Source organism: Neolamprologus brichardi, chromosome 15 (genome assembly GCF_056152115.1).
Source record: "Neolamprologus brichardi isolate AB-2024 chromosome 15, ASM5615211v1, whole genome shotgun sequence".
Classification (NCBI taxonomy): Eukaryota; Metazoa; Chordata; class Actinopteri; order Cichliformes; family Cichlidae; genus Neolamprologus; species Neolamprologus brichardi.
In genome coordinates this window covers 38,159,332-38,281,227 of record NC_142118.1, presented here as the reverse complement: position 1 = coordinate 38,281,227, position 121,896 = coordinate 38,159,332, and the positions used below count along the sequence as shown (strand labels likewise).

At 41.0% G+C, this 121,896-nt stretch overlaps 11 protein-coding genes, 1 long non-coding RNA gene and 1 other non-coding gene across 15 annotated transcripts; 6 read left to right on the top strand and 7 right to left on the bottom strand.

Moving 5' to 3' along the window:
• Window positions 1–2,887: 2,887 nt before the first annotated feature.
• LOC148098646 (uncharacterized) lies at window positions 2,888–5,739 on the top strand. Its single transcript, XR_015720709.1, has 5 exons — window positions 2,888–2,944; window positions 4,411–4,796; window positions 4,954–5,106; window positions 5,343–5,426; window positions 5,527–5,739. It is a non-coding gene; the product is annotated as an uncharacterized LOC148098646 (long non-coding RNA).
• Window positions 5,740–10,305: 4,566 nt separating this feature from the next.
• On the top strand, window positions 10,306–12,558 carry LOC148098645 (T-cell acute lymphocytic leukemia protein 1 homolog). Its single transcript, XM_087852865.1, has 3 exons — window positions 10,306–10,513; window positions 10,843–10,907; window positions 11,394–12,558. Exons 1-3 carry the CDS (start codon window positions 10,473–10,475, stop codon window positions 11,816–11,818), a joined length of 531 nt encoding a protein of 176 aa, XP_087708991.1. The 5' UTR covers window positions 10,306–10,472; the 3' UTR covers window positions 11,819–12,558.
• Window positions 12,559–18,168: 5,610 nt separating this feature from the next.
• On the bottom strand, window positions 18,169–21,131 carry fam174c (family with sequence similarity 174 member C). Its single transcript, XM_087852866.1, has 3 exons — window positions 20,684–21,131; window positions 19,052–19,174; window positions 18,169–18,769 (listed from the first exon to the last, which is right to left on the bottom strand). Exons 1-3 carry the CDS (start codon window positions 20,941–20,943, stop codon window positions 18,766–18,768), a joined length of 387 nt encoding a protein of 128 aa, XP_087708992.1. The 5' UTR covers window positions 20,944–21,131; the 3' UTR covers window positions 18,169–18,765.
• Window positions 21,132–23,381: 2,250 nt separating this feature from the next.
• Window positions 23,382–43,676, top strand: si:ch73-60h1.1 (calcium/calmodulin-dependent protein kinase type IV). The gene is made up of 11 exons (XM_087852863.1): window positions 23,382–24,224; window positions 27,371–27,449; window positions 27,806–27,868; window positions 30,530–30,612; window positions 31,697–31,769; window positions 36,457–36,547; window positions 37,439–37,513; window positions 39,828–39,903; window positions 40,204–40,330; window positions 41,945–42,097; window positions 42,383–43,676. The coding sequence occupies exons 1-11, from the start codon at window positions 24,118–24,120 to the stop codon at window positions 42,893–42,895; spliced, it is 1,440 nt and encodes a 479-aa protein (XP_087708989.1). The 5' UTR covers window positions 23,382–24,117; the 3' UTR covers window positions 42,896–43,676.
• Window positions 43,677–50,793: 7,117 nt separating this feature from the next.
• Window positions 50,794–53,405, bottom strand: LOC148098644 (uncharacterized). 2 transcript variants are annotated; one of them, XM_087852499.1, is made up of 4 exons: window positions 53,222–53,405; window positions 52,980–53,035; window positions 52,739–52,890; window positions 50,794–51,342 (listed from the first exon to the last, which is right to left on the bottom strand). In XM_087852499.1, the coding sequence occupies exons 2-4, from the start codon at window positions 53,012–53,014 to the stop codon at window positions 51,029–51,031; spliced, it is 501 nt and encodes a 166-aa protein (XP_087708625.1). In that variant the 5' UTR covers window positions 53,015–53,035; window positions 53,222–53,405; the 3' UTR covers window positions 50,794–51,028. The 2 variants fall into 2 exon arrangements, with proteins under 2 accessions (XP_087708625.1, XP_087708624.1); XM_087852498.1 differs by having other exon boundaries at window positions 52,980–53,052; window positions 53,222–53,265.
• A 2,165-nt stretch (window positions 53,406–55,570) lies between these two features.
• On the bottom strand, window positions 55,571–62,555 carry sid1 (secreted immunoglobulin domain 1). Its single transcript, XM_087852781.1, has 3 exons — window positions 62,440–62,555; window positions 56,714–56,775; window positions 55,571–56,054 (listed from the first exon to the last, which is right to left on the bottom strand). Exons 1-3 carry the CDS (start codon window positions 62,553–62,555, stop codon window positions 55,669–55,671), a joined length of 564 nt encoding a protein of 187 aa, XP_087708907.1. The 3' UTR covers window positions 55,571–55,668.
• Window positions 62,556–63,459: 904 nt separating this feature from the next.
• Window positions 63,460–79,853, top strand: LOC102797942 (uncharacterized). The gene is made up of 5 exons (XM_087852862.1): window positions 63,460–64,118; window positions 70,221–70,317; window positions 76,240–76,393; window positions 76,485–76,630; window positions 78,523–79,853. Coding segments are annotated over exons 1-5 (726 nt in total). The 5' UTR covers window positions 63,460–63,791; the 3' UTR covers window positions 78,525–79,853.
• Window positions 79,854–80,013: 160 nt separating this feature from the next.
• On the bottom strand, window positions 80,014–81,834 carry LOC148098643 (cocaine- and amphetamine-regulated transcript protein-like). Its single transcript, XM_087852861.1, has 3 exons — window positions 81,592–81,834; window positions 80,537–80,620; window positions 80,014–80,155 (listed from the first exon to the last, which is right to left on the bottom strand). Exons 1-3 carry the CDS (start codon window positions 81,721–81,723, stop codon window positions 80,048–80,050), a joined length of 324 nt encoding a protein of 107 aa, XP_087708987.1. The 5' UTR covers window positions 81,724–81,834; the 3' UTR covers window positions 80,014–80,047.
• A 535-nt stretch (window positions 81,835–82,369) lies between these two features.
• LOC102798146 (uncharacterized) lies at window positions 82,370–95,906 on the bottom strand. Of its 2 annotated transcripts, XM_087852428.1 has the most exons (10): window positions 95,800–95,906; window positions 95,540–95,605; window positions 94,517–94,648; window positions 93,993–94,181; window positions 91,793–91,987; window positions 90,788–90,898; window positions 86,407–86,547; window positions 85,792–85,947; window positions 84,444–84,480; window positions 82,370–82,634 (listed from the first exon to the last, which is right to left on the bottom strand). In XM_087852428.1, the coding sequence occupies exons 1-9, from the start codon at window positions 95,842–95,844 to the stop codon at window positions 84,445–84,447; spliced, it is 1,071 nt and encodes a 356-aa protein (XP_087708554.1). In that variant the 5' UTR covers window positions 95,845–95,906; the 3' UTR covers window positions 82,370–82,634; window position 84,444. The 2 variants fall into 2 exon arrangements, with proteins under 2 accessions (XP_087708554.1, XP_087708555.1); XM_087852429.1 differs by lacking the exon at window positions 93,993–94,181.
• Window positions 95,907–97,279: 1,373 nt separating this feature from the next.
• On the top strand, window positions 97,280–97,352 carry trnak-cuu (transfer RNA lysine (anticodon CUU)). The gene has a single exon. It is a non-coding gene; the product is annotated as a tRNA-Lys (tRNA).
• A 3,578-nt stretch (window positions 97,353–100,930) lies between these two features.
• On the bottom strand, window positions 100,931–101,772 carry LOC102798436 (growth arrest and DNA damage-inducible protein GADD45 beta-like). The gene is made up of 4 exons (XM_006791913.2): window positions 101,713–101,772; window positions 101,474–101,574; window positions 101,166–101,379; window positions 100,931–101,044 (listed from the first exon to the last, which is right to left on the bottom strand). The coding sequence occupies exons 2-4, from the start codon at window positions 101,572–101,574 to the stop codon at window positions 100,931–100,933; spliced, it is 429 nt and encodes a 142-aa protein (XP_006791976.2). The 5' UTR covers window positions 101,713–101,772.
• A 1,678-nt stretch (window positions 101,773–103,450) lies between these two features.
• LOC102798727 (growth arrest and DNA damage-inducible protein GADD45 gamma-like) lies at window positions 103,451–104,605 on the bottom strand. The gene is made up of 4 exons (XM_006791914.3): window positions 104,589–104,605; window positions 104,122–104,223; window positions 103,796–104,015; window positions 103,451–103,618 (listed from the first exon to the last, which is right to left on the bottom strand). The coding sequence occupies exons 1-4, from the start codon at window positions 104,603–104,605 to the stop codon at window positions 103,451–103,453; spliced, it is 507 nt and encodes a 168-aa protein (XP_006791977.3).
• An 8,069-nt stretch (window positions 104,606–112,674) lies between these two features.
• Window positions 112,675–114,333, top strand: LOC102799028 (growth arrest and DNA damage-inducible protein GADD45 beta-like). The gene is made up of 4 exons (XM_006791915.3): window positions 112,675–112,932; window positions 113,131–113,232; window positions 113,348–113,570; window positions 113,692–114,333. The coding sequence occupies exons 1-4, from the start codon at window positions 112,889–112,891 to the stop codon at window positions 113,803–113,805; spliced, it is 483 nt and encodes a 160-aa protein (XP_006791978.1). The 5' UTR covers window positions 112,675–112,888; the 3' UTR covers window positions 113,806–114,333.
• The last annotated feature ends 7,563 nt before the right edge of the window (window positions 114,334–121,896 follow it).

Genomic DNA, 121,896 nt, shown 5'->3' with positions numbered 1-121,896 from the left:
CCTCTTACAGTTTTCCTGTAATCTGAGCTCAAAGATGAGGATATTAAAAGTACAGTAGAGTAAATTGGTTAAATTTTATTGTTAATTTTCTCTGAATCATACAGTAATTTTTGCTGTGGATCACAGGGGGAAAGTGGAGATGAACCAAACTGGGAGTGGATTGTGAAGTAAAATAGTGTCAGGACACAAAAGACTGCGTTTCTAAGCCAGTCGGCACCCATACCGTAATATGCGTAAGAGTAGTGCAACCACATTTTCGGTGCGGCTAGCTTGACTGTGACTTGGTAAGTGAGGGCTCACTTGACCGCAGCGGTGAATCAGCGCTATGTGTTGATGTTAAAGGAAGTGGCACAAACAAATAAACAAAAAGAGAGGTTAGTCCTCACACGGCTCAGTCTCCAGCATTAACCGCCTTTACGGCTGCACGGACTGACCAAAACAAAATTACAAATCAATGAAAAGAAGATAAAAGGACAGCAGAGGCAGCACAACAACAGCTGAAAAACACAAACAACATTATGGTTTAAAATGTTACCCAATAAAATATCAGTTTTATTAAACCATTCAAAAATCACAGAACTAAAACAAATAACAACGATCGGTTTCCCTGCGCGCAGTCGATCAATTCCTCCATTAAAACTCGTGGTCACAATAAAAAAAGTCCAACAACACGCATTAAAAATTGGCACCTACAATAATAAATGATCCAAACGAAATGGCAAAAGTCTCTTACCGAACAATAGGCTACACCCACTCACACTAGAGTGTTTTTTTCCACAGAAGAGCGCTGACCTCGCCCCACGCACCCACTACCTTTTCAAAGCTCCTCTGCCAATCACCTGGCAGAGAGCAGCGAACTGCAGGTGACTTACAATACACACTAGTGGGTTTTGTTGTTGTCGCTGTTTTTAAATATATTATTATTTCTGATATATGATGACTTACTTACATCCTCAGACGCAGCTCTGCTGTCACTCACACTGTGGTGTGTTTGGACACGTCGCCTCTGCAGAGTGAATCTGAGCTCAGTTTCATAACACTTATTGGCAACCAGCCTATTTTAAGCCAACACTTCTTTTATTTTTTAACTTTCTGGAATAGCCTAAAACATGTAGGGGAGACCGGGGATAGTTGTAACATTTGTGACATTTCTGTCTGTAGCTTGGAGCTCTTTTAAGGTAGTGGATTCAAAATGTAATGCAAAGTATTTACATGTCTCTGCTATTAAATAGTGCAGCTATTTTCTCTGCAGCACAATTACCCATTGCATGGTATGGTCTCAAACACAAAGAGTGAAATGTTACAATTAACCCCATAGTCTGGGTTAGTCGTAACATATCCTGGGGTGAAATGTAACACAATGAAATAAGGGTACTGACAAAACATTAACATGTAATCTTTGTTTATTCAACACATGAATGCACTTAGAGCCATTTATGTAGCTGTGTGTGTGTGTGTGTGTGTGTGTGTGTGTGTGTGTGTGTGTGTGTGTGTGTGTGTGTGTGTGTGACAGAATGGAGAAATCTAGCTTTTGAACATATTCCAACCCCCCAAAAAAGACAAATTATGGAATTTTCTGCAACTGAATATTTCATTAATTTTGGTTAGTCTTCCCTGAGTTCGGCCTCATTGGCTCAGTGGGCATTATAATCTACAACTCTTGCACCAATTTTGAACATAACAATGAAACTGAAAAATGTAGTTGTTCACCAGCATCGCAATTCCATTACTTTTTATCACGGCTTACCTTGGTGTGGTTTGCAAAGTGCTTCAGAAAGATGAGGAAATCTGTTTCTTGCACCCTCCTGATTTATTTCCACTACCAGTACTTCCTACTGGTCCATCTCTGACACAGTGGTCTGCATAATGTATGTGTGGGAACACAAACAGTGGAGGAATTGTGTTGCCAATGGCATTAACCGCATATACAAAAGCGACCAGTGAACCTCTCTCTGCTGATGTCGTTGCCCCAACTTGTTTAATATAAGTTAAAGTAATAGTGTGGTAAGTTGTAACATCTGCATTATTGTTACAACTGACCCAGACTCCTATAGCCATGAACTAGCTAACATTACAGCCAACGGCTAAAACATTAGCACTAAAGACCTACACAGAATATATCCCCATAGACATACAAATAACATCATTTAAGTTTGATGAGTTTAACTGCAAAGCAGATAATGCTATTAGAAATTGAAATAAAGTAGAAAAACGTACCTTTTGGCATACAAATGACTTTTCTTCGTGTTAAATTGTCTGTGTTTGACAAAATGTGCTGATTTTTCACTTGTGATAGCAGAACTGAGTTGGGCATGTACAGGATGAGTCACATCATTTGAAACTTAGCCCTGATTGGAGAAATTGGAAGTGTTACAACTGACCCACGTTACAACTATCCCCGGTCTCCCCTACATATTTTACATATTTTATTTATTTACAGGTTTGTGTCAAATTTATTTTTTAACCTTTTTATTGGAGCCGTTTTGCACAGTTGTTTAGGTTTGTTTGCGTCATTCTTACAGGTATGTGCGTTTGTGTTGTGGGCTTTGGGTACTACACTGAAAAAATGGGAATTGGCAGGCTTTTGAATTTGCACAAATGAATTTAGTTAATGCTACACAAGCCTTTCATGTTTCTCTTATTTACATGATTAAATAAAGTACCATTTACTTGATTATAAACAATACTGAGACTACTCATTTTTCTTGCATTGAATTAAAGTGACTAAATTAGAATACTAAAACCATTGTAATCATGTTTGACCACAACCGGAAATGATGCAATATATTCAAAGACAACAACTAAATATGATTGGATAATAAGACCTAGAGTCTTATCCAATAAGACAACAACATAATTTAAGGAGAGCGCAATTGACCGCCAGATTCTGGAAGACTGTTTAGCCGCATGCAACCTTTGGCACTGAGTCAGGCATACTGAGAAGGTAAGTAATTTAAATACATTTGTTTTAGTTGGGTACGTTTTCACAGAATTGTTGTAGTGCATGCTATATGAAAAGTAATCTGTAATGCATCTACATGTTGTTTTTACAGTGCTAGCTAAAGTTGGTATTAGCTTTGTGGCTAAAACTGAAAAATAGTATCAAATTGCAGCTGTTGTTGGTCAGATATGGAATTTATGCATGTGACAGAGAGCACTGACGTTTTTGATGGCTTAGCAAGTTAAAACGTCACTGAGAGAGCGCAATAGTGTTTGTGTTACTCGTGCTAGTTATGGCTACAGTGGCTAATTAGTCCGGCTCTAACCGTCAGAGTTTAAGAAGCTGGGAGCGCCACAGTGCCATAACTTAATTCTTGCTGCTGACACGCACTCAAGTTATAATAAGGATCCTGCCACCTTAGACGTGGGTTTAAGAACCTGTGCCCATAAATGCCAAATCATTTTTCCATTTAGTCATTGTTTTAGGTGAAGTGTCACTTGACTATTCTATCGGTCAAGCCCAAATAATACAGCAGATATCTACAAGGAGATAAGTTTGTTCAACAGAGTATGTCTTATTAAGTGATGTATTGTGAATTTTCCAACATCGTCCTAACAAAAATTAGGACCCCCCCCCCCCTTTTTTTTTTCTACTTTGTGTAGAACATATGTGAGCTGCTTCTCAAAACATTATGTATAAATGAGAGAAAGATTGGTACTTTAAAGAAACCATTGATGCTCTTCTGGACTGCAATAAATACATTTTTTCAATTAAAATTAATGTTTTTTGTGATGGTGGAATTTTTACCTTTATCATTACAGAAGTCAAAACATCAGATGATGATAGCTTACCATCTAAACTCCCCATCTCTTGGCAAGTCTGAATTAGAGGGCTCAGCTGTATTGGCCTTTCTAGTGGATTTAAAGAGTTAAAGACTTAAAGAGGAGATAGCTTAAGTCATTAGGTACATATTCCCTGACATTCTAGAGGTCGACCTTGGACAGTGTGTGACATAAAGAGTATAACTTATAGAAAGGGAATGGTACTGGCCCAAAGGGCAGCAGGTGGATTGCCAGAATACTGAAAAACCATATCTGCATTGTACCACAGCATATTCTACATTGTCAGAGAGCTTGGTGGCTGGTACAGAGAGCACGACAGAGCTTTTGAGCTCAGCCCAGTATCCACAAGAATATTCGCTCTCGTTTCACTCTGAACTCCTTGATACTTATCCATTGGTTGACTATGAGATTGGATTAGTCCACATTGTGACTCTAAAAAGGCATATAGAAATAAAAGGTGTTCATATAAGTGTAATAGGTTCAGTCGCATGTATTTCATTAGATAAATTCTTCTTTTTTTTTGTCTGATCTTTATAACTTTGACTATTGGGTATGGATAGCTTTATGAAAACTAAACTGAAATGATTCTTTTTGAATGTCTGATATGTAATTATTTTTTGCCTACAGAATCCTCTGGTCCTAAAGACTGTTTTGGCTGACGGGAACCTGTCAAAGGCTCACTCTCTAATGGAGCGCCTGAATCAACTGAGGATCTCATCGTTGAAGTCAAGAGACAGTGTTGTCTTCAGGGCAGTTTCAGACTTCAGTTTATGGATTCCTTGTTTGGGAACAAGTTTCTTAACCTCACCTCAGTTTCAGAAATAGCAGACAAAGGGACTCTTAAAGCTATTGACATGCTAAAGCCCACCACATGGACATAAAAAAGAGTAACAGAGTTGGTGAAACTCAAGATGGAAAAGACTTTTTCATACAGAAGACATGAAGATGTTCGTGATGCACCAATGGTAGAGGCTTTCATGGCAAGATGGCCTGATCTATTTGACTTCCACGAGGTAAGGTTTGCCTCATACACGGTGTTCTTGTGGTATTAGCCTAAAATGGTTAAGGCACAGTTGTTATTTGACAGCCCATTTCTTCAGCATGAGTGATTGCAGCCTTCTTCCAGGTATTAAACCTTTGAAGCTCATTCCTCTGTGCTCATGTTTTCAGATCAACGCTGAGTTTAAGAGAATTGCCACCATCCCCCCTCAGACAAAGTTCGTGGCTCAGCTGGCTCTCCACTTGGACAACCTGGTGAAGTTGGTCAACAGAAGAGGAGAGCTTGGACTAATACTGAAAAGAATTGTGGCATAAATGGATAATGTAAGTGATAAAGCCTGAATTTCAAATGTTTTCCCATGATAAATTCTCTCATATTGTATTTTTACATCTGCTTGTTTTTTTAACCTTCACTTTGTCAACTTATTATTAATTGCCAGTAAACCTATTATTAATTTGTGTGCCTTTACTTTAAAAACATTCATGTAAAGTACACTATTAAAACTTAAATGAAGGACAAGGGCTGAATGAAGATGCTAATTACATACATTTCATTTCAGTGTGAAGATGTTGATGCTGCGTCTGTCAAGGGAGTGTGTATCTACATGTGTGAAGACCCTGGCATGCTTATCCGGGAGTATGTGGTATGTACTTGTGTTTTTGTTTTTTTTTCCTTTTCGGACTTTCCAGTGTGTCATATTACTTACTTGGCATGAAATGACTAACATGGCTTCTTTTTTACAGGGCATGGAAGAACGTGCCATCAGTGAGACTGTTGAAGACACCACTGTTCGAATTTATCATCTTAAAGAGCAAGCTTCAGCAGATGAACAAGAGTTGTCCTCGCAGGCATCAGGGTGGCGAAGAATTTGGATAATGTAGCATTTGCTGTGATAATGCTATTTGGACTCATGTATGCACTAAACCTTGCCTACCCTGCTGACCTTCGCTACAACTTTGACGTTTTAGGTTTTCATGGAACTGGATGGAGCTAAACTCTCTAAAGTTCTCGCTTTCAAAAACCATCTGTTTCATTGAGAAGTCAAAGACTGCACTTCTGCAATTCTTTGCAGTTTTTCATTTTGTGTTCAGTAACGTTATACTGCTTATGTTTTTATTGCTTTCCCCTCATGTGACTGCAATGAAGGATGATTTTTCCTTTTGGTAAGAAATTTTTACTGATGATTTTTAGCAATATGTTCTAAGTCAACCTTAATGTCCTGCTTATATGTCTAAAATGAAGATTAAAATTCATGTAGGTGTTTGGTATTAGTTATGTAACAATGTCATTTAAGGCTCGACTTAGTTGAAATCTTGTACAGGTAAATACTTGTACAGAAGCTGAAACTGTTGTCAAATAATACACAAGTTATATTTGTGTAAATATGTTTATTCATAAAAGCGTGTTGCTTTTTTTCAGGTAGTCTTAATTTAGTTTACATTTTCAATTGTGTAATTAATACAAATGTTATATGTAAGAGATGACAGGATCATCTATAAGCACTTTCTTTTATTTGCTGCTAAGGTCAGTTTTTTGTGAAATATTTGCAAATATATTCTCAAACTAACTTTTTCTTTTAGTTATTTCTGCAGGCTATCTTTAAAAATGTGTTAACAAGTTTATATGGATGTGATTTTGGACTTGTTCATGGCAGAATTGCTGCTTTCACTGCTGTTACAGTTTAATAAAGGTGAATTGTTCAGTAGCACTCAGTCTTTGCCTTTTTTGTCAATAATGATCAGTTAATATTTCAATTGAAAAAATTAAGTAGGATTTAAAGCCATAAGTTGTGTTGCAGGAACATAATTGCAATGTGTTTACATTACATAATATCATTGCGTACCACTGGCAAATAAAAATAAGTTGGTGTTAAACATTAAAATATATTGACATTATGCAATACATTGATATTATGATAATAGATTAATATTAGTACATCAAACATGATTTGTTTAAGTAATCTGATGTAAATAAAATACTTTGATTTGACAAGCATTAATTACTTGAAGGAAAGTGGAAAATTAAGTCAATCATACTTATTCATATTATGTGGGACCGATGTACACAATAAAATCAAGTAAATTGAAAGAACTTTTTTTTTCAGTGTACTGGGTTAAAACTGGCCAGATTTTATCCACCATTGCTGATAGCTCGCGTCTTTTTCCACTTTGACCATCGTGGTAATAAAACAAATGCTTAATTCATTTTAGTGTCCATAACTACCGTCTTTAACTTTCACCTGATCATCGATGGTAGTTCTTTTCTACTCTCTTTGGCCACAACATGGCGCTGTTACACATCAAATCTGATTCAGTCCTGATCAAACATTAAAGACCAGTTGAAAAATGGCAACAAAAACATTAATAAATGGATCATATTTTGCATGGTTGGATCTTAACAAGGTTCCAAGTGGAGCTTAAACACGCAACAAGAAGAAATGAGAGTGAGACAAATATCATGAGCAGCAGCTTTACAGCTGTGGCTCCAGCAAACATCAGCTGATACTAGAAATTAATATTAAATCAATTCTAACAACAGCTGATCAAGTTTAAAAGTGCTGCTGTTGTTTAGCGCGACATTCGCTGGTTTCCTGTTTCTGCCGCAAAGCGATAAACAAACAAGAGAGAAAAGCTGATCAGCTGATCATTGATCAGTTTCATGACTGAAGTAGCAACAGGAGAGAGGATGAGAGGAGAAGAGGCAGCTGTGCAGCAAAGACAGAATAACTGCAGCTTTGTGTCTTTTTCCAGCAGAAGTCCGGGACAAACTGTGTTCAGCTCAATACCAAACTTCAAAGTTCGACCTCATCAGCTGTAATCTATCCAGCCCAGAGTCGATCATGACCAATTAGCCGATCCACCACCTTTCATTGTTTATACCGTTACAAAAAAAGACCCCAAAAACAGACAAACAACAAAACATCGGCCCATAAAAACGAAAAATCACCAGTGCAGCTATGAATGGCAGTGGGTGGATGTAACTGACTGACGCGCAGAGCCCGGGTGGTGTGAATGAAGAGACAGACACAGAAAATCTGTCGAAAAATCTATTGAACAAATTGGGAAAAAGGGGAAGTGGAACAAAATAAATACAAAACACAACATGGATAAATACATGTACCACACTGCTGTGCGTGCAATCGCTGTGCAAAAGACTTAAATGCCCGTGTTGAGAATCCTTTCATTTCCTTTTGAAGGTCAGTTTTCAGGAGTTCCCCTTTAGGGTCCAGTTTCACGACGAGGAACAAATACGTCCGTAATCCAAAGACAGGATGGGGGGGAGGGGGGGGGGGTGAATATGAAGAAGTACAACAACAAAAACATCTGACCTGCAGGGACAGAAAATGTCCATTTCGATTTGAATTCAGTCTAAACATCAATGATCCCGCACGTCTATATGAAAGCGTGAATCTGATCATTGCATTGTCACATTTCATTCATAGCTTCATCTGGACACTTCAGGTAGAATCTGCTACAAACAAAAACGGAAACTGCAGGAAGGAGCGCAGTTAAATAACAGACAGCGAATCAGGAGAGGGACCGCGCCAGCTGATGTGGGTCATGTGACAGTGTGTAGGTGACGTGGGTTACATACGACTAATCAATTTCATAACCAGTTTCATGTGATTGGTGATATTAGACTAAGAGAAGCCAGATAAAGAAACGATATGCTCAAAGTCCTGAATCAGTTTCAAGACCAACTCTGAAGCTGCTCCTGTGGCTCAGTGAACTTCAGCCTCTGAAACGAGATGACTTCATTTATACGAGTCATCAGCAAACAATAGATGTCATCATTATGATGAACGGAATTCCTGTTTATTTCACACAGTTGCATTTGATACGTTTTATTTCACTCAATGAAATTTCACAGACCAGAAGTAACACAGATTAATATATATATATATATATATATATATATATATATATATATATATATATATATATATATATATATATATATATATATATATATATATATATATATATAAGATAAAGATTCAAAAAGCTGATTTTATTTAACCTCCACATCAAACTTTAATGAAAATAAACACCATAAAAATAAAAGCACATTGTTTGCAATAGTCCTCATTAAGCGTTTTAATCTACGATGATCATTAATCACTGATGTTTGTGGATAGTTAAGGATGTAACTCGTGCAGGTTTTTAATCACGAGTCTCACTGCCGCGTGTCTGTGGCTCAGCCTGACTTTGTCACCTCCCTGACTGCAGACATCTCCTCACCTGTCTGTCTGAACACCTCGCAGCCTGGCAGGGGTGTCCAACTCCAGGCCCCGAGTGCCGGTGTCCTGCAGGTTTTAGATCTCACTCTGGGTCAACACACCTGAATCAAACGATTAGTTCATTACCAGCCTCTGAAGAAGCTCATTTGGTAATTTAAATCAGCTGTAGTGGATCAAGGACACATCTAAAAGCTGCATCCCGCGAGGCCTGGAGTTGGACACCTCTGGGCGCAGGTAGAGACTTTAACGGAAAGCGAAGTGGCCGTTTGATGACGTCAAACATCAGATAGACGAGTCTAACAGCTCGTGAGTGAGCTGCTCAGCTGGAACCACACGACACCTGCAACGCTTCCGGCTGCGCGCGCACACACGAGTCATAAATACAAATGATAAGATAATTAAGTAAAAGGCGATTGATAGAAGTTTAACAACCACCAATAATTCCCATTGCGCAGTCTAGCCACGTCCCATCGATCAATAAATCAATAATGAAAACAGTTACATTTTTACTTTTATAGGCTGATGCAGAAGATGTTATATTCCTGTTTGTAACCGACCTTGGACAACATGTGATCATTTAGCATGTTTTCCTCCTTTGTCTCTGAGTTTTAAGTTGTCCTGCTCGGCAAAGATTAGAACAAAACCCCAGTTTACCAGCATTTCATTAAGATAAGATAAAACTTTATTAATCTCTCGGGTGGGTTCCTCTTCGAAATTCGGTAATTAAGTCTTCTTAATATTATTAAATCGTTTCCCTCTGACTGACGTGTCCTATAATAGCTGTAAACGTATTTGAACAGATAGAACTTCCGAGGAGTATATAAATAAAATAAAAATTCCCCTTAAAGTTTCGGCTCACCTGAGAGGCGCATCAAAGCTACTCAACAACAAGTCTGAGATTTTCCGTTTTTTAACCCCGCAAACAAAAGCGAGAAACCTTCAGAGCTGTGAAGAAAAAACGACCACAGTTTAAACAGAAACAGTCATGTGGCGATGAATCATATGTTTGGTTTTACTTCATGGCAGGAGGCTACTTCAGTTAGTGTTTCAGTCACAGGACCAGCCTCGATGCTCTGTGCGTACCGGGTCCGGCTGGCAGCGGTGGCGCCGAAGGCTGTGGAGTCGTGACGGAGGAGAAGGAGGAAAACACGACTCCTACAGAGGGGGGAGGGGGGAGGCGGACCAAGCACCCTGCAGGTCCCTGGAGAGCTTCTTCCTGGGACCCTGGGTTTAATGACTTTAATGGGACTGTCTTTATCAAAGGGGGCTCCGAGGAAACGACGCGCCGGGACACGGGGAGGTGGGGGTGGGAGGGTCCGTGGATATAAAAAGAGGCGACTGACACTGACTCTCCACAGAGCCGAGGGAAAGTCGACGGAGCCCGAACTGCCAACTGAACCCCGATCAGCCACCAGAGTCTCCTTCACTTCTGCTTTTGTCTGCAGAGACATGCTGCGCGAAGATGTCCACGACCTGCACACCTTCCGCAGGTGAGACAGTTTATTAATGAACTGTAAACGGCTTAAAACAACCATGTTTGTTACTGTAAAGATTAATAGATGTTGGAGTTTACAACAGTCAATGTGTTTGCACTAAAAAGCTGCTTGTTTGACATAAGCCGCAGTTTTACAGGACAGGGAGAACGCCATAATAACGCTTACGGTGCTTTTGTTTCAGCATGTTGCTGCCATCTGCATTCTACTGAAACCATTTTTAAAATAAAATATGCGTTTCTATAATTCAGGCAAAACCTTTGCAGGAAAACATCACGAAGGAGGATTTTTCTGCTCCTCACTAACGTGTCCGTGTCTGTGTGCAGTGATCCAGATCCACGCATCGCCCTGAAGCTCAGAGCAGCTCCGTATGAGAGGAACCTCACTGAGGGTGAGTTCACTGCATCACCAGATATGGAGACTGTGCTCTTCTATCGAGCTGACAAAAGACATTTTAGCAGAATTAAGAAAAATCATATCACATTCAAAAGGTCCACTTATTAGTTATACGTGGTTATCAATATTATCAGCTGCTTTCAACCGTAAATTATTTATTTCAGAGGCAGCTTTCAGTTTTCTCCACTTCCCTTCTTCGTTCTTTTCTGACTTCACCTGTATTTTGTCATCCTTGTCTTCATGTTGTGTGTTTAACGTGAGTCTTTCCCCTCAGTCTTTGTCAGGTGGTCGTCTCTGTTTCCTTCACTTCTGTAGTTCTTTTATCTATTTGGTTCTTTTATTAGATTTTTTCCTACTAGAACAAAAGTTGTTTTTTGTCACTGCGCATGCTCATGCTGTCACCAGTTGAGGGTCACTCAACCTTCCATCCTTAGATGTGGTTCTCTGGTCACCAGCTGACCCTTCTTTGCTCTCCCCTCAGGTCCCCGTCCCAGAGTGGTGCGTCGGATTTTCACCAACAGTCGAGAACGATGGCGCCAGCAGAACGTGAATGGTGCTTTCACAGAGCTGCGACGTCTCATACCCACCCACCCCCCAGACAGGAAGCTCAGCAAGAACGAGATCCTACGCCTCGCCCTCAGGTACATCAACTTTCTGGACCATCTACTGACTGAGCAAGACCTCAGCGCGGCCCCACAGAGCCAGGCTGTGAGGGTGGAGGAAGACAGACTGCAGGGGACGCCATCACCTACCTCCACCTGCGAGAGTTCATCAGAGGGAGACTGTGATGGGCTGATGGGGGAGCAGAGGCAGCTCCAGTACCAGCTGAGCAGATGGAGCAGAGATCAGCTGAGACTGTTTCATCACTCCAGATGTGGAAGCCCCTGCAGTCTGGGGTCAGACTGATGCTCACGTGCTCCAGTTCTGCTGCGAAGATCTGTTTGTCGTCAGTCAGCTGATTCAGGCTCAGACACAAAGATGTAAACAGGAAACACTAACGAGACAGAAACCTCCGTCGTTTACAAGCTTTTTGTCAGACAATGGCTCTGCATTATCTCTGGCTGGTTTTAGAGAATCACAAAAATGATACACGACACTTCATGCAGCAGACAGATGAATTATTGATCTTCATGAATAAATGATTACAGGTCAGACGTACTGGCATCGGGAACATCTGTTCATATTGTAAATGTTTTGGGTTAAACTGATGATATTCTTCCTCAGTGAGGCGAACAGAGTGAAAGGGAAATGTGGGTTTTTAAGGCCATTTAATACACGATTGAGATGTTAAATAAAAGTAGAGAGTGATGTCTGCTTTAAAAGCACACATGCAATTATACATAAACATGAATTATTCTGCATTTAGTAACTCACTAATGAAACAAGTTCATGTGATATTCACATGCATCAGTGTTATTAGACGTGTGCTTTCCATGTTGTTTGTGTGTTTTATGTTTGATATTCAGCGTGATGTTCTGCCATGAAGCAGAAGAACCAGTAACCAGATTCAGGTTCTTTCATGAGGAACCTTTGGTGATTTTAATGTTAATAAAAATGTCTTTTTGTCCACTGATGAAATCTGTGACGATGCGCAGGTGTGATGCTCGTATCTGAATACAGAGAAATAAAAAATACAGAGAAACTGATGCTTTTCCTCTTTTAATGACAACCTGCTGATTCACTCGTGCAACACTATCATAAATAAATCATTTATTTTTTTCTAAATGTGCACCTGATGAGTGAGTGAAGAGCTGCAATAAACTGATATCACCACATACTCATATAGTCTTTGTCCAAGAAGTCCTCGGCATACTTCAGTCTGACTTAAGGGTGTCTCTTTTGCAGAAGTGGGGGTCTGAGGTCTTTACACACATTGCTCACTGCCACACTTGCTCTGTGAGGGCCGATGTGAGCTCCTTGACGATGCCTCTAACTCCAGGTGTTGACAGAAATGCTGTGATAACCTGGTATATCCATCTGCTGCTTTGTGACCATCAACAATTCTGTTTTTCTAATCTAAACTGATTACTGTTGGGTTTTTCTGCATGATGTTTTGTCAAGAGGCAGCAGTGGTTAGCATTGTTGCTTCACAGCAAGAAGGCGGTGAGTTCAATCCCACTGTATGGTCGGGGCCTTTCTCTGTGCAGTTTGCATGTTCTCTCTGGGTACTCTGGCTTCCCCCCACAGTCCACAGACATGCAGTGAGTGGGGTTAGGCTAACTGGTAATTCTAAATTGCCAGTAGGTGGAATGTGAAAGGTTGTCTGTCTGTGTGTGCTAGCTCTGCAACAGAGTGGCTAAGACAGCTGGGATAAGCTCCAGGCCCCCACGACCGGACACGGAGGCGAGAATGGATGGACGGGTTTCTGATGAAGGGTTTTCCTATTGTGCATAAACTGGAAGTTAACTCTCAGTTTTCACATGATTTTACAACCTTTGATCTTTACAAAGTTTGCACATCATTGCACAGCAGAGGTTTGTGCTCTAACTCGATAAACAGGTTTTAGGGGATCGTAATATCTAACATGGTCGTTTTTTTCTGACATAATTCTGTTATTGTGTGTAAATATAAATCATAGGTGTCAAACTCTGGCCCGTGGGCCAAATTTGGCCCGCAGCCTAATTACATTTGGCCCGTGAAGCCATACCAAATTACTATTAGAGCTGACCTACTGGTATTATACAGCTAATATATATATTGTTTAGTATTAAGCTTTGCTTGTTCCATATTCAGTTTTTCAGCAAAACCTGTTTGAGTCCATAAGAAAAGATTCATTCTTATATCTGGAGGAATAAATATATTTCAATAAATATTAACGTTAGCCCGCGACTTTGTTCCAGTTTTGAATTTTGGCCCACTGTGTATTTGAGTTTGACACCCCTGATATAAATGATTCATTCTTTCTAAGGAAAATAAATATGTTTTGAAAAAAAAAACAGTGCATAAGTATCATTCTTGTTGTTATATGTAAAATGTGATGTTTTTTTCTTTTAAAAAACTATTTAAATTCATTTCAATGCCAAATTTTGTTGCAGCATTGTTAGTGCTCTAACACAGCAAAGCACCTGAACTCACTGTGGAGGTGTGTGTGTCTGTGTGTCTGTGTGTGTGTGTGCATCTGTGTGTGTGCGTCTGTGTGTCTGTGTGTGTGTCTGTGTGTGTGTCTGTGTGTGTGTGCGTCTGTGTGTTGGGGAGCAGGGGGGTTGGGGTGATGGGCGGAGTAGACTGTCACTGTAACAAGGCCATGATGAGTTGAGGAGATGACTGATAAACATCTCACCCAATCAGACGGCCCTGAGGGAGACGGCAATAACAACAGGACAACTCAGAGGAGCAGAGGGGCGTGTTTCAATTAGAGAGCTGTGTGTGTGTGTGTGTGTGTGTGTGTGTGTGTGTGTGTGTGTGTGTGTGTGTGTGTGTGTGTGACAGAGAGATATCGGCTCATCCTCAGTTCCCACCACTGTTTCTCTGTTTGGCTTCCTCCTGAATATCCAGTGGGGTTAAGGTCAGGTGGCTGTGGGGGAAAGTCCACTGAAGACCAGCTCCCCCTCTCAAAGCTCTGAGGTGGGTCTGAGGCTCATTAATCTGCTTCAGCATGAATCATTCTCCAAAAATACGCAAACCGGAGGATACAGCATAGCTCTAAAGGATGGATTCCTCCATCACCTCATTCAGATTTAAAGTGGAGTCACAGCAGAGAAAAGTTCTCTTCCATCATCCACACCTGCACTCTCTGTCCACTTCAGTTCGCCTCAGCTTTATTTCACTCTTGGTGCATTTGTTTGGGCCAATGTGACCACCTCACTCTCACTCAGGTAAGGGCCAAATCAGCTGCTGTCATTAAACTCACTGTGTGTGGGGATCTGATCCAACCAAGTACGTGGTGTACTCTGCAAGCTAAGCAGCTCACAAACATATGGACGTGTAAATGCTATCTTGCTCAGAAGGTTCATATAAAATCTCAGTTTTTAATGCTGCGTTTTAGTCTTTGTGTGTTTGGGATGATTTCCACATTGCATGGATCAGTTTCAGTCAAGCTTTAGCTGTTGGACAGATGGCCTCACGTTTGACAGACCAGAGTTCATGTTAACTCAATGAGAACAAGGTGCTCAGGTCTGTGGCTCCAAAAGAAGAGCCAAATCATGACCTGTCCATCACTTGGCAGGTGGATTGAGGTGTTTGTGCTGATACCAAACTTGGTCCTCTGCACTTTGGCCTCATCTTTGCAAAGGACATTATTCCAGGTTGTGGTTTGTTCAGACACAGTTTTGAGTCTGAGATGCATCAGTTTCCTGCAGTTTCTCTGAGCATTGCAGGCCAGCAAAGTGTCAACATCTGGTTTTATACACGTGTTCACACTTGATGATCCTTCAATCGAGTAGATTTGAGTAAGCAGTTAGTGCGTGTCAGCCAGTTGGGTCTTGGGTTTTTAATCTCTCAGCTAACACATCTTGATGTATTGGACTTCTGATGATGTCAGCTTTATCCTCCGGATCCTGCTTTGGATCCATGAAGCGTTTTTGGGCTCCATGCTCCGCCCTCTTAGAAACCTTTGATCCAGCTCGATCTGAAACTGCCCCTTGATGCTCAGAACAATAATCTTACATCTGTCCATTTAGTTGGATCTTCTGATGTCATGTTTCCCACTATCACAGTGTCTGCTGGAAACTGGAGGTGCAGCCATATTTCTAGCAGGTGAACAATAACTGCAGGTTGATTTAGCTAAAATTAGTGACGGTCTTCAGCAGATTTATTGACACCTGATCAGATAAACTGTGTGAAAACAGAGAGACTAAGGTGGGAACCGAGGATAAGCCAGCATCTCACAAACACACACATATACTCAGCTTTCTCTAATTGAAACACGCCCCTCTGCTCCTCTGGGACCTGTTGAGTTGTACTGTTGTTATTGTGATCTCTCTGGGGACCGTCTGATAGGCTGAGATGTTTATCAGTCTTCAGCACCACGCCCACTCATCATTAGCTTGTTACAGTGGCAGTTCAGCAGTCACCCTGCTATCAGTGATCCCGACAGACCATGAGGTGGGAAAAATCGCCACTTCCTGTTTTATTACCTCAGAATTCGCCTGTTTTCAGTGAGTTTAGTAACAAAGCAGCAACAGGTGGAAGAACAGGGAGAGAAAACTCTTTCAGTTATGGCGACAAAAAAATTATTTCCACATGAGGATTTGTGGGTGATTTCTTTTCAATTTGTTTATTGATTGAATATAACAGATTAGTTTTTATTAAGATACCAAACTAAAGTCATTTATTTACAAAATATTGTTGCCTTAAATCTAGTATATAAGTATATAAGTATTGGTCTTGGTCTTTTGACCAGGATATGTCCTTCAACGCACATATTAAACAAATATGTAAGACTGCTTTCTTCCATTTGCGCAACATCTCTAAAATTAGAAATATCCTGTCTCAGAGTGACGCTGAAAAACTAGTTCATGCATTTATTACTTCCAGGCTGGACGACTGTAATTCATTATTATCAGGAAGTCCAAAAAACTCCCTGAAAAGCCTTCAGCTAATCCAAAATGCTGCAGCAAGAGTCCTGACAGGGACTAGAAAGAGAGAGCAGATTTCTCCTGTTTTGGCTTCCTGTTAAATCCAGAATTCAAAATCCTGCTCCTCACATACAAGGTCTTAAATAATCAGGCCCCATCTTATCTTAATGACCTTGTAGTACCATATCACCCTATTAGAGCACTTCGCTCCCGCTCTGCAGGCCTACTTGTTGTTCCTAGAGTATTTAAAAGTAGAATGGGAGGTAGAGCCTTCAGTTTTCAGGCCCCTCTTCTGTGGAACCAGCTTCCAGTTTGGATTCAGGAGACGGACACTATCTCTACTTTTAAGATTAGGCTTCAAACTTTCCTTTTTGCTAAAGCATATAGTTAGGGCTGGACCAGGTGACCCTGAATCCTCCCTTAGTTATGCTGCAATAGACGTAGGCTGCCGGGGGATTCCCATGATGCATTGAGTTTTTCCTTTCCAGTCACCTTTCTCACTCACTATGTATTAACAGACCTCTCTGTGTTGAATCATATCTGTTATTAATCTCTGTCTCTCTTCCACAGCATGTCTTTATCCTGTCTTCCTTCTCTCACCCCAACCAATCACAGCAGATGGACCCGCCCCTCCCTGAGCCTGGTTCTGCTGGAAGTTTCTTCCTGTTAAAAGGGAGTTTTTCCTTCCCACTGTCGCCAAAGTGCTGCTCATAGGGGGTCATATGATTGTTGGGCTTTTCTCTGTATCTATGAAGCGCCTTGAGGCGACTTTTGTTGTGATTTGGCGCTATATAAATAAAATTGAATTGAATTGAATTGGTCTTATAAAAACATAAAACTGTCTTTTTTGGCAGCTTTATAAATTATCTGTGTGTTTGTGTTTTCTAATTTTATGACAGGTGACCCTGTGTGTGTGTACATAAAATGAAGTATTTCTCACACTTTGCTTAATGTTGTTTCGATTGTTTCCTTATTTGAATACATTTTGCAAAGATTGTTTTTGATGTTCATTCATAATATTTGTCCCACGTTATCATTCAAATCTGATCTTTTTTACTTATATCTTCAGGCTGTGCTAATATGATCCCTACACTACAGGTGCAGGTACACGACAGGTGCTTTGCTATTAACGTTGCCTTTAGCTTAATGTTTGAAACAGTAACACTGGTGACATCTTGTGGTGAACGCCTGCTACTACAGCTTCATTTTGAAGCTCCAGCCCTCACCACTAAGCTGTAAATAATTTTATTATTCAAAATCTAAGTAATGATTAAATTGTTTAAAAAAACAAACAAGCAGTTACACAGACTCAGTAGCTGCTTTGAGATCCTCATCGATCCCTGTTTCTAATTTAGGACCTAATAGCTGCTTGGTAAAAATAATAACTTATTTATTTTTTTACATATTCCAGAAGTATTTTGCTTGGAAAAAGTACTTTCCAATATTTTATATTTATGGTTACAACATTTTTATATATTTTACTAATACTTCATGTACTTTGGAAATATTCTTTACTTCATGTATTTTCACTTCTGCAGCGCTTTTACAAAATTGTTTTTTCCAATACTGTAAGCACATTTTTTAACTACAGATATTTTACTTATATATTAAGTTTGTAAAAGATGATATATCATATCATGTCACCTGACACGACATGATAAAAATAAAGTAGCCAATAAAGACTCATGTTCAAAAACAAAAACAGATGATAAGACATTTTTTTATATTCAAAAATCAGATTTTAATGTTTTGTTAAGAAGTGTGAATCTTGTCCACAGAGAAAAAATGTCATCAGGAATCAAAGAGTTATACAAAAGCTTCACATTCACCCTTTTAGTCTCAACACAGCCGAAGTGAAACATCGTGAGTTTCACTTTGTTTCAGGGCAGGCCGACCGTCTGTCAGGACAACAAATCCTGATCAATTGCAGCATTTCACACCAGCATCGCTGCTGCCTGCCATCAGTCTGCAGTAGTATAAAGCATGTAGTCAGAGCAGAAAAGCTCAGAGTGGAAAAATACACCAAATAAACTCTTAGAAAAACACTCTGAAATAATATTAATAGGAGTAACGAACAGAAAAGGAACATTTGGCCTCATGAGGATCCACTGATCCGTCATGTCTGCATTTCATCCGACACCACATTTAAAATAACAAAAAATTTGATTATCCTGCTCATCTTCCTCGAGCAGCTGACATTTGGCATTTTTCTTCAGTGACTATTTGGTCAGTTTGTTTGTTATTTCCACGTCTCTCAGCAGTCGTTGGTCACTTCTCCCACCCTCTCTCAATCTGTAATCGATACGGGCTGATCCGTCAGAGGACAAAGACCAGGACTCATCTGAACAGAGACAAAGATAGCACCAATCAGACGGATTGTAAATCAAAGTCAGCAAAGTTCAGACTTTGGAACAATTCCAGTCAGTGTCTCTGGATTATTTCAATAATCAAACTATTCAAAATAATCAAATGTATTTATTTATTGTTTTGACAACTTTGTGTTTTCATGATTCTATGTTTTTCTATGAACATCAGATAAAAAATAAAAACAAACTTTTACTGGTATTAGCCTTAAAATCAGGTTCTATTTCAGCGTTACTGCTGTTGCCTGTTAACCTCTGACCTGCGGAGGCTGCGAGATTCGTACAGCGTGTCGTCCTCCTCGCTGTCCACCGCATCCATCTCCACAGCATCGTCCTCGTTGGACAGTAGACCATACTTCTTTCTGTGGGTGGGCTTCTTCAGCCTGACGACATCATCACAAAACAGACGTTTACTATTAACTCGACGCCACTGTGCTCCAAACAGACAGTTGTATGTACGGCACTTAAAAAAAACACGGGTGAATTATGATATTTATGAACTGAATGTGAAATGTTAGGAGAATGACTTTCTTAATGTAAAGGCACTTAAACTCAGAACCAGGCCAACTGATGGCCAAAACAAATTGAGACACTGGTAGACGAGGATTAGTGTTAAGTGTTACCTCTTGAGCCGCACAGTGAGTCCAGCAACTTTACACAAACGCATGACTGACACTCTGCACAGGTGTGTCACATCGCTAATATGAGACAGAGCTTAAAATGACCGAATTTACAATGACGTTTGGTGTGACATCACCCAGGTGGGAACCAAACCTGTGATTTCATATGAACACCACAGCTGCTCTAAATGATGGGAGAGACCAAAGGCCAGCAGTCTGTCACTAAACCTGGTTGATGAAGTTCAGACTGAGGTTACACTTACAGCATTTCTCATGATATCTCTCCTTATTTATGATATTTTTTGTAGCATAATGTAGATGAAGTATTGCCTAAGTGCTGCACAATATGTCCAACTGGCTCTGACTCACTGACAAACTGATGGCGGGACTCTAACTGAAGAGTGGCCACTAAAAGGCTTGCTCTAGTGTAAGTTTAGAAATTGCCAATCCTCATATGTGGACAAACATTAAGCCACACTGTTCATAAATTCACAGTTTTAAAGTTTCTCCGCTTCTCGAGTTGAGGACACGTGGTAAATGTGTGTCACGTGACTTCATGAAACTGCAGTAGCGACGCTTCCGTTTGGCTTCTGTAAATATTTGTAATTATTGTGACAGTTGACCCTCGATTCTGACTGCACAGTCTCCGTCTGTAAGGAGCAGGTTTGCTGAGGAAATTAAAAACGTACTTCTCACCAAACACTACGTCGGATGAACCGAGAGGCCAAGTTCCACCTACTATTATCAGAAAAGGTTACACTGAGAGGAGAAGTGACAGGAGTTTGGCGTGTATGCCGAACTAAAAATGGTTACTAAAACATTATGCTAGGACTTATATATAGTCATTTACAACACATAAAAACAGCGTATACAAAGTTTTAAGTTGTTAGATTTATGGAGGAACTTCGGCTTTATGTATGTTACTCTATTCTTACTTTTGGATTTCTCTAATAACTCGTCAGATACAGTAATATACACAACCGTGTACCCCGAGAATGCAATCTATGTCAGAAAGCTAACAATAAACGTGCAGCACCTTATAATCAGCAGACTCCATTCATAAATCCAGTTTTTAAACTTTCTTCGCTTCTCAAAAGTTACTGAAGTACTGTAAAGAGATTTTTTGAAGCTGGAAAATGTGCTCTTCAGTTCGGCTTTCATCTGATCTGTAAATATTTCTAATTATTTTGGACATTTTAGGCCGAAATTGTGACTGCGTAGCGACTGTAAGAAGCAATGGTTTTTGTTCTTGAATCAAACTGTAGTTCTCACCGCACGGCTCGGATGAGGAAGTAGAGGACGCCGATGATAGTGATGCCAACGAGGACGTAGAGGGCCCTCTGGATCATCGAGCTGTCCACGTTGAAGGGATTAAACGGACCCTTGCTGGTGCCGTTTATGGCGGTAACCCTGCTGGAGTTCGTCGCGGCGGTTCTACGAGTTTCGGTGCTGTTCTTCACATCCTCCGCCACGGACAAGAGAACCCAGCATACCGATACGAGAACCGCTGAGAGACTTCGATAAAAAGTCATTTTATATTTGAAAACTCTCAAAACAAAAAATAAGAAAGGAAGCTGAACGACTTTCGAACCGGTTCGGAAGCAGAGTCGGGATTTGCCAGATACACGTAGCGTTAGCTAAACTCCACCGCCACACTGTTGACAATCCCAACAAGGAAGTTTACGTCCAGCAAGGGTCGACGTCACGATAAAGATGGAGTCGCAGTCGTAGGGCCGCACGTTACCGCTCACCGACCAATCACTGTAAACCAATCCGCAGGAGGCGCGGGGTTTACGCAGCACTGTACCACGAAATACACACTTTAAAAATTATACAAATATAAAAATGGACGCTAAAGTTTTTTTGTGTTTTAGATTGTAATTTATTTTATTTTTAAGCATTTATACTTCATCTAAGCTTATTTGTTATACGTTATGTTTAATAGGCTTCTGTAACAAGTTGTAGGATAAATAATGTAGCTATATCTTATCCTATCTCACAAACCTACAAAGGGACTCAAAAAGAACCAGTATAACACAAATTGATCACTGATGAGTTTAAACACACGCAGACACACAACAAGGATACAAAACCAGCAAAGGGGGAGGGGGGATTTAACGTTACACGCCCTCACCCCCAAACACAAAGACATTAAAGAATAACCCGACAAAAACGACAGAAAAAGATACACATAATCACACTTGGCTCATCCGGACAAGTGATAGGTTAGTGAACCTCAGTATGCTTCCGTTTTATATATTGTGTGGTTTTCAGCAGCCCTGATGCAGTAATTAACTTTTACACTGTTGATGCCTCTATCGATGATCGCAGCAGCAATAAACTCAAAGTCCAGAACAATTTCCTTTAATCCACTTTGCCTCAAGCGTCTGTTTACCTACCGTCACTGCCCGAGGCTCCTTACCTGAGCACACAGTCTCACTTGCTGCCCAGATGGCGGTGGGCGGGCGGGGTGGGGTGGGGTGGGGTGGGGGGACACTGTTGCCTGAGTCACTGAATGTAATCCAGAGATTTGTATTAAAAACTTGCTGGTTCATAATAATGTGGTGAACTTTTATACTGTGTACAGTGTAGTTTTTATTTGTTTAATCAAATGTGACAATGACAGAAACACACACACACACACACACACACACACACACACACACACACACACACACACACACACTGGGTAAATGGTCTGTATTTGTATAGTGCTTTACTTTGTCCCTATGGACCCCAAAGTGCTGTACACTACATCCACCCATTCACACACTGGTGATGGCAGCTACATTGTAGCCACAGCTGCCCTGGCTGCCGGACACTGGCCACACCGGGCCCTCTGACCACCACCTGTCAACGGGTGAAGCTTCTTGCCCAAGGACACAACGACCGAGGCTGAAAATAATTAAGACCACCTGATGTATTTTAAATAGTTTGGTATTTCTTTTGTATATTCTATTTACTTTACTGGATTATTGGTAAGATTATATTTTCATGTAATTGATGACGTATAGGTATCAACGTAATAAGGACACAAAAGGACTAGAAAGATTTAAAAAGTAAAGAAGAGACAGGAGAAACGGCCTTCAATCGTATTATGGATGTTGACAATGCACATTTCTTTCCACTGGAGGGCACTCTGCAACTTTGCTGATGGCAACTAAAATACAACAACCAGCAGATCAGAGCGGAGTGGGCTAGAGCAAAAAGTAAATCACTAACTCCACATAACAAATGTTAGGGAATTATGCTTATCTTTCATCAGTCCAAAGGTTTAACAATTGTTTTAGTTTACTGTGGACTTCTGTACAATCAGGAGAGGCGCCATCTGGTGGATATTAGACGGACTGCAGGTTTAAAGCATGTCTCACTGGCTTCTCTTTTAGGATAATGATGTATTTAGTGTTGTGCACTCATCCTTTCATGTTCACAAATATCTTTATGGAGTCCCGGAATTCAGTTTGATAGTATTTTTAATGTCTCTTTAATTTTTGCACACTCTGGAGTGCTCAAATAAAAGTCCTGCAGCTTGTTTAAGTTAGGAAGCTGTTGCCCCAAGGTTACCACAATATGATGTCTGTGAAATATAGAGGTTATCTTAGAAACAATAATAATCCTTAGCACAACACTATATCAAACTGCAAATAAAGCCGTGGAGTGCGTCTCCTGTTTGTTCGTTAAAACCTGACCAGAAACTGATGAGATGCAAAGAAGGAAGCACTTCAGTGTTTCAGCGCTGCGCTTCTGTGGCGCTGGGCACGTGTGAAAGAGCGCTTTGATTCGCGCAGAATCAAAGTCTCCACATGTCACGCTAATGTACATTTATGTATTTAGGTTATTTCTGTATTTAGGCTGCTGACAGAACTTCGGTGACTGAGAGGATGGTGGTCCAATAGGAGTGCGGCTCGGCTCCCCCGCGGGGCTGTGATTGGTCTGCGGGGTGGCGGCGGGGCGGGGCTGTGAGATTACAGCAGCATCTCTCTCTCTCCGCAGATCCAGCAGACATCTGGAGCAGCCCTACCCGGGAATCAGACCCCTGAGCATCGAACGCTGACACCCTCCACCTACTCACCCCGGTGTTCGCAGTCTGTTTCCCGACACGTACCCGCTCTTCGGTGTTGCTGTGGTGGCTCTGTGGGCTGCATCTCCGGAGGGAGGCTGGTGCGCTCCGGAGAGACGGACGGTCCGTTTCTGCCAGTGAAAACACGGAGGTACTAAGCCTAAACCCGGGAGGATGGTGATGGACTGAGCTGATCCGACGTCTGAGAGGTTTTTAGGGCCCGATGGAAGCTGCGACACATCTGGACCTGGAACGTCTGGATCCCGGCTCCAGCTTCAGTCTGGACTAAAGAGCCGAGCTCATCACCGGGGGTTCGGTGTATTTGTTTTCTTCTTTTAGTTTTTGCCCTTTCCTCACAGATAAACGGTCCTGATTGAGAGTTTGAAGGAGCAGGCGGATCCCCCTCCTCCTCCTCCCCCTGCTGGTCTGGATTAAAGCCCATCAGGATCATGAATCATCCCCCCTCCATGACTCTAATCTGGGTTTTACCGAGCTGGATTTAAATCTGAGATCTGATCGGGATTACTCTGTTCCTGGTTCTGATCGGGTCACATCTGGCCCGGTCTGAACCGGTCCCGGAACTGGTGTGATCTTTGACTCGGTCCCGGTCTTCTTGTTGCTGGTTTGGGGGAGGTCTGCTATCATCATGCCGACGTCCCGGCCTGGTTCGGAGCCGGTGGAGTTCTGGGTGGACGGATCAAGGCGGGACGGGACGGTGGAGGAGTTCTACACCCTGAGCTCGGAGCTGGGCAGGTCTGGACCACATTATGGGGGGACAGGGGAAAACTGATGAGTTCACATGGACACTTCATTGGGCCAAAGTTGCCTGCATGAGGGGTCCATGTGATCCTTCAGGATTAACTTTGGCCACACTTTATAATCCATCCCGTGGATTACAGGGTTACTCATTTGAATGAGGGACCGGTTAAATACTGGTTCCTGTTAGAATTTAACGGGAAACACCGGAGCAGAAGCAAGAAAACGAAGCTTGAGCTTTGGTGTCAAAATGTTGTCAGCAATCTTTGCCTTCTTGTGTAACCACAAAATGTGTTTTATGCGCAGCATCTTGTTGTCTGCACATTCACGTTGTGTAGTCAATATAAGATTTCAGACTGCGCCACTTTAAGCAGATTTAAGTGAAGGTTGTTAAAAATATTGATAACAGTAGAACACAGCTGCGTCACGTGCTTGGTGCACGCGTATAATCTATCTATCTGGTATTATCTATCTATACATATCTGTAATGATTTTTAAAATGAGGTATATTTTTTATCAAAAAGGTTTTGCATTGTTAAGACTGGTATTTGATTTGGTTATTTAGCTTTTAGCTCTATCTAGGTGGTAAATTAGAATATTGTACTAGCATCTATCGCATCTATCAAGTTTCATACTTACTTTTAATGATAGGGGAATTATTTCCATTTGCCAAAGTTTTTTGAACAATTTACAATACAGTTTGTCAAATATTTTATTAATATATTTGAACACTTTACAGATTTTTATTAATAAATCATATTAATATCTTCCAGGTTTTCAAGTCAGTATTGATGTGGATATTTTAAAACATAAAAAATGACAACATAGAAATAAATACATTCAAATGTCTTGCATTGATCAGTACTTCTGTGGCTTAAAGTACATTTAGCTTACACGTCTCTACTTTGACTGCAGCAGTTTTAATCCTGCACATTTATACTGCTGCGCTTTTGCTTCAGATGCTCTGAAGCTTCAGTGTCTGCCAGTCTGTGTGGCGCATGTTTAAAAACCATAAAAAGTCAGAGCAAACATGGAATTTGTGCTAAAAGACAACAAAGATGAGTCGTGAAAGAGACCTGCAGACTGTTGGAGCTCGAGCAGTTTGTTCGTTGTTTGTATGTTTACAGCGTTCAGTGGACTGTGTGTATTTACACACTGTGTTTGTTGTTATCTCAGCAAACACCAACACCCACAACACTGACAGCAGATCTGCAGAAAATGATGAAAATGATGTCAGCAGTGAAATCAAACGTGTGAGCATGCCGCCACCAGTTCTATTACCAGGTGTCCTGTTGCCATGGAGACCAGCCAGGACTGTGTGTGTGTGTGTGTGTGAGAGAGAGAGAGAGAGAGAGAGAGAGAGAGTCTGTGGTTGCTTCTCAGATGGATCTGTTTCCTCCATCTGTCCCGGCAGAATACCAGATCCCTAAACACACACACACACACACACACACACACACACACACACACACACACACACACACACACACACACACACAGACACACAGAGAGACTTAATTGGACTTACCCTTAAGTAATCTTACTCTAATCCTAACCGAAACCCAACTCTCTTCCAGCTATAATCTAACTTAAGTCTAACTTTAACAGGCAGGTGTGAAAAGAAAAAAGCCCACTCATGACAGAAAAGATGTGAATAAAACATCCATCCATCCATCCATCCATTCGCTTCCGCTTATCCTTTCCAGGGTCGCGGGGGGCGCTGGAGCCTATCCCAGCTGTCATAGAGCGAGAGGCAGGGTACACCCTGGACAGGTCGCCAGTCTGTCGCAGGGCCAACACACAGGGACAGACAAGCATTCACACTCACATTCATTCGCACATTCACACCTAGTGACAATTTGGATTATCCAATTAACCTATCCCCACAAACTGAATAAAACATCTCAAATAAAAACTCAACTTGATCTTTTTTATAGTCCACCAGCTGTTAAACCTTATCTAAACCTTTTTAATTTGAGTAACAGATAAGTTGAGTTTCATACTGCCAGACTCTATTGCAGAATCTGCTGCGGCATTATTGGATGGATGAACCCATTGTGCATGTTTCAAACACAAGGACTTCCTCTTAATACCTACAGATTCGAGGCCTCTATGTTAATTGGTTTAAAGACTATTTTGAGAAAATGTGTGAGATGTGTAAAATGTGGAGCTGGCACAGCTGCTGTAGGTCTATAAAAAGCCTCGTGTAGATGAGGTCGTGAAAATGTGCTTCAAAATTGGTTTCGTTAAGGAAATGATTTCTCTTTTAGCACATGAAGTGTGGTGGGAGTTGAAAAGAAAGAAAACCCACACAAACCTGGAAGAGTTGAGATGGCTGGCAGTGGACAGCTGTGAGAATATTGATGGTTACACCCTCGTGCAATAAAGAGGATGTATGCAGTATCACAAGACACAACGATCAATTAGTTTCACTAACTCATCCACACGAGGCATTTTGTAGAGGGAACAGGAGCCATGGCAGATGTTTGCCTTTACATGACAACTGTAATCTCCACATTTCAAATTAATCTTGAAATGTTGACTTTAATATAAAAATGGACATTCATTGTGTTTTCTTAATGTGGCCCTAATTCTCCGTCATATAGTCTAGTGCAGAGGTGTCCAACTCCAGGCCTCGAGGGCCGGTGTCCTGCAGGTTTTAGATGTGTCCTTGATCCAACACAGCTGATTCAAACGGCTGAATGACCTCCTCAACATGTCCTGAAGTTCTCCAGAGGCTGCTAATGAACTCATCATGTGATTCAGGTGTGTTGACCCAGGGTGAGATCTAAAACCTGCAGGACAGCGGCCCTCGAGGCCTGGAGTTTGACACCCCGGTCTAGTGGAACATGTCTGAATGCCCTTCAGTGGAACAAACACTAGTTTCTTGGGTTTTTTTCACTGCACCAACATTTAAGTACCAGCAGGAAGCAGTAAAAAGTCTAAATGTTGTGTCATTCATACAGTAGAATAATTATCTGTTTCCTGAAAATGAAACTAAATTTTAGTACTTAGTTCAAGTGCCTGTTTGGCTCCAATAAAAGAATCTCAGTTCCTCCTTTTCAGTAGCTCAGACTTGTTTCCATGTTGTACACACTGGTCTTTGCAGTGTTCAGGTTTAACTGCTTTGTGTTTCCTTCCAGAGGAGCGACTTCTATTGTGTATCGCTGTGAGGAGAAACAGACCCAGAAGCCCTACGCTGTCAAAGTGCTCAAGAAAACGGTCAGTGAACCAGCATGATGGAGACTGTAGCAGTCCAACAATATATAACATGTGCACAGATGAGTCGAAACATTATTAGCAAGAAATGATGAAGAAAATAACGTAGACTGTCCAGTTAGACCAGTGCAAGGCAAAGTCTGGGAGTCAAAGTCACGTGTTGGTTTGCCAAACTGTGTTTGATGGGGGGGCTTCTGATTCTTGGTGGCTACCAATCCAACGTCCTGGATGGATCTGCTGCTAATATCTTTGTGATATACAGGAAACCTTCAAAAACACTGTTTCAGCAGAAGATATTTGTTATGTTTGGACTTATGAGGGTAAATCCATCCATTCTGATAATGTTTCTTCTGTTGCAGATTGACAAGAAAATTGTTCGCACCGAAATCGGCGTTCTGCTGCGTCTTTCTCACCCAAACATTGTAAGTATATGCGATATATGTTATTGGGCTTTTCTCTCTATAACTGTAGGGTCTTTACCCTACATTATAGAGCACTTTGAGTGGTTTGGCACTATCTAAATGAAACTAAACTGAATCGAAAAGAGGGTTGAGAGCCTAAAATAGGTTTTGTGCCGAGCTGTAACGATGCTTGTTTACGGCAGTCTGTGGGAATTGGGTTGTTCTTGGCCTTGGTTCCATTTGGCTGCAAACAGGTCAACGTTTTTCTGAAATACATTTTCAAAACCATCAGAAATTTAAACGTGGATCTGCATTTGTAAAGAATTATTTGATGGGTGGAAATGGAAGTCTTAGCCCAGAGATCCTCTAACCCCAAATGATCTGCTAACCCCATCAGATGACAGCCAATAAGCTCCCAGACTGTGAGCGGTCTAGTTCAAGTCAGGTCACTCGTAGAATATTTATATGTATTACTTAATCAAAATTTTCCTCCAGCTTTTAATGTTGTTGGATAAAAGTGTTGTAGAGTTGTGAACTTTCAAATCAAATTCAAATTGTATTTGTCACATACACAGTCATACACAGTACGATATGCAGAGAAATGCTTACACAGCTGCTCGTGACCTAAAGAAAAAAAGGCTATGAATAAGAAATAAATATGAAAAATAAAAAGGGTAAATTTAACTAGGAAGGAATAAAATAAAATATAAAAATTAAAGTTGAAAATAAAATAACTGTACAACAAAATACACAGTATAGAGATATATAAGAATGTATGAAGAAATATAAATATATATACAATAACAGCAGCTGTACAAGTATTAAATGGAAATGAAGAAATATAATGTCCAGTGTCCACATTTGTGTCTTGTGCAGTGCAAATATGCTGAAAGTAATTTAGTGATGAAGTGATTCGATTAGATGACCACACATCTAATCGAATTAGTGTAAACAAAGTCCAGCATGTCCAGTGGACAACTTTGAGGAATTATTCTTGGTCCATTCATGTGAGTCACACATAGTTGAAATAAGTGCAAAATATGAAGATATGGAAGAAAACACCAAAACAGACACTTCGGGTTCGTGCCAGGATATGAATGAATGACTTACTTTATAATATGCAGAATAAATCAGTTCATTTTAAAGTTCATGTTCACATTCACCTGGTCTGGTGTGTCTGAATAATCTCTCTTATTTTCAGTCGACTTTCCCCATAAATCTCTCTTTTCTTTGTATCACTGATTTTAAACACGACCCCTTAATGTGAGCTAAACACTTGTTTATGAGCTTGTAAGAATTTAGATTCAACGTTATTTCAATCTGAGTTAATCTACCAAGTATGTGAGCTATAGCATGTATACTAATGTTTTATTTAAGACAAGACTGACGCATCAGTTCTGTTTTTCTTTTCTTAGTACTATTTTAAAAGCAGGTCGATAAACTGCACCACAGTATGTGATGTGTGTGCTTTTTTATTGTACTGTAAGTATTGAACTGTCTATTGTCTGTTTCATGTTTGTTTCTATATTTGTTGAATCTGAGACAATGATGACTGGAAACATGAAAAAATCTTGTTACTATGTTTCTGCTTGTAAAGTTCAAAAATACTTCAAAGTGTTTGCTCTTCTCAAGCATGTTTTAAGTGATATTGAGTGTTTATGTACCAGAGGCAGAATCAGTTGGTTTTGCCTTCACTATTAGTGGAGTTTCAGTTAGTGCCTGTTGTTTACCTGGTGGTTAGGCTTTGGCACTAAAAGATACCTAGGCTTTAAAGGCCCAGCCTTTAGGCTCTGAAGCATCCTTGAAAAGGTTTACAGGCCTAGGCTGGGATTAAGTTGTATTAATTAACATCTAATCCACCCTGAAATGGATAATTGGATGGATGGATCATCATCATCATCATCATCATCATCAACTTTATTTATAAAGCACTTTAAAACAACCACAGCTGACACAAAGTGCTGTACATTGGAATTGTAAAATAAAAGTACATGAGATATACTTAAAAACCAAATAAAAGAAGAGTGAAATCATTAATTAAATAACTACTTCAATTAAAAGAGAAACTAAGTCTCACTGAGGTTAAAAGCCAAAGAATAAAAGTGGGTTTTAAGACGTGACTTAAAAGTCGACAGTGAAGGGGCCTCTCTAACGTGCAAGGGCAAATTATTCCATAATTTTGGAGCCACAATAGAGAAGGCCCCGCCCCCTCTGAGCTTCCTCCAGGAGCAGCTGGTCAGCTGACCTGAGAGACTGACAGGATGAATAGGAACAACTTGGTTAAGATTAGGTTCTATAAAGTGCTTAGTTAGGTTAGGGTTAGGTTTTACGCTGATAGATAATTAGTAGGTTCAGACACTTAAAATCCTGATTGGTTTAGGAAAAGATTGTGCTTCTATCGTTCACATTAGAGTTGGGAATGACACAACCAAACCCAGGATGCTGTTCTATACGACACCTTCATGTGTCAGTGAGGAACACCAATGGTTTTGACAAAACTGGACATTTTTGCACTCTTAGAGTGAATTATTCAATTACCAGTAATTTGAGCAAATAACAACAGTCCCACTGAAGTTCGATTGTTATATGGACATATATATATATATTTACATATATCACTCTCAGTATTCGCTCATGCATTTTTAATATATTTTTTGCTTCTTGTGCTTGCCTGTGGCTCAGATCCAGCTGAAGGAGATCTTTGAGACAGACACAGACATTGCTCTGGTGCTGGAGTTGGTGACTGGAGGAGAGCTCTTTGACCGGTACGTACACACTCACATTAGCTGCTTTAGCTGCCCTACTGACATCGCTGTGGTGTCACTGGTTGGCTTAGTTTGAGAAATCTTTGATTACAAGTTGGGCTGTAGTCTGGAGTTCAGTTACAGTAGCTGTTGTGCAGTTGTAATGGCAGTAGTTGCTGTGTTGCATTTGTTGCATTAGTTTCAGTGGTGTGTGTAGATAAATGCACTGCTGTAGCATCAGTGGTTGCACATGCTGCATCAGTTGTGTTGGTTGGTCAGTTGCAGGTGTTGATCGAGATGGTGAATAGTGGAGTTTGGCTTGATCCGTGTTGTTATGTTCAGTTACAGATGTTGAGTTGGTGTGTTTAGATTTGCTGCAGCAGCTGTGGTGATTGGTGGAGCAGTGAAAGTTGCAATCGTCTATTTTTGGTATATGGTTTTGTTCATGGTTGGAAGTGTGGCTGTAGCGGCAGAGGCTGGTTTTGCTGCAAAAGTTGTAATGTTTGGTTGCTATAGTTAAGAGCACAATTCCTGCTAATGAACCAATCGCTTAACTTGGCAGTTTTCCTGTAGTTGCAGTGGTTGCCATGGTTAGATGTTGCTGTACTTTGGGTGTTTTAGGAGTTGCCGTGTCCGGTTACAGACGTTTCTGTAACTGAAGTTCTATGTTTGGGCACCGAGGTCCAGTGTTAAGTTACTCATGCTGTTATTAAAGAACTTGTCATGTTTACTGGAGGTGTTACTGAAGTTTCCGTGTCAGCGATTGGTCATTTACATAAATTAACATGTTTAGTTGAAGCAGGTGTTGCTGTGTTTCGGTGGCGTTGTTGGTGTAATGTGATGTGGTTGTTTTGACTGCATAAGTTGTCATTTTTACAGGTTACAACAGCTACAGCTACAGCGGTTTGCTCGTTTTGTCCTGAGACTCTTAAACTGAGATGCAAAAGTCAAAGAAAATGAAAGTACCAACAGCTTTTCCAACATCTCTGTTGGAAAACCAAACCAGACAAACACGTACACTAAAGTGTAACCAATCAGAGAACAGATAAAGAGATGCTGCTCTTGATTTTCATGTCATTTTATCTTTGACTGTTTTTGTTTCCAGGATTGTGGAGCGTGGTTACTACAGTGAGAGAGATGCCGCTCATGTCATCAAGCAGATTCTGGAGGCTGTGGCGGTAAGATGCTGCATTCAGTGTCTGGTTTGACTTTGACAGCGTTTTATTAAATTGTAATAAAAATTGAATTATTGTGGAAACAAAGGCCTCTACAGGCTACGAGCAACGAGAGGAACTACAGAAATCCTGAGAGGAATTACAAAAAAGACTCTTTGCCTATAAATAACCTTTACAGGCCCAAATGCTGCTGTTATTCATTTAAAACCAAAGGTTTAGTTGCTGTACTTCCCATGTTTAATCCCTGGTGCTGCCTTTGTTACAGTAGTTGATGTACTTGCAGGAGAGGCTTATTTTTTGACCTGTGTTTGGTTACATGTGTTGCTTAAATTGGTTGGCTTAGTTGGAGTGGATTCCTCGTATAGTTGTAGGTCTTGCTGCCACTGCAGGAGCTGGTTTAGTGGTTGTTGTTTGGTTGCAGTAGCTTCCATGCTGCAGGTGCTGCTGATACTACAGTAATTGGTTTAGTTGCACAGTAGTGATGCTTAATCACATTTTCAGTAGTCGCAGGTTTATTTAGAGTGGCTGCTGACAGCTGGCATTGAGGCTCAGTTTGATCTATTTGGTTGGTGTTGCTATACTTTATACTTCGTAACTGCTTGGTGTGGTTGCAGCAGTTGCTGTGTTTAGTTGCAGTTTCCTCCGCTGGTGCATGGTTGTTTGGCTGCATTATTTTGCAGTAGTTGCCATATTTATTTCCAGCTTCTGTCATTCCACTAGTTTGTTTATTTGATGTGGTTGCTATGTTTAGTTACACGTGTCGCATCAATTGCCATGTTACTTCTTTTGATGTAGTCGTTAATTCAGTTGCAGTAGTTTCCACGTTTAGTTTCTTTTGACAGTAATTGTTGTTATTTTAAGGCTTAAAATGGAAGAAGCTCTGGGAACCTGAGCTCTGTCTGGGTTTTCTGCTTCTGATCAATCAGCTGCAGCGTCTTTGCTGTCTGTGGATCATTTACCTCCATCCACCCCTCGGCTCATTAGATTACTGCTCGCCCCCACCAGCTCTGCTCAGTCTCTGCAGCCTCACACCAAACCTCAGCTGTCAAACAGTCTGTTTATAGATCTGAAAGGTTTCATGGAGAGCAGGTCGTCAAATCCGTAGAGGCAATGTATGTAAAATTAAATCAACACTGTCAAAGGTGTTGGGCTTTTTTTTCCTCATCTGATGGAGCTAATTTACCGTTTTTTTGGTCACAGGCTGACTAGAAACGTATTAAGCTGATATTTATCTGAAAGAACTAGATGTGACATTTCATTAGCACAGAAACATTATACGGCTCTGACAGGAGTCTGTTATCTTGCCATTCAGAAGAGGATTTTGTTCCTCGTGTAGGCGTGAGCCCTCCTCCAACTGATGAATCACAATCTTCCTGTTTCTCAACAGATTTGATCAAACGTTGAAGTGGCAAAGAAATCATATTTAAAGGTCAGCGTGCTATGCTTAATACAAAACCAAGAAGCATTCACTGACATGCTTATACAACACTGTACTGAACACAGACACAGAACGAGCTGATTAAAGAAGCGAGTGAATCATAATAACATGTCATTATTACCAGCATGAGACATCCCAATCTTTTGATGATCGTCTGAAGCTTTTTGTTGCAGCTGCGGTTCTTCCTGTAATCATAATGCAAAACACACTGAGGCTGAGAGGCGTGTCTGCCTGTCAAGGCAAACTCAGGGGACCCAACACAGGTGTTGATGTATAAACATACTGTTAATATATATATATATATATATGTAGTAGGGGTGCAACGATACACAAAATTCACGGTTCGGTTCGGTTCGATACTTTGGTGTCACGGTTCGATATTTTTTCTATACAAAAAAATGTTCATGCCTTTTTAATTTGTCATTTATTAAAATTATAAATATATATTTTAACTCAAAAGTACAGTTTTTAAATTTAATGTTGCTGAAACAACAAAGTAATAAATAATAAATCTATCTGATGGAGAAATCCCTCATCTTTGGAAAAGAGAGTTTATTACAGAGAAATGTCTCTTTCCAAAATAAAAGCTCTACTATACGCTTCTTCTGGGCTATATTCTCAGCAGCATATTAAACATATCAGGTCCCCATAAGGAGAATCATGTGCTAACGGCTGTCTAAATGACTCGGGTAAAGTTTGTAGCATGCGTGCTTGTTGTTTTTGTCTGCTTCCACTTGTCTTTGCACGAGGATGATGTCGGAGTAAATGTGCAGTCATATTCGTTGTGTTCCCACTAGTGCTGTCAGCGTTAATCTGAAATGACGTTAACGCCACAACACGGCAAATCTCCGTTAACGAGCTACCGCGGATCGCCCGTGCGTGGGGCTGGACGGCCAACACGTTAACGAGCTAACTGCGCTAACGCACTAGTTCCCACCAATGTAATTGAGCATTGCTGGCACATCTGACATACTGTTTTACTTTAGTCCATGACGCGCTTACCTTCAGGGTCATACGTCACATGAAAACCAAAATAGTTCCAAACGCCAGATCTGAATGAGGGTGGGGGAGGTTCAATTTGCCATGTTGCAATGAGCTTAGCTTCTGTCTGCTAGCTTGCCCTGCGCTCAGTGAATCTGTGTTCGACTACTCCGCCTAGGCTGCACTGTCGAGCGCAGATCCACTGAGCGCCGTCAGAAGGAAAGTTGATAAAATAAATTAAAAATTTTGTATTGTTTGATACATATGCGTACCGAACCGAAAGCACTGTATCGAACGGTTCAATATCGATACGAGTATCATTGCACCCCTAATATATATATATATATATATATATATATATATATATATATATATATATATATAGTTGGAGGTATTGCTGTAGTTGCAAGGGTTGACTGAGTTGTGGTAACCACCATGTTTAGCTGGGGGAGGAGGTTGTTTGTTTGTTGGTTTAGCTGCAGAAGTTGTTGCTATATTTGCAAGGTTTTAATTAACTTTGATATTAACCATGTTTACTTGCAGGTGCTGCTGCTTTGGCAGGATTTGTGATTTTGGGTACCAGGCTTACTGTTGTAGCAAGAGATTAGATTTAGCTGCAAGTGTTTTGGGTTGCTTGGTTACATAGTTGGCTAATTTAAAGTCACATACGTTGCTGTAGTTACCTGGTTTGTTTTAGTGCCAGTAATTGGCATGTCTAGTAGGAGGTACGGCATGAGTTGCAGTGGTTGGCATAGTTACAGTAATTTATATACACAGCAAGTGACATTATTGTAGTTTCATTTGTTTGTTTAATTGCATAAATTACCCTGTTTAGTTGCAGGCGTTGCTGTAGCCGTGGTTGATTTAGTTGCAGGTGTTGCTGGTATCAGTGTTGTTGCACATGGCAGCAGCGTGCAGTGGCTGCAGGTCTCTTATGTAACAGCTGCTTCCATCCTGCTGCTGAACAGATTAAAACCAGAGAGGATTAACGCACGCACACACTCGCACACACTCGCACACACTGACCACAGCTGACCTACATCTACATCGCAGAGAAACATACGCCCCTTTATGTGTGTGTGTGCGTATGTGCGTGTGTGTGCGTGTTGGGGGGGGGGGACAGGATTACAGTACTGTTGTATTTGTTGTATGTGATGTGAGCGGCATTAATCTGTAGCACAGAAACATCCCGCAGCCCCTGAACACAGCAACAGCTTTAATAGCAGATTCTCAGCATCTGAGTAAAGACCCGACAAGGTTGTGTTTGAAGTTAGAAACAAAATATAGAAACAAACCCATATTTAAACTTTTAAATTGCCAAACATCAAAGCAGAAGTGAAAAACGACACAGAGCCCGTCTGCCTGTACAACCCCACACCTTCACCAGCATGAAGGAGGCTCTTCGTCTTCCTCACAGTGTCAGCAACTGATTTTGTGATTCAACATCAAGCTGTAACGTAAACCTTCTCTGTGGCTCTTTTCCTCCTGTTCAATCTTCAACATCCTTTGTCCAATATATAAACTATCTCTCCTATCCTCGCATATCTTTGCTGCTCAACCTGAGCTCTTCCTCTGATGTCCTAATGCTGTCCATCCAGCTCTTTGGAAAATCTTCAACGTAGCCACCTCCAGCTCAGTTTCCACTGTCTCCAAACCAAGCAACAAAGCACATCTAGCTGCTATAATCTATTTAATTTCATTTATATAGTGCCAAATCACAACAACATTTACCCTGAGATGCTTTATATTGCAGGGTAAAGACCCTATAATGATACAGAGGTAATCCCAACAATCAAAGATCGCCCTATGAACAAGCACCGTGTGTCACTGTGGAAACAAGAAAAACACCCTTTCAGATAGATTGCTTGTCTTTATTTGTAAGTAACATACAAAAAACCCTGGTGCTTTAGGATAATCAACAGTACACCATTTTGTTATTTACCAGATAATTGCACTAAAATGCTGTAAAAGGCACCATCACCACAAGAATAGTCCAGAGATGAGGCCATGGCCCTGTGATGCAAACTACGCCTCGATAAAGTTTTAATATTGGGCTCTGAAACGTGTTTATTTCTGCTGCAAAGTTGGCGATTTTAAATTCAGTCCACGGGGACTGACTCGCTTTTGGACCAGCCTCAAGCTTCAAGTGGCCATTAGAGTTAATGCACTTAAGCTCTGCTTCATTTTTCAGTCCAGGAAGTTTCCGCTTGATGAGGCAACAATCAGATCATCTTTCCCACGTTTTTCATGCTTTTCTTCTCTGTGCTTTAGTATTTACATGAGAACGGCGTTGTGCATCGTGACCTTAAACCAGAGAATCTGCTGTACGCCGACCTGTCTCTGGATGCTCCGCTGAAGATAGGTAACAAACTCTCTACATCTGAATACAACAGAATGACAAGTTTATCATGTTCCAACACAAGTTGTGGAAAATATTTTCTGTTATCATCGACCACGCTGTCTGCTATCATCAGTGGTGAAACAGTTTGGAGATGCTGAGTACGACTGTGATGACACATCGATGATCTAAAACACATGAAAGTAAAACAAAACTAGTTTCTTGGCTCATAACAGGAAATTATTGCTTATTTATTTCAATTTTAAACACCGTCTGCATTTGCAAATAACATGTAAGTAACTGCACTAAAGACTGTTTTCAAACCTGCTCCTATCAACTCATTATGTCAGCTCCTATTGTGCTTATACTGTATGTAAAATAAAAAACAGCGTTCTTAAAATAACCACAAACTACCAGAAACTGTGGTCGCCCCGAAAATATGCACGAACACTGGAGTTTGCTGTGAGAAACAAACCTTTGCATGCAGATTTAGCATCAGTCTTAAACTGAGGTTTTGCATGCAGCTCAATCTTCAGTGTCTTTGCATTCGAGGCATTAAACTTGTGCCTGCGTCATATTTCGAGCTTGTTTAGTCCGAGAGGTAAAAACTCTCACAGAAACATATTGTTGGCTCAGAATTTGGTTCATTTTTGGAGGAGCTCCTCTGCGTCCAGATGGCCAGCGAGCCCTCGGCTAACAGATACAGATGGAAGCCTCCGCTCGAGTGAAACTCCTCTCCACCAACACCTTCCTTTAGTTCAGAGACTTGCCTGCAGAAAAACACATTTTCCTCCACCTCCACTGCTTCACCCCCTCATTTCTCTTAATATAGAAACAGGAAACTGAACAAAACAAATGCATTACAAGGTTTTTATCTCGCTTCAGTCTGAATGAAAGAAATATTCTCTTTTACAGCCGACTTTGGTCTTTCAAAAATCGTAGATGACCAGGTGACCATGAAGACAGTCTGCGGTACTCCGGGGTACTGCGGTGAGTACAAAAATACCACACTGGTGTAGCGTAGCTATGAATACCACATTCACTTAAGCTCACTGTATTCTTATCTGTATGGCCTCCAATCACACAGCATTAGTCATCTCAAAGTCCTTTGTACTGTAGGTTGAAAGCCCACAGCATTATAACACAGAATAGTCAAACGATCCGATATAAACAGCACTTGGCAATCAGAGAGAGAAAAATCTGCCTTTTAATAGGAAGAAACTTCCAGCAGAAAAAGGCTCAGGGTGGGGCTGCCATCTGCTGCGACCAGCCGGGCTCGGAGCGAAGAATCGATGACAAAAATAAGACTCACAGAAACAACGAACAGGACAACACAAACTACTGCAAAGAAGCATGAAAGAGTGAACGAGAGAAGAGTGATGGAGAAGTGCTACGAGTGTCATGTGAAAACTCTCAATTTATCAGGTCGTAGTGAAGATGTCAGTTTTCACTGTGATCTAATCAGCTGAAGGACAACCAGATAATGAGAAGTTACAACGTTCAAACTATTTTTCAGCTCTGAGCAGGATGCTTTTATTTTGACAATGTTGTCAGTTAATTAGTATATCCTCAAAAACGACTGCAGTGTTGCTCACGGTCGTACTGGAGATGTATCACCATCCAGAGAGGGTTTCTGTTTAAACTAGAGATGGCACGATACCACTTTTTTATGTCCGATACCGATACCGATATCATAAATTTGGATATCTGCCAATACCGATATGAATCCGATATGGTGTATTTTTTAATCAATAAAACAGGTTTTAATATCTTGCTGCTTTTTTTACAAGTTTATACTCAAGTTTAAATAAATAACAACACTAAAGCTATTCTGTTACACCTGTATGTAAAAAATACACGGCACCCAAAATATTTCATAGTTTAGCAAAACTGATCAATCTAATAAACTTAAACCTGCAGCATCCTCCCTATTCTGGTATTTTAAAAAGTACTTAGCAGAAATATTAAGCAACCTGACTAATAGGGTTGCAAACTCCCAGCAAAAAAAAAAAAAAAAAATAGGGAACCACTCTCCACCTCATGATGCTTAATTGATGTAATCAACTTTAATTTGATGCAGTGTGAAAAAAATACACAGAAATAAATTATTTTTCAAGAATAATTAAATAGATTCAACATCTTTCTTCAACAGAACTGCAGACTGCACAGATGGTATCTTCCCAAAGGAAAAAGTACTAGCTTACTAGGGTATATTAGACTTAACAGTTACTATATACAGTAATGGACTTCTATATATTTTACATCAGATTAAAACTTTGGGTGTAAGATTCAGATAATTATTTATTAAAAGCTCGACATTTTAAATGAGAATAAGAAATAAAAGTATGTCTTTGTGCCCCCTTTTCCCTGTTCATGCCCTATCGGCCCCCCTGGCTACACTTTGCTAGATCCGCCCCTGCACAGTTACGTCAGCTGTAGAAAAAGATCCTGGTGTAGAAATAATATTAAATAAATTCTAACAGATTATCAAGCGTAAACGTGCTGCTGTTGTTCAGCCGCTGGTTTCCTCTTTCTGGTGCAAAGTGAGACAAAAACAAAGAAGAGAGACGGACTCGCGACAGAAAAGCCGATCAGCTGATCATTAATCAGTTTCATGATTGAAGTAGCAGCAAGAGAAGGAGGGAGAGAGGCAGTCGCTCCATATATCGGTTGCTAGCGAAGCTACAAATACACACAGCTGCTCTATCACGTGACCCGTACTGCTGCAATGTGCTACGGTTATGAGCCGAGTTACGCCGTGTCGCAAGTTTTGTGAGGTGCTTTTTTGATATTTAATGGATCGGATTACATTTTTTTATTTTTCTCCGATATCCGATCCAGGAATTTACGTCAGTATTGGACCGATACCGATACGTAATATCGGATCGGTCCATCTCTAGTTTAAACACCAGATTTTTAGGACCAAACACAGAGTTACTGGATGGTGTCTCTCCCACAGCAGCACATCGTGTTTGAGGAAACACTCCAGCATAGTGTGGGACCTTTAATCTCAGTGATACGACACGGCACAGCAGCAGGACTTGTGGTGTAGTAACAGCGAATGAGCAGCACTTTGAGGTGTGGGGAAAGGTAAAGTGGTGAATATGGCAGCTGACGCTCTGGATGGTGTCTGTAGATGTAGTAGGTGTAGTATCAGTAGTAGATGTGTTTATTCACCTGCGTTGCAGTGATATATGCGAGTGGGCAGTAATGCGTTCCCTGCGGCGTGTTCTCTGTGGGATTTCAGAAACTCTCTGTTAGAGCTTCTGTCAGCCATCTGCTGTCTAACAGACTCTGCTTGCAGCTCCAGAGATCCTGCGGGGAAATGCCTACGGCCCTGAGGTGGACATGTGGTCGGTGGGCGTGATCCTCTACATCCTGTGAGTCCATTAACGCCTTGCTGCCAGTCCAAGCGTACACTCACACATATATACTGAAATATTCATTGCTGACTCACTCTCATCAGTATATAAGTTTTATGGTCGTCCATCTGATTCATGACAGCCATTTAACACAATGACATAATGTGAAAGTCTGCATCCTGTTTATCTGCTTCCCTCAGACAGCAATTAAGCTTTTAATGCTGCCTTCAAATGGATCTGAGGGCGACACGCTGCTGTGGTGATGTGGCAAAATCAGCGTCCTTTCCTAGACTCTTTCCCTTTGGTTTGTTTCCACAGACTCTGTGGGTTTGAGCCCTTCTTCGACCCAAGAGGGGATCAGTACATGTATAGTCGTATCCTCAACTGTGACTATGAGTTTGTTTCTCCGTGGTGGGACGAGGTCTCCCTCAATGCTAAGGACCTGGTGAGTTACACCAATGATTTGACATTATTATTTATGTTAAATGTGAAGAAGTGCAGGACCTCACTCTTTATTTTAAAACTCTCAGACATGTTTTGTACAAACTCTTGCTGCCCAGGACAGCGTAGTGGAAACTTAAACTGATCTGAAAGACTTTATACTGGGCATTGACTGGGATTGGTGACATCACTGGGACTTCACACTAGTGATGGTACCGGTATCCGGTTCTGACATAAACGGTAGTAACCAGACCGAAAAGCAGCGCACATTTCGGTGCTTTATTTTCCTGAGCTGTGATACACTTTAGATTCTAGCCAATCATTTTACGTTTCGAGGATAGTGGGCGGGTCCAGGTACGTACGTTCTTTTAGAGCAGAGCTACAGATTAAAAACGGCGAAGCGGTCAAAGTCTGGCTGTACTTCACAGCAAAAGATGCAAACTCAGCAGCTGCAACAAGTGCTTTAAGCTGATACTGTGATACTGTCAAAGGAGGTAACACCTCAAATCTGATGAAACACCTGGCGACGCATAGCGTTTTTTTAAAAGCCGAGAAATGCGCCGTATTTGATAGCTTGCTGCGAGACCTCACACCGAGCACATCTACTGCGGGTGTGGTGCCTGTTATCGACCCGGAGTTAGCAACATCCCCCAAAAACCCGAAGAGGAGAGTCCTGGCCCCTAGCCCTGCCAGTGTAGCAGAAATGATGAGGATGATGATGCAGCAGCAGCCGTTCTTCTCTGCGTGAGTAGCTTAATGTTGTTCGTGTGTAATTTACGTTGAGTAGGCTAACCACGTTATTACATTAATGCATGTAAGGTGAACTAGCAAACACCATCATAGCTACATGCAGCTGTCTTCTTGTTTGATGGCAGATACTCCCTTCACCCTGGACAAAAAGGCTAAAATGACCAAAGAAAAAGTGGAAAACAGTTAAACATGAGAGGTTTTTGGACAAAGTTTGTGTTTTTTCCATTGTTTAAGCTGCTTCCAGCCAAGAGTGATACCATATATGCCCCATAGCTGCAGAAAAGGCTAACATTGTTATCTTTTTACAAAAAAACAGCTGAACATGAGAGGTTTTTGGACCAATTTTGTGTTCTCCATTCTTTAAGCACCGATTTGAGCACCGTTTAAGCACCGGCACCGTTTCAAAAGTACCGGTTTGGCACCGGTATCAGATAAAACCTAAACGATACCCATCCCTACTTCACACTTTATATTAACTTGTCTGGAATCACTTTGGACTTCAAACAATATTAGACTTGGATGTATATTTGTGATGCTGTTTTTGGACGGCTTGGTACGTGTTGGATCTTTGGTTGGTGTCGACTAACACGACTTATGCTAAACTAAAACTAGACTTGGACTTGACTTGAGTGGAGACTTGTTTGGAATGATATTGAGATTTATGGAATGACTTGACACTAAATTGTCTTGGCCTTTACCTCTGGATGCCTACAGATTCATTTCTTGGTGTGATTTGAATTCAGAATGAAGTGAATGACTTGATAATTCACACGAGCCTGATTCTAAACCTTGAGTCTTAACATTTATTCATAGATTGGACTTGGACTTGTTTGAAGGCCTCGGTTTGTCCTTTCTGATTTGTCCGCAGGTCAGTAAGCTGATTGTCCTCGACCCTCACAAGCGCCTCAGTGTCCGGGAGGCCCTGCAGCACCCCTGGGTGCTGGGCAAAGCTGCCCGGTTCTCTCATATGGACACTACCCAGAGGAAACTACAGGAGTTCAACGCTCGACGCAAACTTAAGGCTGGTCCTTTGTCATAGTTTCATTTCACAGTGATTGGTTTTGTGGGCATCAAAGGTCATAGAAGACTTTTTTTTGTCATTTTAAGATTTGAGTTGACATTTTGGGAGATAAACTAGGAATGACTCTTGTACATTGGCATTTTGAATTGATTGAAATTACAGGACAGGGTAATGGAGAAACATATTTAACAGGGAAGCAAATATCAACTCAACATAGTTGACAAATCTGCTTTGAAGACTTTTAAAAGCTCCTGAATACTCACTCACTTTTCTGTGTGCTGACAGGCGGCCATGAAAGCTGTCGTGGCCACAAGTCGGATGCATGAAGGTTCGCGGCGTCGCACAGACAGCTGTGACATTCCAGGTTCAGGAGCTTCCAGGCAGAGCAGCATGCAGCAGGACCCGCCTCCTGAGTCTGCATGCTCCACCCAAAAAGACAAAGAGGCTCCACCTCCTGACCAGCAGTTGCCACAGGAAGTTGAATCGAAGTCTGCTGACCCAAACGCCCTCAGCCCCTCTCCTCCACACAGCCCCAAACTACCCAGCTCTGATGTCACACCCACAGGGCCCATCCCCACCAGACCGCCACTGCGCACTGATGGGCTGCGACAAGTATCTGTAATCCCTAAAAGCATGCTGGTCCAACCCCGGCTGCCGCAGAAAAGCTGCTCTGCCATAGAGCCGACCCCCAGAGTTGGGGCCACACCCACACTGGGCTCACCCCCGAGTCCCAACAACCTCAGCAATGGCTTCACATCTGGGGCGGAGCCTACCAGTAAGACCACCCACTGCCAGTGATCACATGGCAAAAATAAAAGATTCTTGACTCGTTCAGCTTTCAGCATCTAAATTAACTTATTTGGACCAAATTACAGTAAATCTGCAGTTCACATCGCACATTAACCCGCATCACCACACGTCTGCGATCTCTTTAGCTTACATGCTAACAGATACTGATTCATGGAGGGTTCGCTGGACATTTCTAAAGATGAGCAGGTGTTTTATCTTCTGTTTTTTAGTATAAAGGCCTTCGATTTCTCCCATCAGCGCTCGTTTATGTGAGGGTTGACTAAAAACACAAGAAATGTAATGAATGTGAATTGTGTCTGTTTAGCACTTCAGTCTCAGTAGCATTGTCGAGCTTGTTTGCTCATTTTCACTGAGACAGTGTTACGCTAAGTCAGAGACAAATAACCAGCATGCTGATGAGCAGTTATCACGGCCGTGCACATCTGGACTGGAGGGCGTGTTAGCATTTATCTCACCCACTGCAGCACTTCATCAAGTAGCTCTGAATTATTCAGCACATCAGCAAGACTCAATATATTTTTGCAAAGACTCAACATATTTGGAAAAAATTCGAATAATAAAATAACTCGTAAGAGCTACAATTTATTTGTCTTACCACAGAAATGAACCAGTGACGTGTGTTTACAACCAAAATGAAGCACTCGATCAGTGACGCTGGACAATGGCGTCTGTTATACCTTCTTACTTACAACCGGTATCAAAAGGGAGCTATTATTTTTTAAGTTCTTATTTTCTGTAATATGTTACAGTTTGAGGCAGCACGGTGGCACGGTGGTTAGCACTGTTGCCGCACAGCAAGAAGGTCCTGAGTTCAATTCCACCATCAGGCCGGGGTCTTTCTGTGTGGAGTTTGCATGTTCTCCCCGTGTTTGCGTGGGTTCCCTCCGGGTACTCTGGCTTCCTCCCACCGTCCAAAGACATGCAGCTTGTGGGGATAGGTTAATTGGATAATCCAAATTGCCACTAGGTGTGAATGTGAGTGCGAATGGTTGTCTGTCTCTGTGTGTTGGCCGTGCGACAGACTGGCGACCTGTCCAGGGTGACAGCTGGGATAGGCTCCAGCGCCCCCCACCACCCTGACAAGGATAAGCGGAAGCGGATGGATGTTACAGTTTGAGCTGTTAATATTAAACATGGCTAACATTTCAAATAAAAAGGTGAAAGTATGTAAAAGTTATCCATATATGCAAAAAACTCAGAACTCAAAACTGTTTTCTGCTGTTTTTTGTATTTCTTCTTAAATGTTCAAAATCTTTATGTTTTCATCATCTGCAGGCAGTAAATGCTTACCAAGTGTCAGGCTTACAGGAGTTAGCAGATTTGAAGAAAGTGGGTTTTGGGGGGGTGAATAGCTCATTTCAGACAGGATGAATTGAGGAGTATTTTTAACTCTGCTAACTCTGCACTTACTATCTCAGTTGTAGAGATTTGGGGAAACTTCAGAGTAAATAGGCCACTGTGGCTTTCAAAGTAAACTTTAATGGAGCACACATTATAAAAGTAAAAACTAACACCCAGAAAGTTTCTGTATTACTGCAACTAAATGCAGTTATTGACTGAGCTGTTTATTAATACAGAGTTTTTAATAACCCAGATTCACCAACACAATCTGCATCTAACATCAAAGAGGTTAAAAAAACAACAGGTTTTCTTCAGGGAGGAAAAGAGTGCTTCATTTTTGCTGCAAACATTTATTTTGGTCTTTGCAGACTCGCACATTAAAGGGACATTACAACATTTTGCATCAAACACTTTTGCTAAATTTGACTATGACTCACATGTCCTACAGTTAGCTTAGCTTAGCATAATACTGGCAATAAAGAAGCAGCTAGCTGTAAGTCCACTTTCCACCACCTGCAGACGTAACAGCCCAGATCTCGTAAACAGACTTGCACTGCTATCATGTGGGCTTGATGAATGTATCCGGTACCAGAGGAATTAGGATCAAATTTTGACTCTGTTTCTTTTCTTTAGTGTTTCTGTGGTAACATTTGGGTGAGATCTGGCAAAGAGCTGACTGTGGGCCTAGATGGTGATTGTGCCTGCTGTGATTTCGATTTGCACCACAACTTGGGTTTAACAAAATCATGTTCAAATCCAACATTCAGATAATGTCTGGATTCCCTGAGTGGCACCGCAGGCCGACCTCGACTGCAGCTAAACATTCAACAATCTAATTGAAAAGAAAAAGGAATTCATTCAATTTCCACAAAGAGGCAATAATCAGTTATTTCTATCCTATCCCAGGTCTAATGTTCATGCTTTCTGTCTGTTGGCAGGTGTAGGTGGAATTTCCTCCATACTTAACACAAAAACATGAAACTGAAATCCATGCTGATCTTTTCCTTTAAGTCCTGATCTGGGACAAACTGAGACTTTTATGTTTCTTCTTCTTCTCCTGACGCAGAAAGCGGACTTTTCCTGTGCTGCTCAGGACAGAGACTGATTGTATTTTATTAAACGTACACAATGACTTGGCGCTCACCTGCATGAACGGATGCTCTTTATTCATGGACGAGGAGAGAGCGCAGCTTCATTTCTCGGCTTTTTCTTCTTCTTCTGCATCCCTTTTTTTAGCATGCACGCTCAGACGCTTCAGACTTGTTGCTGTAAAACTCTGAGTTTTTTAATCCTTTTTACTATTTACCGTCGACACCCGCTGACGTGATTACGCAGCTGTATGAGTAAATAGAGTACCTCCAGTGTGTAGCGTTCAGGTAAGTAACTCGTGTTTGTGATCTTCTCGTAAAACGTTGTGTTGTTTACACTTTATCAGCAGTGGCGATGCGATCTTATTTGCACTGTACATACTGTAGTTTGGTTTTAGACAAGTTATTACTAACATCTTTACTGCTCGACTCGCTAAGAAACATGTTCAGTGTTTAAGCTCCCAAATATACCAAATTTGACCTTTGTGGAAAATAAACCCCTTTCATCCGATCTAAAACCACACGTTCTACCTCTTTTTGTACAGGGGCTTCCAAAATGAAATGAAAAGATGCAGATCTGGAAAGAAAATGAGATGAGACAAGAAAGATCCAATTTACATTTACGCTTAAAGTTATGGTGGCCAAGACAGAACCAACAGAAAGTCTGAGAAACACAAGCAAGCACTTTAAGCCAGCCAACAGTGTATGCTAGCAGGAAACATACTGTGTAGCTGCTTCTACAGCAGTTAATCCCTGTGAGGTTTTGGAGATGTTACAGGAGTTTGTAAGAACACTACATCGGCTACCGAGCGGTTTCTCAAACATTTTGTTTGATGTGTCAAATGTCCACTCACGACACCACAGCTCATTAGTCAACAAGTCCTGAGTTTATCACGAGCCAGTGCAGGAAATCCTCTTAACTGGCCGCACATATGCTCACACACAGTGTTGGGAAGGTTACTTTTAAAATGTATTCCATTACAGGTTACAGATTACATGCCCCAAAATGTATTCTGTAACGTATTCCGTTACGTTACTCAATGAGAGTAACGTATTCTGAATACTTTGGATTACTTAATATATTATCATGCTGTTTACAACTACATGAATGTACTATTGCTGTGATTTATTACTGTTACTGAAGGTCCGCGGCTCCGAACCGTAGTAAAGGGACCTCTGGCTAATACGGTGGGTTCGTGTCGGCTCGTAGCCGAAAACTAGCTTTACTTTGTTGTCTGGGTCAACTTTGCTAGCAGAGACAGAGAGAGGCGTTGAAAGGCTGCTCCAACAGAACTTATTGTTTCAGAGGAAAACACGAACACGGTGTACAGTCGAGTCTTAATAGCTTACTTACAGCTGGGCTCGTCAGGCTCTCTTCTTGGCTGCAGTGGTTATTATTATATTTACATGCTTCCAGCTCCCGTTTCTGCTCGATGACAGCTCGTACTTTTCCTTTTTCTCCCTCCCTCGCTCACAGACACATAACGGGTATGGCAGTCCATTCTCCCTGCAGCACGGACTACACTGCCCATGATGCTACATTCTTTAGAGCTATACCTGTAGCATTCTGCCTGTTAGCTTAGCACAACAACAACAAAAGGCGCTCTCTCACCCAGGAAACACGCAGAGAGAGAGCGTCACCCTGTAACCATGGCAACCGTAACGCTGCCTGGAACAACAGAACGTAGCTGTCAAACAAAACCCAAACAGTCCTGACCCGCCACAATATGAAACAGGGAAGTACCGCCGTGTAATCCATTTATTTCAACAAAGTAACTGTATTCTAAATACCACCTTTTTAAACGGTAACTGTAACGGAATACAGTTACTCATATTTTGTATTTTAAATACGTAACGGCGGTACATGTACTCCGTTACTCCCCAACACTGCTCACACAGAGCAATTCATTTGTTTGCTTAATCACTGAGTGAGGCTTCAGGAGCTACAGGCTCGCGATGAACTGGCTGCTTCAGATGTTGTTTATCAGCATCTGATAGCAAGGCCACGATCTCCGAAAAATCATGGAGAGCCTCGCCAAGACGTCCAAGCCTGGATGCCTCTTCATTGTTTTCTGCATTCGTTGCTTGTCTCACTGCTGGCAAGCAGTTTTCTTGTACTGCATATGAAGAATGGACACGACGTTGGTTTTTTGAACAGATGAGGGGGTGGATAGCTCACGTATCAGCTAACACTAGCACGCTTGGTTCAGCTGCATCCCTTAGCATAAGGTGAATGATGCAGTATTCTCTCACTGTGCTTCTGAAAGTGAGATAAGGATGCTTAACTGCGTCTGAATGACATCATCTACAGTTGAATCCACACTGACAAGTTGTTTCTCAGCAGAGAGCTCAGTCCACAGTGAACCGCTTCACATAAAACCAGTCCAGTCTCTGCTTTATCACTTTGCAAACAGCAAACCTGCATCACAGCATCATGTCTGGAAGATAACTAAAGCTAATATCTCACAGCTTTGATTCTCAGCGGTTAAATCACCCACACAGACGCTGCTTTTAGGATCAAATCTTTTATTTTAAAAGAAGCTAATTAAGCTGCATGTCTGCAGCACACCAGGCTGGATGAACGTCAGTATATGTCAAATTTGTAAATAATGTTAATATGTTGAAGCAATCCATATATTTGGTCTGTGATGTAGCTATCTTTTGATTCTTTTGACTCGATTCTTTTCAGAACTGAGTTAAAAGAATCTCATTTTAAAGCACTTTAAGAAGAAACGTGAAGAGGTGCAGTAAAGTCTCATTAAGCAGTAAACTGTGGTGTTTGCCTAAAAGTCTTCTCGGCTTTTTCAGCTTCCTCTGCTTTGCGTTCTGTCTCAGCCACCATACAGAATCCTAGATGATGAAGAGGAGCACATTTGTTCCTGAAGGGCTTTTCTTTTTTAAAGAGGAACCACAGCTGTAACCAACACTGCTCCCAAAATTGATGAAAACTGATGGATGGACAGGCTGATCACAAGCTTACCATCTCATAAATTCAACAGCCTGTCTGTCTAATCACTGTCCCATATTTTATTTAGATAAAAACTGTATTTGCATTTATGCATCAAATTATTCTCTTCAATTTAGATCACTCAGCCGGGTTTTCACATGGTTACATGGGAAGTAATTAATCATTAAAAAGGAAGTTTCTGTGATTGGGCGTTCAGACTGTCAGTCACAAAACATCTATTCTGGATTTGAATTTCAGTTTGTGATTTGGTTCCTCTTTAAACCGTTCAGTCAAAGCACGAGTTTTCCGTTGGACAGATGTGCCACAGCTGGATGCCACGTTTACCTGAGCACAGGTGTTTAAAGCTTCTTGCCAGACGGAACACACTGGATAACTAGCAGTCACGGTGAACGCATGTAACTGTATATTTGATTTCTATCTATACGCTTCTGTAAGAACATGAACATTTTGCTTCTATTTATCTAGCCTGTTAGAGATTTGCAGGGTGGGGTTGAAGTGGGCGGGGCTACAACTGTAAATGGTATTTGTTTTGTGTTTGACGAGTATAATTGTACCTTTTTTTAAAGATTCTGACAGCTGACATATACAGTGACAGTGTAACAGTCTGAGCTGTTACACGTGTATCTTTGCATGTATTATTTAACTTCCTTTGATCACATCAGATTGAAGAAGCAAGCAGGGAGTGTGAATCCTGCAGGACTCTGTGACAGCAGCTCAGCTGATCTGAGGTCTGTTTGAATGAACTTTTGCTGCAGGATGTTTCAGGCAGGGTTTTGCATCACATGTACAGTAAAGGATATGAATCACTCGTTGCTTCTGGTCTTCTTTCCACACGTTTGCTGTCAGCCAAAGACGTTTGGAGGACAGACGGACGCAGTGTTGACGGTGTTCTGGTATTTCTTTTGGTGACAAATGAGTGTGTTCATCATACGCACGTGTTGTTCGTCACACTCTTTCTAATTTTAAATAAAATAGAGAATTCTAGTGTGAAAGTGCTATCATGGCGTCTAAATCCAAGTGTCGCTTTCAATATAATCAGACAGAAAATAGAATTCCTTGGAAAGATTTAGAATCGGCTGGAATGGGTTAAGTTCAGGATATTACACAGAGTTAGTGCAACCTGATTGTAAATCAATTATGTCAAAAAATAACATATAAATATAAAACAAATATAAATGCTGTGTACTTATATGGTTTATTTTTGACTTCTGTTGCCATGATGACAGGTCTCTCTTGAAAATAAGATTTCTAATCTCAATGAGATTTTTACCTGGATAAATAAAAGACTAATAATAATTTACAAAAAAATTTAATTTGTGTTAACCCACTGAGCATTATCTGTTGGTTAGAGAAAAATCTACATGCATTTCAATTCAGAAATGCAAACATGCATTGAGTATATCCACGTTTCTACTCTGTCAGTGAACTTTCCTGACCAGCTTCTGTTGTTCGACCTGACCAGTGTGTTTCCCAGTTAGCTCATGGGCTTCGGAGTGAAAGGTCGAAGGTTTTGTTTCGAGAGTTTCTGTTCACATTTCTTCAGATTTATAGAAAGATAATATAAAACAATTCTTGTATTGCTTTGATTTTTTGTAACAACTTTTTAATACAGACTACATGTGACGTCATCCAGTGTTAAAATGTCCAGTTTCCCATGCTCAGGGCACACTGAGGATTTGGTAAGAAAGCAGAGGATGCAAGTGGAAGTCGTGCTCTTTCTCCTTTGAACCATGAAAACCACAGGGAGAGAGGTGGGGCACAACCTGGACAGGTCACCAGTGTTAACACAGACAACCATTCACACTCACCCCCATCAACAATTTAGAGCCAATTAACCAACCCTCACTAATTGCATGGGACCACTCAGACACGGGGGAACACGCAAACTCCACACATAAAAGTTCTGGCTAGACAGTGAAATCAAACTTGAGCCCTTCTTGCTGTGATGCAACAGTATAACCACTGTTGCATCGTGCAGCGGCTAAATAACACACTAAATATGACTATGAAGCATGAAATATGTGCTTCAGGTTACTGTGTGTCTTTCTGTATAAAAGCCTGGATTTATTACCGATTAACCCATCCATCCATCCAGTCACTGCCACGCATCCTTTTCAGGGTCGCGGGGGGCGCTGGAGCCTATCCCAGCTGTCATAGGGCGAGAGGCGGGGTACACACTGGACAGGTCGCCAGTCTGTCGCAGGGACACAGAGACAGACAACCATTCGCACTCACATTCACAGCTATGGGCAATTTAGATTTTTCAGTGAACCTATCCCCACAAAGTGCATGTCTTTGGACGGTGGGAGGAAGCCGGAGTACCCGGCAAGAACCCACGCAAACACGGGGAGAACATGCAAACGCCACACAGAAAGACCCCGGCCTCAGGCAACAGTGCTAACCAGCGTGCCACTGGGCTGCCCATTAATTAAATTCAAACAGAAGATATCAGCCTGACCATCATGTCCAGTAAGAATACCAGTTTAAGGTTTCTTTGGATTCATTTAATTATTTGCTGTGATTTCCTCTGTAGAGGAATTGTAACATTACAATTTTACCATCAGTTTTATTGTTTCATGAATTATTCCTCAGAATTATGTTTGTTGGTTTTACTTTACATAAAAGTTCCCATCAGAAAAATACTGAGTTTGAGTAACATGAGCTCAAATCGTGATCAAGGAGCGCCTACATGTCATTCCAGGAATTGAACCTGTGGCCAAGTCATTACTCAGCCTCTGAGCAGAGTTTCTGTCGGTACATTTTCCCTCCTTGCGTTGTTCCACACCAGTATGAAGATGTGAGCCTCCAGTCTGCTGTTGACACCTCCCTCACTGAGGTGGCGCTGTAGCCCCGCTTTGACTTCTTCCATGGCCGCTCAGGGCGTACTGATGTCAGCACCATGTCATCCAGGCCCCACAGGATGTGCTGCTGAGGAGAGGTTAGTCCAGTCAGAAGGCAGACCAGGAGGGGAGCAGATCGTGGATGCTGAGAGAGCCGGACGGACGACAACAACTGAATAGACGGCGTGTTGGAGGAACCTGGAAACAAAGAACATTGTAGTATTTTTTCCATATTTGAAACATGTTAACAGAAGAAAATAGCAGAACTGTGTTTGTATGGATGGGTTTATATTTTAGATGAATTTGCATTATTAGGTAAAATGCACTGAAACAACACAAACATCAGATCGCAGACAGGCGCCTTTGTACTGCTCACTGTGATTCCTACAGTGCCATGAAAAAGTCCTGAGTTTTAATGGTCTTTCTTTTTTGCATAGTTACATGTGTCAGACACTCAAACTTCCCTTATTAGATAAAGTAGGGGAAGTGGCTACTCAACTGTCTGTGGCCCCCCAGGGATTAATGTTGAAACATCTTTTAAGGTCAAAGCTGCATAAATGTTAAGATTATTCAAGTCAAAGAAAATAGTTTTAAAATGATTATTTCCATGGAAAAAGCTCTCCTGGACCGGATTTCCAGGTTCATCTCAAATTTTCCAATAAAAACATCAACACCTGTAAGACTTTTGGGAAAGTGTTCAGTGGACTCTCGAGACAAAGTCAAACTTTTTGGGAGGTTTGTGTTCGGTTATATCTGGGGTAAAACTACCGCAGCATTTCATAAAAAGAAAATCATATGAAGAGCCAAACGTGGGGGTGATGTCTGCTTTGTGATGGTCTTGGGCTTTTTTGCTGCCTCAGGGTAATTTTCTTTCCTGGACATAACCGTAAGTTCTGCTCTCTACCAGAAATCCCTGAAGGAGAATCTCTGGTCATCAGTTTGTGAACTGAAGCTCACGCAGACTTGGGTTATGCAGCCGGATCCAAAACACAGCGCAAAGTCCAACCTCTGAATCTGTGGCTCCAAAGAACCAAAATGACGTTTTTAAGTGGCCAAAGTCTGGACGTAAGTCAGACTGAGATGTTTTGAAGTGACCTTAAACAGGCTGAAAACCTCAGTTGTGGCTGAATTAAAGTAATTCTACAAGTAACAGTGAGCAAAGTCCTTCACAACACCTTGAACGATGGCACGAGCAGTTATTAAGTTTAGGGGGAAATTTCTTTTCACACAGGTAGGTTTGGATAACTCTTTCCCCTTATTCAGTGAAATCATCATTTAAAACCTGCATTTTATATTTGCTCTGGTTATTTTTGTCTTCTATTAAAATTTGTTTGATGATCTGAAATATTTAACAAGCCATTCATGGCATTGTATTCTTAGTTTTTCAGTCCTAAAGTCCAGAAAGGCCTGGACTCAACATACAGATAGTTAAACCCCTGACATACTGCTCTAAAGGGAAAAACAAAGAAACAAAGACGATCTTTCATCTTGTTTTATGTTTCCATGTTTTTGTTTCTAAAGAGAAGCTCTCAAAATCCAAACAGAATACAAACACAGTGCTGACCGTGGTGCGGTTTGTCTAGTGGAGCTGTACCTGCTGACTTGTTTTGATGGTTGAGAAGGTCATCATCAGCATCAAAGTCAGCCACTTCTTCATCAACATGCACCACCAGCCGGGTCCCGGGGCCGAAAACCATCGAAAAAGAGAAAGACTGTCTGGTGGGAACAGAGCAAACAGTCCAGCAGCTGCAGCAGCAGCAAGACGCAAACCACCATTACTCACAGTGAAACAGACGTGTTAAAGGAACAGTTCACTATTCTGTGCAGCATCTTACCTTATGAGGATGATGAAAGTCACTGCAGTTTCCATGACGATTCCACTAAAGATTAACTGAAGAGAGAAAAATCCTGGTAAACAAAGATTAAAGTAAAAAGCCAACATCACTCATAATGCTGTTGAATAACACCCATGCATCTTTCAGATTAAAGTCTGGTACTTCAAGAACATTTCTAAATCATATCGTTTTCCTTAAATACTGATATGAATTTCTCAGCTGCCTCGACCGTAGATATCTACCTTTGATAAGTGTGTCCCTGTGGTTCCTGCTGTCACTCTGATGCCCACAGATCTCCTGTGTCATATCATCTCTCATCAGTGAGATCAGGAAACTTCAGGGTCTGGAAAATAGAAACACGAGAAACTGCTGGAGCAGAACAACAACAGTCTCCAGAGGAGAGAAACTGCTCTTGGATCACAGCGACCGTTGGTTCAGTCAGTTGGTGAAGGACAGAAAAACAGGAAATTTTCAGTTTTTTCTTAATTCAACTGTTGGACCCCAAATAAGATCCCAGTGAAACCGTCAGTTTGCATGTTTACAAACACTGTTTTATGATTTATTAACTGAAAATTTCCCCTAAAGATACACTGTAACACAACATATAATATGATATAATATAATATAATATAATATAATATAATATAATATAATATAATATAATATAATATAATATAATATGATCTTTGTTACATTTAAATAAAATGTAACTGACAGTTTAAGGAGACTGACAATAAATACAGCGCTGATTGTAACTATGGCAGTTACGTTTTTGATTATAATTTTCTTGAGATGCTTGATGTTGAATGTTTATTTCCTATTTCAAGTAAAAGAGTTGATGAGTATTTTTAAAATATTTCACATAAAACAAACTAAAATTACTTTGGGGGACCTTAAGGACAAAAACCTTCAGAGCAAATAAAACTAAAAGACTGCATGTGATTAAACATTTCATTTAACATTTCACTTGATTTTTGTTTTACAGCACAAACACAAAGAGTACCAGAAGTATAACAGCTCTGCATCCAGAAAGTTTCATGTTAAAGCAGCTTACAGGAAAATGATTTTGATGCGTACTTCACTTCATGACATCTGTGCAGATGTTGTTCATCTGCCTGCTTCAACACCTGCAGCCTCTATGACAGCACAGCTATTTTTTCTTGGGTTCGAGCTTTAATATAAAAATGTGAAACGTTGAGGTTAAAGAAGAAATAAATCTCAAGTTAAGCTCGCCTACATGCCCCCATAGAGGCAGGCTGTCCATCATTCAAGGACAATAGAAGGGTGAAAAGTTGTAATAATGAATCTTTAAGTCATGCTTTATCTGTATTTTCAATTTTAATAATGTAAAAAATATATGGTTAGATATTTAATGATATGAGGTGCGTCAGATTTTGACAAGCTGGTTTCTGCTTAATGAGAAGTTTTTAACTTTAATAACTAATAACTCTTTTTTTAGACTATTCTTCATTAGATCAAAAGTGTTGTTACATGTGCTTTCCTGTGCATGTTATTAATATAAAAGAATATAAAAAACTTTCAGATAACCTCGACATTCATGGTATAAATTTAGGAGAGAAGTACATGAAGGTTGTGCAGAGGCAGCGCTGAGCTGTGCAGTAAGAGTGACAGAAGGCTTTGACTTTACACCGAGGCTCAACAGGTTGACAGATGAGGTCAGACAACAGTCTCTGTGAACTATAATGTTTGCAGATGATATTGTGAGCAGAGCAGGTAGAAGAAAGCCTGTAAGTAAAAGGAATGAAATGCGCTGGTATTACAGCACACATCTGTGGATGAGAAAAAGGTATAAGAGTGAAGCTGCACAGAGCACAGGTGGGGAAGGTGGATGAGTTTAAGGGTCAGGCATCCGAAGCAGCAGTCAATTCACAGGAGAGGTGAAGAGGAACGTGCAGACAGGGTGGAGTGTGACAGAAGGACAATAGCAGGAGCACACACACACACAAACAACTAAATGATGCTGAAAACACAGCAGACACCAACAAAACCACATCACTGCTGTCAGCACGTTCACAGAACAAACACAGCCTGGCTAACTGCTGCAGCTGTGCAATGGTTTCTCAGGGGAGATGGTGGCAGAGGAGTTCAGGACAGGACACAACTACAGGCACACAAGGCTGAAACGTATGTTCGGATCAACAGTTTTTATTGTGGAAGGTATCAACAGGAAGCAAGCATTCTTGCTGGGTGAACAAGTGTGTTTCCTGTATTTGGCAAAGACAGAATCAAAGAAAAGATACTGCAACGTACAAGAAAGGCTATTTTATTCATGTAGTTTTAGCTTTGCTGATGCTATAATCTAGCAATAAATCTGCTAACAGAAATGGTGGGGAAAGAAAAAGTAGTGCCACAAACCAAATACCTTTACAGCAACAGCTTCACTGTGAGAGCGCATGGATATTGAAAAAGCACAGCCTTTAAATCACTCTTAATTCAAACACAAGTTAATTAAAAATCTCAAAAACTTGGCCGTTGTGCGTGTAAGCTCACTGCTTTCAGTCACTAAACAAAAAAGCACATTTATTAAACTGTGAGATGGGTGCAGGTATTCTTCTGTGTATGATGTTCAAAGATGAGGCTTAAAAATGAGGGAAACGTAAGAAGAGCAGAGAAACTGAACAAGCACCAAGTAAAGCCAACGACTAACTGCCGGTCCTCACTCCTCACATTATTTCCTTCTGCGGCTCTGTAGCCTTGGTTCCTTCTTCCGGTCATCTCCGCGGCTGATTCCACAGTAATAAACCGCCGAGTCGCTCTGCTTGGAGCCTTGCACCACCAGTGAGCCATCGGCCGCTATAGAGACTTTACTGCGGGGAACACCGTTGCCGTATTTCAGTTTGAGTCTATCCATAGACCTGAAGGAGACAAGGAGCTGTGGTCCCTGTCCTGGTGCTTTCCTGTACCAGCTGAGGGTGGTGGGGGCGGTCGGGGCAGTGGTGGTGGTGAGCATGGTGAGATTGGAGGTGTCCAGCAGAGGGCACTGCAGGGTGGCATTCTCTCCAAGCCTCACCTGGATGGTCGATGATGGATCGACAGCTGCGTGGTTCTGTAAACCTACATCAACAACATTAAAGCGTTTGATATTCCTCACAAACTGAAATGTTGTGTAAAGTAATATGAACATAAAAAAAGCTTGTAGTGGAAATTCAGAACCTACAAAGTGAGTGTTAAAAATAAAAAATTAACATGGGAAAAATGTTATAACATGTCATAAAATCAGACATGTTTGGGTCCAGATTTATTGAATAGATGTTAAAGAACAAAATAGCTTAAAATTTAAAGTATGTTAAAAATCTCAAAATATTACCATTATGATCAAAAACTTTAACTTTTTGGAAACGTATTAAAAAATGTGCCTGTTTTCTTTGCATTTAACTTTAAACAACATCAGCGTTTAGTTTGTTTGACCAAGATTTAAAACCCAAAGAAAACAGAGAAAAAACTTCTAAATTAATTTTTAATAAATGTTTATTCAATCAAACCTGTAAGTCTGTAAGCCAATAAACTCTAATCTCTTAATCCTGCACACAGGAAGCTTCATTTTGAACAGATTTTCACCATAAAATCCTTTTAAATTGGCCTAAAGTGGCGAACAGAGCTTCAGCCTGTCGACAGCGTCTTCGTTAAACATCCAGTTTTAAAGGCGGTGAGTCAGTGAAGTGTGGATTTGAATTCATTAATTGACGACAGAAAAGACTGAAAGTGGAACTCACCACTGAGAGCGAGCAGGATCACCCGGACCAGCAGAGACTCCATCATCAACTGACTGAGGAAGCTGTGCTGCTGTTAATGAAACCAGCAGAGTGTTACGGATAACAACACATGGCTCAGTATGTGAATGCTGGATGTTTTTCCCTCATGTGAGACCTTTAGTTCTCATGTATGTAAATGTGGTAATACTTCATTCACATGTTAGCTACATTTAAAAAAAATGCTGAAAATTTCAAGATATTTCAAAGAAAGTTTTGTACTAATCAGAAGAGAGCTTGGGGCTAATTGTTTTAACATTTAACATAGTTCGGTCCATATATATTTGGACACTGACACAAGTTTGGTTTGTTACCTGTCGACTGAAACATTCCAACTATAGTTGTATAACGGACATGGACATAATTTGTAGACTCTCAGCTTTCGTTTGGGGCTATCCACATTTCAGTTCGATGCAGGGTTTAGGAGTTTCAGCTCCCTAACATGTGCTACCCTCTTTTTAAAGGCGCCGAAAGTAATTAGACAACTGACTCAAAGAATATTTCATCGGCAGCTGTGAGTAATTCCTTTGTTATGTCATTATCAATTAAGCAGATAAAAGGCTTGAAAGAGTTGATTTGAGGTGTTGTGTTTGCATTTGGAAGATTATGCGGTGAACAGATAACAGTCAAAGGAGCTCTCCATACAGGTGAAACAAGCCAATCGTAAGCTGCAAAAACAGAAAAATGCCCATCCGAGGGATTGCTACAATATTAAAGGTGATAAAAACACGAAGCTTTGGTTCATCCTGCAAAAGAAAGAAAGCACTGTCCATGTCCATGGAAGTCAGCAGTGGTGGATGATCACAGAATTATTTCCATGGTGAAGAGAAACCCCATCACAACAGCCAACAGTCTTCAGGAGGCATCGATAATCAAGTCTACCATAAAGAAAAGACTGCACGAAAGTAAACACAGAGGGTTCACTGCAAGATGCAAGCTACTCATCAGCCTCAAGAAGAGAAAAGCTCGATTCACTTTGCTAAAAACATCTAAACAAGTCCATAAGTTCCACACTTTATACTGTCATCGCCAGCAAAAGATTTTCAACCAGGTATTAAAAATGAACATTTTATTTTCAGTTATTTGATTTATCCAATCACTCTTGAGCCCCTGAAATTAAAGGACTGTGTTTAAATAAATGCTTTAGTTTATCATATTTTTTATGCAATCTTTTTGTTCAACCCCCTGAATTAAAGCCAAAGTCTGCACTTTAACTGCGTCTGAGTTGTTTCATTTAAAATTCTCCAAAAGTTGATTCTGTTCATCAGGATGTTTTCAGTGAGAAACGTTTCGTCGCTCATCCAGGTGACGTCTTCAGTCTCAGCTGACTGCAGGGCAAATGTAAACAGTACATTTGCATAATGACTGAAACCAGCCTAGTGAAGGAACAATGGGCTGTGAGGTCAGTTCATGATCATAATTATGCAAATTCTCATGACCATTGATCAACACCACTGATCAATGGCCATGAATGTTTCTCCCACTGAAAACGTTACGTCCAGATGAACAGAATCAACTTTTGGAGATTTACTTACCTGGATGATTGAGCGTGCTTCATTTAACATTCTTTGTGGTAATGTGGTGGTAACCAAAACTAGAAAAAAGTCTCTGTCTAAATATGTACCTAACTAACAGCACATGACCTAACTGTACATGTGCTGGTAATGAAGCAAATAAATATAATTTTTCCCCCAATGTTTTATTTAATAAGAAGCTAGATAATTGTGCTTGTTAGCAAAATGCTCTCTGGTGCAAAATTAGGGTCTTCAAACGTTTCACCTTGATTATCTATCCCCCAGTAAAACCTTTGTACTGTGATATAACACAGACAAACATTTCAAACAGCTTTAAACACTTTGTGAGACCTTCTGCTTTTGTCTGTGTTATTCTGTTTAAGCAGCCCGAGTCTCATGGATATTTCAACTGTCTTTACAATAATAGGAAAATGTGTAAAACTTAAATAAACAGAATGCAATGACCTGGAAATCTCAGAAACCAATATTTTATTTAGAATAAAAACAGAAAGTATGAAATGCTTAAACTAAGAAAATGTACTATTGTAATTTGAATTGATGGCAGCAACACATATAAACATATGTATCTCCAAACTGACCAGTTGCTGGACTTCTGGGAAAGAAATGTTCTCCTATTCTTGCTTGATTGTATTTTTCATTTCATGATGTTCCAGATGTTTTCAGATGTTTTCAGGTCTGCAGGCAGGCCAGTTCAGCTCCTGGTGTATCTACAAAGCCTCACTGTTATACTGCAGGTGTAGTGTTCAGTTTTGCATTACCTTACTGAAATATTTAATGGCCTCTCTGAAAAAGTCAAGACGACAGCATGTATTGCTCTGCACACCTTTCAGCACTGATCATGCTTATCCAGACGTGCAAGCTGCCAGTTCCATATGCACTAATGCAGCCTACAAAGATACGGGCTGTGGACTGAGTGCTGAGAACAAGCCGTCTCTTTCTCTGACCTTTACCTCGATGGATGCAGCATGCATGTTTTACAAACAGAATTACAAATCTCGATTCTTCTGACCATAGAACAGGTTTCTACTTCCCCACATTTTAAACGAGCTTTCGCCCCGAGAGGAAGGCAGCATTTCTGGATCATGGTAACAAATGGCTTCTTCTTTCCATGATAGAACTTTAACCTGCATTTATCAATGGCATGGTGAACTGTGTGCACAAACAATGACGTGTTCTGGAGCCCATTCAGTCATCATGCCTGTTTTTATTGCAGTGCCAGCTGAAGGCCCAGAGCTCAGGGAACCGATACTGAACGAATACACAGATCACTGTTGATGGTCACAAGTTTTTTAAATACAATTTTAATAGAATTTCATTAAATGATCACACTGTATAAATTAATACCATGTGTTGTCTGTGTTTCAGTGGGAGTTTGAAGGTGTAGAGCATGTGATCTTCCAGCAGGTGGTGCTGTAACATCATCACTGCTTCGGAATCAGTCTGAGGTATGAAATCATGAGATGATGAAGCCTCAAAGGGCACACAGGGACTGGAGAGATGAATCACAAGCCAAAAACAGCCTGTTTCAAATCTGAGAGCTTGTGCAAGAGGCTGCACAAATCATTCGACTTTCTCTCCTCTGATACAAAGCGACAGTATTTCACTGACTGTCTGACAGGCTGGATTCTTCTGCGTTCTCTTAAACTGAACCACATTATCTCATTAGTGATGTCTTAGTGTCAGCAGTAACACAACGCTGAACAAAACAATTAGAAACAGAAATGAAAACGTTGGTTGTATTTGGACAATCAGCTGCAGAGCACAGCACTGCTTTTATTGGTAAGCTGGAATATGAAGCTAACACACAGCCAGCAGGACGTGTGACAACATGCCACTGTTTCAGTTTACCTGAGTCACACACACATTCATCCAAGCACACGCTCACACTCCTGGTGGACTGGGGGCATTTCAGGGTTCAGCAACATTCAAGGTTGCTTTGGCAGACAGGGCGAGCTCGGGATTGATGAGTAGATCAGCTGCTCTTCCTCCTGAGCCTCTGTTTTTGGTATATCTGCTGCTAACATCAGCACCTTTGTTCCTGGTTTGAATTAGCTCACTTTGCTGAGACTGCTTTTGCACTAAACTTTAAACGTGTTCATTTGTGCTGTAAAGTTTTGCATTTTAAAATCAGAGTCAGTGGAGATGGATTCACTTTTGACACCAACACCAAGCGGCCATCAGAGCGACTGTGGATGTGTGGCACTGATGGGCTCGTCTCAGGAAAACAACCTGAACCTTATCAGAAACTACAAGTTAAAATGCATTTAGATTTCAAAGAAGGTTTTAAAGAAGTTTAAAATTGTAGGTTTGAGTTGATGCAACCGTGTCTCTGACACGTTTCTATCATTGGTTAATGCTGCTGCACCATCAATAACAAATACAAGGCATGATTCATAAGACAAAACTCACATTTCGATTATCCCAGAGTGACGGAGTACAACACTGTGTATCCTCTCTTTATATGGAACTAGAGGGTTCATTTAATTTTAAAAATACAATCATGGACATATTATTTCCGGTCTTGGCTCAGTATTGCCATGCTGTGTGAGCATGCGGTTAACCCCTGACCTCATCTGAATGCACGGCACTTCCTCTGTTTGGACAGTAGAAAGGAGGGTCAGAGGTCAGCTGGCTGTCTGCCTTCAAGCCAAAAACATCAGATCTGCGAACAGAGGAGTGTTTTCTTTCTCTGCTCTCATGTTTTCTCTGCATTACTGGGTCTTTACCTACCAACACGAAGCCCCTCGAGGAGACCGATGTTGTGATTGGTCCTATATAAATAAAAAGAATTGAATCTTTATATGGTGGCAAGAAAGTGATGCTGATTAAACATTTCCTGTTGAAGGTTTGAAGAATTCAGATAGTTTTGTGTTGCCATTTGTGTTTGCAGGTGGTTCATATTTTAAGGTATACACATCATTTAAAGCTAAAGTGATAGCTACTCTGTTTCTTCGTTTAAACGGTGATTTTGAAAACCTGCATTCAGGATGGCAAAATGAGAAAAACATGGTAATTTTAATGAATGATTTATTGCTTTAACCAAGAAAAATAATCAGTTTCAGCTTCTGCAAAGTGAACGGTTGGTGCTCTCAACTGTTCTGCATCCTTGTATGTTTAATATTTTACTAAATGAACTAAACCTGTGAATGTAAATATCTTTTTCGTGGCACTAACATATAATTAACTAGCGTAACTGAATCGTAGCTATCAAAGCGTGCAGAGGTCCACAGCATTGATAAACTTGACTTCCTTTGAGTCTCGATTTCTAAAAAAGATCAAGTTAAAACTGGACTGTAGCTCTGATGTGACTAAAGGAGTCCTGCTTGGCTCTTGTTTGAAAACCAATTCTAACGGGACAGTCGATTGGTGTAAATAGTAGAGAAACATATTTTATATTTTTCATGTGAGGGACCAAGCAGCCAAAGCAAAGAGGACACAGGCAAAAAAATATCTTCAAAAAGGGTTTTCTTTATTTTAACCCTCAAAAAGTCCAAAATTAACAAAATTCAAAAACATACTTAGCAGGCCCATAAAAGAGGTCAACCAAATATAACTCTACAAAAAGTAATTTCCAGAAACTTAAACAAAACAAAGTGAGACACAACTTAACTCACAAACTGACCTAATTACAAAGACATGAGGGTAGCTTTTATAATGATTTGGCCAAACCATTTACACACAATAGGGGGGGAAACAAAAACACACTAATATTAACTAAGCACAGAATAACCCAACTAAACCTAAAACACCCCTGCTCCTGGTAAGCCCATGGTTGGTCCTGCTGAGCGGGCACTTTGCTCCCAGAGTCCTCAGCCACGCCCCAAACCAGGTAACTCAAAGAAAGAGAAACATAATTAATAAAACAAAACATTTTAGAAAAACCACACAATGTTACTATGTGCGCGCCTCATAATACCAGTGTTAGGTTTAACCAAATGATTAATGAAGAAAACTGCAAAGCAAACTAATAAAGTATAAATGGACTAATTTACCCCTGTGTGGCTGATGCATCACATTTCAGTCGGTTTTCTCTTTTTAACCGAAGGATACACAAACACCTGCAGAATAATAACAAGATTATTTTTTCAGTATGAAAATGTGCGTGTTAAACTAAAGCATCCTGTAATGAATATAATTAAATTCTAGGATTGAAACAAACCGAACCTGGTTGAAAATGAGCTGAAATCGTACAGCAACCTACTTCGTGTACAGATGTGGCTCCTCATAGATGCACTGTGGCAGCTGTGCTGATGAACGGGCATATTTATCATTGACAATGATGGCAGAAAGCCACTGTTTCCTGCTCACTGTTTTTCTCTGCTATTTATGGACTTGGCCCAGGACACCTTCACTACACTAACTGTTTATCTGTCAGAGCAGTTAGCAAACACAGAACTAAAGGCAGAGGTCAGAGCATTATTGTTTGGACAGTTAGATTTGAAAACAGAAGCATTTTTCTTTTCTGTAATGCATTTTGATCCTAAAACCTCTTTAAAGCTCTCCCATCAGCAACAATAGTTTGGTGTTTTCCAGCTGTGAGCAGCTGATCCATTTACCAGAAGTCAGTGTTGTTTGGTCTTGAGGCTCTTTGCTTTCAGTAAGTCTCCCTGTTTCATCTATTCTGCAGACGCTGCCCGTAAACCTGCTGAGAAGTATTATCCACTGGCTTCTTTCTCAAAACAACTTGCATGTGTTTGGCTCCATCCCTGAAAACTCCTGACGGGGTGGGGTAGGTGGGTGTTGTTAAAGGAGGGGCTAACCCTAGGTGATTCAGGGACATGGAGCCACAGCTGGGCCAGGGTCCCTTAAAGCTCCTGGTAGGAGTTAAAGATGTTTAAAAAGATGTTTGGCTAAACCACAGACTGTTGCCCCTGAGCCAATCACAGCGAAGGTAGACATGGTGGGCATTGGGGGCTGTGGTGTTGTGAATCAGAGGGTGGGGCTTGTGGGATCTACGTGCCAGCAGCTGGCATGAAAACATGAATGCGGCTGTAACGTAGGTTTTCTTTCTGATGCTACGTTTCTTTTCTGTTTCTGTTTCTGTTTTCTGAGTTTCATTTCTCTGCCTGGAGCATGTTTGCAGTTCATCCAAGATCATCACGGGCGAGCTGGGAAATAGAAACAGAAAGCTTCAGTGTTCGACACACACCCTCCCTCCCACAGACACACTCCCTCTCTCTTTCCAACTTAGCTCTGTGTGAGTGCTAAACTCTGCTGGCTTCACGCTGATATTGTAACTTTCCTGTTGATCGCTGCGTGCTCTCTGGGTTTGATAACACCGACACAGAGAAGGAGGAGGGCGAGGTTCAGGGTGGGATGGTTCCTGGGGGTGGAGATGGTGAGGTTTGCCGTCCTCCTGTCATCGTGTGAGGGAGCCCCTCCCTGTGTCCCTGCCCAGCCTGAAGGGAAACTCCAGCTCACTCCAACCTGAGAGACTCACTGAGAGCAGCTGCTCACTCCACCGCTCTTCATCTTTGTCATCATTTTCATCACCTCCAATCCCCCCGATGGCGGCCGCCTCCAAGTCCTCCCAGAAGGTAAAGAATGTGGTGATTGCCCTGCTGGCGCTCTGGTCCATCATCTCTCTCATCGTGATCGTGGTGTGGGCGACATCTCCCGACATGAAAGGCAGAGCCCAATGCCACGCCGAGCTGCAGGAGGTCACCGAGAAGATGGAAGGGGCAAAGGTGGTGTATAACAAGAACAAAGAAGCTCTGGAGGGGATGGTGTTGGAGGAAAGGAGGAAGACAGACCAACAGAGAGCTGAGAACCTGGTGCTCCTGGGCCAACTCAATACCACCAATGTCACACTGGAGGAGTGCCGGCAGGAAAACGTGAGTTCACTCATTTATTTATCATTCCAGCACCTCCTCTGCTACCCACGGGTGGCATTTATGTCAGACTGATGATGTAGTTTACAATGATGTAGAAGAAATAGAATAGAATAGAAAAGAATAGAATAGAATAGAATAACAGAGCACCAGTTGGATCAGTTATCAGAGCAAAGCTCCCCTCCTGCTGTACCTATCTTTGCATATGGTTGTTTCATTAAAATGGTGAGCCAGCCTTTGCTTCATATTAGAAAATGTTCATATATCGTTGGACCAACGAGTAATTTTCTTCGAGGTTAGTTTGCACGATGGTCGGTTAGTCTTACTACACCCGTAACTCCACAAACCCTTCAGAAGCTGCTTATTGTATCTAAGACATTATAATAATTTCCAGCTGCAACACTGCAGTCATACTAAATGTTATCCTGCAATATCATGTGACTTTTCATAGAGGCTTCAATTAAGAAGCTCTACGTCTTTTTTAATAGAAATGTTGTGTAGGTCGGCCTGCTGCTACAGTGGTTAGCACTGTCGTACACCAAGAAGGTCCCGTGTTCCTGTGTGGAGGTTCATGCTCCACTCATCTCCGGGTCCTCCTGCTTCCTCCCACAGTTTGATGATTAATCCTAATTGAATGTTAGTGTAAATGCAAGTGTGGATATTTGTCTGAAGGGCATACCTGCCTCTTGGCCTTTGATAGCTGGCATAGCTGAGCTCCACAAAGTAGAGCGGGGGGAAGGTGGATGTTTGGCAAATCTAAACTAAATGAAATGACTAATATGCTCCTTTCACTTCTGAGAATTTTAAACCGGTTTAAAAAAAATGCTCTTTATCTTTGATACTGCGGGAATAAAAGTCAAAATCTTTTTGATTGGTTCCTTTCATCACAACCACCAATAGAACCTACAGTCGACACTGCAAAGAGTCAAATAGAAATGCATTCGATTGACCTCAGTTTTTTATTCTTGTCAGTTTTAGACTGAAGCTGTGCTTAACTCACAATGAGTCCCAAACATCAGCAGACTTCCCAGCATGCACTGGAAGCTCCCCAGAATGATAGTTTGACTTAAATTACAAACTTAATACTGATACTGAAAATAGCATCTTTTTTTAATCCAGCTTGCCAAATTGAAACCAAAGCCGCCCCACCCACCTCACCAAAACACTAACGGCTTCCATCTGTCCTCACAAAGAAAAAAAGCTGAGACGTATCAATGAATCTCATCAGAGGGTCGACAGAGACCAGAGTTCAGCATGTTTAGGAGTCAAAATATCCACAGTGAAGGTGCAGAGCTGAGTTTGATGCAACAAGGATTTCTCTGAGTGTGAAAATGAGCTCAGATATGAACAGAGTGGGATTCTCTCCTCTTTGCTCAACTCTTTCCACTTTGGGAAACCTGATTTTCCTTCGCGTACAACAACTTTTTCCTCCCTGCAGGCTTGACTCAGTGTTTATAGGATAAGAGGCATTCAGCTGCTTCCAACATTTCCAGCTCTGTATTCTGAGAGTCGCTGGTTGGAAAAAATGAGTGTTTGCCTTCTCTCTCCCTCCTCCTGTGGTTCGTCCTGACTCACTCCTCCCTCCCTTCCTCCCTCCCTCCCTCCCTGCTACTTACTTTTTCCTCAGTCTAACTTCTCCCCTCTTGACTCTGACTTTTCTACTCATCCAGTAAAAATGTTTGGCTTCAGCACACATTTTTGTGCTGAAGTAGTTGCAGGCGTCATTGCTGCTCGCTGTCTACAGCTATTGAGATTATGAAATGGATGCATGCACAAACACACAGCATTTTTCTAGAAAAATGAACCTGAACAGCTCACCACTGTGATGTGCACAATTCAGATCCTCGCAAACATAAAAGGAAAATGAAACTCAGGAAACTGAATCTTATGTTGAAGCTGCTTTTAGGGCTGAGTGCCAATGAGCAAAGATCTCTTAAATATGCGTGTTTATGAGAGTTATAGCAAGATGTTCATCCACACTGACAAAGCAGATATTTTGGAAAGTACCAAAGAAACCAAAGTTTATTTTGTTCTTCCTGTCAGCTTCCTGTGCTCAACTTCAAGCTGGTAGAAGAAATCCTGTCAGATATCATTCAGCTTCTTTTCAGAGGTTAGCAGTTATTCTCATCAACATTTCCCCAGCATTGCAATTAATGCTGTTAAGCAGTGCAGGCTTTTTCTTTTTGCAGAAGGTCTCCTGTGGCATCACCGCACAGACAAAGTTTTAGCAAAGTCAATCTAAACATTTACATAAACAGGGTTACCAATGTGAAGAGTTTCGTTTTACCCCAAAGTACTGGCTAAACCCTCCCAGCAAATGAAAGCAAAAGTAAAAAGTGATGCACAACAAACAAACAAAAAAATCCTCCTAAGAAGCTTTGAGCCTTGAGCAAAGTGCAAAATACAAAGTTTTCAAAGGGACCTGACAAAGTTGCACCACCTCTATCCCTCCACTCTTCTGATGTAGATGTCACCTGTCTATAAAAAGGAAAGGTTATCTTATATTACTGCAGCTGGTTAATCAGGACATTCAGTGAGCATGCAGAGAGCATCTAACAACAGAGAAACTGAGAAGCAAAGCTGGAATTCCTCCAGTGCACTTACGATCTTTTAGAGGATTTTTAAAGGAGATATCTGAAAGATAATTCTTAACTTTACTAACATGTCCAAGAAGTTTGTGCTGAATTCACAGTAAATTAAATTGTAGTGTTTTTTATTTATTTGTTTCATATTTAATGTATTTGTTACTTAGCACTGTGTGCATAAAACACCCACACAGTAAATGGCTGCAGCTTGCTAACAGAGGCTACTTGGTAGCACTGGCTGATAACGCCATCCGAGTCCTGCAACTCCACTGTGCTTGGATTTGGACTGTGCAGAGCGACCTGCAGTAAAGTCTGTTACCTTATATGACCATTACTTCTAGCCATCTAATAAGCAATAATGTTAACTGCACCTGAGTAAGTGAGAATCTAATTAGAAAAACTGGTTAAAAAAAGGCAACAACAATGTAAGAGGTGGGAGTTTCCTAAAACCTTTTGCCAGGATTAAGAAAGACAAAAAAGCCTGGACGTGTCAGGTAAACTCCACTGCCGTAAACTTTCTTCTTTTCTGCATGTAAAGAACAACCGTCTCAGTCCAGTCATGCTCGGAGCTCTCAGATGGGAAACGTTTGGACTACATGTGATATTTGCAGTTGTTACGTGAAATTTTCAGATCTGGGTTTAATTTTAGTTGGTGTGTTTTCATGTTAATCAGCTGAGGCTGTCTGTAATGTTTGTCTTTTGACTTGGGTATTAACTTCCTTTAAGTGATTGTTATTGCACTTTTTTTTTACTGTAAAAGTTATCAATGAGACCAGCAACATTGGAAGCACCTATTGATCCATTTTTGCACTCCTTGTCTATCAGAAATCAATCAGTATGAATGTTAAGACATTGGTAAAGATCAGAAACCACACAGTTAGCAGAAAGAAGCACTGCTGTGAGTGCAGAAGAACAGCAAACAGAAAGTCATCCAGATCCGTACGTCGAGCCTTCAAAAAATGTTCTACGAAAACAAGAAAAACCCAAAAACTGATCAAACGGTAAAGTGAACCACTGAAACGCCATCGCCCGGAGTCGTGCAGATATCTCTGTTAATGTTGTTATGCTAAAACCTACACATAATTGTCTAACAATCCCACAGTGCACTACTAGGGCGATCGTGCCTCAAGAGTTGGGAGTTCGTCTTGTAATTGGAAGGTTGCCGGTTTGAGCCCCGTCTCCGACAGTCTCGGTCGTTGTGTCCTTGGGCAAGACACTTCACCCGTTGCCTACTGGTGGTGGTCAGAGGACCCGGTGGCGCCAGTGTCCGGCAGCCTCGCCTCTGTCAGTGCGCCCCAGGGTGGCTGTGGCTACAATGTAGCTGCCATCACCAGTGTGTGAATGTGTGGATGACTGAATGTGTAAAGTGCTTTGGGGTCCTTAGGGACTAGTAAGGCGCTATATAAATACAGGCCATTTACCATATTTTACAGATGACAAAATAACCAACGCACAACTCAACTTCCGACCAGTGATGATGCAAAACCACTGCAGAGGTTGACTTTAGTTCTCACGTTTGAGAACTAACATGAAAGTTCTCACTTTACATATTGAGGAGTCATTGTGATAACAATAGGGGGATTTTGGAAAGCTGTCCTTATGCTCCAGTATTGATAAGAGATTGATGTAATAAAGATCTCTGCACAGCATCAGTGTCATTATCAGGGAAGTCTGAGTGGACAGATTATGTTATATTGTATCATTAAAATGCCTCTCAGGATGCAGAGATTTGTTTGGACTGGTCCTTTACATCTAATAATAACTGTTGCCTGTGATGAAAGGAATTCTGCTAACAGCCGGCGCTGTCCTGCTTTCAGTCACCAGCTTAGCTCTGAGAACACAAAGTTTGGTCCAAGTTGATGTCGTACCAAAAATGATATGAAACACTGAATTGTTGCCACATAGAAGCTCTGTTCATTACAGAAAACAAAAAAGTCCTAGCTGTATATTATTTATGTGAAGTCAAAATATCTAGATTGTTTTTACTGAAAAAGTTCATAATTAAATTAATGTTTCTACTGCTGATTTAAGCTTTGCCAAATTTTCTAGATTGCTCAAAATGTTCATGTTGCATGCTCCCAAAGAGCAAAGAGGAATCCTGCCATCACACAGCAGGAAGAAGGCAACAGAAAGGAGAGTCTGAGTCATGATGTGTGCCGAACCCAACAGTCACTGAGGTGGCATGAAGACCCAGCTCACATTTTAGCAACTGATTTACAGGTTTAACAAATCATACGTATAAAAACAATAAAATTGTTGGAAAGAATCAACTTCATGAAAAACTTGTTAAACTTGAAAATCTTTACTGCATGTACACAGATTCAAACTGTAACGTGACTCTTGGTGAGTCACGTTACAGTTTGTGGTTGTTACACATAAAGAACCTGTTCATGCTGGTTGTGAACATTTGAGTTTTCTACTAAAAGACTAGTGACTAGTTAGCAGAGGTAGTCCCGGTTCATCTATTTGTCAGTTTCTTGGTTCATTGCTTCCTTTGATCCTGTGAAGTTTGTTCACGCCCACATACTCGCCTCCTGAGATGAAGCACCTTGTGACAAAGTGGACGAGCAGTTGGAATACGCTCCACACACCTAATCAATGCCCCAAATCTTTAAAGTTTCTTGAAAATAAACGAGTGAAATCTTTCTGTCACAATACTCAGAAAGTCAACAATGTCTCAGACAGCTTTTTTAAACTCACTAAATCTAAATATGAATCCTATTGTATGACTAAAAATGAATTCTTACCACCAATAAACTGTTTGTGGTAAATTTACACAAAACATGGACATAACCCTGGTGATGCCACCCAGTGGTTAGTGAAGCTGCATGTTTTTGTCCACACCATTGTAGCCTCAGGATGATGTGTACTCGGGCCATTAGGTGAGCAGTGGCGATCGTGGCTCAAGAGTTGGGAGTTCGTCTTGTAATCGGAAGGTTGCCGGTTCGAGCCCCAACTTGGACAGTCTCGGTCGTTGTGTCCTTGGGCAAGACACTTCACCCGTTGCCTACTGGTGGTGGTCAGAGGGCCCGGTGGTGTCCGGCAGCCTCGCCTCTGTCAGTGCGCCCCAGGGTGGCTGTGGCTACAATGTAGCTGCCATCACCAGTGTGTGAATGGGTGGATGACTGGATATGTAAAGCACTTTGGGGTCCTTAGGGACTAGTAAAGCGCTGTATAAATACAGGCCATTTACCATTTTCCTACAGATTTTGATCAGAATTTTGCTGTTTTAAATTATTACAATATATATAAAATATGTGGTTGATAATGATGGAGGCATAAGAAAATAAGAGCGTAGTCTTAAACTAACCACTGACCCTCTTGCTACAAGTTGCTGATAGTTCTGTCAACTATCAGCAACTTGCTGTTAAATCAAGGGATTTGTGATATAAAATGAAATATTATTGATAGGAAAAGCTAAACATTACACAAATGTAATGCACAGAACTGTTGACTCACAGTAACATCAAGGTTTCTTTTTCTTCTTCTCCCTTTGGGGTGTGTTTAATTCATTCTACAGGTCCTCCTGAACAGCAACATGACCATCATGCAGGAGGACATCGAGGAACTGCGACAGAAAAAAGCAAACCTCACTGTTCAGCTCGGCCTGCTGAGAGGTAGGAAAAACTCCATCACTGCCATGAAAGGAGACTTTTCCCGGCCCTATTCTTAGCCATATTTTCCTCCACTGTTACCATGAGGACAGAGTGTAAATAAATACACGATTGGTCAAAAAACAAAAAGAAGTGGAGGGCTGGTATTACCAGCAACAGCCCAAGTTGTAGGTGCTGTTGTCTCAACACCTAAAACACCATCACTCTGTCTGGATCTCGTTGTCAGTGTTGTTGTCATTTCTGGACGTTGTCGCAGTAGATTTGCCTCATCAGTAGAATTTATTCATTTTTTTTACGTTTACTTTATCAGGAATTCTGAGATAAAAATCTCTTTTACATAGAGACCTGGCCAAAGTAGCAACTTTACACACAACACTGGTGCATTGTTCCTTTGTTGCTGGGTCTTTGCCGGTGTAATTACTTTCAGAACAAACAGCGGGACTCGTCAGGTCTGAGGAATGTGGGTTTCCCTGCATTGAAGGATCACAGCGCTATGCCAACAGCTCGCAGGGCAGAAGTGACTTCACAGAGCAGCTCAACATGTCACAAACTCCAACACCTGCATTTTAATTTAACTCTTACATATCTTCATGTTTCCTCTAATGATCAGGTCCAAAACCTGGTGCAACAGTTGTCTTTGATTCTTTGTGCTGTTTGCAGCAACACAAACTATAAAATCCTGCGAATCCAAGTGCTGGAGATATTTCAGTACCAGCAGGGTTGATGGTTGAACTGCATCAGCATTGTGTGGAGCTTCTAAAATTAATTAGATCATTTTTTGTTGTTTTGTTTTTCTTTCCAAAGCCAGGCAATGTCTCGTTCTAAAACAGCTGCCCATCGGTGTGTTTGCATATCCTTTGTTATTCTTTTAAAGCTGATGAAACAGTTATGTAAAAAAACCTTCGACTGAGTTGTTGCAACAGGAAACTGCATGGGTTTGAGTTTAGGAACCATTTATGTTTCACTTCCTCTTTTGTGCACATTCTCTCAGGGAGGCAAGTGGTTCACTTTGTGGTGTTTTTGGTGTATAAACTACCAGTCAAAGGTTTGGACACGCCTCCTCATTTAATGTTTTTTCTTTATTTATACTACTTCCTACATTGTAGATACATACTGAAGAAATCAAATATTTGAAGCCAGATATATAGAATTATGTAGCAAAGAAAAGATTGATAAGATATTGATATGTTTTATATTTTAGATTCCTTGAAGTAGCCGCCTTTGGCCTCCTCTCAGTGAGCTTCATGATGTGGTCACCTGAAATGGTTTCACTTCACAGCCGTGTCTTGTCAGGGTTCATTTGTTGAATTTCTTTGCCTTGAGTGGGACCATCAGTTGTGTTATGCAGAAGTCAGGTTGGTGCACAGCTGACAACCCTATTTGACAATTGTTATAATTCATATTATGGCAAGAACCAATCTGCTAAGTAGAGAGAAACAACAGTTCATCATTACTTTAACGTCGGTCGGTCCGGAAAATTCACGAAACTTCAAATGTGTCCCCAAGTGCAGCCACCAGAACCATCAAGCGCTACAACGAAACATGATCACACGAGGACTGCCCCAGGAAAGGAAGCCCAAGACTCACCTCTGCTGCTCAGGATAAATTCACCAGCCTCAGAAATCGCAAGTTAGCAGCAGCTCAGATTAGAGCCCAGATAAATAGCACAGAGCGTTCCAGTAGCAGACACATCTTTACATCAACTATTCAGAGGAGACTGAATCAGGCCTTTATGGTCAAATAGCTGCTGATAAACCAAGACTAAGGAAAAGCTACAAGCAGAGGAGATTTGTTTGGGCCAAGAAACACAACGAACGGACATTAGACCAGAGGAAATCTGAGCTTTGGTCTGATGAGTCCACATTTGAGATCTTTGGTTCCACCTGCGGTGTCTTTGTGCGATGCAGAAGACGTGAATGGATGATCTCTACATGCATAGTTCCCACTGTGAAGCATGGAGGAGGAGGTTTGATGGTGTGGGGGGGCTTTGCGGGTGCACACTGAACCAGCATGGCTAACACAGCATCCTGTAGCGACATGCCATCCCATCCGGTTTCCGTTTAATTGGTCCATCATTAATATTACAACAGGACAATGACCCAAACACACCTCCAGGCTGTGTAAGAGCTAACTGACCAAGAAGTGATGGTCTGGCTTCCACAGTCACCCGACCTCAACCCAATCAAGATGGTTTCGGATGAGGTGGACCGCAAAGTGAAGGCCAAAGGGCCGACAAGCGCTCAGCCTCTCTGGGAACTCTTTCAAGACTGTTGGAAACCATTTCAGGTGACGACCTCATGAAGCTCATTGAGAGAATGCCAAGAGAGTGCAAGGCAGTAATCAAAGCTAAGGACGGATATTTGGAAGACTCTAAGTTTTGAGTTATTTCACACTTTTTTTACTACATAATTCCATGTGTTCATTCAGAGAGAATCTACAATGTAAATAGTCATGAAAATAAAGCAAAACCATGAAATTGGAAGGTGTGTCCAAGCTTTTGTCTGGTAGTGTATATGTGATGTAGGATTTCTTTAAGCAGGTGTAAAGTCTATATATTGTCATTTTGAGAGTTGCACTCATGGAGGTCGGTTTGTTGTTGAGGCAGTTGGACTTTCTGAGCGTCTTGGAGATGATGTCTGGATTCTCTGTAATGTTAATGTTTTGTGTAAAAATGCAGTTCAGTGCTCAGAGTGTCCCGGACACCAAATATGCAGAAAAGAATCACTATCGACTGAGGTTTTGGGTTGGTCATTAAGTTTAGTCATTAACACTTAAGCTTAATTCAAACCACCTATTACTGACTAACCAGTTAAGTATGGGGTCATCTAAGATGTTCTAACCCTGGACAATGAAAACATGCAATTTTTAAATTCTAATCCAAAATATTACCTGTGCCCGGTGTTTATTTTAACCTATTGATTTAGCCCTGGAGGGATGACAGCAGCATGTTTTCTTTGTCAAACCGGTTTGAACTAGTAAACGGCAACAAATAAGATAACCATCTCAAAAGATAATCTGCTTTAGTCTTGTTTGTCTCATTTCATCGTAAACTGAAAATGAAACTAAAAAAGTGTTTCTGACCACTTTGTGGTGACACATAGATGTCTTCTCTCCTGCTGGTCAGCTCAGCACTCACATTCTTAACTTTTGTTCAATGAGATCAATTCTTAAAGCTGTTCATATTATGAGTTTTGGACCAAAGCAGCAGGACTTGGTTTAAGTAGTTCCTTTTTAAAAAGAGCTCATTAAAAAAACAGATGTCAAACTAAAACTCTTTGTATTGTTTAAGTGATATTTTTTATACTGTACCATAAAATACTCATCTTTATCATACGAATGAAAGCAATTTTTCTTGACTAGGAATCTCAAAAAATAACAGGGCAAGAACAGTGGCCTGATGGGAAGTGGAGACATACATTAATGGAGGTGACTTCCTGTAGCAAGCGGTTGAAGGGAAACAATAAATTCCTGTACGGAGGAGATATGAAAGGAGCATTGTGTTAGCAGGGAGAGGGTTGCTCTGATAAACATCAGTCACTATTTGATATGAACAAATCAGTGTGGAAGAAATCAGTCACAAAAACATCGGACTAGGAAAAAACATGTAGCCAGGGCGTGTTTTCGTTTAAAATGTGTACTTTTGATCCCTGAAATTATTCTGTTTGCACCAAACGCTGTATGTATGTATTAAACAGACCAATAAAACCTCACTAATTGTTTTTCACCAAAACCAAAGCACAGATGTCTTGGACAGTTATTCAGCGAGCCATGCTATTTATTACATAACTGCATTTGAGACATACTGAATAAAAAAATTAAGTTACGCCTAAAATTTAAGAATGCTCACTGACCTACAAGTTTCCAGTCTCAGGTCATTAGGAAGCGGTTTCACAATCAGACCCGTGCCTTCTTGTCACTTCTGGTTTTTGAAACCAAAATGTCAATGGGAAAAAACCTGATCTCAGAATCAGACACAACGAAACCAATGGATGATGTTAGGTCGCTACTTTCATCTTTATCTATGCACCAATGACTGTAGAATACTTTTATACAGTCATTGCTATGAACCTACAGCTACAGCCCCCTATGTCTCTAACTACCTGTCAGTCAAATAAGCCAAATGCTAATAATGCAAACTTTAAGCTATAATATAATTTAAACTGGTAAGTTACACATACTATAATTCAATTCAATTCAATTCAATTTTATTTATATAGCGCCAAATCACAACAAAAGTCGCCTCAAGGCGCTTCATAGATACAGAGAAAAACCCAACAATCATATGACCCCCTATGAGCAGCACTTTGGCGACAGTGGGAAGGAAAAACTCCCTTTTAACAGGAAGAAACCTCCAGCAGAACCAGGCTCAGGGAGGGGCGGGGCCATCTGCTGCAACCGGTTGGGGTGAGAGAAGGAAGACAGGATAAAGACATGCTGTGGAAGAGAGACAGAGATTAATAACAGATATGATTCAATGCAGAGAGGTCTGTTAACACATAGTGAGTGAGAAAGGTGACTGGAAAGGAAAAACTCAATGCATCATGGGAATCCCCCGGCAGCCTACATCTATTGCAGCATAACTAAGGGAGGATTCAGGGTCACCTGGTCCAGCCCTAACTATATGCTTTAGCAAAAAGGAAAGTTTTAAGCCTAATCTTAAAAGTAGAGATAGTGTCTGTCTCCTGAATCCAAACTGGAAGCTGGTTCCACAGAAGAGGGGCCTGAAAACTGAAGGCTCTGCCTCCCATTCTACTTTTAAATACTCTAGGAACAACAAGTAGGCCTGCAGAGCGAGAGCGAAGTGCTCTAATAGGGTGATATGGTACTACAAGGTCATTAAGATAAGATGGGGCCTGATTATTTAAGACCTTGTATGTGAGGAGCAGGATTTTGAATTCTGGATTTAACAGGAAGCCAAAACAGGAGAAATCTGCTCTCTCTTTCTAGTCCCTGTCAGGACTCTTGCTGCAGCATTTTGGATTAGCTGAAGGCTTTTCAGGGAGTTTTTAGGACATCCTGACTATACAGCTGTTGTGAAGGATGGGATTGGCTACAAAGTCAAAATTGTTGTTTACCAGGTTTGGGCTGCAGTTTTTCAGGCTTCTGATTTAGGTTCATTTTCCAGCTTTAGATGTTGCTGCTTTTTTTAAACATACTGAAATAATTTTGCTGTTTGGCAGAAGACTTTAAAAGCCTGGTTTTTAGAAGTGTGAGAATGTTGGAAAGAATTTAGTATGAAAGGAAATAAATGAATGTGTGTTGGAAACAAGTGAAATGATGCCACAACTCTAGAAAAAAAATCAGGTTGTAGGATTGATGATGATGATCTCACTGAGCCTGAGTAACATTCTGCAAATGACCAAGTCAAAGTCCAGACAAGACGAGTGCTGGCAGCACAGCACAGGTCATTCCTCACATAACTCCCACTGGAGCCTCTCTGATACCACTCCATGTTTCCTTATAAGCTAATGCAGGCGCAGACCTGAGACAAACCCTCAAAGCGTGTCCGGACTGAGGAGTTCCCAAGAAAACAAGTGTAGGATTGGTTAGTTACTGTTGCTGGGTTGGAAAACTGTGAGGAAAAAACGTGACCATGTCAGCCTGTTAAAGGGAAATCTACAGGTCCAGAAAACTAAGCAGAACGTAGACTTGGAGTTTTATTTCTACTTCACAGAACTACATTTTTTTAAAGCACCAGTTTCCAACTGCAGTCCTCTCAAGATGCTTTATATTGTGAGACAATATAATAAGATAACCTCAGCTATCAGGCAATCCCATGTAAGGAAGCACTTGGCGACAGTGGGGAGGGAGAATCCCCTTTTAACAGAATCTGGAAGTATCCTGTATGTGTGCTGTTTGTGTGCTTCATCTGTTTTTGCATTGTTCCTTGCATTCACTGGTGTTTTCCCTGTTTTCTGTTCTCAGATGAAATTGACACCCTTGAACAGAACCTGACCCAGGCCGTTCATAAGACCGAGGCTGCAGAGAGTCTGCAGAAGGCTGCTGAGAACAACATGATGGCAGCTCAGGCTCAGACCAAAGGCTGCGAGTCCAGCAAGCAGGCTGTGCAGAAGCAGCTGTGAGTCCTCACCGTGAGCTAAACTGATCATTGGGGGATTCTCCTGAAGGAGGCGGTAGTTCTGACTCTGTCTCTGCTTTTGTGTTAACAGTCAGAAGTGTACAGCGACCAAATCTGAAGCTCCTCAGCTGACACAGCCACGGGCCCCCACCTCTGCCCCTAGTTCCACTGCTCCTCTGTTTGCTGGTATTCCTGCACTGATGCTGCTTGTCTGCAGTGCTCTGCATCTGATAACCTGTGAGTAGCAACGATGCTTACACATCTGTCTCCCTGCAATGTTAGTCCCTTATGCATGATGCCAAATCTGATCCTAAACAACCTGCTGCACCCAAACGTGTTCTGCACAGGGTGTAGCAGGGAGTCCTCCTGGTTTTATCTTTGCTAGATTTAAATATTTTATTTAAAGTTGAGTTTAAGTAGATTTCAGTTAAGAGTTTATTGTTAAAAACATTTTTCATTTTACTTTAGTTTTATTTATTGTGTGTGTGTGTTAGTTTTTATATGTCTTTAGTATTTACCAGCTGGCATCCTGCAACAAACACAGATGAAAACTCTTTTGCTTAAAAATGTAACAACATGGAAATGAATGATCTATTGTCACTTTCAAAAAACGTTCAACAGAATAAACTCATTAATGGTGTAAAATAAATGATTAAACATGTAATTATAATATGCAACAACATAAAAAGATGACAAAAGTCTGCATGAATCTGCAGTTACTAAAATACCACAGTTCATTACACAGGTTAAGACACACACTCACAAAATAAATAGTTCTCCATCTGCTGGCTGGAGTTGCTCACTGCAACAAAGAGGCTGCAGAAAAGCCGTAGAAAAGAGCGTCCTTAAATTTTAAGTCCTTTAAATTTTTGAGTCCTTTAAATGTTGGGGTGGAGCTAGACACTTCAGTTAAATGCAGTTTTATATATAAATAGTGCCAAATCACAACAGTTGCCTCAAGGAGCTTTACACTGTAGGTAAAGATCCTACAAAAACACAGAAAACAAACAGCCCCAATGAGCAGGAACTAGGCGACAGTGGGAAAGAAAAACTTCCTTTAAACAGGAAGAAAGCTCCGGCAGAGCCGGGCTGGGGGGCAGGCGTCCATCTGCCACAACCACTTTGGGACAAGGGGCGGAAAATGGGACAAAAGACACACTGTGAAAGAGATTAATTAGTAGTTAGAATGTGAGATTTCATAGATCTTCATTGTTTTACACATTTCTGTTCCTAAATCAAATTCCATTTGCTAAGTTTCAAGCAAATTGAATTTAATCTGGCAAACTGAGTTATTCTGAGAGAAAAACTGTTTTTAGGTTTGAATATATGTGGATCTTTTTTCATGTATTTTTTCTGTTTTTTAATGTGAAGAAAAAGTAAATTCAGTAGAACGCAGTGCTCTGGTATTTGCTTTGTAAAGTAGACTCAAATGTCTTTATTATTATTATTATGACCAAGTTTCTTTTGCATCTTTTGTTAAGGGAAGTCTGCATGTGACATATATCTATGTCACTGTTTTAGTTACATTTCTTCAGGTTTTTTATCCATTTGGGAGATTTTAACAGCCTCAACAACCACTGATCAAAGGCCATGAGTACCATTCATAGAGAGTTGGTGAATGGCTACAATCAAAGCATTGTAAGATGGCGATAGATGTATCTTTGCTCAGTAGATGTTGATCAATGGTCATGAGAATCTGAATGATCATAAACTGACCTCCCAGCCCATTGTTCCTTCAATGTTCTGTTCATAAGATTGAAACCTGCAGTCAGCTGAGACTGAAGACGTCACCTGATGATGATGAAACGTTTCTCCCACTGAAAACGTCCTGATAACAAAATCAACCTTTTGGGATTGACTTACCTGGATGGTTGAGCATGCATCAAGACACACAGGAGATGTTCATTATTTATTTACTGTATTATGCAGAGTGAATAGACACCCACTTTATTGGTGGTGGCAAAGGGTTTAACACTGCCACCTCTACAGCAAAGAGGTCCTGGGTTCAACTCCCATCGTCCAGCTACAGTTCTGTGTGTGGGTTCTGTCTGGGTTCCCTCCCACATTCAAAGTGCATTTTAGGTTAATTACTGATAACCATCACTTAACTTGTTTTTTCTGCTTTTTAGGAGTTGAACATGGAAAACGGTCGTACTAACAGCGAGCACTGCTGTCCAGCAGGAGGAGCGGAGCCTGGACTAACATACCGACTGCTGTACAAACTTTTTGCGTAACAAACAAACTGGTTACCGTGGGGATGCATCACGCTGAATGACTGGACACAAACCTTGCTTTTGTTTTTTACCCCACAGCTGAGACGTTTACTGCCCACTGGACGCTGTTGACTGTCTTTTTTACTGTTACATATGACCATTTTTAGAACAACCATTTCCATTAAATGAAATCCGATCAAGGTCAGATTTTTACTGCCAGCTGCGATCAAGTTTAAGTGTGTGAACGATGTTTTGCTTGTTGCATGCCTTTTTGTGCGCTAGAAGCTTCACTCATCCAAAGACTTTTACAGGCTTTTCATGACTTTCATTAGATGCTTTTGTTTTAGGCAGAGGGGGTGGGGGTGGGGGTCAACGTTTCGATTTAAATAAACCTGAGGATTGTTTTAGGTTAACACCATATTTTTTTCTCAGTTTTGGATTAAAGTAGATTTTTTTGTACATTTCAAGCTTTGCTCTTTCATTGGGAAATTTTGACGACTGAAATAACCTGAATGTTACTTCAGATCTGAGGATCTAGTTTAGTGTTTTAATATTGCAGCTGTTGGTTTTGCAGGATATCCTCAAATGTTACTGTTGAAATGGAGGTTGAACATCTGAAATGTTTGTTGCAGTAAAGGTTGAAGCACTTGGAGCAATGTAAGTGTTCTGGAAATATTGCTGGTTTTAATTTCACTCAAGTACTTGTGAGGTAAACATGACAACATGTTCAGTGTGCAACTTTTTTCAGGTATTAAATCTTCTATTTGGTCACAACAAATTTTTTGTCACCAGAAAATTTAATGTAATTTGCAATTTTCAACTTAATGCAAAAACTGGACCCTGTCTGATTATCTGGTTTTTGTACATACATCAAACAAGTACAGACAGAAATTTGATTATCGCAGATGTTACTTTGTTTTTAATGCTTTTCACACCGGCAGCTACACTGCTGACGTCAGTTTCATTAAACATCAAACACCACACACTCTGGCTGTTACTAAGTGATCTTAAAATCTTTTAAAGTTGACTTATTCTGCTTTTGGTCATTTTTCATATGTACTGTTTCAGTGATGGATAGTCATTAAAAAGTTTCAAAGTCAGTGTTTGCATGTATGCAAAAGGTAGAGGTCAGACTATGTGCAAATAATCCCTGTACGGCAAAAGTACAAACTTAAGACCGATATCGTCCCATCTGTTGTTCATTAAAATAACCCAGAAACTGATAAATAAAGATAACTGAAGTGTGATCGTGTAATCATGCATTATAAATACAGTAGTATCTGTGCAAATTGAATTTTTCTTCATAAAAAAAAGCTAAAAGAGAAACAAGTTTCGATTGTCAGTAATGATTTTTTTATTAAAGGTAATAAACAAACAGACGAGAGGCGATTTTAAAAACGTGTCTTTATTCTCTGAAGAGCAGGACTTTAGTGTTTGAACTTTACAGACACTTGAGGACACTGAAGTTGCAAACGGTTCCTCCGGGACAGCCACACAGCTTCCCGATTCTCGAAGCCTTACGTATTGCACACTGCTCACCTGCATCACACTGACATACAAAAACACAACATGTCTTTCAGTCTGGACACAGTTATGATATTTGCTAGTACAGTATTAGTTGGACAAACAAAGCCTGACAAGTACATTGTTACATATTCATATAAAAAGAGATGTGAATCACCAGAAACCAAAAAGGTTTGTGTCTGTAAATCTTTCGTTTCTGTGGAAGATGGGAGGCATTTCAGTTTGGCACGAGGCCGATTGTCTTATCCACTCAGGATCAATGGTACTTTATTACTTGGATGGCATGCAGTGTGAGAAATGTGCATGCTTACTCTGGAGGTGGAAATCTGCTAACCTGAACACCTAAAATAAATCCCAAGCTATCTGATCAGCACTGGAGGAGGAAGAAATGAACGATCGTACTTACAGCAGCGAGCCAGCCGAGTTTTTTCTCTGAGGATGGCAGCTGTTTGCCCTTTAGCTTCTCCAGAACTTCCTGCAGAGCTTCAATCTAAGGAGGAAAAGAGATCACGTTAAAATCTGACTCAGAAATCAGAAGAACTGAAACTAACATCATATTATGTTTATGGCTACGTCCATCGAATTCATTTGAGATCCCAGAGGAGCATTTACCATCATCAGCCTGGATTGATAATGATCAGCGGCACATACTCTGTAGGTTTTAAGGGCTGTAAACATTGCATGAATTCAGACTTGGCTTCATAACTATTACATTTCTTGTATATCTAATTTTCATACTACATGTGGACAGTGTTTCAAATAAAGAGATAAGCATGTAAGCTGCTTGGCACCAAATACAGCTGTCAAAGACTACGGTTTGCTCTTGAGGTTTCTGAGAGATCCGGCTTTTAGGCCTGGGAGGCCTTAAAGAGGCCTAAAGCATTCAGCTTTGCCCGTGATAATCATTAGCATGTTAACACTAAACTGCTTCAATTAAACTGGTAACATTTTCAAGTCAACTTCTCATAATGAAGAAAATGCTAGCATAATTTAACAGCTCTAGATGATGATGTCAGCATGATGGCTGAATAACTGAGCCCCCCTCTCTCCTTTACTGCAAAGGAAGCCTTTATGATACAGCCAATACAAGAAGGTGGCTCAGCCCTGAAGTTTGTACTGGATTTAGTTTATATCAATCAAAGCCGACTAATTTTTAACATTTCTTGCAAGTCCTGTTTGCAGGAAAGCCAAATAAAATACAAGACTGACCAAAATCTCAAATTTGCAAAACTCAACCTGCAGGCAGCAGCTGATGGACAACATGGTCATGCAGAATGGACGACAGACCTAGCTTCAGATTTGTTCCTAAAGGCGTTGCTGTTGTGGGTTAGTACAGACAAAACAATTCAGAAACAAAATTTGTAATGAAAAAAAAATTGTTGCAGCCCCAACAATCAGCCCCCTTTGTCTTTATAGCATCATCATGACCCATCATAGGTCAGCCATGACGTTGCTACTCACCAGCTCTTTCTCTTCTTGTGTCTCGATGGCGTCGTATTCGGCTGATCTCTCTTCGATTGGCTCCTCGCAACTCCCTAAAACAACGAGCAGCCAGCAGGAGGCACCGAGAAGCAGCATCCTGCTGCTGACCATTGTGCTGAAGGACTGCCGGCAGGTAACGGACACTAAAAGATGCTGGCCAGCGACGCTCGGTGTGCTCCCTGATTCTGAGGCTTATTCTCAGATGTTTTTAAATGAGCAGCTCTGACGTCACTCAGACAATGTTTAGTTTTCAATAATGAGACAATCAGCCGTCTCACATCTGAGGTCAACTGTGAGAAGAACCTCTGCTCTGTCAAACAGGACATGAAAGCAAGATTTTCATTTTTTAATATTGGCTTCAAATCAGACTTAAGAGATGACACGATTCCTGCTGCCATACACCACCACCACACATTCATTTTAAATATTCTCTCAAATCAAACTGATCAGTGTTTCAAAACGATCAGTTCTTATTGCTGTGATTTATGAATGAAGCCTCTTTACAAACAGCAGCTTGATAGGAAGCGGTGCTACGCCCAAAGGTCTTCATGTGTCACCGTTTACGTCAAAGCACATAAGAAGCTTTAACATCTAATCAATGGAGTCAACATGCAGAGCAAAGAGGGTTAGAGTAAAGTTCAGTGGCATGAATGAGGAGCAAATGTCAACCGGCAAAAATAAAACCATGTGCAGGATCAGAACCTGCCACAGGAAGTGGATCTGTTTTTTTAAGCCACAGAAGAAGATGACGCTCAGAGGTAATCCAGCTTTCTTTTTAATAACAAATAATCTGATTTAATTTGTCAACAGCTGCAACTTTGAAACAAACACTTCATATTCGCTTCAAAAAAAATAAACAACAACAAAAATTCCACTACATGCACCGTTTCCATGACAACATTCAACTAAGAACAAATAAAATACTTGTAGAAATACAAACAATAATCAGAATACAAATGAACGTGAGCTGTGAATGAAAGGTGAACATCCCAACTGCATCTTGTCCCCTGATTCTCTCGACTCTACAGTAAAGAGATAAAATAAATAAATGCATACATTTAAGATCAGTCACTGCTCAGATCCTGCACTCATTCAAACTTTTTCCTTTTAATCAGGTAAGTCTGTAGAAACACAGCTGAAGAGAAACGCTGCTGTCAGAGAGATCTTCCAGGAACAGAGACACCATTATCTGGATAATCGATTGGTCAGCAGGCTGTGATTTTCTGTTTACCTCTAATCTGGAACCTAACCTGCTCCTTAGGCCTATTTCATACGTTTCCAAGATGATTTACCCCAGTAAGACGTGAACCACCTTCACAGTACAAAAAACCCAGGGTTAACCCCGATAAGCCAAAATTATGCTTATAATACAGGCCTCTGGTCCATAACTTGCAACTGTCATCTGAGCCAATGTTGGGACTTTTAAAGCGTTTTCTATTTATAAAGACCTCCTCAATGGCCATTTAGGCTAAACAGAGGAATTAAGTGACCGATGAACAATTAAATGACAGAAAAATAACCTCTATCTGGTCTTTAAGTCTGACGTCATCAGCCGTGTCAGGCCCAAACTCTGCTTCAGGTCCCGAAGTCAAACGAACACTGCAGCATCACTGAGAGTTAAAAACTGTCTAAATTCTTTCATCTTTAATAAAATGATCAGCGTTGCTGCTTTACCAGGTGTAACAATTCAGTTTAACATCCAGGCATCCATGAAAACAGAATTTATTACATTTAACAGAGTTAGAAGTTAGCAGGAAGTTAGCTTGCTAGCTTCCACCTAAGCATGATATAGCATGTTCTGACTGAGAGATTTGTGAATAAATTAAAACGTACAGCTCTGTTATCACTTCCAACATAAATAAAGACAGAAAACTAAACAGCAGGGACGTTTGTAGGGTTACTGAAGTTGGGCTAGCTGGTAGATAATGATGTGCTACGTGATCGCTAGCGACACAGCTATGTTAGCATAACATTAGCACAGTGAAGCTGGAGGATGATGCTAACTTTTTTCCACTGGATAAAAGTTGACGTGAGGGTTCCTGATGGTTAGAGACAAATGCAATCGCATGGCAGGATGCTGTAAACGGACCAAACTTCAGCAGGAGAACAACTGAGATAATCCATCCACAATACGAGGTTAGTCATTCATATACTGCTGCTGGGCTGCAGTTACATCGTAAGGGTTTAAACACTGAGCTGTAAAATGAACAGTGGTGATAAAAACCGAGAGAGGCCGACAGCGATCACTGACTGTGTTTACGGGCTTGTTGAGATTAAACAGAACAAGATACGAAACATTAAAACATGTTAAAAACACAACAGCCTTAATAAACACAGAGCAGTTTGGACCTGAAAGGGTTCATCAGGTCATCGCTTAAAGACCAGATAGAAGTTTTGGTTATAGAAAACAAATATAATAAAGCAAAATAAAATTATTTTGTGGCAGAGGTGTAAGGAATTAGCACAAACTATGTTTTATAAATAGAGGACAGTCTGGGCTATGAGCTACCAGGGCTATTTGTGTCATTTTCCACATTTATCACGTGGAAAAACTGAGACATGCTGTTGAAATTACACGTTTTTCTTCTCAGGAATCTCAGGAATTTGTCTCTCCCGCTGGTCTCAAACTGGAGATCTTTCACGTTACAAAAGTGTAAACCACTACTCTATGAAGCTATGCATACACTCCATGGCATAAATATACCCTAAAAAACTTTATATATACACTGACATGTTTTCCTGTGATGCGATGCCTTTGTGTGAAGCGCATTATCAACATATTCTATTCCTGCCTGTCTGAGTCTGCGCACATGTTCAGTGTGGATTCTCACCTCAGTCTCTGGAGGTCGGCTTGAACATCTGCTGAGCCTGAAACAAATTCACGACACATAAGTTCAAAAGCAAGTGTCACATTCTTATATTTATAACTGTGCTACAAAAAATTGATTTAATGACACAAGCAAAGTCCTGAGTGTTTCTGGAAAAGCCTCGTCTCACCCCCAGCTCTTACAGTGTTCACTACTCTGTTACATTTCAATGCAATCAGTATCATTTACTGTTTTTTTTAATACACCTATAATTCATTTATCAAACGATGCTTTCTACTAGCATCTACTGGGCTTCACCTCAGGTCATGTTTGTGCTGCTGGTGACTTTGTAGCATTTCTGATGATTATCTGACAACTAACGCAGTGTTGGAGCTATTTGTTCTTATTTTTTATTATTTTGAAATTAGTTAAAGTTTGTTGTTAGTTTACTTATATTTTGGGGTTTATTTACAAGTTTATTTGTCGGTTAATATTTTTCAATGTTTTGTTTGTTTGATGTTACTTTGTTAAATTAGTCAGGAAGAGCTGTAGGGCCATTTTTGTTTCTATAAATAAAGAGACTGGTATAGGACCAGCATGCACTGGGGTGGGGCTATGTTTTTTTTTTTTTACCAGAGCAGGAGAAGCAGCAGGAAGTAACAAAAAAAATGGATCTTGTTGTTGCTTGCCAAACTGGATAAAATAAACCATAAAAACGTGGTAAAAAAAGTGGACTTCTTTTGCCTGCGTACGAAATAGTATCTCAGTGCAGCAGTGGCTTGTGGACTTTTAATTGTGGGATGTTTGGTTGGTCAAACAAAAGGAAGTACAAAGAGTTTCAGCACAATTTCAGCACAATGAACTGCAGTTGTGAGATTAATATGCAAAATATTACCGGAGGTCAACTTTTTAAGGTTTATTATAACCTCCCCTTAACTGGCAGTTCATTACAACTGTACCATCAAACCAACCGGTCACATGGTTTGGATAAAACACGTGACCTCTCAAGTGCTGCGTACTTCAGAGCTACAGACCTCACATATGAAGACAACAGAGATGGATGAAGATTGATTATTTTTTTTGTCACAATTGTCAACTTGTTTTGTTTTTGTTTAAATGGCAGTCACACATCTTGTGATTTACAACCATGATACGACCATGGGCCACATAACGAGAACAACAGGAAACAGCTGGGGGTGAAAGAGCGTTGGAACCTTTAGTGAAGTATAAACTTCAAAACCATAAAAGGGGTTGCAGCTAGCTGTCACTGATGCATGATAATATACTCTGCTGACGCACACAGGGCGTGTACCGCACTTTATACAGCCCAACATCAACGAATCGGGACACTGTCTAATAACCTGCTACTGACCATGAAGCTGCCCGTGTGGAAGCCACACATGTACCACAACATCAACATGCTGGATGTGGAATCAGTGCCAGGAGAGCCATCAGACTCTTTCCCACCAAACATCCACGAGGGAGGAGGAGGAGGAAAAGGGGGTGGAGTCAGGAAGGACAAGCGATCCTGACGAGGGAGACACCGGCACAGGAAACATTATTATTACATTGAAAACAACATTAATAAACATTAACTTGATCCAAAGTAAAGAGAATTTGATTTCCATGTGAAAAAGAAAACGTGAACAACGTCAACATTAAGCAGATAAATAAAAATGGATACAGCACGGCAATGCAATGTTTTGTGTATCCATGTTGTGTTAACAGAGACAAAATATTGCTATATTATTATTTAAATTGCTATTACAAATTTAACTTTGCAGTACTAAATTAAAATCACTTCCTCTTTTAGTCACTAGATGGTGCTGTTGAGTGTTTTGCTAGTTCCTACAGACAGGTTTATAAAACAAAGACTGAGACATTAGAGAAAAATCAGAGCATTTAAAAACATCTAGACTTATTTGGGATTTATTTTTATTTTTCAAGAACAAAAAAAATCTCATAAGCTGAATAAATGTAGGTTTACCTCTGAGGCCGAATGAGGAGGAGGAGGAAAAGGAGGGAAGCTGTGACTGGTTGTCTTTTCTGCTCCTACTGTCTGCTGGCTTTCTTTCTTCTCCTCAGCTTCTTTCTCCACTTTGCGCTGATCACCAGGTCTCTCCTTATCCTGCAAAAACACGTATGACAAAAAACACACAAAATATCAGAGGAATCTTTTCTGTAAAGTAGATACTAGCTATGAGACAAATTATAAATAAATTAGGCTATACTGACACTTATAGTGTATCTATTAAACTTTTCTGAATTGACATCAAAGTGAACAGTGTGATCAGTAATCCAACCGGCATTTAAATGATTGGTTATATGACTTTTTAAGTTAGAAGTAGAAACTAGTTATGTTCTTGGCTTCTGGTTCTTGGTTGCTTAGTCTGCAGTTTAAGAATAACATCAGTAGTGCTGTGTGTCTTGATGCATGCTCAACCATCCAGGTAAGTAAATCCCAAAAGGTTGATTTTGTTATCTGGACGTTTTCAGTGGGAGAAACGTTTCGTCGCTCATCCAGGTGACGTCTTCAGTCTCAGCTGCAGGTTTCAATCTTGTAAACAGGACATTTGCATAATGACTGAAACCAGCCCACTGAAGGAACAATGGGCTGGGAGGTCAGTTCCTTAATCATTAATATGCAAATTCTCATGACCATTGATTAGAGCTGGGCGATAGAACAATAACGATATGTATTGCGAAATAACTTTTTCTCGATAGAAAAGTTAAACTATTGCGATAGACCTCATCTCTCCTGCCCTCTTAAAAAAAAGAAAAAAAAAAAGAACAGCCAATCAAAATTAAGTAGCGCAGAGCCGAACCAATCACAGCCGCAGCGTCACGTGACTTGTTACGTACAGCACAAGTGCCAAGCCGCACATGTGTATTTGTTTGGGAAGCAGCCAGCCGCCGTGCCGCCCGGGTAATGGAGGAAATGAGTGTGGCGACTAGAGAAAAATCAACCGAGAGCGTGAGCGAAGGTTACCGAAGAGAAAACAGATGATGGTTCCAACGCCGGAGAGATTTGTCTGATCTTCTGTAAAACAAACTAAGATTTATTTTTAGAATTAATATTTTGTTTCTAAGTGGAATTGACAATTTAGTCTGTTTTGAAACTTAAACGCTTTAGCGGCTGCCTTTTGTGTAGTTTGCAATATTTGCCTTTATTTATCTGAAAAAGTCTCATGTTCCTTAAGCACATCTACCCTGTTGAACTTATTATGGGAAATAAATATTTAAATCAAAACAAGCTGCTGATTATTTCACATTTTACTTGTGAGCAACGGCACCTTTAAATCTTACAAATACAGTGATTTGGCTTATATCGTGATATATATCGTTATCGCCTGAAATGAAAAAAACATTGTGATATGAAAAAATCTTATATCGCCCAGCATTATCACGACCGCAACAACCGTGAAAATAGTTGGAAGGACTTTGCTGCTCAATCACAGCTGATCATGTTTTTCATTAGCAATTTAGCAAAGACGATGGTTGTGGTGTGCGTCTGTGTGAGTGAAAGACAGAGAGGGAGAGACAGATTTTGTGTTATAAGCTTTATGTTATGGACGCACAATGTGAGACCGACAAACTTCTCACCCCTGCGAGTCAATCGTACAGTTTGAGCAGGAGCTGAATAACGTAACTGATAAAAATCACAATCACAGCTTAAGCGAAAATCCGCAGTGATCCCGTACTAGAGCAGGGCGATGTGACCAAAAATATTTATCACGACATACATTTGAAAATTTGCGATAACAATATAACTGACGACCGTTGCAAGAGCTTGGTTCGCATTGCCGGCAATAAGTCGGACTCGTTCCCGGTGAGTGATGGGCTCCGCCAGGGCTGCCCTTTGTCACCGGTTCTGTTCATAATTTTTATTGACAGGATTTCTAGGCGCAGCCAAGTGGCGGAGGGCTTTCGCTTTGGTGGCCTCAGGATCTCATCTCTGATCTTTGCGGATGATGTGGTTCTGTTGGCTTCATCGGGGGAGGGCCTCCAGCTCGCACTGGAGCGGTTCGCAGCCGAGTGTGAAGCAGCGGGAATGAGGATCAGCACCTCCAAATCTGAGGCCATGGTTCTCAGCCGGAAAAGGGTGGAGTGCCCACTCCGGGTCGGGGATGAGGTCCTGCCCCAAGTGGAGGAGTTCAAGTATCTCGGGGTCTTGTTCGCGAGTGATGGGAGAAGGGAGCCGGAGATCGACAGACGGATTGGGGCTGCAGCTGCAGTAATGCAGACGCTGCACCGGTCCGTCGTGGTGAAGAGGGAGCTGAGTGTAAAAGCGAAGCTCTCAATTTACCGGTCGATCTACGTCCCTACCCTCACCTATGGCCACGAGCTGTGGGTAGTGACCGAAAGAACGAGATCGCGGATACAAGCGGCGGAAATGAGCTTCCTCCGAAGGGTGGCTGGCATCTCCCTTAGAGATAGGGTGAGAAGTTCGGCCATCCGGGAGGGGCTCAGAGTAGAGCTGCTGCTGCTCCACATCGAAAGGAGCCAGCTGAGGTGGTTTGGGCATCTGGTAAGGATGCCCCCTGGGCGCCTCCTGGGTGAGGTGTTCCAGGCATGTCCCACCGGGAGGAGGCCCCGGGGCAGACCCAGGACACGCTGGAGAGATTATATCTCTCGGCTGGCCTGGGAACGCCTTGGTGTTCCCCCGGATGAGCTGGAGGAGGTGGCTGGGGAGAGGGAGGTCTGGGCCTCTTTGCTTAGGCTGCTGCCCCCGCGACCCGGCCCCGGATAAAGCGGATGAAGATGGATGGATGGAATATAACTGACGATATAATTGACACGAGACAAAATACTTTACAACTCCACAACTTTATTAGTGCAAAAAAAAAAAAAAAAAAAATCAATGTATTTTCACTTAAACAAGCAGCTATTTTTTATGTGCATCAAAGTTGTATAAAAATTTAAAAGTGCAAATGCAAATTTCTTGCTGACAGTTTAACCAAAAGGCATTTCCAGTGGAAATTGGCCGACGTATCCTCAGCATAACCATGTAAACTTAAAAAGAGCTTATACACACACAATACGGTAACATTATGTTGAAGCACAGTACGTATCACTCCGCGAGGCTCCACCTACGATAACCGTAATGCTCCGACAATCCATCAAGCGGTGCGGCTTCGTAGCTTAGCAAAGTCGTACTGAAGCATTTGACAGATTTTCGAGCGCCGTGCACATAAAATCGTTTCGAGGTCAGTAAACACAACCAGAGTTCATACATAAGGCACACGGGATTATAAGGGGCTCTGTCGACTTTCAGAAAAATCAAAGGATTGATTTTAAGTGCGCCGTATTTTCCAAACAACACGGTAATAACGACGGCCCGCTAGCATGCTCTACCAAAAATAGTGCTTTGTTGTGTATCTGACAGACGAAAGCTAAACCAGCTCCACACCACTGAAGCTGCAGCATTTTTACAAACCAGTTCTGGTTCATCTGTTTCATTCAACGATCCGCTCTCGCCCTTCTCATTCTGCGTCACCGCCATGTGCGTATGTAAACAAAGGCACTGCGCATGCGCGTTTTACCCATATTCTATCAGATATGTCATTTTCCTATCGTTGCCCAACATTACACCGGTGTTAACGTGAACAGTATGATATGGCCCAGCCCTAGCCCGTATGTGTCAGGAGCATCACAACAGTTGAGACGCATTTTTTCTAAACAGAGTCTCTCACTGCGCCAAACATTGGTCCACTCCAACGATCGGGGCCCCGACACAAACAAAGTGTACGCTGTTAAGTGCAGGAGGAGCCAGGATTTATACATCGGGGAACCAAACAACCTCTGGCGAAGCGGATGGCACAACACAGAAGAGCTACCTCGTCAGGCCAGGACGTCTGTTTCAATGATGAGGATGTAACATCCTGGACAGGGAGGAACGCTGGTTTGAGGGCGGAGTCAAGGAGGCCATTTACGTGAAAAGGGAAAGACCATCTCTGAATCGAGGAGGGGGCTTAAGGGTCCATCTGTCTCCATTTTACAATGCTGTGATTGCAGCCATTCCCCAACTCTCTGTGACTGAGACTCATGGACATTGATCAGTGGTTGTTGATCAATGGTCATGAGAATTTGCATAATTAAGATTAAGGAACTGACCTCCCAGCCCATTGTTCCGTCAGTGGGCTGGTTTCAGTCATTGTGCAAATGTCCTGTTTATAAGATTGAAACCTGCAGTCAGCTGAGACCGAAGAAGTCACCTGGATGATGACGAAACGTTTCTCAAACTGAAAACATCCAGATGAACAGAATCAACTTTTTAGGCTTTTATAAACCTCTTGAAGGCTCTAATGTTCTGATCACTCACCCATGAATCACTCTATTTAGATTCTTGACCACAAACGGAGACTCACTCTGGAGTAGTTCTGATCATCTTTCCCTGCAGACCTCCTCTCTGCTCCTCGTTCTCCTTGGTTCTCCCGACTTCTCCGCCTGCTTGTTAAATTGGACCTCCAGTTGCTGGCCTACAGGAGAACAACACAACACCTGAGACACTGATCAATGAAATTAAAAACACAAAAGAGAGCAGAACAAACAAAACCATCATTTTAAATAGTTAAAACAGAAAGCCTGCCCCTCCACTTCATATCAATGATGAGAAAAGCTTTTAGACCACATCAAAGAGGTGAAATTCTGCCCTCATCAGACAGCAGGGAGGATCAGAAGTGAACTACATCTAATTAAAAGAGTCCTTTAATAAAGAAATGCATTTGGTTTTTTGTTATTTTAGTTTAACTGCTTTCATATTCGTGCCATGGTTCAGTTTTTTAAAAATGCACACAATGTTGGTCCATAAATTTACTTTTTTGTTACTATTGTTTCTCTACTGCTTTGAAAAGTCCTGAACACTTTCTTTCATCCTGAACATAGATTACATATAAACGGTAGACATCACAGCTTCGGTGACTAGCTTGATTAGCATGCTATATCCACCTATACTGCACAGGTGCAGATAACTGCCGATCAGAGCTAAACAACGTACAAAAATAATACCAGAATTTCACAAAACTCAAGCAGAGACAGCAAGAGCCAACCTCAAGTTATCTTTAAGGGAACTGCAATGTTGAGCTGACTGAAACTGCCGCTTCGCTACAACAAAACATTTTTTCTCAAGTGTTCATATTCATTCATGTAGGATCTTTATAATATAAAGCACTTTGGTTTGGTGCTATAAAGTCGACTTCAACTGAAGTAATAACCCTCTGTAAAACAACTGAGTAGCAGCACAAACAGCTGAAAAACAACCTGACGTGGTTTTAACCTGTGATCTGGACCAGGAAAGGTTCTTAGACTGTCTAACTTGTCAATACTCTTTATAGACATTTCCCCATCACTCGGAGCCTGGTGTGGGTCTCTACCTTGATTGTGGCGGCTCTGCTGGGTCCATAGAGCTCATCGGGAGTCAGCAGGCAGTTAACATCTTGCTCCTCCTCATTGTTGTAGTCATCAAAGCGAATGCGGCAGCGCTGACCTTTTACCCACAGAACCACAGCAGGATAAAATAAACCATCCTCTGAATACACCGCCCGACATCGAGAACCAGGCCTCCAGTCCTGAAACACATATAACCAGTTACTGAACACAAATTTACATTTTCAGTAGATTAAAAAATGATGTACTTTGATGTATATTGTGATTCCAACTGGTTTTCTGTATTCAATCAAGTGGATACAAAAAACTACTTTTATTAAGCTAAATTTACACCAGCACTACTCTAAAAAAACTCGCAGATTTAACACTGTTCATGAAGCTAAATTTAAAAAGAATAAGTGTTTTAGGTTATGGTACTTAATAGAGGTGGGAATCACCATACATCCCACGATACGATATTATTACAATACTTAACGCACGATACGATATTATTGCAATTTTTTAAAAATATTTTGCGATATTCAGATTCTGTACATAAAGGTAAACTTTATCAATATTCATTTTCTCTAATATCAAAGTCTCACACTCAGTCTTTCTCTCATTTCAGTTTGATTGTTGACAAACTGAACGGTTTGTATTACAGTCTAGTCCAACTTAACTGAATCAACCATCTGGTACAATTATAGCTATTCTGAACTATGCAGTTTATGAAAACTATGCAGCCCCTTCAGCAACTGAAGAATTTGAAAGTAAATTAAAACAAAATATAATTTTACATTAAATAAAAAAGTTTTAAACTGAATTAAAATAAAACATGTCTTAAATTAAAATAAGTAAACTGTCATGTTTATTGCTGCCAAAAACAAGTTAAACACATTTGGACAGTGAAGGAATGTCAGGATTCTTGCTCAGAAAAAGGATCAACATGCTCTGAAGTCAGAGCACAAAAACCTTTTTTGTAACAAAATATCGATTTCTGCTGTCCCTGTATCGATACATTATTAGCAAACAAAATATCACCATACTACACAGTATCCATTTTCCCCCCACCCCTAGTACTTAAAGCATGTATACCCCCATCCTGCCTAAATGGCATCACTAGATTGGCTGATTGTCTAGAGTCGATAGTTTATGTTAGCTACCTAGTCACAGAACCAATAAGTCAACGGAAAACAAGGAACGATATTATTACAATACTTAACGCACGATACGATATTATTGCAATTTTTTAAAAATATTTTGATATTTTAAAAAGCAGTTTATGGTCACTCTTGTGTTGGCCCTGACTGCAGCAATGCAGTTTATGTTTCAGGAAAAACAGAAGGAAAACGAGGAAAACTGTCCACTTTCACTCTTAAGCAGTAAGTGGCTCTTCATTGTTGGCTAACTGAAACTGGAGAATCCACAGGTTACTTGCAAAGCTGGTGTTTGTAGAGAACTAATAAATTAATAAATTACAAATGTCTTGAGGACTGTGAGGAGAGGGTGCTTGAATTCGATGCTCTGTTGGTTTGCCAAGCCAACAACGTGAGGTTGATGCTGAACCCTAAATTTGATTCCTCATTGGGTTGGGTGCACAGAGTGTTTGATACAATCAGCTGGCATAACAGATGTCCACAAGACACGATGAGTACCACTTTATGCAATAATAATAATATTTCCCACCCATTACACTGGGTCATTGTGACCATAGGACGACGGAAGGAACAGTCAATAGTGAGGAACCACTTACTGCTTAATATTTTTAATATTTATTATTATTACTATCATCATCATCACAACAACAACAACAGATATTGACAATGTTTGATGAGATATTTAAGTACAAACTATGATGAATCATTCTTCACTCTGAATGTGTTGCTTAACAAAACTGAATTAAGAAATTTTCTGGCTTTTTCCCGATTGATCTTTTGACTACATACCACAGCCAAGCAGAGCTTCCTCAGCTGTTACCATGTGCCTTTAGTTGTTCTTCTCAAATAACTAATAAGCAGGTATCAAAAGAATTTTTAAACAACGATTTTAAAAATACTGACAACTGCAGGTGCTACCCCTCAACAAGACTTTCAGAAAACTCACTCTGACATAGAGGTCAAGGTCAATACCCCATCAGCTTTTTACAGCTGAGGAGTAAACACCAAGCACTGGCTTACATATTGCCATAATATGTTAAAGTGCATTAACCTGAGCATGTGAGTTCTCCATTTGTGGTGCAGCATTAGGACTCTGAAGCGCACTCAGTTCCATGTCCTCCTCATTGCCATAGCCAGTGAAATGAACTCTGCAGTTGTTGCCATCCACAGACACCACAGTTGCTGGATACTCCTTCCCATCTACAGACCACACTGCCCGACACTGAGCTCCCACGACCCACTGTGAGACATAACAGGCTTTTTTTGCACAACATGTTATTTATTGAAATCACCAAAATAGCAATAGGTGTGTTTACTTATTTTTTTATTTTAATTGGTCAGGGAGTAGTTTGTTAGTTGATCCTGCATCAAGTTATGAAAAACAGAACAAATTCTGAGACAGTAATTTAAGCGACAAAATTATAAGCTCACAAACTTATAGTTCTCCCTGCAGCTGCAGTTCTTGATGTCTGTCTGCAGAGTGCAGCAAAGTCACACGTATCTGCTCCGAAGCTCTGGGCTACACTTAAAAACTGCTTCTGCAGATTAGCCCTCACCTGTCTGTGAGGTCATTACCTTTGACTCAGGATCAGCAGAGTCAGCTGAAGATGGACCAGCCTTCTGTCCGTCATTCTGTCCATCCCCATGTTCTGGCTCCTCTCTGCCGTCTGCCTCCTCTGAGGCTTCAAGCCCTGTCAAAGTCACATCCTGTGTACACACACACACACACACCTTATCCAAAATTTGTACAATTTTTACTATTACATGGAGGCCACAGTATTATAAAAGCTGGGAAAAGACCATTTTACTGCATTCTAGTCGACTTCTTCAACAGTTATCCACTGGTTATGGTGGAAACGTCTATTTATTTACAATTTAAAGCACAAAGCATTTAACTTTTGGCTCAGATACTCAGATTCTGTTTTCCTTTGTGCCATTTCTTTGGAAAGTAACATCCTTAAAAACAGATATGCCTGTTACGCTGAGCTTTTTCATTTGGACGCTCCCTTTAGGGGTCACCACAGCAGATTATCTGCCTCCATCTCACTCTGTGTGTGTCCTCCTTCACTACGTCAGTCAATCTTCTCTGAGGTTTTGCTATTTTCCTCCTTCCTGGTAGCTCCATATTCAACATCCTCTGTCCAAAATATCCACTATCCCAGCTCTGCACATTTCCAAACCATGTCAGCCAATCTTCTCTAACTTTGACTCAAAACTGCTCAACCTGAGTTGGGTCTTCATCTCTGCCACATCTCTCTTTTTCTCCTCAATAAAATATACTGTAAAAACATAACCAAGTTGAAGAACAAATCTTTCAGTTAAACTGACAGAAACTGCAGAGGTAACCCAGAAATTTACAGTAAATGCACCACAGTTTGGTGCAGCTTTGTGTTAAAAAAAACAAACAAACAAAAAATTAGATTTTTTTCCCTGTATTAGGATATCTTTGGGAATAAATGTGCAATTATGGATTCTGTACGGTGACAGGGGGGTTTCACTGGTCTGGCCCGCTTAAGATTAAAGTGTGCTGTATGTGACCCACAATGTGAAATGAAGGCCACTTGTGGAATAATGTAGATATTTAACTTTCAAACCCACTTGGGATATTTCCAGGGCGTCACTGAAAACTTCTGCCAGAGAACTTTGGTCTTTCACGGACTCCTCCTGAGGACAGAAAACTGTTAGCTACTCCAGCACACAGGCTAAAATCAGCACATTATAAAATATCTTCAACCCTTCAGGCCCTCGGTTTGGTGTGTAGCTAGCTAGCTGCCTTTGAGGTTTGTCGTACTGTTATTAGTCGCCGTCTGGCTGTTTTGTTAATTAAAATAGCAAATACACATAATATAAACACGTACCAGACACACGGTATCGAAAACTCCGTTTTCGGTCAGTTCAGTCATGGCTGTAAATAGTTACAGATACAACCATTTCACAAACCTTAAAAAACGCGCCAGCACCTGCGTTAACTAAACAGCTTCCGGCCCTGCATTTCAAAATAAATGTTGGGCCGGAAATAAATCTTTTAATAAAGAAGTTTCTTCCAGCTGTTTGTTTGTTTTTTGCTTGTTTGTTTTTTTAACGTCACGAACTTCTACATAAATCTGTTTTTTTAAGTACATTACTTTCATTGTTTTCCTCATATCATATCATCCCCATGCTGCGCCAGGGTATATTGGGAGCTCATCTCTGATCTTTATCATTCAGCTTGTTGTCAAATGCTTAGAAACTAAATGAGTGTGTGCAGCTGTGAGTAACTTATCCTATTGTTGGCAAACCTGGGAACTCACAAAAGGTCCACACATACACAAACCGTTTAAAAGCATGGGAAAGAATATTAAGAAAGACACGTGCAATAAAAATTGAAAGAAATTATTTTATATTATATATATATATATATATATTTATTTATTTATTTTTTACAGAAACTTCGTTAACTACAACCCCACAAATCTGATAAATTACAAAAAAGAAAAAAAAAAAAAGAAAACGAATCACCTTTGTTCACTCATATGTCTACACCAGGATGAAATTCCAGTAGGCTGCTGGTACAAAACTGTCAAAGCCTTTTCATATTTTTATTTCATCAATTCTAGATCCTCTGAACTGACGCGATTAGCTTTGTAAACGTAACTATGATCTTCGAGGTGCTGCAGACACACCCACATTGTGCACGCGGAGATCACGTTTGATTATTAGTTTGTTTTTTCGTTTTAGCTGCTTTTTCTGCCCCATGTTCACAGGTGCTCCGCCTACGTCTGATTTTTTTCTACCTTTGCAGCAGCTAATCATCAGAAGACTGCACGCGTATTTCCTCGTTTTTACCTTTGTTTACAAGACCTGTGCTGGCAAATGGTATGGGGGCAGTAATTAATTTCAGTTTACTTTAATAGGTAATTGCACTACCGAGCATCAGGATAAAAGTAGAAAAGTTATAGATTCACAGGACTTGAGAGTTGTGTGTGGAATGCGGGAGCGAACCAGGAAAAGAAACATTCGCTCTCACCGGGGGCTAAATCTAAAGCACGGTCCCTTCTCAACAGTTTTTGACCAATCAGATAGACGCGCATTCTCTTTTATAAATAAAAAGAGAGTGTGTGTAAAATAAAGGAGATGCCTATCAGAGAGTGCCATCTCTGCAATGACTCGTAATTACGCATTGACAGGATGTTCCGACCGATATTTAGTGACACAGCACCAGCCGCAGAAAACTGTGGAAGTTTTCTTTTTACAAACCCATCTTCTTAAGTCATGGTCTTGCAGTCTTGACTTTACCTCGTGAAGAAAACTCCGGTCCACACACACACCGAGACGGGTTTATCTTTTTGCCTCTACACCGCCCGGCTAGCTCAGTCGGTAGAGCATGAGACTCTTAATCTCAGGGTCGTGGGTTCGAGCCCCACGTTGGGCGAGTCCTGTTTTTTTGGCAACTTCCTCACGTGTGAAGTCTTTGCACGCATCCAAGAGTTAGCTCAACCCACTACAACTTCCAAGCTAGCAAGACTTATCTGTTCATTCTAGCATTAACAGCTCCATTAATATGCGGCACACACGTACCACATGTTCACAGCATCTAGTAAAGACAGGCGTAATTATGATAACAATGAACTAAAACAATCAGGAACTTCAGGGTGGATAAAGATAGACAGATATAATTAGTGTTGGAAAAGAAATGACACCGACCTCTCCCACAGGGGAATTGCAGAAAAGGGAGTGGCCAACCGGGTAGCCCAAATTTATAGCGTTGCACCAAAGCAGAAGAAAGGGATGAGGAGGGGCACTAAATGATAATAAAGATAACTACAGGCTCTGTGGTCCTACAGGTCATGTATACCAGCAACAGTTTGGGGTTTATAACACATTTTGTGTAATTATAACAATATGTAATTTATGACCCGGCTACACCGGGTCATTTTAATAGCGTCACATTTGACGTTGGCTCACTGTCTCCAGCAACTGCTGATAGCTAAACTTTCTTAACACGTTAGTTGTGCTGCTCTGGTCACTTTTGTTTCGAGATTTCTTAACGCCCCCCCTCAGAGTTTGCCCCCCGTCTTTTTTGATACAGCGAATGTCATTGTGATTGTTTGTAAGGCGAGAAACGGAGTCTCGGAGTCTCTTCAAAAGCAACCGAATTAGTTGCATCACATATTATGTCTAATTCAGTCTTGAGTCTTTAGTCATCAAACCTGAGGCCAAGCAGTAGCGGTTTTAGATACGGGCGACACGGGCGGTTGCCCGGGGCGGCATCGTGGTGGGGGGCGGCATCACCGGCATCGGCAAAAAAAAAAAAATGCTCGTACTCATGCTGCCCCGACGTCAGCCAGCGCATATTGGAATGGCATAAGCACTGATCGGTTTTCTATCGCCCATTTGCTGGGAGTAAGGGCGCCCTCCGTTTGCGAGGTGAGCCTGCTGCTTGCTGCACAGGGAGGAGAGGGCGGGGCGGCGGGGGATTCTCTGGCTGGCTGGAGCAGCATCTAATAACCAACTCGCAAAATAAAACAAAATAAAAACAAACCAACAAACACGAAAACACCAGACATCATGATACAGACTTATCATTTGCACCGATGTTTTTTCGAAATTCTATACACGAAAAGTGAGCGCGAGCCCTCGGTGCGCCTGCTCGCTGCTGAAGTCAAAGTAAACTTTATTGTCATCTCCGCTACATACAGTCCAGTATATAGAGAGACGAGATGACGAGGCTCCAGTTACAACAGTGCAAGTAAACAAACAATAAATATAAGAAGAGTAAGAAAATAACTATACACTTTAGGACTCGGGGTAAAGGGATCAATAACAATTTAAAATTTACAGTTTGATGATTTAAAGTCTCACACAAGCCGTCGAAAGGGGCGGTGGGCCCTGCTGCTTCCAAATAGAGCACATTGCATTTATAGTGATGTAAATCCAAGCCCATTATGTATTCATGATCTGAATCCTGGGTTGTGTGAAATCTCAGAAATGCACCTTAGACAAAGCAAATCTGTGAACTAAGGTGTAGGTGTGTTAGATCATGTTGTGGTGATCCTCGGGTTGGGGGATGGGTGTTCATACTGGAGTGCAAAATTAAAACCAATGTAAGATGGACAAGAAAAGTTCAAAGCCATCAGGTCCTCAGTTTAGAAAAAATTGAAAAGAAGAGGAGGAGAAACGAGCAAAAGATGCAGGTAAGCAGATGTGTGATTGGATGATGGCAGGTCATCCTGAAACTATCAGAATCAGAATACTTTATTAATCCCTAAGGAAATTATGTGGGTTACAGCTGCTCCAAAAAGAAATGGTAAAAATAGTAACAGTAACAGACTAAACTCCAAACAATACATTATGTTACAGATTTTAATATTAATTAATTATTGTCAATTGTTGATTTGTCCTGTTCTCATTGTATGACGAATTATGATGGCTGTTTGGTAGCCGTTTGCATACTATGCATACTCTCTCTCTCTTCATATGTGTGTGTACAACAGTTTTATGTTAATGTACAATCCTTAATATGTTTATATTATATTTTGTGTGTGTGTGGGAGGGGGGGGGGGGGGGGGGGGCAGAGGGAGTGTTCGCCCAGGGCGCCAAACAGGCTAGGACCGCCACTGAGGCCAAGGATCAGTCATTAAAGAAGTTAAACAACTATTTGTGGCTAAGCCGATGCGAAAAGTACACAACATTATTTCAGTTAACATTTATGAGGCAGTCCACCAAGACGCTGGAAAACCACTCTGTCACTCCATAAACCTGTACACGAAGCAAACTAGAAAATAGAATTTTTTTATTGTTAATAAAACAATTTCTTTATTTAATAGTTTGTTTATTTAATTGTTTTATTCCAAATAGAATTGTTTTATATTAAAGTTTTTGAACACATACAAAAACCTCCATAATGCAGTCTGAGCACAGAGCATCATCTACACCAGTTTTACGAGTGGAGAATAGATTTCCATGGCATCAGTGAGTAGTCTCGCTCCATCCTCCCCACCGAACTATACAATCGTTTATAATTATTATTATAATAATACAATTATTTTCCTAGTCATGGAAAATAACAAATATGTAATCTTATACTACTTAGAAGAGTAGGTTGGGGATTTATAATTGATAACAGTACAACACACTGCTTACTTATGTGAAATCATCATCAATGAACGTTGATAAGCAGCTTTATCGTTTTTGGTGAATTCCACTGCAGGTCCACTCGTTTCTTTTTGCTCTCACTTTGCGGTCTTCATCCTCCTCTCTGTCCTCCTCTGTCAGTCTTTGTGCCGTCACCCAAAAGTTAAATGTTACAGTGAATAAAAGGCATAAAGTGATCCACATCAGTTTATACCAGTATTCAAAGTGAAAGCACCGACAGCTAACATCGGATTGGATATCTGTTCATTTTCGTTCAGAAAGAAACTGCAGCGAAGTATTTATTTTCCGTTAACATGATGCTTTATTAACATCAGACAACAGATTTAGACATCAGACAGTAAATTACAAAAAAATGATGTTTAATCAACATCAACGTGATTTTTTATACAATATTATGTGAATGAAACACTTTAGATTTATTAGTGAAAAATAAAAAGAGGGGAACGAGGGAAACTGTTAGCTGACCACATCATGTACGAGCAATGTAGGAAATACTGAAGCACATTCCTTCAGTTGATAAACTGCATTTTATTTTGCATGCACTGCTTAACAAAATGATTCCGTTTTCAAACTAAATCGTCCTCAGCTGCTCTATTAAATCTGACACGGGTCTGGATGAACCCGGTACCAAAACACCCGGAGCCTCTGCCGGCTGCTGCTCGAGTTTCACGAGCAGTTCCTCAGTTTTCCACCCGTCCACTCAGGTCACATGTCGAGACATTTTCTCACACACCTCTTCATGGCCCAAAGCTTCCTGAACCAGATCAAACTGGACTCCCGATAAAGCAAAACCCCGTTACTCTACTTGGGGCAGTTTCCATTAATTCGAACCGCTCTGCAGCGGTCTAGTTTAGGTCAGCGGTCCTGCAGCTCAAGGTGGGGGAGCCACTCGTACCTGTGGCGGCTCTCCTCGCAGAACCTGGCGACCTGCTGAAGAGCCTCGCACTGCAGAATCTGTTCAGAAGTGTTCTGAAAAACAAAGCGTGGTTGAATATTTATGTTAACCAGAGTTTATCTAGAAAATAAGTCAGAATCCACACTGGCAAAGTTTGACAAATGCAGTGGAGCAGAATGAGGCGTTTGGACTTACAGTGACCAAGATGCAATGCAGGTCCCGGGATTCGTTTCTGTTGCTGGTTTCCTCCAGCAGCTGAGCGAGCCGCCTCATTCCCGTCACTCGCAGGATGTCGAGGTAATTGTCGTAGCAGAAAGCCTGCAGCAGTTTGAAGTGAATCTGCAGCGCAGCGTCATCTTCATCCTCCTCATCAAGGGCCAGCACACACAGCACCGCGCCATCCGGGTATCTGCGGGCAGGACAGGAGAATAATAAACCCCACATAGCGTCAAAATCACTATTATCCTGACAGTACAAATGATTTGCTTTACACTAATACTTACTCATTCAGGAATTTTGCAGACTCATAAACTCCCACAGTCAGACAGTTCTGATGATGAGCTGTGACCAATACATGTTCCAAAGTCTGGCTGATGGTCTCCATACTACAGAAACACGAAGGAAAGTAAGTATGATACAGGCTCTAAACAAGAGCATAAAAGCGTATCAAAGTGCACTGTAGCCGGATTCAAAATGTAACTTGTGTCAGTGAGTAATTACGCAGCAAACATGCCTATCGTACCTTTTTCCGTGTGCTGCTGGATTCCAGAGAAGAAGAAGAAGTAGTCGGAGACAAGTCGGTGGTCAGTGAGCAATGATGAATCTCTGTCTCTTCAGGTCAAAACTTTTATACCTGCTCTAGGACGTCACACCTTACCCCTCCCTCTGTTACTGGCCAGCTGTACCCCCCGTCCCATTTCAAACTTCGCGCCCCCTGTCTCCCTCCTCTTCTTTCTGCACACAAGTTTGTTTAAAAAATAATAATTAAACTGTGGAGAAGAGGATTTTAGGGATAACCTCTCAGGATCAGCCTGTATATTAGTTTTGTTTTTTATGGATGAGCCACTGCAATGTGAAAGAAGAGGCCCGCAAAAAATATTCATAATAATATTCTGATGTCTATATTTTAAATGTATGTGCAGCGTCTCTGTTCCTGCGCATGCTTCACATCACGCATGTTTGACAAACATGACTGGAAGCGCCCTCTCCCTCTTTGATCAGGTCACGTAGACCTGGAATGGACCTTTTGGAGATGTGCACAGTGAGTGGGTTTAAACGGGTTCTGCTCTTTTGTTTGGTGAATTCGAAAAGTGACGAGTGAAGGGCTCGCAGAGATTAAGGTGAAAACAATGAAGAACGCTGTGAGCTGCAGCTGATAGCTGGTTGAAAGTGCATTGATTGTTTTTTAGGCTGATTCACTCAAACATTAAGGACATCATGTGTTCACTGTCCCTGCAGGGATAAGACCCCCGGAAATATCTGGGCTCTGTACTCAATCACTGGACTGTGTCTAAATGCATTTAGATAAAGTTTATGATTTCAAATCTCTGCAGTTTCCTTCACTTGTAAGTTTTTATCTTCATATTCAGTGTTTATTACATTAATACGTTAATATCAGATCAATTAAGTGAAGGAATCCAGTTTACACCAGATGTGGGGCATTTTATGTTAGTTTATGTCCGTTTTTGAGTGATTTTAGGGTTTTCTGAAAACATCTCCAGGAAAGGTTTCAGTTGAATCGTGGCTATTGTGTTTAATGAATGAGAACAATAAACTTGATGAAGCCCCTAATGAGGTGTCGTGCGGAAAACACCTGATTGATTAAAGACTTAATCAGTGGCGCAGGGTCGCTGTTACAGGCATGCACCGGAAATGCGTCCACAGTCTTTTTCTTTGTTGTTGTTCAGTTTCAGTTTGATGGTTTATGAGGGGATGGGTGCGGGTGGGTGCGGGTGGGGGTCTGTTTCTGCCGGCAGAGAAAATGTGTGATAGTTAGACAAAGGTGACAAAACAACTTAGTGCCAATAAAAATTCCAAGATCACATGAAAACTAAAACTAAAGATTTTTTTAATTTATTTTTTATTTTAGTTACATTTGCAAGCAGAGAATAGCCCGAAGTCTAGTTTGGTTTAATTATTTTTTGTCATCTAGCCTTGAAACATTTTGTTGTACAGCACTGACAATGAAATGAAACAGCAGAGATGATCAACTTTATTTGGCTTTAGTTTTATTTTAATTTTTGTTTTTCTCTTATTTTTCATTCAGACAGCCCCAGGAGGCTTTGGTGCATCATTTTCATTGGCAGAGATATGACTTTGTGCAGTTTTCGCTTTAAGAGGCAGTAAATCTCTCTTTTTCAAAATAGTAAATTGAAAGTCTGAAACTGAGGATTTCACCTTTACCCCATTTTTTTCTCTTTGCAACTTTAGAACGTGGATTCAGAAACAACGAACACGCAGAAGAATTAAATCCTCCACTTTTATTTACAGCAACGACAACAACAACAACAACTGCGGCTTGGGTAGCGATAAGAACAAACGTAATAACAAGAAAGGCAATGCACCGACGAGTCCCTCCGTCGGCTTTCTTCGCAGAAGCTGCTGAGGATCTGCAGGGCCTGGCGTGGAAGCGGCTTCGCTGGAGGGACCTGCGAAACACAGCGAGGAAGGACGTGAAACGCCCGGAAAACACATCACTTTGCTTCTTATTCGAAGTAGCTTATCATGAAGCCAAGTGTACAAATTTCAACGATTTTAATAGAGATAATTGGCAAACAGGAGCCAAATGTTAACTGTGCAGCAGCACAAATGGAAATTTGGCTTACAGTGACCAGAATGCAGTGCAGGTCCCGCGAGGCCTCGTTGCCGCTGATGTCATCCATGGTCACCAGCTCTGCCAGCCGTCTCATGTCTGTCGAACACATGATGCGGACGTTCTTCTTGTAGCACATATCCTTTAGCTGGATTAGATTCATCTGTAACATAATGTCACCCTCTGTTTCCTTTTCGCTGGCAAGGACGCACAGGACGACTCTGTGCGGGTTTCTGCGAGAAACAGGACGACATTAATGTCACCATTGCCACGTTGTTCCACTATTAGATCAAGTACTGCATTTGAACTGTATTTAAACGTAAAAATTAAAATACTTACGCTTTCATGTATTTGTAGGACTCAATTACACCGATTCTGAGGCAGTTCTGGTGATAAGCTTCCACGAGCAGCTCCTCCAAAGCCTGACCCACCATCTTCATCCTACAGATACGCAGACAGTTAGAAATGCGCACAAACTAAGACAAAACAGCCCCAAAGTCAACAAATAACCCCAAACAATGAGAATACAGCCTAACCTATGACTCAACATTAGAAACTGCTATAAAAACCAAAACTGGGATGAAATTTGAGCAAACTTACAATGTATCGTGTAGCAGGGGTGCGTAATTACGCACCACTGGAGAGATACATTGTAAGTTTTAATTTGGAAAATTGGGACTTACAATATCAAGTTAGCGTAAAGAAATATAGTGATTAAAGAAATCAAATCATTTTTCAGACACCGCAGAATGTTGCACTGAACTGAAACACAAGCAAACTGTGGGAAAAAACCCGTGAAGTCTTACATCCACTGTTCGGTCATCTTGGATGTAGCAAAAGTGCAGAGATCTAAAGCAGGAGCAGAGTGTCTTTAAGAGAAACTGAGCCCAGTGGATCAGGTCCTTCATTTATGCTCCTGTGGGGTGGGTTGGCCCACCTGAACACAGCAGGCGGTTTGAAGGTAGACAGTTTTAAATGGTTTTAAAAATGTATTTGCAAGTCACGCGTGGAAATGCTTGGTACAAAATTCAAAACTCCGAAACAGAAAATGTCTTTTTTAAACGGCAAGAAATGTATAATTACAATTTTTGGATGGGAGGTTCTGACACTATTATACATCTCGCACCTTTTAATAATCATGCGCAATTACCTGACCTTACTTCGACCGAAGCAAACTTTTAGACCAGGACACCCAGCCCACGATTATTCTAATATTTATCGACAATTGGAAATTAAAAAGTAAAATAAAAACTTTAATTGAGGTCAAACAAACATGTCTGTGCGTCCCCCTCACCCCCTCCTCTCCTACAGACTTGAACTGAACTTCGTACACAGCAACACCAGGTCTCGGACCCCTACCCCCACCCTGCCGGTGGTGGGGTGTAACTGGGACAGAGCGTTGTCTCTGCAGATCTCATTTCCCCTAAATAATTTAGACACTGCCTTAATATGAAGTGTGCAGGAACTTAAACTCGAAATTGAAGATCAGCAGTTTCCGTAAATGCGTGTTGATTATTCTTTGGAATTGTGAGATAAACATATGTATAATTAAATAAAAGAGTCTTTCATTTCTTTCTCTTTTGTTGTGCATTTGTTTGACTTCCTGAGGTTTTTAAATGGGTTGGGCTTTTCTGGATTCAACTTCATGATTTACAATAATATAAATAAAACACGCAAGAGAAAGAAAAAAACGGTTATGTTTAACACCATGTTTAAACATTTCCGTTAGGAGAATTAATCAAATCAAATCTTACAAGTATCCACATTTAGACTTCCAGAGAGCAATGTAAAACACTTCCGTTTTAAAATAAAACATTTTATTTGTCATATTTCTAAAAAAAAAAACAAAAAAAAAAAAACAACTCGCAATTTTTTTGAATGCACGTAAAATAAAAGTTTGTTGCTCTTATTTATTTTAATTTTTCTTAACCAGTTAATTGCTACTGGGGTCAGAAAGATCCTTCTACAGGTTAAATAATAATTTATACATTACATTTGTTATAGAAATTCTGTAAGTATAAACATTAAAAAAACAAAAGCTAAAATGAAACAAATCTTTCCCCTGACTCTGAACAGCGCAAACACAGAAACTTTACCTCAAAGCAAATATGAAACTTAATTTGCCACGGGTCTTTCTGTACCAAATTCAGCTGAACGACTGTTTTCACACTGAAACACACTCCACCCACTTATTAACGGTTCTTTTATTTTATATTTTCTGTATATAACTTGTGCATGTTCTTTTGTGTAGATACTCATTGTGCATCACATACATTCCCTGTGTAGGTAGGCCTACCTCTTAAACGTATTTTATCTTTATTAATCTTATTGTCTAATCCGAAAAATCTGAATGTAAAAACCTAAAAGCTGCAGAGAGACGCCAAACAGTGACAATAAAGATCTATCTGTAGTGCCAGACTGACTCACTGTTACAGGGATTCACCTGAGAGAACCATCAATGGTCACCGTTCACCTACAGTTAGTGAGTCTTGTTTTTTTCAGGGCCTTGGAGCCAGACGACTCCTCGGCAGTGGCGGTCCTAGCCTGTTTGGCGCCCTGGGCGAACACTCCCTCTGGCGCCCCCCCCCCCCCCCCCCCACACACACACACACAAAACATATTAAGGATTGTACATTAACATAAAACTGTTGTATACACACACACACACACACATGAAGAGAGAGAGAGTATGCATAGTATGCAAACGGCTATCAAACATCATAACATAAACAACAAATGTTTAACAACAACAAACATAAACCATCATAATTCGTCATACAATGATAGCAGGACAAATCAACAATTGGCAATGACTAATTAATATTAAAATCTGTAACATAATGTATTGTTTGGAGTTTAGTCTGTTACTGTTGCTATTTTTACCATTTCTTCTTGGAGCAGCTGTAACCCACATAATTTCCTTAGGCATTAATGAAGTATTCTGATTCTGATTCTGATAGTTTCAGGATGACCTGCCATCATCCAATCACACATCTGCTTACCTGCATCTTTTGCTCGTTTCTCCTCTTCTTTTCTCTTTTTTCTAAACTGAGGACCTGATGGCTTTGAACTTTTCTTGTCCATCTTCCATTGGTTTTAATTTTGCACTCCAGTATGAACACAAATCCTCCAACTCGAGGATCACCACAACATGATCTAACACACCTACACCTTAGTTCACAGATTCACTTTGTCTAAGGTGCATTTCTGAGATTTCACACAACCCAGGATTCAAATCATGAATACATGATGGGCTTGGATTTACAACATTATAAATGAAATGTGCTCTATTTGGAAGCAACAGGCCCCCCTCCCTTTTCGCTTGTGTGTGAGACTTTAAATCATCAAACTGTAAATTTTCAATTGTTATTGATCCCTTCCCCGAGTCCTAAAGTGTATATTTATTTTCTTACTCTTCTTATATAAATTGTTTTGTTTACTTGCACTGCTGAAACTGGAGCCTTGTCGTCTCGTCTCTCTATATACTGGACTGTATGTAGCGGAGATGACAATAAAGTTTACTTTGACTTCGGCAGCAAGAAGGCACACCGACGAGAATTTCGAAAAAACATCGGTGCAAATGATAAGTCTGTATCATGATGTCTGGTGTGTTCGTGTTGGTTGGTTTGTTTTTATTTTGTTTTACTTTGCGAGTTGGTTATTAGATGCTGCTCCAGCCGGTCAGAAAATCATCCGCCGCCCCGCCCTCTCCTCAAAAACAAAGGGCGCCCTTACTCCCAGCAAATCGGCGATAGAAAACCGATCAGTGCTTATGCAATTCCCAATATGCGCTGGCTGACGTCAGGGCAGCACGAGTACGAACATTTCTTTTTTTTTTTTTTTTTGCCGATGCCCGTGATGCCGCCCCCCACCACGATGCCGCCCCGGGCATCGTGGTGGGGGGCGCCCGCATCGTGGTGGGGGGCGCCCGTATCTAAAACCGCTACTGCTCCTCGGGGTTTTGTCTCTGCCTGTAAATGTCTGATAGTTACATATGGGCGACCAGTAGCGGTTTTTGATACGGGCGACATGGGGTGCATCATGGTGGGGGCGGCATCACGGGCATGGCAAAAAAAATAAAATAAATAAAATTGCTCTTACTCATGCTGCCCCAACATCAGCGACATATACTTATATATATATATATATATATATATATATATATATATATATATATATATATATATATATATATATATATATATATATATATATATATATATATATATATGATAGGCCTTTATTACATGTATCAATCGCCCTAAATAACATTATTTGATGTAAAAAAAAGTTTATAAGAATCATTTTATATATTTTTCCATAGTATTACATTTGAATTTAACAGTTCAATCTTTCAAATAAGGGACAAATATGTGTGAAATTATGATACATTTGTGAATTATTTTAACAACTAAATATGCATATGTACAGACAAATATAAACAAACAAGAAAATGATGTTTTATTACATTTACAGTGATTTTACGTTATTTTACATTTGAAATGTAAAATCACAGCCTATTTATGTGAATTTAATGATATTCTAGAAGAACAGTACAAAACCGTAAAATACACAGTAAAATACTTTTATATTACAATTTTGTTTTTACAGTGTAGCTTGTACTGAATATCGACCCACGGAAATGCACAGGATAAAAAGAAAGCCTTAAACTTAAACATGTCTGGACGCATGCTCAGTGGTTCAGGTCAGGAAATCCCACAAAGTCGATTCTGTTCATCTGGACGCGGCGTTTTCGGTGGGAGAAACATTTCGTCACTCATCAGGTGACTTCTTCAGTCTCAGCTGACTGCAGGTTTCCCCAAATGAAAACGCTACTTTGCAGATGGACTGATAAAAGAAGACGCGCTTTATCGTTACCGGAACCGATTAGCTTAACAAAAGAAGAGGCGAGGAGCACAGGAGCATCGGACTTTAGGGCTAAAAGTACTTAGACAAAAAAGATATAATAATCCAGTTTGGAAGATGTAGAAACATTCGCTTTCTTTTGAATATAACGCAACGTAGAATACGGGGAAAAAGAGGAAAGAGACCAGAGGGAAAATATATATTGTATTTTGAAGCGGAACTGTTCCTTTAAATAACTTCAAGATCCAGTAGACCCAATGCGCTTAAAGCTGCGATTATACATTATAATTGTAAGTACAGCTAAAATGTCCCATTCGTGTCACCAAGAATTCAACAACTGAGACTTCTATGCAGCTGGTTTGTGAAATTGGCTTAAATTCACCCTAATAGTGTGAACTTTTGTACAACCCCAACTTTTCTCTTAGTGAGTCAGTGTGGTAACCAGGCTGCTCTAAGCCCTGCAGAAGAAGAAGAAGAAAAACAAAGGAGGATAGGGTCCTACAGTGCAGCACCTGGACTCTCATCACCAACATGCAGACTTTGCTAGAAGAACAGGAAGTTTGAACCCAAAACCCTCTTGCAGTAAGTCGACGGTGCTAACTATTACAACAGTCTCAGGGAAATGCTTGGTTTTCTTAGGCCACCATATTAAAACATTTTGGTGAAACACTGCCATCTAGTGGTGAGGTCTTTTTTGGTTACATTTGGAAAATTGCAAGATCTTATTTGCTGAGAACTTCATTGAAGTTTACTTGTATTTGAACCACCCTCACGTGCCAGTCTTACTGTATTTTATCACTTCTATCATCAGTTGATCGTACAATATGATCTTGATAGAGATATTTTTTATTTTGTTTGGATCAGTCAGCAACAATGTCACAAAAAAGAGAGAATCCCAAAACAGGAAGAAGACCAGGGTAAAGATCCATTTCAAGTCCATTTTTTTCAGCAGTTACCCAGAGCTAATGACCATGGGTAATGGTTGGCATGTAGACTAGTAGATTGATACATAAATGTCAGATGAAATGGCAGAGAACCCTGCTAACGTAATGGATCAAACTATTTCTTCCAGCTATTCCAGCTGTCAGGGTGGAAAGCAGGGTAAACCCAGGACAGGTTGCTAGCACATCGTTGAATGTGTTAGCCCTAGAGCAGCGGTCCCCAACCTTTTTTGCGCCACGGACCGGTTTATGCCCAACAATATTTTCACAATAAAACTAGAACCGGTACCGAAAAAAAAAGATTTATTCATAACACATTTGAAAAGACCCAGGAAAACGGGCGGGTAGGGGGGCCTCCCCTGCACCCCTGTGACACACCTGCACACCAAGGTCCTGCATGTGTGGGTGAGTGTGGTGGAGTGGGAAGAGGGAGGCAGTCAGGGATGGGAAGGGAAGGAAGGGAGGGGCAAGTGGTCCTTCCCTTGGGCCAGCTCCCCTGCTGACCCTAGTAGGCACCCCCACCCTCTGGAACCCACCAAGGCAAGGGGTCCAGGTCCATCTGGACCGGGGCCCACAGCCAGCAGCACCGCCCAGCTCCACAGAATCCGGGGCAGCCCACCCGACCCCACCACAGAGAAAACTGCACCCACCCCATCCACTCATCTCCCAGACTACACAAGACAATAGATTAAGTTCATTCTCCATCTCTCCCATATCTCTCTCCCACCTGCAGAGTGAACTCCTGGAGACCAGTGAACTTCTGCAAGGATGTAAAAGCCTCCCCACCAGTTGAAGAGCCCCTTTGGATACTTTCTAATAAAGCTGGTACCCTGAATAGTACAGTGTAATTATCATAAGAAGGTGAGATTTGTGGATGCTTTATAACAGACTTTGCACTTATCGTAGTATTGTATAATTACTGATGATGTACTTGAAAGAATGAAAATACTTTGCCCTTAGCACTTTATTTAACATTAAAGTTACGCTTTGCTTTATTTATTTGTTCCACTGTTTCATGGATATTTCAGTCTCATGGAGAAATATCGTCTGTAGAGTGCATACCTGTTGTAAAGTTATTGGTGAGCCCTCATACAAATCATATGTTATGGCCTTCACGGTCACCAGATCTCAACTGAAGCTCAGAAAGAAAAGAAACAGAAAAAGATTTTATATCAAACCCATATTTCTATAATTTGTTAGTTACTGCTTATTTATTGAGGGAATTCTGGAGTGTAAAATCTGCATAAAACAATACACAGACAATGAAAAATTTACATTTTTAAACTAATTGTATCCATAAAATAACACATCAATCTTTGCTTAGTAAAAATTGTAGTGGGTATTTTGTTTATGTGTATAAATATTTATTGTATTTCTTTCTTTCATTTTATACTGTTTTCTTCCATGAATATCTAAATATATCAATAAATATAATAATTTAATGTATTTAACTAGTATCTATTTCTGTTAGAAATTGTAAGAAAACACTATAAAATATAACAAAACCATAACACAATTATTTACACACGTAAAGTGTGAATCCTTCCACCAGGTGGCGCAGTAACACCAGAAAAATCTGTTCATACGGCAACGCCAACAGATTTTCTGCGCCTTTCAGTGGACAAGTGCTAAATCAGTTAAGTGCTTACAATGTAAGCGACAATACACGTTTCATTGTTTATTAAACAATCCTACATATTTGTGGATGTTCCTAATAAATGGATTTGAAACTGTTTAGCCGCGGCTGCCCGGTTACCTCTGCACACAGCGTCTTTAGTGTTTGCACAGATTACAGGCGGATTTTGATAAATTTCAAATAAATTGCTGCACATAGTAAAGTGAAGCCTGCAAATAGTTTCATTTTCAATTTTATTTTCGTGGAAATTCAGACCCAGGAAGTCCCTGAAAATCAAAACAAAACATCAAACCCCCTAAAAATGTTTTTCACTAAACCTCCCCTTTAGGAATTCCCAATATTTTCCAAAGACCGGGACTCGCTCTTGCTCTGCACGTGACCCAAACGGTCGTTGCAGGGTGCTGTTCCAACATGCCTTCTCTGGGGGTTTCGCCGCTGACAGCAGATGCATTATGGAGCCGCTGGAGGGAGTCTGAGACCTGGTTTAAATGGGCAGAGAGTTCATACCAGGCTCGGTGAGGTGGACCTGATCACACACAGGGCCACCGATCAGACGTGTGACAGCTCTGCGTGTGATGTTAAAAATGCATGTGACAGAAAAGGGAACCTGCTTTCATGAAATATGAAGGTTATAATAATAGTTTTGAATGTTGTTGTAACATACTTCCGTTCTGCACGCTGCTGTTGCAGGCTTCAGCAGATAAACAGCTCTGATCCTGTATCTAAGGATTATTTTTATCCTGTTGGAGGTAGTGGTGCTGAGCTGAAGCTTCAGAACAACACGTGCTCTGCAGCTGCAGATGGTTTGCAAGAAAACAAAAAGATAAAAATATGTGTGATACAAAAGAGAAACATCAGTGTCATCTGAGATTCTCGTGAATTTCGCCTCGTGCTTATCAGACAGCGCATTTTCCCATTTCTTATAACCTTGCTCTTGCACAACGCCGTTACACAATGTCCGCTCAGCGCGTGCTCGCACACGGGGCTGGTCAGCTGCTCCAGCTTCCCTTTTATAACTTCATTTGAAATATATTTGAATTTCATGCGCGTCTCCGCGGGTGCGCAGGTGTATTTGTGCACGAACACGATGCGAGAGCATTGCCACGGTGAAGCTTTCTTTTATTCGGCCAGTGGGGACGAGGGAGCGGGGGGGGGGGGGGGGGGGGGGGTACAGAGATCTGGAAATTCCTCCACTCATAAAGAAAAGCTGCCGGTAAACAAACCGAGAGAGAGGGACAGAGCGGCGAAAGAAGCGTAGGAAGAAAAGGAGGGAGAGAGCGGGGGATTCTCCGAAACCACCAACGTGGGATCACCAGCGTCTTCTGGCTCTCAGCAAATAGGCGCAGAGAACGGGGGATGTATTCATAGCGGCAAACCAATGAACGAACGAGAGGCTGGGCGTGGCCACGCCTACGGTTGAGAAACAGTAATATAACGGAGAGTTTCGGCTGACAGAGGCACAGTTTCTTTCTGCTCGCGGTCTCGCAGTAATCGGACTTGTTACTCAGTTTGATCGTTAACGGACTCTGAAAGGACCTTAACACGATCTGGAATACCGCTGTGTTTGGACGTTGTATCAGGAATTTCATAGTACAGCCGTATCTCCGCGCTGTGGATATTTCTTCTTATCCTGGATCTTGTGGATTATTTTACTGACTTCAACATGACTTTGGAAGAGGTCGTTGGATCAAACAGCACCGAAAAAAAGTAAGTTTCGGCTGTGTGTGATGCGCAATTACGCATTGGCACATTTGATCTGACATTACAGATCGCGTTCTAGTTGAGTTTATAATCCCGGCTTGTACTTTAAAGGTTGCATCTGCACGCTTATATGTAGACTTTAGTTGTTTGCCACAGTTTAGTCGTGTCGTTCGCACATTTCTAACCGCCTCCGCTTCTCTGCAGGATGGAGACGGTGAGTCAAGCTCTGGAGGAGCTACTGGTCGCTGCTCAGCAGCAGGATTGTCTCACGGTTGGAGTCTACGAGTCCGCCAAACTCATGAATGTGTAAGTATAAGTTGGATTTTCCTCAGCTTAATTAACCACGCCAAAGCTTTTGATATGAGAAACATGTAATGACGCTGACACTAACCGGGTCTTTCACCTTCTGTCCCGCATGCAGAGACCCAGACAGCGTTGTACTGTGCATCCTCGCAACTGATGAGGAGGATGAAGACGACATAGCGCTGCAGATCCATTTCACGCTGTTGCAGGCTTTCTGCTGCGACAACGACATCAACATCCTGCGGGTGTCAGGCATGAGGCGGCTGGCTCAGCTGCTGAAGGAGGACACCGAGGACAGCAACAGCAACGAACCCCGGGATCTGCACTGCATTCTGGTCACTGTAAGTGTAAACTTGCTTTGAGCTACTCGAGAAATGATACAAGTTCATGATATTATGCTGTTGTAAGTTTAAAAAAAGTGTTTCCCAGAGTCTAACCGTCCGTCTCCGCCGTGTTTTGCAGAACCCTCAAGTGCAGCCTCTGCAGTGCCAAGCCCTGCAAGACGTCGGCAGTTTCTGTGAGGAGAGCCGATGCAGCAATCAGTGGGTGCCCTGCCTGGAGCTGCAGGATCGTTGACTGGAACCGGGCCAAGCCAAACCGAATCAGACCGCCGGGGAGCGGTGAGAAAAGAGTGAAAACAATCAAACCTGCGCAGAAGTAACGCGGTATGAGTTGTGCTGTGCCGGACCGAGCCAAATCCGAGCCCGATGGGGGAGGTCTTTTTGTCCTCGTGGAGCACGTGAAACGTCGGTACTGGTAGTGGCTGTGGAAGCTGGACCAGACTGAGCAGGAAGTCTCAGTCATGGAGCTGCAGAGGGGGAAGTGAAGATGAAATACCAGGACTTGAGTGACGCAAATGGGTGTCACATGATGAACTGAAGAGCTGCATGTAAAGCTCAGGACTAGCTGCGCTGCAGGTGTGGCAGGTGCTCTGCTTACCTGTTTGCTGCACGTGAACTTTTGTCATGATGTGATTTTACACACTGATGTATCTAAATACATTAAATATGAGTCTGCTTGATGTGATGGAAAAGCCACAAGTGAGAAGTGAAGCCACTCTGTGACTTATTCTGTTTGGTCAATAAAGTTCTGATGGAAATATAATCGATTTGTGTGGTTCATCTAAAAGACGTGTGTATGTATGAGTGTGGGTTTGTTTTACTACCTTAAAGGGGTCTTGTGTCCTTTCTGAAGCATAGGAGGACAGCTCTGTCACAGAATCTAGAATTAGTGTCTAGAAAAACTAGCATGCAGTGTAGGGTCCATCAACACATTCTGGCCCCATAAGTTCCACAGGAAACTTATCAAATTCTGCTTAAGGTCCTACATTTGTAGAAAAACAAATCGTTCTGGGTCCAGTTTGATTCTTATAGTTTTTGTAGTTGGACTGCATGGACCTCAAATTATGAGCTATTCCTGCCCTATGAAGGGGACTCTTTAAAGGACATTCCACTAATTTAGGTTCAGTTCTCTATTCTGAGCGTGTCCTACTGGTCTAAAAAACATGCAGAGGACATCTTTGGTATCACAATCTTGTCATCAGAGAACTGATTCAACTATATTAACCTCCTAGGACCTGCGTCCACATATGTGGGCGTCACATTTTGGGTTATTTAGACCAAAATACTCAATTTTGCTCTACAAGGGCCTGATATCCACTTACAAGGATGTTATACTACTACTGTTCTATTGAAATTTTAAACAAATATCCTCATATGTGGCTCAGATTTTTCTTAGAATCAAAAATCAGGTAAAAAAACTCTGGTCATTCTTTGCTTTTACATTCATTGGGTCCCAATCAGCCCAAATATCAAAGAGAAATCAAAAATGCTGTGGAAGAGTTCGGGTGTTAGGAGGTTAAATGAAACTCAGCACATCTGTAAAATGCTGACAGTGTTCCAGTGCAAACAGTGCAATCATTTACAAATAATCTGGACTTTATATTTAGCTGATGCAGCTCAATGGGAAAATGCTTGCTTGAAAATCTTCTTAGAAAACTGTTGCATCCACTTTTCAGACAAAAACATGCCTGTGATGTGGAAATGTGGTGTCGTTCTGTCGTTAATCCAACTCAGGTCTTAAGTTGTTTGCATGATGCATATAAATGGTTTATCTTGTCTGTGACTCTGCAGGATAAAAAAGGATGAAAACACGGAGGAGTATGTCGGTGGACATCTTCACACCATCTCGGTTTCCATGGTGATGCTTGGACGGTGTGTAGGTTATTCCTGTGCTGTGGGTTTGTGGCTGCCTTGCTCCAAGAAGAAGATAAGAAATAGACAATAATAAGACTTTTTGTTTGTTTTTAAGCTTTATTAATGCTGTTCTTTACAGAATTCCCTAAAATTGCAGCAAAACTTACATAAAATCTGACCAGGGGAAGAATGAAAAACAAAAACAATAAAAAATAAAGAAGTCACCAGTATAAAGCACCAACAACACATTATAAAATGTTATACAAAAGCCAGTCTATACGAGTAGGTTTTGAAAGTTTTGAAGGTTTTTTTGAATGGAGAACTTATTGAGATCTCATAGTAAGAAGAACCTTTTCCACAGCATGGGTCTAAATCAGTGAAAGTACTGAGCCTCTGTGTTTTAAGCCCAGACCATGTTACTCTATCTAACGTCAGAGGTCTGGAGCAGGTTTTATTAATGTTTGGATGCACTACACACTTATGGACTCAAGGCTCTAGCTCACAGGCTAACATGATACTTTGATAACATTTGTGGTTCATTTCTGACATTATTTATATTTCAGGACATCAAACATTATTTAAAATAGATGCAAACAGCCTGTTACTGCTTCGCTGGAGTTTTCTTGACTTCTTTATGCAAACTGAACCTTTTTCTACGAGACATCGTGTGTATGAACAAGAACACCGAGTTCTTCCAGTTGTGTGCTTGTGTGAAACCGGAGCAGTAAACTAAAGCTGGGCCTGCAGCCAGTTCTGCCCATGATGTCACATCCTGATGTCACATCCTGCTGTTACTCCGCCCGCTTATGGGTTTGATGGGGACTCCACCACTTTGCTGACGCCACAGGTTTGATTGTTTTGGCAGCGACCCGTCCCTGCTGGGGCCTGAAGGCCCGACACAGCCAGCACTCCCAAATTCTTCAGGTGATTGACAGCTCAGCCAGTGTGCTGCAAGAATGTAGTCCTGAAATGATCAGCTGGTTGCTAAAGGCAGTACATAGCACTGCACGAAATGAACTGTATGAAATGTACTGACGCACACAGTGTAATAATACAACATGTACAGTTATAGTGCAGTTAACCTCTCTGCTCGCAGTTGTCTTTAGAGACATTATAAGACGGAGGTACGGCACTCTAAGAATCATGAATTGAACACGACTAATTATAAAAACATGCTGTATCAAAATAACCAAGACAAGAGAGGCATTCAATGAGGTTGCAAAAAGGGAAAACTTCTAAAAAGGCTTTGTGTCGTCTGTGCTATGCCAGCTTAGTTATCGCCTCTGTCCTGCTAGTTTACCATCAGCTTGTCTGACTGGAAGCCAAGTTGCATTGGGCAAAACACACGAGGCATATAAGTGCTTTCAAATTTACACAGTGTTTTGCTCACACTGTCATGGACGAAGCTTTTTCACACCTCGTCTCTGATGGTGTCATTTCTGATCCTTGTTTCAATCTGAGCCGTGCAACGTAAAGTATCACTTTTGAAAGTTTTAGTTTCTCTTGACGTTAAGCATCTGCTCTGTGCCGTCCAGCTTTCACTCACACTCGTTTGCAGACCTGAAGACTGAAACTATGCTTCCAATAAATTTCAACCCTCTAATCATATCATTTGAGAGAGTCAAAATGAGTCAATCCTCATAGACTACCATGTTAAAATCTTCAAATCAACATTAGAAATAAACATGGATAGTTTCTCCCTTCATAAAGGTACAGGAGTGATTTCATTCAGGTGAGGCTGACAGATGCAGGTAAAGCACCTACCTGTCTGCTGAGTCTCTGATCTGAACAATTCCACTGTGTCGTGGTGAGCCAAACATAAATCACCAAGAAGAATATCCAAGAAGTTTAATCAGTGAATTTTATTTTCAGCAGCTACAATAATTTTCTGCAAGTGCAGCTTTATTGCTTAATTGCAGGAAGACTTGAACTTATTCATGCTAAAAGTTAAGATGTTATAATTTGTTTTATTCACAGGTGCCATGCAACAAAGGATGGTCGTCCTCGGTTATGAAAGCAACACTATGTAAACATTAACATTAAGCAAGTGCAGTTGCAGTGGGTTACACATGAGGAGCTCACGCCCTGAAGCAGGCAAACTGATCTGATCCAGAGACGTCAGCGGTGGCAGCACAGAGGTCACCGTGTCCCTGATGTGAATAAGAAATGTATCCGCCTGCTTTAATCACTTTACACACCCACAACGATATCCCTGTGCGTGTGTGCATGAAGTAAAAGAAACTGGGAGTGTAAATACCTCACAGCAAGGACACAATGAAATACCTTCAGTGCAGTAATCCAGTTTGACTGCAGTATCAACATGTCAACACTTCCAACTCCTCCACAACTGTGCTTATCTGATGACACTATATCGACTCCAAATCTTTCAGTCCAAGCCTGAGCATATATGCATGGAGGAGGTCAGACTGGAAGAACACCAGGCATGAAGGCAAAACACTAAAAACAAGCAAAATGTATTTCAGGACATTTTACAGTAATAAACACATTGAAATGGCTTCAAAAATGCACATAGTTTTGAAAAGTGTTTCTTGCACCAGTGTTGTAACATATGTGAGGTTTTTGTAAATATAAGACTTGACTCTCTTACAACTCCAAGTGTGACTCCACATCACAACATCAGGTCAAACAGGACACGATGGAAACGAGCCAACGTCAGCAAGCAGAATGAAGTGAAACAGGAATAAAACAGGAAATGTTTGTTTTGATTTCCATTACACAATATTCCTGTCAGCCTGTTATGACAATCACAGATGAAACAATTATAGATAAAATGTTGCCTTCTTGTCTCAGACATACACTAGATCATATAATGCTCTCCATCATGAGCAGAAGAATGTAAACACAAAACTGAAGTTGTCCCAGTTTTTTGTTTTTACCTTGAATCTAGAAAATCCTGTTGCTTCCCATGAAAGCTTGATGTACTATTTGTGCCATTTACGTTCAGCATTCCCACGTCCCCCTTGTGCAACGTTTGCTATGTGCGCTCCTGACGGCGTTGGTGGCGTTGACCTGCTAATCAGATCACCAAAGCTCAAGAATAGCAGCGTTATTTTTAGAAGACTTAAAAAGAAGCTCAGTGTGTCACTCTAGCAGCTATTTCTGTTCACAGACGGTGAGGAAGCTCCCTACTCTCTACATCACGTCACCCTGGAAACAGATGGAGTGCACCGATTGGACGGCTGGGCAGGCGGCGGTCTCTATATTAGATAAGGTGCCGAAGCTGTGCTGAATGGCACGTTGGTGTGTTACGTAGGGAGATCCTGCCACCACGTCATTGACCATGTAAGGTTGGTTGAGGAGCAGAGGAGAGCATCAGAGTGATGAGTCAGAGCGAGGAGGAGAGGGATGATGAGGGTGTGAGAGATAGAGATCGCTCCAGCATCACAAACACACAAGCATCTAAGTAGTGAGAGAAAGCAAAAAAGCTGCAATTACTGGCTCACTGACATCGAATTAAACACAAAAAATACATCTTAACATCTTTTTTGTCCCGTTTGGATCTTTAGCATCAGAATTGTTGTCTGAAGGCCAAGAAAGATGCCAAGCGGATTTATTTTACCAAGTGGATCATCATGGCCATATTGGTCCGTTTGACTGACCTTTATTATAATTATGTATTTATTTTATTTTCAGTTGCTACAAACGGGAAAGACATGACTGGGGGGATAGGACAGGGAGAAAGAATGAAAGAAAGAGAGGGAGAGAAAGAAAACAGAGGGGAGAAGAGACGGTGAGAAAGGGGGGAAGAAAGAAAAACAAACAAAACACCTGGATCACCATCACAATAAACTAGCTAGCAGTAGATAACAGTAGATACTAAATATTAAACGATATTGTGCAGCACGCAAGATAGACAGCGCACAATGTGCGCTAATGTTAAGCATCTTAACATTATTAATTTAACCTTTTACTATAGTAAAGGATGCAAATTTGACTGAAGTCCAGGTTTGGATGTCTGTCACAGCCCCCCAGCATGCACAGACAGTCTGTTATCAAACTGTGAGATGTTGGTTTTTATTTTTATTTTTATTTTTTATTTTAGTTGTTTTTAGGTGATTCGATGCTGTTTTATCTTGTTTTTGTTTTAATATAGGGCTGTTTTAATTTTATGTTTTATGTGTTTTATTTATTTATTTTGCTGTTTTCTGTTATTCTATTGTTTTAACTTATTTTCTGTACAGCACTTTGTTCCTGTGCTGGGTATTTTAAAGTGCTTTATAAATAAAATTGGATTGGAAACTGACTTCTTGATCTATGCCTTGAAATTCATTATTTAATATAAAGACACCAGCTCTATGTTCTGCAGGCCTTTTCAATAACATGTTGCAGCCTGTTCTTTTTGTCAACACTACCAGATGTCAGATGCACAAGACGTCACGTGGCATCGGTCGATAATGGACAAGGTTTAAACTCTTTTCTAAAACTAACCAAGTTGTTTTAGTAAGTGTAAAAAATGTTACCAAGTACGACATAAACTGCAATCAGCTGGCTGACGATTTATTGTGTAGTCCAGTATAACACAATATAATAACCAGCAGTTACCTGACAGAACAGCAGTGACTGATGAGCTGGGAGGAGAACGTTTCTTATCTGTTACACAGTTATTGGCTAATCTGAGGATTTATTCTGCAACTTTTTCCTTTTGTTGCACCTACTTACCCCCGTCCACTGAATTTGCTTGCTTCAGCTCTTTCTTCTTTTGGAACACATTTGTGGGCTTTACACCAGTTCAAATATACTGGGATCAGCAGCCACAACATCCCCAGTGAGACCTGCTGGGAGGAGGCATCTGTGGTTGATTGTTCCACTCAGCTCTCATCAGCAGCTGTTTGGCCGATGAAGCGTGCTGCACTGTGACAGAGAGCGCTGCCTGTGTTTGAGCGGTGAATCAGTGATTTCACCCATTTGCTCCTCATCTTTGTTTTCCTCCACATGAAAAACACCTCAGGATGACGGCACAAAGAGAAGTCGTCATCGCTCTGTGGTTTGGAAATGGGTCAGCGTGTTTGTTGTCTTTTGGATCCTGAACACAGATTTTTGTTTCTGTGTCACGACCTTTGAGCATGTCAGAAGCACCTGTCATGAAGACGAGAAGCAAATCATTGAATCTGTTGTCCCCGAGGTGTCTCGGCTTTATTTGTCATTTCACAGACAGACAGCACTCAACCCGCTGAGGAATCTCAGGAATGTAGCTTCACATGTTTTCGTTTGATGTTGACTTTTATCTTTTTCTATTCCTGCTCTATCGATGCTTTCTGTTTGCATTAAAATCAAAATTTATTTTATTACATTTGTGTTTTTTTATTGTTTTAATTGTTTCATGAGTTACACCTGAAACAAACCAGGAACCAATGGCACTGCTCGTATGTGCTGTATGAAAACAGGTCGTTAAAAACAATGTATTTGTCTCTCAGCTAACCTTCACTTTTCACCCCCTGACTCTCACCCCCATGTGATGTCATCACGCCGCACGTGTAGTCTGATGTGGCAGGACGCTGCAGACGCTGATTAGCAGAGAGACCTCTGACCTCAGCAGTGCTGCAGGTCCTGAGCTCGAGGTGCTGCGACGCTGCGTCCAAACACACAAACTGAATCTGAACTCAGGACCCTTCAATGAATTCGGGCTTTGTTTATAAATTACAAATGATATTTATGTTGGACTTTTATTTACATGTGAAGTCAGTGTGCTTCACATTACACAGATTTAAACAGAACTACAGAAAGGCCCCACCTGACCACTGGGTGTAAGTCAGCCTTCAGACATGACAAATGAAGCCAACACTTATGTGCTGTCACTTGCAGTTCCTCTTATGGCCACTTGAGGCTAGCTTAAAAATTAACCAATTCCCACAGACTTTAATGTTAAAATTAAACATATTCAACTAAAATAAAAACACATAAGAGTTTCCTTCCATATCGAATATGATACAATCATCATATTTCCCAACATGCAGTAGAGCCTGAAGCTTCCTGGTTCTTACTGAGTCAAAGTGCTTGCAAGGAAGGTGCTGTACTAAATCTCTCCTAACAATATCTGTGTTTGCCAGCACGTTGTCACGACTGCCTTTATGCTTCATGTTTGTCTGCAAATACTTGATAACTACTGGCTGAGGATGGTATAAACTGAAAATATGACTGCAAACTGGAAATGGAGACGGTTCTCCTTCAGAGCAGAAGCTGTGCCTCAGCACTATCACTGTTCAAAAGGTGCAACTTTTACTTTGAGGCTCTCCGTTTCCAGTTTGTGTCACATTTTTCACATTGTTTCCATGTTTGTAGACAAGTCTGTCACCTGTATCCAAACTACGAGCATGGCAATAGGCTAACGGGCGACCGTGGCTCAGGGGGTTGGGAATCGCATCTGTAACTGGAAGGTCGCCGTTTCGATCCCTGGGCTCTCTGTCTCGGTCGTTGTGTCCTTGGGCAGGACACTTTACCCTACCGCCTACTG

What these genes read in the sequence shown, in the direction of transcription:
- LOC148098645 (XM_087852865.1), top strand. Translation starts at nt 10,473, where the DNA reads ATGCTGCGCGAAGATGTCCACGACCTGCACACCTTCCGCAG. An exon ending in GACCTGCACACCTTCCGCAG is followed by an intron (nt 10,514 to 10,842) that starts GTGAGACAGTTT and finishes GTCTGTGTGCAG; the next exon opens with TGATCCAGATCCACGCATCG. An exon ending in TGAGAGGAACCTCACTGAGG is followed by an intron (nt 10,908 to 11,393) that starts GTGAGTTCACTG and finishes CTCTCCCCTCAG; the next exon opens with GTCCCCGTCCCAGAGTGGTG.
- fam174c (XM_087852866.1), bottom strand. Translation starts at nt 20,943, where the DNA reads ATGACTTTTTATCGAAGTCTCTCAGCGGTTCTCGTATCGGTATGCTGG. An exon ending in TTCCTCATCCGAGCCGTGCG is followed by an intron (nt 19,175 to 20,683) that starts GTGAGAACTACA and finishes TGATGTCGTCAG; the next exon opens with GCTGAAGAAGCCCACCCACA.
- si:ch73-60h1.1 (XM_087852863.1), top strand. Translation starts at nt 24,118, where the DNA reads ATGCCGACGTCCCGGCCTGGTTCGGAGCCGGTGGAGTTCTGGGTGGAC. An exon ending in CGGTACTCCGGGGTACTGCG is followed by an intron (nt 37,514 to 39,827) that starts GTGAGTACAAAA and finishes CTCTGCTTGCAG; the next exon opens with CTCCAGAGATCCTGCGGGGA. An exon ending in ACGCTCGACGCAAACTTAAG is followed by an intron (nt 42,098 to 42,382) that starts GCTGGTCCTTTG and finishes GTGTGCTGACAG; the next exon opens with GCGGCCATGAAAGCTGTCGT.
- LOC148098644 (XM_087852499.1), bottom strand. Translation starts at nt 53,014, where the DNA reads ATGGAAACTGCAGTGACTTTCATCATCCTCATAAG. An exon ending in ACTTTCATCATCCTCATAAG is followed by an intron (nt 52,891 to 52,979) that starts GTAAGATGCTGC and finishes CTGCTGCTGCAG; the next exon opens with CTGCTGGACTGTTTGCTCTG. An exon ending in CCATCAAAACAAGTCAGCAG is followed by an intron (nt 51,343 to 52,738) that starts GTACAGCTCCAC and finishes CTTTGTTTCCAG; the next exon opens with GTTCCTCCAACACGCCGTCT.
- sid1 (XM_087852781.1), bottom strand. Translation starts at nt 62,555, where the DNA reads ATGATAAATATGCCCGTTCATCAGCACAGCTGCCACAGTGCATCTATG. An exon ending in TTTTCAACCAGGTTCGGTTT is followed by an intron (nt 56,776 to 62,439) that starts GTTTCAATCCTA and finishes ACAGCAGCACAG; the next exon opens with CTTCCTCAGTCAGTTGATGA. An exon ending in GATCCTGCTCGCTCTCAGTG is followed by an intron (nt 56,055 to 56,713) that starts GTGAGTTCCACT and finishes TTGTTGATGTAG; the next exon opens with GTTTACAGAACCACGCAGCT.
- LOC102797942 (XM_087852862.1), top strand. Translation starts at nt 63,792, where the DNA reads ATGGCGGCCGCCTCCAAGTCCTCCCAGAAGGTAAAGAATGTGGTGATT. An exon ending in TCAGCTCGGCCTGCTGAGAG is followed by an intron (nt 70,318 to 76,239) that starts GTAGGAAAAACT and finishes TTCTGTTCTCAG; the next exon opens with ATGAAATTGACACCCTTGAA. An exon ending in CAGGCTGTGCAGAAGCAGCT is followed by an intron (nt 76,394 to 76,484) that starts GTGAGTCCTCAC and finishes TTGTGTTAACAG; the next exon opens with TCAGAAGTGTACAGCGACCA.
- LOC148098643 (XM_087852861.1), bottom strand. Translation starts at nt 81,723, where the DNA reads ATGGTCAGCAGCAGGATGCTGCTTCTCGGTGCCTCCTGCTGGCTGCTC. An exon ending in CACAAGAAGAGAAAGAGCTG is followed by an intron (nt 80,621 to 81,591) that starts GTGAGTAGCAAC and finishes TTTCCTCCTTAG; the next exon opens with ATTGAAGCTCTGCAGGAAGT. An exon ending in AACTCGGCTGGCTCGCTGCT is followed by an intron (nt 80,156 to 80,536) that starts GTAAGTACGATC and finishes TTTGTATGTCAG; the next exon opens with TGTGATGCAGGTGAGCAGTG.
- LOC102798146 (XM_087852428.1), bottom strand. Translation starts at nt 95,844, where the DNA reads ATGACTGAACTGACCGAAAACGGAGTTTTCGATACCGTGTGTCTG. An exon ending in CTGCTGATCCTGAGTCAAAG is followed by an intron (nt 94,182 to 94,516) that starts GTAATGACCTCA and finishes TATGTCTCACAG; the next exon opens with TGGGTCGTGGGAGCTCAGTG. An exon ending in TGGAGAACTCACATGCTCAG is followed by an intron (nt 91,988 to 93,992) that starts GTTAATGCACTT and finishes TATGTGTTTCAG; the next exon opens with GACTGGAGGCCTGGTTCTCG.
- LOC102798436 (XM_006791913.2), bottom strand. Translation starts at nt 101,574, where the DNA reads ATGGAGACCATCAGCCAGACTTTGGAACATGTATTGGTCACAGCTCAT. An exon ending in TCTGCAAAATTCCTGAATGA is followed by an intron (nt 101,380 to 101,473) that starts GTAAGTATTAGT and finishes TCCTGCCCGCAG; the next exon opens with ATACCCGGATGGCGCGGTGC. An exon ending in TGCATTGCATCTTGGTCACT is followed by an intron (nt 101,045 to 101,165) that starts GTAAGTCCAAAC and finishes TTTGTTTTTCAG; the next exon opens with AACACTTCTGAACAGATTCT.
- LOC102798727 (XM_006791914.3), bottom strand. An exon ending in TCCTACAAATACATGAAAGC is followed by an intron (nt 104,016 to 104,121) that starts GTAAGTATTTTA and finishes TGTTTCTCGCAG; the next exon opens with AAACCCGCACAGAGTCGTCC. An exon ending in TGCACTGCATTCTGGTCACT is followed by an intron (nt 103,619 to 103,795) that starts GTAAGCCAAATT and finishes TGTGTTTCGCAG; the next exon opens with GTCCCTCCAGCGAAGCCGCT.
- LOC102799028 (XM_006791915.3), top strand. Translation starts at nt 112,889, where the DNA reads ATGACTTTGGAAGAGGTCGTTGGATCAAACAGCACCGAAAAAAA. An exon ending in TCCGCCAAACTCATGAATGT is followed by an intron (nt 113,233 to 113,347) that starts GTAAGTATAAGT and finishes TCCCGCATGCAG; the next exon opens with AGACCCAGACAGCGTTGTAC. An exon ending in TGCACTGCATTCTGGTCACT is followed by an intron (nt 113,571 to 113,691) that starts GTAAGTGTAAAC and finishes CGTGTTTTGCAG; the next exon opens with AACCCTCAAGTGCAGCCTCT.